The sequence below is a fragment of the Phodopus roborovskii genome, unplaced genomic scaffold (assembly GCF_943737965.1).
Source record: "Phodopus roborovskii unplaced genomic scaffold, PHOROB, whole genome shotgun sequence".
NCBI lineage: Eukaryota > Metazoa > Chordata > Mammalia > Rodentia > Cricetidae > Phodopus > Phodopus roborovskii.
Genome location: NW_026126546.1, coordinates 9,788,328 through 9,892,748, shown reverse-complemented (window position 1 = coordinate 9,892,748; position 104,421 = coordinate 9,788,328). Strand labels below are relative to the sequence as shown.

Below are 104,421 nucleotides of genomic sequence, written 5' to 3'. Positions count from 1 at the left end.
GCGCTGCGTTCCCACGCGTCGGGAAGGGAGGAGCCAGAAGCGCGCAGTCCGGACCCGCGCCACGCCGGCGTGAGCCGGGTGTCCTGGGTGGGTCTTCTTCGTCTAGCGCTCAGCAGGCTGGTCCACACCTGGGGCTTGGACAACAGGAGCCAGTTAGAAGAACACAGCAATGTTCTGTTTGTGTTTACTATTGCAGTGATAAGGGTAAAGCTCTAAGCGCCCACATGTGTCTCCATCCTCCCCCAAAATACTGTCCCCAAAGTTGCTAAGCAGAGGATTAGCCACAAGGGCTGGTATATTAATAAGCAAATTTGTTACAATTACATTTGCTCTTACGTGAAGGAGATTGACGAGTTAAAGTATCTTCCAGTGAATAATTGGAATCTTGACTTAACCTGCACGGGCAGGGAAGAGTTAAGTATCTAGGGGAAATTTAGAGGTCGGCCTCGGGCTCTTAGCCTTTACCCGAGTGCTGAAACTCAAGTTGACACAGGATACAGATACGCTTATAAGTAAATAATCCAAGAATTTCGGCTCTGCAGGTCAGTTGTGAGCCTGGTAAGGAGGAGAATGCTAAGCTGATTTTGCACAGTGGGATTGCCCACAGTTGAGGTTTCTTTAGCGCGGAGGGAGACTTCGTTTTTGTTTTGTTTTGTTTGTTTGTTTTTTGTTTGTTCTTTTTCCTCTAAAAAACAGCGAGGTTGATGCATGCCTATGCATGAAATCTTAGTTTTGCGGAGCTTGGGACCAGGAGTTCAAAGCCAGAGTGGGCAACATGGTATTCGAACATCATTTATTTTACTTGGGAAACTACTTTGCTTTGTTTCTGTGGGCTATGGCAACAAAAGTAACTTTTCCCCTTTGTAATGATTAATAAAATTTTCTCCCAAACTATCTTTTGGGGCAGGATTTCACTATGTAACTCTAGCTGGTCTTCCAAGGGCTGGGATAACAGGTGTGTGCCTCCAGAACTGCAGACAAGAGACAGGAATATTTGCACTTATCCTGAATCTCCACTGCAATATAGGCTGTATATAGTTAGGAATGTATTTATCTTTAGCTTGGTTTGCCAGATGGTAATACAGTAGTAAAGATTAAATTTGGCAGTGATAGGGGGAAATCTTAGATAATCTGCACAAAGATTCTTTGGGGGGAATTTTTTTTTTTTTTTTTTTTTCCTAGATAGGGTTTCTCTTTGTAACAGCCCTGACTCAAGGAACTCTAGACCAGGCTGGCTTCAAATTTAACAAAGATCTGCCTGCCTCTTCAAATGCTGGCATTAAAGGTGCACTGCCACCATGCCCTGCTGGGGTGAAAAATTAATAAAGGTTATACAAAGACACATTTTAGGGAATCAACAGTGGTTGCTTTTCTTTTAATTCTTTTTTACCCTGAGACAGGGTCTATGTAGTCCTGGCTGTCCTGGAACTTGCTCTGTACACCAGGCTGGCCTCGAACTCAAGATATCCCCCTACCTCGACATCCCATATGCTGGTATTAAAGGGAGGCACCACCACTGCCCAGCTGGGATCTAGATTCTTAAAGCTGAAATAGGAGTAATCCTCTTGTTATGGAGTACAGAAGGCACTCACTGCCAGCTGTTGACTTAGAGACCCAGAACTCAGGCATGCTTGGAGGTTTTTGGAATCTTAATCAATGCTAGGAAAATACTCTTAAAACCTGAGCAACATTCCTAGCCCATAAATTATTTTCTCAAAGTTGCCAAGTGTCTCTTAGTGAAATCTAAGTGTATTTTTACCACCCTAAACATCAATCTCAGCTGTTGGAAAGGAATCAAAATTCCTACTTCTCTGTCTTGTAGAAGTAATGAAGGCTAGCCAGGGCTACATAATGAAACTGTCTCAAAAATAAAAGGCAGGGCCTGGAGAAATGGCCCAGTATTTAAGAGCACAGGCTGTTTTTGCTAAGGATCCACAATTGATTCCTAGCACCTAGGGATCATGCATCACTCTATTTGTAACTCCAGTTCCAGGACAGACACCTCCTGGCCTCCGAAGATAGTAGGCATACATGTACCTACAAACCACTAACACACATAAATTTTAGTGAACATAAAAATAAGTAAAAAAAAATACAGGGACTGAGGCTATAGCTCAGTTGTAGGGTACAAACTTAATATGAGCAAAGTCCGCAGTTTGATCCCTAGCAACCACCAAAAAACAAAAAACAAAAAAAAAAGCGACAAAAAGACCCTACCTAAAATGAAAGGATTAAGCCAGTATTTAGCTCCCAACTTTATAAATTGGGTGGGTACCAACAGCTGTTTTGACTCATACAGCATCACCTGATGGTGGCATAAAGGTCAGGAACTAAGCCCCCTTAAAGGATCCTTTATTCACTATTCATGTGTTTGGGAACTGAAGGTGCTGTCAGCTGTGGCTACTGGAACTTTGAAACACACGTGTCCTTTTTGTTTTATTTTAATTATCCTCTTTATTCTTTAAAAGGCTTTTATTTTATGTGTATGTTTGAGTGTGTTTCGTATATGTATGTACATACCCAGAACCCTCAAAGGTTAGAAGGTGACTCATCTGGAACTGGAGTTACAGATGGAAGCAACATGTGGGTGCTAGGAGCTGCACCCCAGTCTTCTGTAAGAACTGCTGAGTAATCTCTCCCACCCCTACATGAACTTTTTATTATGTATGTGCACCACATGTACACCACATGTATGCATCGTGCCCTCAGAGGCCAGAGGAGGGTATCCAATCCCCTGGAACTGGGGTTAAAGTGATTCTGAGCAACCATGTGGATGCTTGGAACTAATTTGGGTCCTCTAGAAGAAGACATTCTTTACTGCTGAGCCATCTCGCCACCTCCCTATACATGGCCTCTCAATATGGCCTGTGCTTCAGATGTCAAGGATAGCTATCTAGATATTTGCAGTGTGGTTTTTGTTTTTTCTTCCATGCTAAGACTTGCAAATGCTAGGAAGGGGCTCTATCAGGAGTTACACGTCAGCTTTGGGTTGCCATTTTTTCTAACCTGGCCTTGAAGGCATTGTTACTTATGCTGTATCCCACGTTCTGTTCCTTATCAAAGGACTTACAAAAACTACCCTATTCAGGAGGACAAGGTGACTTCTTTATATGGGAGAAATGTCAATTTGTGTTAAAAAGTACAAGAGACCATACACGTCAGTGCTTAAGGAATTATTGCTATGGCAGTTGGTGCCTGAATTAATCACCTAAGACCTACTGCCTATCCTAGTTGTTGGTGACTTTTGTTTTTATTTATGATATACAAATATACAGTGTTCTGCTTCCATGCCTGAAGAGGTCAGGAGATGGTTGTGGGCCACCATGTGGCTGCTGGGAATTGAACTCAGGACCTCTGGAAGAATAGCCAATGCTCTTAATCACTGAGCCATCACTCCAACCCTAGGCTTACACTTTACTGTGGCCTTCTCTAATGGATAGTAGAACTGTGGCCTCACCTCTTTTCATTTTTTTCTTTTGGGGGGGGGTGCGGTTAAGACAGGGTTTTACTTTGTATCCCAGGCTGTCTTGGAACTAGCTCTATAGACCAGGCTGGCCTCAAACTCACAAAGATCTGGCTGCTACTGGCTCCCAAGTGCTAGGATTAAAGGAATGTGCCACCACTGCCCACTTCTAGCCTCTCTTAAAGGCTTTGTTTTTGTGAGAAAGAAGACAATTACAATTTAGGGTTACAGGTAAAATTTTACTAAGGAAGGACTCCTGTAAACTTTGACCTCTATGAAAAAGCTAGGCACTTGCCAAGCCTGTTTCATGTTGCTTTTTTTCTTTTTTTTTTTGAGACAGGCTGGCTGTCCTCTCGCAGAGGTTTGCCTGCCTCTGCCTCCCAAGTGCTGGGCGTGTGTCACTACTGCCTGACGGTTTCTTGGTTTTGGAGATAGGGTTTTTTTTTTTTTGTTTGTTTGTTTGTTTTGTTTTTTTATTAAGTAGCCCTGGTTGTCCTAGAACCAGGCTGGCCTTGAACTCACAAAGATCCACCTGTCTCTGCCTCCTGAGTCCTGTGATTAAAGCTGTTCACCCCTAGGCCTAATTACAACTTTGGTTTTATACAAGAAAAATACTTCATGAAGTGATAGACACTAAGAAGGCTGTACTAGTTGTTATTGCTTTATGTGGTGGTTTGAATGAGAATGGTCCATAAAGACTCTTCTGTTGGTAGGACTGGTTGGGAAGGATTAGGAGGTATGGCCTTGGAGGAGGTGTGCCACTGGGTCAGGTCTGAGGTTTCAAAAGACTGGCACCTTCCAGTGTTCCCTCTCTGTCTTCTGCTTGCAGATCAAGATGTGAACTCTGAGCTGCTGTCCCAGTGCCTACCTGCCTGCCACCTTACTCCCCACATGATAGGTTCCTATGCATCTAGCACTGGAAACCCCAAATAAACCCCAAATAAGTTGTCGGCGATGTGGTGGGGGTTTGTTGATGTTTTTGGTTTTGGTTTTTCGAGACAGGATTTCTCCATGTAGCCCTAGCTGTCCTGGAACTTGCTTTGTAGACTAGGCTGGCCTTGAACTCACAGAGCTCCACCTGCCTCTGCCTCCCAAGTACTGGGATTAAAGGCATGCACCACCACCAGCCAGCTGGATGTAGTGTTTTAACCGAGGAATAAGGGGCCCAAGCAACAAAGCTGTTGAGTGAAAGGATCAGGGATTCGAAATAATGACGGTAAAAGCGATAGCTGGAACCAGGCTGTCTTGCATAAGCTGATGATTTATGCCAAGCAAGTTTATTAAGCAGCACTGCATCATATATAGTACTTGTGGGGGTTGGGGAGGAATGAATAGGTCAGCAGAGAGGTAAGCCACACATGTTGGCAAAGAGAACATGGGATACCTCTGACATAACTAAGGACTGATAACCATAGTCCAAGGAGAGTTGAATCCTTAGAAACCACAACCTTGACTCTTTTAAGAGGTGTGACCGGCCTTGCAAGTCTGTTCCCAGACGAGAACACACAACTAAATTTTCTGTATCCTTTCATTAGGACCTCCAAGAGAGTCTTCCATAGGTTGGTCTCCCCACAGTTATCACAGCAATAGAAAAGTAATATACATTGTATCTTCTTCCTGCAAGGATGGATGGTTTTCTGTTCCTCAGTTTGTCAAAGCTGAGGGTGATGAATGCACACAATTTAAGCAAATCTGCTTAAATCCAGAGAGTATGTTTAGGGGCTGGATTACTCAGCACTTGCTGCTCTTGTAGATGACTCAGGTTTGATTCCCAGCACCCACATTGAGCAGCTCATAACCTCCTATAGCTCCAGCTCCAGGGTATCCAATGCCTTGGATTTCCAGGGCACCTGCATTCACACAAAATTTTCCCCTACCAGTCATATTCATGAATATACATAATTGAAAACAGGTATTAAAGACAGGTGTTGCCAGGCGGTGCTGGTGCACACCTTTAATCCTAGCAATCCGGAGGCAGAGGCTGGAAGATGTCTGTGAGTTCAAGGCCAGCCTATTCTAGAGTGAGTTCCAAGACAGGCTCTAAAGCTATACAGAAAAACCCTGTCTTGTAAAATCAAAGTTAAGTAAGTAAATAAAATAACTAATTAATCTAATTTCTTTAGCAATACTTGAAGCTGTAACTTCAGGCGAGTTATCAAAAGATTGGTTTTCTCTAAAATGTAACTTTATTTTGTTGCCTTTTTTTCTTTTTCTAAAAAACATTGTTGTTGGATCCCCTGAAACTGGAGTTAGACAGTTGTAAGCTGCCATGTGGGTGATAGGAACTGAATATAAGTCCTCTGTAAGAATAATTAGTGTCCTTAACCATGGAGCCATCTCTCCAGCCCCTTTGTTGGCTCTTTTGAAACCAGGTCTTGCTTTGTAGCTTTGGGTTGCCTGCAATTCTCTATGTAGACCAGGCTAGCCTGGAACCGATGCTCACCTGCAGCTTCTTCAGTATTGGGATTAAAGGTATTTGCCGCCACACCTAGACTGGCTGTTTTATTTTTGGAACAAGGTCTATCCAAATTTCTGACAGTAGTCTCAAAATTTGTAATTTTTCCTGCCTCAGCTTCCTGAGTAGCTAGGGAGTACAGGCATGCACTAGCAGGCCATATTTGTTTATGTTCCTATTAGCTTTTATTTACGTGTGTGCGTGTGTGTGTGTGTGTGTGTGTGTGTATGGGCATGGTTTATGGCAAGAGGTCAAAGGACTACTTTGGAGAGCGAGTTCTTTCCCTCTGTAGATGTCCTGGGGATTGAGCTAAAGTCCTGTGGCTTAGTGACAGGTGCCTTTACCTGCTGAGCCATCTTGACACTTCAGAAAACTGTATTTAAACACTACTTATTTGCTTGTTATTCATATAGTCTCACTCTAGTCCGGCCTGTAATGGATCTCATTAAATAGGTCTGGTTGTTTTGCCTGCATATAGGTCAAAAGAGAGCACGCCTTTTGTTTATTTATTCAGGTTTTTCGAGACAGGGTATCTCTGTGCTGGAACTCGCTCAGTAGACCAGGCTGGCCTCGAACTCACAGAGATTCTCCCGAATCTGCCTCCCGTGGAATTAAAGATGTGCAGAACCACCGCCGCCCTCTGCCTTTTATAAGCCACCATGTGCGCGCTGGGAATCTGGATGAGCTAAAAGTGCTCTTAACCGTTGAGTCATGTCTCCCGCCCCTTGGTCCTAACCTTCACACATCCACCAAATATTTTTCCTTGTTCTAATATGAAATCCCTTAGTCTTTTTTCAAAGCTATGTCTTTAAAGATGCAGCACTAATTGGCGGATCTGACGCGGAGATTACGACGTGCACCACCATGCGCACGTCAGACACCTGAGGGTCCCACGCCGCGCCGCGCAGGCGTTACTGGAGACTCGTATCCAAAAAGCTCCCACACTTCCGGCCAAAAGAACGCTCGTCAGCAGAGCTCAGAGAGAAGCCAGAGGCTTCTGTTCCCCGGGAGGCAGCGCGCACTAAACACGACAGAGCAGCTTCCGGTGCCGGCCGCGTTGCCATGGAGATGGGGGCGGGGCAGCCGGCGCAGGGCGCGAACCCCGGGCTGCAGGCCTTCGCTGCAAACTCTTCCCGGTGTCCTCTGAGGAGTCGGCTCCGTCAGGTACGAGGCCAGACCTAGCACCCCCAACCTTTGAATGGCCGGCCCTGCTTTAAAGCCGGCAGAGTGCGGGTGCCTAGCAGCTGGGCCCTGTGACGGCCCTTTTTCCTGTAGAAGTGCAGGAGATGCTGCCTACCCACAAGGCTTTGGTCTGTGCGCGGAAATGCAAGCAAAGCGTGCGTGAGGTTGTTCGGAGTGTGTCCTCCGTGTCCCGGCTGCGCTCTCGCTGCGTGTGCATCCTCCTCCCCTGGTGGAGAGCTCTTCAGGATGAGATTCCGCCTGCGCGAAGCTTATTGGCCTGCCTAGATCCAGATTCGATTCAGGGGTGTGCCTGAGTGAGAGGCTCGTTATGTGCACTGATCTCAAGTGGCTAAACGAGAGCTGAACCCACGTTGCATTTGTACCACGGATTACCTTCTGGTGTAGTTCCTGAAGGTGTATAGAGGCTTAAGCGCCACTGGCGCCTGTGCCACCTGTTAGCCCATGGCCTTGAGCATCCACCTGGAAAATGGCAATAAGCACCTGATGAGGTGGCTGTGTTAAAGTGGGTCGTTCATGGAAAGTGCTGGGAGAAAGTATGGAACCTGAGCTATACATGTCATCTTAATTGTAGCCTGTGTGCCCCAGTCACTACACATATGTGGTACACAGACAAAACATACATACACATAAAAAATAATTAAGATACAAATTTAGAATACAGCAGGGTGCTGGTGGTGCCCTCCATTAGTCCCAGCACTCGGGAATCAGGGCAAGTGGATCTCTGTGAATTCGAGACCAGCTTAGTCTACAGAGCAAGTTCCAGGTCAGCCAGAGCTACACACGGGCTACACAGAGAAACCATATCTTGAAGAAAAATATTTGTGAAATTGGCCAAATGGGAAATGGTTAAGAAACCTTGCCCTAGGTCAACTACCAGATTGTGCTCTGACTATAAAGTTTTGCTTTTCTGGACATTTCATATAAATGAAATCATTTAAGTGGGGTATGGTGGAACATGCCTTTAATTGCAGCATTCAGACTGTAAAGGCAGGCAAGTTCTCTGTGGGTTCAAGTGGGCTAAAGGCCAGCCGCCTGCTCTACATAGTGAGTTCCAGGACAGTCAAAGATACATAGAACCCATCTCAACACACACACACACCCCACACACACACAAAATCATATATGTAACTGGCTTATTCTGTATGATTTTTTTTTTTTTTTTAAGATTTATTTACTAGCTGGTTGGTGGTGGTGCATACCTATAGTCCCAGCATTTGGGAAGCAGAGGCAGGTCTCTGTGAATTTGAGGCCAGCCTGGTCAATAGAGCTAGTTCCAGGACAGGCTCCAGAGCAATACAGAGAACAAACAAACAAAAAGATTTACTATGTACACACTATTCTGCCTACATGACAGAAGAGGGCACCGGATCGTGAGCCACCATGTGGTTGCTGGAAATGGAACTCAGGACCTCTGGAAGAACAGCCAGTGTTCTTAACCTCCGAGCCATCTCTAGCCCCCTGTATGTTCTTAAGACTCATCTGTATTTAGTCATAGTAGTATTGCATTTGCTTTTTTTTTTTTTTTTTTAACCTTTTTCTGATATAGGGTCTCACTATGTAGCCCTGGCTGTCCTAGAATCACAAGCTGGTCTTGAATTCAGAGATCTGCCTGCTTCTTCCTCCCAAATGCCACTATTGGGGATGTGTATCACCATGCTTGACCCTGAACATTCTTGTATAAGCTTGTGTATAGACATGGTTTCAGTTTTCTTTGGGGTATGACTAGTAGTGGAATTTCTGAACCAGTTTGTCCTTTATTATCATCTCATGAGGTCAGTCTGCATGTGCAACTGAGAGCCAGTTTTATTATGGACTGTCTTTGTAATTAACATTATGTGTATTTCAACTTAGAAACGAATTCATGTCCTTGTGGAGAATAAACCTATCTCCTAGCCTTTCCAGTACTTTTTAATTTCACCTGTGAGGTTCCACACATCTTCACTTATTTGTTTTGAGACAGGGTCTTGCTACACAGATCATGTTGGCCTCAAACTTGCCGTGATTTGGGGGCTAGGAAGAGGGCCCAGCACTTAAGAACACTTATTTTTCTAGTAGAGGAGTCAGGTTCAGTTCTTAGCACGCACATGGTGGCTCACAACTGCCTGTAACTCCAGTTCCAGGGGATCTGACACTCTCTTCCACTAATATACACAGAATAAATATTTATTTGGATCTTACCATGTGGCACTTGCTCTGTAGACCAGGCTGGTCCTGAACTCACAGAGATCCACCTGCCTCTGCCTCCCGAGTGCTGGGATTAAAGGTGTGTGCCACAACCACCCGTTTTTGTTGTTGTGTTTTGTTCTTGAAGAATAAATAAATCTTAAGAAAAGAGGGCCGGGTGTTGGTGGCACACACCTTTAATTCCAGCACTTGGGAGGCAGAGGCAGGTGGATCTCTGTGAGTTCAGGACCAGCCTGGTCTACAAGAGCAAAGCCTGAAGACTTCCCCCTGTCTCTAGGGTTAGAGGTGTGTGGTACCATGTTCAGTTTTATTCACTGCTGATGAGAATCTAGAGTTCTTTTCATGGAAAAAAAGCACTATAAAAATCATCTCCAGCCCTAAATGTAGATTTGATATCAGTAAAAAATTAACCTGACATGGATAATATCACTTGTTACTTGTTTTCATTATGGCCTTAATTGTGATTATGACTTTATGTTTCTGGAGTATTGTGCGTCACAATCATTCAATGCAAGTCACATTTACCCATTAACTTGGCTCCATTGTGTGTTACTGTCTTACCTCTTTCTTATTGCTTGTATTTGTTTCCTATGGCTTTGTAATCATCTGCCTCTAAGTTGGTAGCTTCAAACAATAACACGCTTATTCCCTCTTAGTTCTGGAGTTCAGAAATATGAAGTTAAAGGTCATCCTCTCTCTGATGGTTTAGGGAAGATATATACCTTTCTCTTAGCTTTTGGAATTGCCAGAAATACTTGGTGTTCCCTAGCCTCTAGGCACAAACAAATTAATAAGTAAATACATTTAATTAAAAAAATTATTCATTTATTATGTATACAGTGTTCTGTCTGCCTGTACCCCTGCAGAAAAGGGCACCACATCTAATTACAAATAGTTGTGAGCCATCATGTGGTTGCTGGGAATTGAACTCAGGACCTCTGGAAGACCAACTAGGGTTCTTAACTACTGAGCCATCTCTCTAGACCCAATAAATGTAATTTTAAAAAATTTTAAAAGATGTTTAAAACTGCATGAAGATTCTTATACTAACATTGACAATTGAAAAATTAATCTGAGGGAAGACTACTCTGCTGCTGATATAATTGTGAAGGAAAATTAAAGACAATGCAACATTGTTGGGGCTGGAAGAATGAGCCTGTTATATCCTGCTTCTTTTTTTTAACTAAAGTATATTATGACCAAGTGTGATGACGCATGCTATTAATCAAGCATTCAGGAGGCAGAAGCAGGCGCATCTGTGTGGGTTTGAGGCCAGCCTGGTCTACATAGCCAGTTCCAGGCCAGTCAGGACTACATAGTGAGACCCTGTTTCAGAAAACAACAGTAAAAACTTTACTGTCAGAAAAGGAATTTGAAAAACATTACACCAAAATTAACCAGCCCCAAAGACAGTACACTTCTAAACATTTAGAGCAGCCATTTGGAAAGAAGCTGTGTCGCTTTTATTATCAAACATATTTATGCACTTAACCACTACCAAAAATGAATTGTAAATACTTGTGGGGGTAGATTTTTGTTTCATTATTGTGTGTATGTGTTTGTCTCTGTGTGTCCTTCTGTGTATTTGTGTGAAGGTTAGAGGACATCTTTCTTTGTTTTCTTTATATTTTCTTTTATATGTGTAGGAGCAGTTTGCCTGTATGTATGTATAACTGTGTATATGTGTGTTTCTGGTGCTCTCTGAAGGCAGAATAGGATATCAAATCCCCTGAAAATGGGAGTTACAAATGATAGCTACCATGTGGGTGGTGGGACCCAAACCCAGGTTCACTGTAAGAATAGCAAGTGTAGGGGACAACTGTCCTTTTTTTTTTTTTTTTTTTTTTTTTTTTTGGCTTTGGAGCCTGTCCTGGAACTAGCTCTTGTAGACCAGGCTGGCCTCAGCCTCAAACTCACAGAGATCCATCTGCCTCTGTCTCCCAAGTGCTGGGATTAAAGGCATGAGACACTACAGTCTGGCTTAGAAGTAACTTTTTTTTTTTTTTTTAAGATTTTATTTATTGCCAGGCATCCATGGTGCATGCCTTCAGTCCTAGCATTTGGGAGGCAGAAGCAGGTAGATCTCTGTGAGTTAAGTCCAGCCTGGTCTACAGAGCTAGTTCCAGGACAGGCTCCAGAGCAATACAGAGAAACCCTGTCTTGGGGGAGGGGAAGATTTTATTTATTTTTTTATGTATGAGTGGTCTATCTGCATGTATACCTTTATGCCAGAAGAAAGCATCAAATCCCACTATAGATGGCTGTGAGCCACCATGTGGTTGCTGAGACTTGAACTCAGAACTTCTGGAAGAGCAGCCAGTGCTCTTAACCACTGAATCATCTCTCCAGCCCCTAGAATTAACTTTTTAATAATACAGATTAGAAAGAATAAGTGTCTTGGCTATATTTATATCAGCTGATATAAGCTAGAGTTATCTGAATGAAGGGAACCTCAGTTGAAAAAAATGCCTCCATAAGATCCATCTATAGCCGGGCGTTGGTGGCACATGCCTTAATTCCAGCACTGGGGAGGCAGAGGCAGGCATAGATCTCTGTGAATTCAAGGCCAGCCTTATCTACAGAGCTAGCTCCAGGACAGGTTCCAAAGCAACACAGAGAAACCCTGTTTCAAAAAACAAAACCAAACAAAAAAATCCATCTATATGGCATTTTCTTTCTTTTTTTTTATTTTTATTTTTATTTTTTTTTTGTATTTTTGAGACAGGGTTTCTCTGTGTAACATGGAACTCTGTAGTCCAGGCTGGCCTCAAACTCACAGAGATCCATCTGCCTCTGCTTCCTGAGTGCTGGGATTAAAGGCATGTGCCACCACTGCCTAGCTATAGGACATTTTCATAACTAGATTCTGGTCAGGGAGGCCTAGCCCATTGTGGGTGATGCCATCCTGTCCTGGTGGTCCTGGGTTCTATAGAAAGCAGACTGAGCAAACAGTTATGAGCATGCCATTAAACAGCACTCCTCCGTGGCCTCCGAATCAGCTCATGTCTCCATGCTCTGTCCTGTTTGAGTTCCTGTCCCGACTTCCTCCAGTGGTGAACTATGGTAAGGAAGTGTAAGCCAAATAAACCCTTTCCTCCCCAACTTGCTGTGGTTATGCTGTTTCATCACAGCGCTAACAATCTTAACCAGGAGAGTAAGAGCCTTTCCATGCTAAGTTAGTATTGAATGAAGAAGCAGAGGGGCAGGGAACTCAGAGCATGAAGGCAGGTATTTAGAAGTGTGACCCCTGGGAGTGTGCAAGCAACTTACTCTCTCCTATCTCTTTCTTGCAGTTATAAGGGGAAGATAAAAGGCTTTGGTTCATCAGTTATCTAGTCACAGAAAAACATATCAACCAGTGGTTGAATTTCCATCAAACAGGTTCAGCAGAGAATGGAGAAGATTCACTCCAGGTATGTGATAGAACAGAGCAAAAATGATAGCTGAAGTTACCGAACCTAGGCACGTGCCACCCACACCTGGCTAAAGTGGAAATGCAATGTTTGGTAAAAGGTATGACATTTTAGCGTGTGGTGGTGGCACACGCCTTTAATCCCAGCCCTCGGGAAAGGAGGCAGAGGCAGGCAGATCTCTGGGTTCAAGCCCAGCCTGGTCTACAGAGTGAGTTTCAGGACAGCCAGGGCTACACATAGAAACCTGTCTAGAAAAGGCAATAAGTAAATAAGTAAAAATATGAGGTTTCATGTTGATATCAGAGTCATGTTATCTGAAAAAAATTTTAATTGCTCTTTTTAAGACTTTGAGCTAGGTGTGGTGGTGTATGCTTGTCATCCCAGCACTTAGGAAGTAGAAGCAGGGGCCTCAGGGGTTCAAGGCCAGTCTGGGCCATAAGAGACCTTGTCTCAAAAAACAACGAAAAGATTTTCTTGTTTAAGTAGCTAAAATTAAAATTTTATTTTCTCTGAGTATTTTACTATGTGTGTGTGTACATGGGTGTGATCATGCTCTTAGTGTTTGCAGAGGTCAGAAGGCATTGGATCCTTTGGAATTAGAGTTATAGGGGTGTGTGAGCCACTGAATGTGGGTGCTGGGACCTGAACTCTGGTCCTCATAATATCAGCAAGCACATTTATTTATCTTTTTGATTTTTTTTTTTTTTTTTAAAGACACAGTGTCTCTGTAGCCCTGGCTGTCCTGGAACTTACCATGTAGACTAGGCTGGCTTTGAACTTAGAGATCTGTCTGCCTCTGTCTACTGAGTGCTGGGATTAAAGGTGTGTGCCACCACCACCACCCTGATAAAATTTATGCTCTGGGTGTTTGTCTGCGTGTTTGTATGTTCATCAGTACATGCCTGGTGCTGTTGGAGGGCAGAAATGTCAGATCGCCTCAAACTAGAGTGAACAGTCAGGTGGGGACCCATGTGGGTGCTGGGACTCTAACCCAGGTCCTCTAGAAGAACAGCAGTGCCCCTCGTCACCCGGCCATTACTCTAGGCTTTTCCTTAAGATAGAACCTGGGACTTTGTGAAGTTCATCTCTAAGCCAAAATCCCAGGCCCTCGATTGTAGTTTGTACTTAGGAATTTGTTTCTAGTTTGTAAATGATTCCCTCTAAAATATAATAAAAACTAATGAAAGAACATGCCAGGCCTAATGACCCTGCCTGTTGCTCTGCAGTCTCCACTGAGTGCTGACCCAGCGGTGCTGGTTGCTGGCATAGTCAGCGTCAGTCTGCATGAGCTTAACAGCAGAGCTTGGTTGAGTGTGAAAATGTATGTATACTGTATGAAGAGACTTTTTCTCTCTCCTTTCCTTTCTGCTCAAATTTAAGGTCTTTTAGGGATGGTGTGGTTAAGAAACCTTGTTCCCCTAAGGCACTGCCTCTCAACAAGTCGTCTGCCCTCTCTGGGGTCCAGAGGGAGTTACCGCGAAGCTCTCCTGCCTCACACAATTGGGCTCGATACCGATTAAGAGAACTGCGCAGCAGGTGAGACGTTTCATTTGTTTTTCTTTCTTGCCCAAATAGAAGGACTAATTCTTATTTTTCCTATGCCAGTTAGTTGGAGAACTCTTCTGAGTGGAATATTCAGAAAAGAAGAATATTTAGGGCCAGGTTTGATGGTGCTTTTCTTTAATGCAAGCACTCAGGAAGCAGAGGCAGATGGATTTCTATGAGTTTGAGAGTGGCCTGGTCTACGTAGAGAGCTCCTGGCCAACCAGACTTTGTCTTTCAAACAAAAGAAGAAGAATATTTAGGAAACTGCAGTTTTCATTTATTTATGGTCTCCAGTTGTAACATACAATTAGGTCAGCCCAGCCCTGAAGGGTGACGTAAGACTAAGTCAGAAGGAAGGTAGGAAGAAGAGGGTTTCAAGCAGAGATTGATAAGAAGAATGAGAGAGTGTGTGTGTGTGTGTGTGTGTGTGTGTGTGGTGTGTGTGGTGTGTGTGTGTGGTGTGTGTGGTGTGTGTGTGTGTGAGGTGTTGTGTGTGTGTGTGTGTGTGGTGTGGGTGGTGTGTGTGTGGTGTATGAGTGTATATGTGAGTGTATATGTGTGTGTGTGTGTGTGTGTGTGTGGTGTGTGTGTGTGTGGTGTGTGTGGTGTGTTGTGTCTGTGTGTGTGTGGTGTGGTGTGTGTCTGTGGTGTGTGTGTGTGGTGTGTGTGTGGTGTGTGTGGTGTGTGTGTGTGGTGTGGTGTGTGTCTGTGTGGTGTGTGTGTGTGTGTGTGTGTGTGTGTGGTGTGTGTGTGTGTGTGTGGTGTGTGAGTGTATATGTGTGTGGTGTGTGAGTGTATATGTGTGTGTGGTGTGTGAGTGTATATATGTGTGTGTGTGGTGTGGTGTGTGTGCGAGTGTATATGTGTGTGTGTATATGTGCACACTCGTGCATGAGCATTTATTCCACACACTGTGCTAGGGGCTGGGACTACAAGGATGGTCCCCGCTTTCAGCTCAGTCACAAGGGACTGTCAGACATCCTGTGAGCTGATGACTGTTACAGTGGCACACCACTGCTCAGGGGTTTCAGGAGAGAGCACTGAGTGCCCCACCCCTCTCTCGGTGTTTGGAAGAGGCCAGGATACATGGATCTTTGCCAGGGATTTTCAACAGGAAGAAAAATGACAAAAGAATGATTCTCAAATCTGATGTCTCCATCTCTTCATTGTCAAAATACTTTGTATTGAAAGGTGTTTCATGCCGTCTTATTTAAAGTGAGTCAGGTATGGTGATACAGGCCTGTGATCCCAGCCAGCCATATGGCAGGATAAATCAAGAAGATGGCAGGTCAAAGCCAGTCTGGACTATAAGTGGCATCTGTCAAAAAACATTATCCTTCTGAGTTTCCTAAAACTGATAAAGGAAAACAGGGCATGTGATCTCTTTGTCCACAGAATAAAAAGAAAACAATTTTATGGGATTAAAAAAAAAAAATGTTTGCCAGGGTTACACACCTTTAGTCCTAGCACTTGAAAGGCAGAGACAGGCAGATCTCTGTGAGTTAAGAGTCCAGCCTGGTCTACAGAGCAAGTTCCAGGACAGGCTCCAAAGCTACACAGAGAAACCCTGTCTCGAAAAACCAAAATAATAATAATAATAATAATGTTTTTATGCTTTCATGTTGAGTTCTGCTGTTGCTGGCTCTAAGCTCCCATAGTTTGGGCACAGAAAAAGTCCTTCAGGTAATCTTGAAACATGTTAAACTATGTAGGACTCAACTTCCTGCAACCTTTGAAATGTACATCCTCTGAGTTTTATTACAGCAATGTCTATCTTTAAAGAAATAATTATAAAATGGCTGGGTTTGCAAGTTAGTGGTAGAGTACCTGCTTAAACTGTGAGAGGCCCTGGGTACCACACGTATACACACACAGACACATACACACACACATCTGGACTGATGGGAGATAACTCCACTGTATAAGTTCCTTATTTATTGACACATGGGTCAAGATTCACGGGACCAGGTTCAGTATAGGTTATTATAATTTTATTCGGGGAGAAATCACTTACACAAGAAACAGATGACCGCTGCAAGTTCCCGCTCCAGGGATCCACACCCTGTTCTCACAGAGGCTGCTCTCTGTGACCCGACCAGAAGCAAGAGAGCACCACCTGTGCCCTGACCCCAGACCTCAAACCACTTTCAGGTCCGCCCACAGTGACCACACCCAGGTGAGGTGAATGTCTCATTATACTTAGTTATACATTTTGTTTACTGGACTTATGAAATAAAAAAATACGACCTTGAGTGGTATGGTTGCACGTGCTTTTAATCCTAGCACTCAGGAGGCAGAGATAGGTGGATTTCTGGGAGTTCTAGGCCAGTCAGCAAAACCCTGAAATAAGAAAGATCATGTTTAACAACAATCTGCTTTATAGTAGTTTTATGTTTTGTTTTGTTTTTCAAGACAGGGTTTCTCTGTGTAGTCCTGGCTGTTCTAGAACTCACTCTGGAAACCAGGCTGGCCTTGAACTCACAGAGATCAGCCTGCCTCTGCCTCCTGAGTGCTGGGATTAAAGGTTTATGCCACCACCTTGTTGATTTTTGTTTTATAAACCTGCTCTCTCCATTTTCTGTTTGATCCAAGATTAGCTGTGACTGTGGTCCCTCCACTTGACACCTTAAAGGTTCCCTCTCCCAGAAAACTCCTGTTATCCAGGTAGAGTTTTCAAATGTATGTATGTATCATTCTCTTCTTTCAGATGTGTGGCCAGAAAGTTCTTGTATTTGTGGATTCGAGTGACATTTGGAAGAGTAACTCCCTCTAGAGCCAGGTATTGTTAGCTCAGAGCACGGAGCTGCTGCTGGGCTCCTTCTGTTTCTGGTATTTATTTTATTTAAAACATTTTCAATTAAAATATAATTCTATCTCTTCTCCCCTTTCGTCATCATCATTGTCATCATAATCTCTCTATATGTTTACGCGCGCGCGAGAGTGCGCGTGTGTATATTTAAGACAGGGTCTCACTTTGTATTTCTAGCTGGCCTAGAGCTCACTAAGTAGACTAGGCTGACAAAATATATCATAATTATGGTTTCTTCTCCCTCTACCCCTCCCAGTTCCTCCCCTCCTGTCTCCCACCTGCATCCATTCTATTTCTGTCTCTCACTAGAACAGGCTTTTTCTTTTCTTTTCTTTTTAATTGGGTTTTTGAGACAGGGTTTCTCTGTGTAGCCAGACTATCCTGGAACTCAGAGATCCACCTCTGCTGGAATTAAATGCATGCACCTCCAAGGTTAACAAACAGGTTTCTAAGGGATTTTATTGTTTTATTATAAAATATAATAAGATAAAAGAAAACAAACACAGCAGACTTGGACAAAACAAACAAACAGAAACAAAAGAGACCAAGAGAAAGCACAAGAAGCAGTAACTTCTTTACTCCCAGCTCTCGGGAAGCAGAGGCAGGAGGCTCTCTCTGAGTTTGAGGCCAGCCAGGGCTGTATGGAGACCCTGTCTCAAAAACAAGACAAAACAAAACAAAACAAAAACTGCTTACTCGAGCTCAGTCTCTGGAGCCTAGACTCCAGCACCTTTCCTTATCCACAGTTAAGAGGGAATAAAAAGTTTCTTATTTAATCTAAAATTTTCAAAAATGCTGAAAGTTGTAATGGTTTTAAAGTTTTATTATTGTGTTTGGTGTGTGGGTGTCAGAGGGCCGCTTTGTGGCATCAGTTTCCTCTACCTTTTCATGGTCCAGAAATCAAGCTCAAGTCCTTGGGCTTCTCCTGCGGCTATGTGGCTTTATCCATTGCTTCCCTCATCCGATGAAGATTTCAGCTTTCCTTTGCTATCCGTAACTGCTGAACTCCTTGGTGTAATTGTGTTGTTCCTAGTGTGTATGTAGCACTGAAGGTGTGGTGTGACAGTCAGTGTGCCGCCGCTTTCTACTTTGGTGTTTGAACTGAGAACGTACGGGCGGTGTGAAGCTGACCTGGCAGAGACATCAGCCCAGCCGCCCCACACCAGCTTTCTGATGTCCTCCCTTCTGCCTAGGTTTTTCCATGAGCAGAGAATACTACGGAAGGTCTTTGGAGAATGGAGGGAAGAATGGTGGGTCTCCCAAAGGGAATGGAAACTCTGCGTTCGAGCTGACTGTCACTACAGGTGTCTCATTACTTTACACTTGTGGAAATAGACTTTACACTGTATCAATTACTCAATGTCTTGTTTGTGTTCCAAAGAAGCAAAGTTTGGATTGCTTTCTAGGTTTTAGAAATCCTTTTGGGAATAAGTAAATCCATACTTATTTGTGTGCACACACACGTGTGCTCCTCTGAGTCAGATAGCCATGTTGGCCATGTGGAAACTTGGAAGGTTTACTCACTTCCATGTATTTCTAAATGTGAGGGTTTTTTGTTTGTTTGTTTGTTTTTTGCTTTTTTTTTTTTTAATAGTTAGTCCTAAACCAGGCAGTTGTGGCACATACTATTAATCCCAGAACCCTGGAGTAGATGCAGGCAGATCTCCGAGTTAGAAGATAGCCTGGTCTACAGAGCTAGGACTAGGACAGCCAAGGCTACACAAAGAAACCCTGTCTTGAAAAACAACAAGAAAAGTAGTCCTAGCATACTGATTATGATCCAGAAAGGAGGAGTCCCACATAGGACATTCAGAAAAGAGCATCTGGGTCAGGTATCTGAGTGGGGGAGCAAGCGGTTTGCTTGTATAATGTCCTGGGTTTCATCCCTGGCACCAAAACACAATTAAAAAACAGAAGAAATATGAAAGAATAATCTTGTAATCATTGCTACTCACGTGGCAAGGAGTAAATAGAGGAAAAAGTTCAAAATTATACCAAATGCCTATTTTTAGGGCAGGTGCTATAACACAGCAGGTAAAGGCACTTGCTGCCACCTGGTAACTGGAGTTGGCTATGCAGAACCCACATAGAGAGAGCCAGCTCCTTCCTGCACAATGTCCGCAGACCTCCACACTCGATGTGAACCACACACCCCTCCACACAATAAATGCAATAGCAAAATCCTTTGTTTGTTTTGCTTTGTTTTGAGATAGAGTCTCAAAACTCACACTCTGGAACACAATGGGGAAGAGAACTAATTGTGCTGTGGAGAGGAGGGACGGTGGCATTTTGTTATTTTCTGTGTATGGGGGCTTTGCCTGCATGTATGTCTATGAACCATGTGCATGAAATGCCTGCAGAAGCCAGAGAGGATGTTGGTCCCTGGGACTGCAGTTACAGGTGGTTGTGAGCTGCCATGTTGGTGCTAGGAACCTAACCCAGGTCCTCTGGAAAAGCAACCAGTGTTCTTAAACACGGAGCCATCTTTCTAGCCCCAACTATTAGATGGTTCTGCTATTAACAGCCTATTAATTCCCATAGGATTTCCCTGTGCTAATCCTAGGTAGCACCCTCATTCCAAACAACCCTAATGTCTGCTGATCAATTCTGTTTCAACTACAGGTTTTCCCCTTCTAGAACGCTCCCAAGTGTAGAAGTGACAGACAGGGTGTGCTGGGTGGAGCTACTTCATTGCCCTACCATAAGCACTGTTTGCATTTTGGCTCCTCAGATACTACTTGTACAACCTGATGTTCCACAACTGGAAGGCCTTTGTGCACCAGCAACAGGAGATGAGGAAGGGGCTCCGCAGAGCTGAGCATCATGGTGAGGAGGAGTTCTGGGAGAGGGAGTCATCTGGTGAGAGAAGGCACACTTGACTTCCTTTCTTGTTCTTGGAGTGTGATCTGCCTCAAAAAAAAAAAAAAAAAAAAAAAAAAAAAAATCTCCTACAAAATAATAATAATAATTTAACTCTACAAATAGTTATCTGGATTATCTATATAAATAGTTCAGCTGTCTCATTTTAGTGTTTGCATTTCTCTAAGATTAATGATGTTGATTATCTTTTCCTGTTGTCACTATTAATGTATATATAGTCCATATGTGCACGCACACACACACATATATATGTATATGTAAATATATATGTGTGTGTGTGTGTGCCTTTGTATTAGTTAGGGTTTGTCTATATTGCTTTGCTTTGGAGCCCATCCTGGAACTCCAGGCTGACCTCGAACTCACAGAGATCCACATGCCTCTCCCTTCCGAGTGCTGGGACTAAAGGCGTGCACCACCAATGCCCAGCTTGAGAATCTCAATCTTAAAAAATAAGGCCAGATGTGATAGTGTGCATCTTTAATTCCAGCACTCGAGACAAGTGAACTGTGAGTTTGAGGTTAGCTGAGTCTACAGAGGACGTTCCAAATCAGGCAGGTAACATAGTGACCTGGTCTCCAAAAACAAAGCAAAAAGTTTTCAGTGGTGGTGTACACGTTTAATCCTATTTCTGGGGAGGCAGGGACAGGCAGAGCTCTGTGAGTTGGATGCCACAGCCTTATCTATAGAGTGAGTTTCAGAATGGTTAGGATTATTTACACAGAGAAACCCTGTCACAAAACAAAACACAAACACCAACACACACACACACACACACAGACACCCAAGGGTGGTGGGAGGGCCCAGGTGCAGCACAGCTGGCAGTGTACCTGCCTGACACACTCAAGTTCTCCTTTAAATGCTTGTAACTGCCACAACCTGTCACCTGTGCAGTCTTGAATCTTTTAATTTGTAACACTACACAGTGTGTCCAGCAGAGGGCGCACGTGGGGGCTTGAGAAGAGCTGTGGGCATTTCCACTAAGTACAAGAAGTCCTTGAGCTGGTATCACAACCTGAAGTAATATAACCCCCTCTACCTTTACTTGTTTTCTTACGTTTGTTTGTTTGTTTGAATATTGGGGCTTCTATATACCCTGGTGCTCGTGAGGTCGGGAGACGGCCTGCAGGAGTCAGCCGTCCTCTTGTGAGTGAGTTCCAGGGGTAAAACTCAGGCCACCTGACCTGGCAGCAAGTACCCTTAGTCACCGAGTCACCTCACTGGCCTCTCTACCAGTCTTTTGTTGTTGTTTATTTGCTTTTTTTTTTTTTTTTTTTTTTTTTTTTTTTTGAGACAGGGTCCTTTTCATTTTTTCTGGTTTTATTTTTAACTATGTTTATGTGTGTATGTCAGTGTATAGGAATACGCAGGTGCCTGCAGAGGCCGGAAGAAAGGCATCAGACCCCCTGCAGTCCATCCTGGAACTGGAATCACAGGGCACTGAGCTGCCTGTTGTGGGTGCTGGGAACTGGACTAGACTCATGAAAGAGCAGGAGATGCTCTTCACTGCTGAGCCATGTCTCCAGCCCAGTTTCTGCCCTTTAAAAAAAGATCTCTCTTTGATGTCTCTAGATACAAAGCGGAAGATGCGCCAAGCCTGGAAGTCCTGGTTGATATACATGGTTGCTCGTAGGACCAAATGTCACATGCAGAACACTGCTCTAGAATTTAGGCGACGGAGTGTCTTATGGTGAGTGTGTGGGGCACCACAGGTCAGTAGCCATGTTTTTATCTCAGCACTGGGATGAGGCTTCAATTCATCTATCTCACCTAGAACACAGTTGACACCTATAAATACCCTGTGGTAACATCCAGCTATAACATTGAGTGTTTATATAACCAGGATTAATTCTAATGACGAACTTACAATGTCCTAAGCCTGTTAACTTTGTGTATAGAATGTTCGGTGGTAGGGATATGAACTGGCTAGTTTTATGTCAGCTTGGCACAAGGTAGAGTTATCTGAAAGGAGGAAACCTCAGTTAGAAAATGCCTCTGTAAGATTGGGCTGCAGGCAGGAACTTAGTGATTGATGTGGACCCAGCCCATGGTGGGCGGTGCCATCCCTGGGCTGGTGGTTCTGGGTTCTATAAAAAAAAGCAGGCTGAGCTGGGCAGTGGTGGCGCACGCCTTTAATCCCAGCACTTGGATGGCAGAGGCAGGCGGATCTCTCTGAGTTTGAGGCCAGCCTGCGCTACAGAACGAGTGCCAGGACAGGCTCCAAAGCTACACAGAGAAACCCTGTCTTGTACCCCCCCCCAAAAAAAAAAAGAAAAGTAGGCTGAGCAAGCCAGTAAGCAGCACTCCTCCATGGCCTCTGCATCAGGTTCCTGCCATGTTTGAGTTTCTGTTCTGACCTCCTTCAAAGATGAACAGTGATATGAAAATATAAGCCAAGTTGCTTGTCATGGCGTTTCATCACAGCAACAGACATCCTAACTAGGACAGGGTGGTACAAGGGAGCCAGCTTAGGATCTGTCACATGGTTGACAAATACTCCTCCACTGAGTCACACCATTTACTTTTTGAGTAGTCTGGCTTTGAAATTCCCCCTGTAGCCCAAGCTGAGCCTTTGACCCTTGTGACTTGGCCAAATAGTTGGGGTTACAGGTCTGTACCACTAGGTGGGGCCGTGTATGTGTTGTAAAGTATAATACTGCTTGGCATGCAATGTATGTACATTAGTGCATACATCATCATGTACTGTAAGGCTTGGGAAAGTCAAAGGACTTGTCTGAATTCTTGTAACTTACCACTGGGAAAAAAGGGCTCAGCCTCTGCTACAGCCACTGCTCTACCCTACGCCTCAGCACTGCACATACGGGACAGTCTGCTTTGGACCCCTCTACATGCGTAACGAAGCTGCTGCACAACTGTGCTTTGCCCCTGGGGTCCTCTGGGTTCTGAATAGCAGTATTGTTAAAGCTCAGGAGAGATGAGCATGGAATACAGCCTGTTAGTGTTACAGCCATACTGATGTGGGTCCAAATCCCTGTCCCAACATGAGTCATTGGGTCATTTCAGCTCTCCATGAAATGGGTTTACCATTAATTATCTTTCTAGGTTGTTACTGGGAATAGATAAAATAATATCTGTGAAGTAGTTAGCAGTTTGCAGTGTCCAGGACATCTGTGGACAGAAAGAACTTTCATTTAGTGTGTGTGTGTGTGTGTGTGTGTGTGTGTGTGTGTGTGTGTGTGTGTATGAGGTATGTGCATAGGGGTGAAAGTATGATTGTACGTGTGTACAAAGCTTGGTTTCTTTCTCAACTTTCTACCTTTTTTGTTGTCGTTTATTTTTATTTTTTCCCCAGATAGGGTTTCTCTGTGTATTCTTGGCTGTCCTGGGACTTGCGTTATAGATCAGGCTGGTCTTGAGTTCAGAGATCTGCCTTCCTCTGCCTCCCAAGTGCTGGGATCATAGACAGTGTCACCACTGCCTTTTTTGTTCTTTTGTTTTTGATAGGGTCTTACTATATAGGCCTGACTAGCCTCAAATTCATAAAAGTCCTCCTGCCTCTGCCTCCCAAGTTCATCACCATGCCAGGCTCTACCTTACTTAAGACAGGATCTCTCAGTGAACCTGGAACTCACCAGTTCAGCTAAGTTGGTTGGCCAACCACTGAGCTTCCAGGGAACCGTCTTGACTCTGTCCCTGTAGCATGGAGAGTACAGATGTTGTCACTGAGCCTGGGTTTTATGTGGTTGCTGGCATCCAAACTCAGGTTCTCAGGATCGTACAGCAAGTGCTTCACCATCAGAGCCATCTCCTTGGCCTTAAGAAATGATTAGGTAGGTAGCCTGACCTGGTGGCGCACACCTTTAATCCCAGCACTCAGGAGGCAGAGGCAGACGGGTCTCTGTGTTTGAGGCAGTCTAGTCTACAGCACGAGTTTCAGGACAGCCAAGACTCCACGGAGAAACTCTGTTCCGAACAAGCTTAAAGGAAGAGGAGGAAGAAGAGAGGAAAGAGACTCTGGCTAAGATGAAGATGTGGCTACAGTAGGAGGGAAGGAAGGAGACACCCTGCAAGATTAGAAACCTGAAAGCCACTTTTTTCCCCTTCAGATTTTCTCATGAAAGCTGAATTTTAAATGTGGATGACTTCTGTGTTTGAAAACTAAATTGTGTAGGCCAGAGCACAGAGCATGTCTGTGTGCTGAAGGGTAGAGAGCTTGCCTGGCATGCCAGTACTGCAAACAAACGAGTGGATGATAATTTATAGTGCTTAAGACTGGATCTGACAGTCTTATGTCCCTTAAACACTTTAAAATCACATTTTATTTAGTATGAGAGAGAGAGGATGCATGTGGAGGCCACAGACAACTTGTGAGAGTGAGTTGTCTCCTTCCACCATGGGGTCCCAGGGATTGAACTCAGGTTGTCAGACTTGGTGGCAAGTACATTACACGCCATGTCTTCAGCCCCTGGACTGCTCTGGGCTTTGTGTTTCCTTGCAGTAGCGGGTCTACAGATGTCAGTTTAGAGATGGCACTGTGAGGGAGAGAGGCCTGGGTTAAAGTTCAGAAGCACAGCGCTAGGTCCTTCCCTTTTATGTCCCCGCTACCCCAGCTGACTCCATCTTTGATTTTCTCTTTCAGTTCCTGGTGGAGCAAGTGGAGGTGGCGACTAGGACAAGCCCATGCGGGCCACGCTCTCCACGCAGCGGCTGTGAAGCATAGGGCCCTGAGCCTCCAGATGCAGGTTTGTCGAGTACATATCCAGGGTTTGGTGCCCTAGAGCTGTGTGGTCAACAGGAGGGCTTTTCACTGCTGCTCCTTGGCGTCTGGGGAGATGGGGTGGGAGAGCAGTGCAGTGGGCCAGGCTGTGGCAGATGGGTGCTGCTGTTAGGAAGATGTGCCTGCTCTCCACAAGCCCTCTGTGCAGAGCCGACTTCACCAACTTGGTTAGAAACTGCTTAAAACATGTTCATATCTCCTCATTATTGTTTTTCTACAGCAAATGAAAAGATAGTACAGGTAGAAACCAACACGACAAAGAAAATCCTTCTGCTTTTATCCTCATAGGGTGTTTGGAATTTTAGATTTTGAATCAGGGTCTCATGTTGTCTAGGTTTGCCATGAACTTGCTATGTAGTGGAGAATGATCTTGATCTTCTAATCCTCTTGCCTCTACCTTCTAATTGCTAGAACCATGATCACTGACTTAAACTCAGCACTCGGTGGGTGACTATATGTCAATAACAAATGGCCTCTGAGGTTACCTGGGCACACTTGGCATACACACACACACACACAGTGGAATCAACTGCCTTGCAAACTGAAAAGATGATTTAATGGTTAGAGCACATACTCTCTTGCAGAGGGCCTGAGTTTGGTTCCCAGAACCCACATTAGGCAACTCATAATTACCTATAACTCCAGCTCCAAGAGATCTGATATCTCCTGGCTCCCTCAGGTATCTGGACTCAGATGCATATACCTGCACACAGACACACACGCATACACATAAATCCCAGCACTGACGCAGAGGCAGATGGCTCTCTGTGAGTTCAAGGCCAGCCTGGTCTGCATAGCAAGTTCTAGGACAGCCAGGGCTACACAGAAAAATCCTATCTTGAAAAAGAAAAACAAAACCAAAAAAAAAAAAAGAAAAGAAAATACCAAGTGAGTTTTTGACAAGAAGGTAGTTGAAGTGTGTGTTCTGTGTGTGTTCATGATTTATTTCATTTTACATGTATAAGGTTTTTTCCTGCATGTATGTATGTATGTGCACCATGTGTGTGCCTCATGTCCATGGAGGGCAGAAGAGGGCACTGAATCACGTGGAACTGGAGTTACAGATGGTTGTGAGCTGCCATGTGGGTCCTGGGAATCAAACCTGAGTCTTCTGAAAGAGCAGGCAGCTCTCGAAGCCACTGAGCCACCTTCCCAGCTGAGATTCTGGTTGTTGTGAAAGTGACAAATAGGATTTCCTCATGGAGAGATTACATATGATTCAGAAAAGGAATTCTGTGGCACCTCGTGGCTTTGGCTGAGCAGCTGCAACAGTGGAGTTGCCCTTTACTGACATGGGACCCCTGAGGGGGAAGCAGCCTGTGGGGAAGGGTTGGGGGAGCTGTGCCCTTCCCCCGGAATGCTGAGCCTGACTTCACTCCGAGTCTCCATAGAGGAGTGCAGATGCTTCTGTAGCATCTGAAATCCTGAGGAAGGTCCAGGCAGGACCCTACCATTGGGAGTCCTTGTAGGATGGAATTTGAAGCTGAGTAACTAGTGAATGGTGACGTGAGTGAGTGGGTTGACAGGAGAGGCTCCATGAAGTCAGCAGCAGGGACAGGGAGGACCTGCAGGGATCCAGCAGAGAAGGTTCTGCCTGCCACGTCAGATGCCATTCTGCCGGGTCAGGCAGGGTGAGGACAGGGTCAGGCAGGGTGAGGACAGACCTGACCTTTGGGCTGAACTACGTGGAAATGGTGATAGACTTGATAAGCAGTTTCCGTGAGCACATGGAAGGCTTTCAAGAAAGCCTGCTAGGGAGAAGTTACAAAACAGCTGTCTGGAGGAGCTCGGGAAGGAACGAGCTAGTGTCAGCTGCGTGGCATAGTGTGCTCAGGGGAGAGCCTTTGCTTTAGGGGTTATGTCTGCAAATACTGAATCACAGAAAAAAAGGTGGGTAACATTCACTTCACAGTGTTTAACCCATTCTTCATTTCCTTTTTTTGGAGGCTCACAGAGATCATCTTGTCTCTGCTTTCCCAGTGCCAGGATTAAAGGCATGCACAAACACCATCCAGCTTGGGGTGGTCCAGCATAGGGTCTCACTGTGTAGCCCTGGCTGCCCTGGAATTCACGACATAGACCAGGCTGGCCTCTAACTCACAGAAATCCACCCAATTCTGCCTCTTGATTGCTGGGATTAAAGGCATGAACCACCATGCCCTGATACTCCTGCCTTCATGTTTTAACAACTGTACAAATACATATGTATTTCTTTTCAAATATTCAGGAAAAGGGAGGAGGGGGCCTGGACCAGAGTTCAATTCCCAGCACCCATATCAGGTGGCTCACAACCATCTGTAACTACAACTCCAGAGGATCCAACTCTCCTGGCTTTCAAATACCTGCACACATATGTACATACCCACACGAGAGACATGCCATTTATATAATTAAAAACAACAAAATTAAAATAACGAAAACCCAGGTTGGTTATTTATTTTTGTTTTTTTGAGACAGGGTTTCTCTGTGTAGCTCTGGCTGACCTGCAACTCGCTCAGTAGACCAGGCTGACCTCGAACTCACAGAGCTCTACCTGCCTCTGCCTCCTGAGTGCTGGGATCAAAGGTGTTTGCCACCAGCGCTACTTTTTACAACTTCTTTTTATTTACTTTTTATTTGTAACCCCCACTCCAAAGTTTATTTTGTTTTAAGCAGGTTCTCGCATAGCCCAGGCTAGGCTCAAACTCACTGTGTGGCTGAGAATGACATTGAATTCCTGACCTGGTCTTTTCAGGTTTGGTCACGATGGCAAGAACAGCTCCTAAATACCCAGCGGGAAAGACGGAAAGTGGCCACTGCTGTGCGACACCATCAGCGCTGGCAGAAGCAGAGGTCTTTGAAGGCGTGGCTTCAGTACCTCCACATCCGCAGGCTGAAGAGGTGGCAGAACGGTGAGTAGGAACCCAAGGCTCCCAGCCCAGCCCTGCCCCGCCCTGCCCCGCCCGGCCTGATCTCTCCCCGCTGTATCATCCTTGGTTCTCATTTATTTCCTTCTGCCTGACATACCCAGCTTCTATTCAAATAGGCTTAACATATTGATTACTTTATTTATATATTTGATTTCAAATGGGAATGGCCACATTGTGATCAGATGTATGATCAGATGTACAGTTTTGTATTGGGCTTGTTTTTATGTTGTATTACATCTTTATCAAGAAGTCTGCTTTTAAAAATTAATTGCATTTTTAGAATGTCTTGCCTTTTTTGTCTTAATACAGTGTTTGTCTTCTTTCTCTCTGTCAACCCTGTGCCAGTCACTTTCCCAGACTTCCTGGGACAGTACAGGAAGAGGTAGGGGAGACCTGGGAGGAGGGGCCTTGTCAGGTAGGGTTGAGACGGTTGCTTCACATGGCGAAGAGGATGAGAAAGGCACCTTTGGGCAGAAGAGCCCCTAGGCCTCTGAGTAGACAACACCCAGAATTACACAGGGGAAGAGCTGCTTCTTCAGAGAAGAGCTCCTGGCACAGCCAGTGATGAGGCCCCCCCCAATAGTCCCCAGTCAGCCCAGAGGCAGCCACACCAACTGTCAGCCCAGCCCTAGTGAACCTGGCTGCTGATATCCACTGAAATGGTGCTGTGTAAACGAAGGTGGAGCTTTGCTTTTGTCCTGACCTCCCAGTTTCAGACAAACACACAGAAACTTACATTAATTACACAATGTGTTGTGCATTGCTCAGGCTTATTACTAACCAGCTCTTACAACTTAAGTTAACCCACTTCTACTAATCTAAATTTTGCCATGTGGCTTTGTGGTTTTACCTGTCCTCTGGAGGCTGGCTCGCCATCTCTCTCCACTCCACCCTTCTCTCTCCCTTTATCTCCACTTGGCTTTCCTACCTGGCTGTATTTGGCCTTGCTGTAAGCAACGCTGGCTTAGAAGTGAGACGTGAGACTGCCAAGTCAAGGCTCCTGTTCTCAGTGTCTCTGGTTGAAGAGCACTTCAGCTAGAGACTAACTTCATAGTTGAGTTCAGGAGTGGGCAGAGGTGAACTTGGAGCAGGCCTGCATTTTCAGGGGTGAGAGACTGAGGTAGAAGAGCTGCCCTGAACAATGATATGACCATGGCTTTTGTATTTGGTTTGGATTTTTGAGACAGGATATTGCTGTGTAGTCCTGGTGGGGTCTCACTGTATAGTCCTCGATGGCCTTGAGCTCACAGAGATTCGTTTGCCTCTGCCTTCTGAGTGTGGGGATTGAAGGTGTTATCCACCATGCCCTAGTGTTGAGGACTAACTAGATCAATCCAAGGCTTTCCCTTCTCTAAAACCAGGACTATGCTTGGCATAAGACATAGTTTATGCCTGACCACAGCTTTTCTCTCTTCACCTGGCCTCCTCCCCTTAGGACCCTGTCACTGAGAACAGCCTGCTGGTCCAGGTCACCCTAGCAGCATGATCGCGATGCCTTTTGTAAGCAAGCTTGTTGAGTTTACACAGGAGCGAATCAAACACTGGACCAGACCCTAGGTTAGGCTCTCAGGCTCTCATCCAAGTGAATCCCACTTACCTCTTAGGCCACCAACATCAGCCTGGCAGAGTTCCCTGTGTCTGTTGGAGCATAGTGGAAAGCAAAGGCTTTTAGACTCATGAGCATGATGAGTTTTATCTCATGCCTCAAGCTGCAGCCTACTTTGGAGGTCTCAGTTCATCAGCTGTTATGCGATGTTTTCCTCTTTGGCTTTTTGCACTCTTTGGGGGGCCCTCTATCCAGCTCCCAAATAAATCACGTGCAGTCTTATTCTTTCTTATAATCACCCAGCCTTAGCTTGGCTTGTTCCTTGCCAGCTTTTCTTAAACTATCCCAACTGTCTTTTGCCTCTGGGCTTTTTCCTTTTCTTTCTTTTTTTTCTTTTCTTTTTTTCCTTTTGGTTTTTCGAGACAGAGTTTCTCTGTATTGCTTTGGAGACTTGGAACTTGCTCTGTAGATCAGACTGGCCTTGAACTCACAGAGATCACCTGCCTCTGTCTCCCGAGTGCTGGGATCAAAGGCATGCGCCACCAATGCCCAGCCTTTTTCCTTTTCTTACTGCTGCATATCTTACTTTCGCTCTTACTCCGTGGCTGGCTGGGTGACTGGCCTCTGAAGTCGTCCTCTCCTTGTTCTCTCTTGCTCCCAGATCTTTTTTTCCTCCTAGCTTTCTCCTCATATTTATCCTTTCTGCCTGCCAGCCCTGCCTGTCCTTGCTCCTGCCTCGCTATTGGCCGTTCAGCTCTTTATTAGACCACCAGGTGTTTTAGACAAGCAAAGAATCACAGCTTCATCGAGTTAAACAAATGCAGCATAAACAAAAGTCACACACCTTAAAATAATATTCTACCACGACTATCAGCTGATTAGTGTTGGAAGTACATGTGCCTGGCAGCTAGGGTCAGCTCAGGAAGTTTTTTGCCACCATGGTCACTGGAGTGGTGTGTCGTGTGCTTGGAGACTGATCCTATCCAGGAAGCCCCCAAGTAGAGGCAAATTTCAAACAGTATCTTTGGAAATGTCCATTATCATTCTTCATATTGGCAGCCCTTGGGGAGAAAATATTTTATTGCATGTTCCTCCTTTATTGGTTGGTTTCTGTTGCTGTGATAAAATTCTGACCAAACCAACTTGGGGGAAAGAAAGTATTTATTTGGCTTATAGTTTACAGTCTATTATTAAGGGAAGTCAAGGCGGGGACCTGGAGGCTGAAACTAAAGCAGAGGCCATGGAGGAGTGTTGCTTTCTGGCTTACCTCCTTCCTGCTGTCTTACTCAGTTACCTTTCTTATAAGGCCTAGGCCCACCTGCTCAGAGATGGCGCTGCTCACAATGGATTGGGCACTCCTATATCAATCAGTTACTAACTAAAACAAAAACAGTAACAACAAAAACCAGTGGCCTCACAGACATTCCACAGTCCAGTTTGATGGAGACAGTCAACTAGTTCCCTCTTCCCAAATGTGTGAAGTTGGCAGGGTTAGCCATAGCACTTCCTAAACCACAGACCATTTTTCTTGGAGAGAGAAGTAATTCTAGAGGTTCAGTAACCTACTAGTGTCTAGACAACTCTTTTGTTTTGTGGTTGAACCAAAGGAGCCTCACATGGTCTGTGCACACACTTTCTCACTGAGCTACATTGTCAACCTAAAACCTTTAATAAGGGCTCTTCCTGGGGAGTGGGGAGTGCGCTCGAATCCCTGCTCCCTGCCAGTAGTAGTGTCCAGCCTTTGTATCCTCTCCCTCCTCACGGGGAACAGTACCTAAGAGTTATTCCTCTATTGCAGAAATGGCTGCACAATTCCACCGTGTCACTGTGCTCCAGATACATTTCTGTGACTGGCAGTGGGCCTGGGAGTGGAGGCAGAGCCTTTCTGCCCACCAGGCCTTGGTGGAGAAGCTGGCCAAGAAGATGGCTCTGAGGAGGGCCTTTGCACACTGGAAGCACTGTATCCTTTGCAGTGGCCTGAACACACACACACACACACACACACACACACACACACACACGCACACGCACACACACACCCAGGATGTCCACACTGTGAGGATCTGCATATCTCAGATGCCCATCCTTACATTTGCCCATTCAAGTCTTGATTCATGTTGCACTCCAGCATAAGTTCTTGTATCTGGTGTCTTGGGTAGGTTTCTGTTGCAGGGATAAACATCATGGCCAACAGCAGCTCGGAGAGGAGAGAGTTTGTTTCACCTGATGGAAGGTGGGGTAGGCCCTCAAGGCAGGCACTGAAGCAGAGGAACGATGCTCAATGGTTTGTTCTCCAAGGCTTCTCAGCTTGCTTCTTAAACAATCCAGGACCATCTGCCTACCGTTCGCACCACTCACAGAGGGCTGGACCCTGGCATGCTTATAGGCCAATCTGATGGAGGCATTTTCTCAGAGTCCCTTTTCCCAAGTGATTCTGGCTGTATCAAACTTAACCATCACACAGGGGGACCAAAGACTCACAGCACTCTTTGTCCAATAGGAAAACAGGTCTTGACAGTACGGTGTGATAGAGCTACTGAAGGCCTGTACCAGAGCCATGCCTGTGTGCCCAGCACTCAGGAACAGTGAGGTAGATCTTAAATGCAAGACCAGCCTGACAACATATCCAGTCCCTATTTCAGACTTTGTTGGTTTTGGTTTTTAAAGTAAAATGTGCCCAGAGGTGGGATCTCACGCCTTTAATCCCAGCACTTTGGAGGTGAAGCAGGTTGATCTCTGTCTGAGTGGAGGCTAGCCTGGTCTACATAGTAAGTTCTAGGACAGCCAGGGCTACACAGAAATCCTGTCTTCAAACAAAATAAAGTAAAAGGTTTCTGGTATTAGGCAAGGAAGAAACACCTGTGCTGATATAAGTCCTAGGTGATGAAAATTCTCCTGGAGAGGCTGAGTATTTACACAGGTTTACTGTTGAGCTGTGACGGTACACACCTTGAATCTCAGCACTTGGGGCAGAGGGAGGCAGACCTCTGAGTTTGAGGCCAACCTGGTCAACATAATGAGTTCCACACTAAGACCCTATCTCAGAAAAAACCAAAACAGGTATGTGGTGAGCGTGGCTCCTGGGAGTGTCAGTGTGGTCTGGGGACCTTCCATAGAGCCCTGTGTGCCACACTCTGGGGTTTGCACCCTGATGGCACCCAAGAGCTTCAGGAGTTTTCATAAGAATCAATGCATTTAAATTTGTGCTTTGAAAAAGATGTTTCTAGGGCCAGTGAACATAGCTTGCTGCTGAATCTCATGATCTGAGTTTGCATCTTGGAACCCTCTTGGTAGAAGAAAGTCCTGCAAGTTTTCCTCTGACCTTCACCGTGGCACATGCATGCACACAAACACAGATGAATGTAATTTGAAATTTTTAAAAGAGCTGGATGGTCCTAGATTAGAAAGACTTGCTCAGAGATGTGGGACCAGCTGTGTGAGGAGGCCTGTGAGGGACGAGTCAGTAATTGGATAGGAGAGAAGCAGGCGGTGAGAGCCGAGCAGATGGGATGTTAGCTGAGTGCATGAGGATTGTGAGATGAGAAAAGATCTGATCTGAAAATAACTGAAGCTCCCAGCTCAGTCATCTGACTGGACCGTGATGCCAAACAATCAAGGTCTGCTTGCTAGGTGATGCCTTCAAATGCTTATGGAACTAGGTGGCAAGTTATCCTAGACTGTGCCTCAAATGGGCATCAAGAGGATAGAGGCCTGACTGGCTGTTTGATAGAGCTCCCCTGTGCCTTCCTGGACCACCAGGAGGAGACAGTGGTGTTTATCAGACTGCCTAGCAGGCCTGTTATGCTTACGGCCATGCCCTGTAGGTGGCTGGCTCACCGGAAGTATACATACTGTGTTGGGCCAGGAGCCGCGTTAGACTGGAGACCTTAACAGAATTCCTGTCAGTCATGCTGCTACAGGCAGAAGAGGCTGCCCAGCACGTGGCAGCAGAAGAACACCACCGGCACTACCTCCTGGTAAGAGTCCCAGGGTCCAGAGCAGCCGTGGAGGCATCCTCTTGGAGCTCCTGCCCCATACCAGCCCCTGAGTGCAGCCAGTTCCGAGTTAGCTGTAGTTTTGAAACTGAGAGTAATAGGTGGAATCAGGGACCTCACAGGGCGTCAGATCCTGGCGTTTTACACTCAGCCTCTTTTGAGTGGCAGAGACCCAATGTGTAAGATGGAAGTCTTGATCCTAAGCCTGAATTGTCCTGTCCTGTGGTTCCTGTCCTGTGGGCTGCCCTTTCTCAGGAGCTGGCCTTCAGAGACCTTAGGAGCCTCAGGTGCTTCACAGGACAGTGTGGAAATCCCTAACCCAGGTCAACCTCTTCACTCTTGGCTTTGTTTATATGTGACAGAGCTGGGAATGTGGGTCCAAGGGTTCTGTCCTAGTGTCTTTCTGTTGCTGTTCTAAAATGTCTCAGGAAAAGCAACTCAGAGATGGAAAGAATTCATTTAAACATGCAGTTGAAGTCACAGTCTGTCAAGGCGGCAGGAGCCTGGGACAGCCTGTGATGTTGTCAGCCTGTGCAGTCCTGGATCCCAGCCAGGAGTGAGGTTAAGTCAGCGAGGCAGTCTAGGCAGCACCAGAGGCCTGATCCCAGATTGTCCTAGATCCTGTCCAGTTGACAATGAGTGCCAACCATCACAGATTCATCTCAGTTTATTCTGGCAAGCCACAGTTATAATTATGCAAATGAACATACACATTAACTCTTAGGTGGTTCCCAAGTCTGGGATTAAAGGCAGGGGTCATCAGGCCCAGCCAATATTCAACCTTTATTTATTTTTAAATTAAACAGTCTTATTTTACATATCAATCCCACTTCCCTCTTCCTCCCATGCTCCCATGCTCCCCACAAACCACCCCGTCCCATCCCCAGTCCACTCCCCAGGGAGGGTGAGGCCTCCCATGAGGGATCATCATATTCTGACACATCATTTGGGGCAGGACCCAGACACAGAAAGACAAACATGGTATGTACTCACTCCTAAGTGGATATTAGACATAGAGCAAAGGACAACCAGCCTGCAGTCCACACCCCAGAGAAGCTGGAGAACAAGGAAGACCCTGGGAGAGACACACATGGTCCTCCAGGAGAAGGGGAAAGGGAGCACAGGGGTGGGGGAGGGCGGGGGGAGCTAGGGGAAGGAGGAGGGGATATTGGGGAGGAGAACGTGAGGGATCTGGAAGATCGAGTGAAGGGAAGAATATTTAACATTTTAAAAATTATTTTTCCTGTGGGTCATGGCAAGTCTGCCTCCTGTTCAGAGGCAAGGGCGTGTTTTTGTGTGTAGCCAGTGTTACTGAGACTAGATAGGTTTAGTTACATTAAGTGCAAGGTAGAGAAACTCCAGGGAAATGAAGGGGCCCTGAAGCACACTGGCTTTTGATACTGCTTTCCTGTCACAGATGCTGATGCTGCTTTATAACCCCCGTGTCATTTCTGTGTGCAGTATTCTTGCTTTAGAGCCTTAAAAGACAATGTGACCCAGGCCCGTCTCTGTCGAGTAAGAAGGAACCTTGCTCACCAGCTGCATGACACCACGGTGAGAATTGCCGTGCCCCCCCCCCCCCCAGGCAGGGCCTTGGTGTGTGGTTAGCTCAGGTGGGCCTCAGACTCACTGTATAGGCTGGGCTGGTCTTGACTTCACAGTCCTCCAGAGTCCTGGTATTGTAGGTGTGCACAATGTGCATGGCACTTCATCTAGATTTTACACTCAAAAACAATAATGCCTATTTTCTTTGTTAATCTGCACCTGCTAATAGATTTGTTTCAACTCTTCATTAGGGCTTCCCACCCACCCCACCCCACCCTAGTCTGCTGGGAAAGTCAGTATTTGACTCTGATGGTAGCAGCCCTTTTCACCCTGACTAGGACACCCTGGGTGATATAAGCTGCTGCGTCCTGTGTGTGTTTTCCAAGGGCAATGGCTCTCCTCATTGGTTCTGTTTCTGAGTATAGGTTTGTTTCCTTTTTATTTCAATGATTAAGCACACAGTAAAACAGTATTAGCTGGGTGGTGGTGGTACACACCATTAGTGCAGAGGGAGAGGCAGGCGAATCTGTGAATTTGAGGCCAGCCTGGTCTACAGAGTGAGTTCCAGAAAAGACAGAGATACACAGAGAAACCCTGTCTCAAAAAACCAAAAAAAAAAAAAAAAAAAAAAAAAAACAAAACAAAAACAAAAACAAAAACAAAAAAACCCCAGAAAGAATTAGTATAATGATCTATATAATGATCTATATACTGGCTGGACTCTTCATTATTATTTGCTTCAAATTTTCCCCCAAATAATTGTAAACACTTACATACTTCAGTATGCATTAACCCCAAACAGTTTTTTACAAACCATAAAAGATCTCTATAATCCCTAGCAAAATTAACAGCAGTGTTCTGCCTCCATCCAGGCCATTTTCAGAATTTTCATAATTGTCCTTCAGAATGTCCTTTCAACTTAGGATTCAGTTAGGGCTCACGTGCTCCTCTCTGTTGTGACTCATTTGTCTGTCTGAAGACAGTCTGTGCGTAGCCCAGAATTGCCTCAGTTTTCCATCTTCCTGTGCCCCCATCCCGGGAACCCACTGCTCTGCCCATGGCCATTATGTCTCCTCAGCGCCTCACCTAGAGCAGCATTCTCTTCGCCTTCGGACTAAGAAGTCTCGATTCTCTGGAGCTCGAGTTTCAGGCTGTGATGAGCCACCGATGTTGGTGCTGGAAACCAAACTGTGGTCTTCTAAAAAAAAAAAAAAATCAAGTCCCCAGTTTTTATATTTTTAATTGTAGCAAAACACACATAAAAGTTGTAGTTTTTCTTAAAGTGTAGATTGGGGGTGGGGGGAGGGCAGGAAGGAGGGAGGGAGGGGCTCGGAAGCTGGCTCTCTGCTTCCACTGAGTGGAACTCGGATGGGTCAGGCTTACATCACAAGTGTCTTTACCCACTTCAGCATCTTGCCCGGCCAAATATTTATTATTTGATAGCAAAGCCAGAGCTTCCCTGACCCTTCTGAAAACAAAACTAAACTCGCATTGTACCCAAGCAACACCATTGTTCTTTCCCTGGTTGGCAGCTACTCTTTCTGTCTCTATCACGAGAATCGTGACTATTTGTCCTTTTGTGACTGGCTTCTTTTCTTCTTTTCTTTAAATTTTGTTTATTTGTTTATTTATTGATTTATTATGTATACGGTGTCCTGCCTGCATGTCAGCAGAGGGCACCAGATCTCTCATTCAAGGTGATTATGAGCTTGGGAATTGAACTCAGGACCTCTGAAAGACCAGTCATGTTCTTAACTGCTGAGCCATCTCTCCAGCCAGACTGGCTTATTTTCATTTAGCACAATGAGTATTTTTTTCTTGACGATGACATTGTCTCTTTGAAGAGGTCAGGCTAGTTGTTTTTATTATGATCTTCCTTTTCAATATATTTGTTCTTTTTTTTTTAATGGTGTTATTAAGACAGGGTTTCTCTGTGTAACAGCCCTGACTGTCCTGGAACTTACGTTGTAGACCAGGCTGGCCTTGGACCCCCAGAGATCTGTCTGCCTCTGCCTCCTGAGTGCTGGGATTAAAGGTGTATACCACCATGCCTGGCTGTCTGCTCCTTTTTTTTATAATTTAATTTTCCTTTACCCTGTGTAGTTCTTATAAACTAGACAGTAGACCCAGAGGCTTAGACATGGAAATTAAACACTTTGACAGCAATTTCCTATGTACCAATATGTAAAATTTCTAAATGACTTTGAAAAATGGTATTGTCTACTGAAGGTGATAGTACGATGCCTATAATTGTACTATTTAGGAGATGGAGGCAAGGGGATCATGGGTTTAAGCCTGGGCTACATAGTGAGATCCTGACTCTAAAACAAACAAACAAATAAACAGAATGGCTTCTGTAGTACCCAGGCTCACTGTTTTCATGTGGCTGCCTGTCTCCTAGAAGAGCCATTTATGCTGGCTCAGAGTCTGGCTCCTTAGGCGCTATTGTGGGCTGCTCCTGAGGCAGAGCTCTGTGGGAATTCACTTATACTAAGAGGCCTCTTCTCATTTCTCACTGTTACACTCTTGCTTTCTTCCTGTCATTGCTCAGCTGCTTCGCAGGTTCTGGAGCCTCTGGCAGTCTCGAGTTGAGCAGAGGGAGGAGAGGGTGCAGCCGCCCTCACTGCATGCAGCCCGGAGCCACTACAGGTAGGAGCTTGATTCAGTCTTGACCTCTCTAGGGACACCTGGTGGTTTGGATGTAGGGTTTTCCAGGGAGACTGCCCTGGCACAAGTGAGTTTTTCAGACTTTGAAAGGCCTTATAGCCAGGTGTGGACTATGCCCTTAATCCTAGTACTCAGGAGGCAGAGGCAAGTGGGTCTCTGTGAGTTCAAGTCCAGCCTGGTCTACATAGCAAGTTCTAGGACAGCCAGGGCTGCACAGTGAGACCTGTGTGTATCTTTGCTTGCAGCTTCTCTTGTCCACATATTATAATCACACTTATCTGACACACCGGGAACAAATCACAGAAAACCAACAAGCAAGCAAGTAAACAGAAAACCATAAGGACCTTATCCTCGTGAAGGCCACACCAGAGAGTAATGGCTCCTGAGTGTGGTTTGCTTTTGGCAGGTCACATGGGAGGTGAGATGATGCAGCTTGCATTAGATCTTGTGCACCGCTGTGTACCTATTTGACCGCTGCCACTGCCTCAGTTCTCCTGCAGGGCCTTTTGGAGCTTGTCCGTTGTGGCTGGTAATGTAGCTCAGTGGCAAAGTGCTTGCTTAGCGTAGGCAAGATGAGATTGAAGCAGGCAGAGGCAGGCAATGAGTTCCAGGACAGCGAGGGTCACACAAAAATGCTGTGTCAAGAAAATTAAAAAAAAAAAAAAAAAAACAAAACAGAATCCTAATATTTGGGGCTGGAGAGATGGCTTAGTTCCACAACAGATGGCTCACAACCATCTGTAACTCCAGTTACAGACCCAGTGCTCCCTATGGGTACCAGACAACAGAGGCGCGCACACATGCATGCAAGCAAGCAAACACTTACACACAAAATTAAAAAGACAAAAAAAAAAAAAAAAAAAAAAAAAGAGCTGACTCAATCAGCGTTATCAAGGTGTGTGATTAGTCTAAATCCTGGCTTACAAGGCCAAGCATGTGATCACATTCAGTGTCACTGCATGACAGCTCTGTGTGCTGAGAGTCCTAGATAAGCAGCCCCAGAGGGCTGTGACTCCAGAAGTTCAGGTTCCCAGGAGGTTTCCTATCCTAAATCCTAGGCACACTGATTGGTAATCTAATTAGGTTCCTGGTGGGTCGCCAGGGGTTGGGGTGTAGCTCAGCAGTAGGCGCTTGCCTAGCACAGGTGAAGCCCTACAAAAAGTCAACCAAAGAGACCCCAGGAAAGTGCTGAAAGTTTAAAGCCAGCCAATGCTCAAGATCAGGAAACAGTGGCTTCCTGTTAGTAAGTTCTTCACTTTCCTCTCTCTGAGGGTGAAGCCAGTAAGCCCCTGGGGTGCCCTGATCCCTCAGGAAGTTACTGTACCCAGGAGCAGCTGCCTTAGAAACAGTAGAGTCATTAACAGCTTGACACCTGACATTGCCAATATACAGTTCTTTGATTTTTTTCGTGCTTTGTTCCAGGATGACAGTCTTACAGAAGTGTGTCAGGGTATGGTTACGATATGTGCACAAGAGAAGACGCCAGCAGGTATGGAGCACATCGAATCTAGTGGGATTCGCTAGCTTTGGGAAGATGCTTGGGAAAGGCTTATGATGCCAGGAAACCTGATTCTGCTTTGGGGGAGAGGTGGTTCCTCTCCAGCCCTCACTGGCATTAGTCTGCACAACTCCCATTCCTTCATTGCTAGAAGACACAGGCGCTGTTGGGAAGGAGCGGCTCTTCTCAGCCTTCTGTCTTCACTCACATCCATGTGTCCCTCACCTCCCTGTGTCATTCCCCAAAGTGCTGGGATTATGGAGCGTGCCACCCTGCCTGGTCCCCACAGAAGAGATGCCTACTGCACACCTTCTTTGCCTTAGGCCTTGTGCCTGTACTAAGGGTACAGCAGACTTTCTGCTCTCTCAGACTTAAGCCAGGGTGGTAGGGGAGTGTGACTTGCAGGTCACTTAAGACAGTTGGGTACAGGTGTCTGGAATGCTAAATGAAATTGTTTTTTTTTTTTTTTAAAGTAATGTGTGTTATGTATGTGACATGTGTGTTGTATGTTATGTGACGTGTGCAGGTGCCCATAAGGCCAGAAGAAGGTGTTGCCCTCTGTCATCCCTGAGTGTTCTGTGTGCTTCTGCCCTTGCTGTACCTAGAGTTCTCTGGAGCTCATGACCCTGTCAGCTCAGGTGTTCCCTTGCCTGTCACTCTTCCTGTGTAGTTAATCAGAGCATTAACATATAATTGTATGCTAACTTCTCTTTCCAGTTAGCCTGTGGCTGCTGCTTCTTTTGTTTGCTGCTGCTGCTGCTGTTGTTTTTTCCAAGACAGGGTTTCTCTGTGTAGCTCTGGCTGTCCTGGAACTCAACTCTGCAGACCAGGCTGGTCTTGGGCTCATAGAGATCCTCCTGCCTCTGCTTCCTGACTGTGGGGTTTAAAGGAGTACACAATCATACCAGGCTAGTCTGTAGCTTCTTAAGGGTATGGCCTGCCTGTAATAATAAATAGAAGACCCAGAGACCAATATTGGAGTTCAAGCTTCAAGCTGAAGATCAGTGAAGCAAAGCAGCCAAGCCAGTAGATCTTGCTTCTACCCATCTGAAATGGCAATCCTGTCTCCAAGAATCCTCAGAGGCAAACGACTCTGAGTTCTTGTCTCCACCTCCCTAGCATTGGGAGTAAAGGTGCTTAATCCCAAGTGCTGAGATCACCTTTATTTGAACTGTTTCTTTTAGGACTAGATCAATTGTGTAGTTATTGTTGCCTTGAACTATCAGAGATCTGTCTGTCTCTTAATCCTGACCCCTGGGATTAAAGATGTATACCATCACTATCTGATCTCTATTGCTTGAGGCTGGCTTTGCTTTCTGAATCCTCAGGTAAGCTTTAATAAATCATAATATCACCACACTTGTCTGTTTTAGCTCAGCACAGTGCTCACCAGTGAGTGCTGATTCATTTGCATGGATGAGCTTCTGGGGGTTATGTGGAAGCGGGGTGCAGTGGTACATACCTGTAATGCCAGCACCCAAGGGGCAGAGGTAGAGGATTGCTGCCAGGTTCAAAGTCACTTTGAATAGTGATGTTCAGACCAACTCAGGCTGCATTGTGAGATGACCCCGGGGAAAAAAAGGAGCCAGGTATGCTGCTTCATACCCACCATTCTACCACTTGGGCAGTACAGACAGAAGGATAAGAAGTTCAATGTCAGGGCTGGAGAGATGGCTCATCGGTTAAGGGCACTGACCACTCTTCCAGAGGACCCAGGTTCAGTTCCCAGCACCCACCTGTTGGCTCACAACTGTAGTGATGTTTGTGATCTAACAAATAAAGCTTGCTTGAAGATCAGATTGCGGAGCTAACCACACTAGTTAGCCACCGGCGTCAGTGGTAGCTCACACCTTTAATCCCAGCATTGGGGAGGCAGAGGCAGAGGTGGCCCCCTTGGACTACACAAGATTGATCCAATCTAAAAGGGAAGTAGCCAGGCGGTGATGGCTCACGCCTTTAATCCCAGCACTAGGGAGGTGGGGACAGGAGTGATGTGGCTGGGAGGAGAGAGGAGGGCAGATGAGACAGGAGCTAATTGCATTCAGTCTAAGGATTTGTAGGGACAGGATCGCCCCTTTGGTCCGAGCATTCAGTAGAAGTAAGTCTCTCTAGTGGGTGTTCCTTTACTTTTCTGATCTTTCAGCATTCACCCTGATATCTGACTCTGGGTTTTTATTATTAAGATCTATTAGAACTTGTGCTATACACAACTGTCTGCAACTCCAGTTCTAGGGGACTTGGCACCCTCACACAGACATACATGCAGGCAAGACACCAGTGCACATAAAATGAAAAATAAGTAGATTTCAAGGTCATCCTCAGATGCATAGCAAGTTCAAGACCAGCCTGAGTTACAGGAGACCCTGTCTCATAAAACAAGTGAGCAACAAAAAACACACAAAAATGTGATTTGAAAAAGAGAGCTTACTTGCCTGTAATTCTGGCACTTCTCTTTCCAGTTGAGGCTGTCTTACACTGTGTCTTGTCTCAAGAAAACAAACCAAAAAGAGAAGAGTTTCCCATAGTGGCCAGAAGACGCAGGTTAAGTCTCTGCTGCTCTAGCTCAGCCTGCTTCTGGAGGGGAATAGGTCAGCGAGCAGCAGGCGCATGCCCTGGCCACTGCTCTGTAAAAGCCTTTGCTGAGAACGACGTTAGGATCACCTGTCATTGCACTATCCCAGGAGCACAGTTCTTCCTCTTTAGGGAAACACAGATTATTCCTTGCGAGGTTCTTCTAAAAAGTAATGTAAGCCAGGCAGTGGGGGGTGGGGGGCGCACACCTTTAACCCCAGCATTTGAGAGGCAGAGGCAGGCGGATCTCTGAGTTGGAGACCAGCCTGGTCTATAGAAGAGTTCTTGGAGAGCCAGGGCTACACAGAGAAACCAAAAAAGGGAAGAAATGAAAGTACTGTGGTCACCAATGGGGCCTCTTGTCCTTTTACGATCCCAGCACTCGAGACTGACGGAGGGTGATTATGAGTTCCAAGCTCGTCTAGCTACATATAGTGAGCCTGCAATACTCAGCAAAACCATGTTTCAAAAAAAAAAAAAAAACAAAAAAACAAAAAAAAAACCAAAAAAACAAAATTAAAACAGGCCTGACATGAGGGCACACACACACCTTTGATCCTAGCACTCAGGAGACAGAGGCAGGAGGATCTCTGTGAGTTTGAGACCAGCCTGGTCTACAGAGTAAGTGCCAGGACAGCCAGGGCTACATAGAGAGTCCCTGTCTGAAAAAAACAAACTATCAAGCAAGCAAAAGTAACATACATAAGGCACTAGACAGATGGTTCGGTGGTTAAGAGCACTGGCTGCTTTTCCAGAAGCTCAGGGTTCAATTCCCAGCACCCACCTGACAGCTCATAACTGCCTGTAATGCTAGTTCCAGGAAATCTGACACCTTCACATAGGCATACATGCAGGCACAACATGAATGCATATGAAATAAAAGTAAATATTTTTTTTAAAAAGTCACATACAGAATGATAAAATACCTATTTGTTGCTGAGTGGGAAGGTAAGTTCATGCGTATTCATTAGACTTGTTTTTTAAGAACATTTTTTACAAATGTTATTTACATGTGTGTGTGTCTGCATGTGTGTGCACATGAGTACAGTGCCTGTAGAGCCAGAAGAGGGCGTTGGATCCTCTGGAACTAGAGTTGTAGACAGTTGCGAGCCATCATTAGGGCCCTGGTGACTGAATCTGGGTCCTCTGCAGGAAGAACACATACTGTTAACCACTGAACCACCCCTCTAGCCCTAGATTCATCCTTTGGAAACATTTTTAGCAGTCCATCGCCTTAACTACGCAGCCACCACGTCCCACATTGGAAACATTTTAAATTATGTCTATGTGCATTTCCACATGTCCACATGTATGTGCTCATGAATGTAGTGTCTGTGTAGGTCAGAAGCAGGTGTGAGATGTCACAGTCCTGGAATTACAGGACCGTGAGCTGCCTGACTTGGGGGCTAGAAACTGAACCTGGGCCCTTAACCTGGGCACTGAACCCAAGTGCTCTTAACTACTGAGCCATTTTCTAGCCCCAGGATTTCTTTCTTTTTCTTTTTTTTTTTTTTTTTTTTTTTTTATTCAATGTGTATAGGTATTTTGTCTGCGTGTTTGTCTGTGTGCCTCATGTGTGCCTAGTACCCACAGAGGCTGGAAAAGGGTATAGGACCTAAAGGGACTAGAGTTACAGATGGCTGTGAACCATCATGTGGGTGTGGAGAATGCTGGGATTAAAGGCATGTGCCACCACGCTGGCTCATGGTACATTTTTCACCTAGGGAATTGGCAAAGATCAAACATAACATTTCCCTTCAGTTCTTACTTGTATGAGAAGCAAATCTTATCTCAACAGAGTGACTCCGAACATGCTTTTGCAAAAGGTAAATCACAAAGGCCATTTGTTATTTTGCTTTAAGTTACTGCAGGCCAGAGCCGATGGTCATTTCCAGCACAGAGCGCTGCCTGCTGCCTTCCATATGTGGTACAGACTCTGGCGATGGCACCATCACAGTCAAGTCCTCCACACAAGAGCAGTGCGTTTTCACAGGTATGCTGTGCATTTGGTTCCCATCTGTCTAGGACACAGCTCTGATCTAACTCTGCAAACTTTAGGATGCCTTGGCTTTGCTTTACTGTTTGCCCAGTAATGAGGGCCTTTTGATCTCACGTCAGGAAAAATCAGCCAGTACTTCCCTGGGGACACTTTTGTCCATCTTTATTGCAAGTGCTTTCCATGAGCACTATCTGAGTTTCCTGTTGTAATGAGACCTTTGGTGAATCCTCACACTGGGCGACTTCCCTAAAACACTGCTCTCCTATCCTATAAGATACAGTCTTTTGAAGTCTTAGAACAGTGGTTGTGACCCATTGGAGGGGTCACACAACCCTTTCACAGGGGGTTGCCCAAGACCATTGGAAAACACAGATATTTACATTACAATTCATAACAGTAGCAAATTATAGTTATGAAGAAGCAGTGAAAGTAACTTTGGTTGGGGGTCACAACATGAGAAACTGTATTAAAGGGTGGCAGCTTTAGGAAGGTTGAGAACCACTGCCTTAGAACCATAGTCATGCATAGAATTAAAAAGGTCAAGGAGCTGAGTGGTATCATTTTAGCTCCCTGGGAGCCAAACTTGCTTAGAGCCATCTCACCAATCAGCCTTCATTAGATTTCTGTTTGTCTTTCATTGTAAATGCTTGACTGTTGCTCAGGTTTTCTCATTTGCATGTGTGTAGGGAGACATTATCAAGGCAAGTGTTTGCTATCTGGCGGCAGAAGATGTACCAGCACCGAGAAAACCACTTGGCTGAGAGAATGGTGTGTGGTTCTCCTTGTGTGGGTTCTTGGGGGGAGGATCCATTTTAAGCACTTGTCCTGGGCCATTCTTCTAGAAGCTGCACAAACTCCAGCACACCCTGCCCGGCTCTTGCCTGGGTTTCCCGAGCCTGGGAGGATCAGGACATTGATGTCAGCTCAGGTCACAGGCAGCCACTGGGGGCATTTCTTTTGCTGGTCACAGAGTCTCCTTTAGTCTCTGATCTGCTCCCCTCCTGGACTGGACTGTTTCCTCCCATCCTGCTTCAGGCTATACTGCAGGCAGAGCAGCAGCTTTTGCGGAGGTCCTGGTTCATGTGGCACCAGCAGGCAGCAGCATGTCACCGAGAACGGGAGCAGCAAACTATGGCCTGTGCCCACCACCACCACAGGCTGCTCAGGAGGGCTTTCTGTGTCTGGAAGGGAAGTGCCCAAGGACTTAGGACAGAGTGAGCAGCTTTCTACTACAGAGCCCCTTACCCCCTCGGGCCAGCTTTGGCAGCAGCTTCAAGTGCCCACCTGTAGTGTTGTGTCAGTCAGCTGGGGCTGGTTGTGGGTCCCAGAAATATACCCTGAAACAGGGACAACATCTTGGGATCCATCATTCACTGTCACGGTGCTGAGAAGCCGCATCCTGCTTCCTGCCTGGGGCCCTTGAGTGGCTGTGGCCAGTGGTGCACAGAGACTAATAAGCCCATTGTCAGGCGGCTGACCACTGGCTAGTGGGCAGGTTGGGCAGTTTTTACCAGACCATGGGGCTACAGTGGGGAGTGCTTGCCGCCCTTTTATCTAATGCAGAGATGTCTGGCCTGGAAGCCATCAGGTTAACCTGCAAAAATTTGAATCTCTGTGCCCTTTCCTGGGAGAGGCCCAGGTCATTAGCTCTTCACTCGCAGAGCTGAGTGGGGAAGAGAATCAGGGCTGCACAGGGGAGTCCTGAGGCCCCTTGTGGTCCAGACCCTGCCGAGCTTTCTCCTGTCTCCCCACAGGAGGATGGGCAGGGCACGGGCTGCACACTTCCACTCAGCACGGCTCCTGCGTGGGGCCTGGAGCATGTGGAGCGAGGTAAGGCTTTGGCATGGGCACGGCCTGAGTTTGGCTTTTGGACGGGTGGGGCTGTTTATCTGCATGACTCAGAGCAGACAGCAGGCTCCTTCAGGGTGCCCTGACCAAAGGCAGCGGCGGTGCTAACTCACTGTTGTGAGGGGCCGGCTCAAGGTTTCTTGTCCTTTATGTGTCAGACTGCTCTTATCTGAACTTCTTGTAAAGACCTTGGTCTGGCCGTTCACAGAAACTCTGCTGAGGTTATAATGTTGAAGCCAAACCCTGTCCAGCATTTCCTGTTGGACCCTTGCTCATTTGACACCCACCAACCCCTAGGCAGTATAAATCTATAGATAAGACTGAGGCTCAAGTAGTGTATTCCACTTATGTGAACTCACAGAATGTAAAATAGAGAGACAAGGAGCCTCCCTCAACCCCCAGCCCTTGGGCCCACAGTACCCACTCTTTCCTGTGCACAGTGCTTGGCCCTGAGGACGGAAGAGCAGCAAAAGCTGGGGCGTGCAGCTCTCCACAGCCAGCACACCCTACTTCACAGGGCTCTGCGGAAGTGGCTGGTAGGAGCCAGCTCACCCTTCCAGGTTCCTTGCTTTGGGGTGGGGAGATTTTTGGAGGTGTTCGTGTTCCCTCCCAAAGTGATCTGGCAAGGCTCAAACAGAGCAGGTACCCCAAAAAGTGCTGCCCGAGGTCCCAGCCTTCCTGGAAAGCTGGTTTCCGCATAGGAGTCCAGGAGCTGGGCCTTGTGGGACATCATAACGGGGGGGGGGCAGGTGCTGGCCTTGGAATGGGGGCCTTTCCCCCCTTTCCACTCTTGGATAGCTCTGGGCATGGCAGCCGCTGTGGTAACTGCACCTCTGAGACTGACTTGTATAGAGGGAGGTGTGGGCCCAAGGGTGGCCTCCAATCCTCTCATCTCCCCAGACTTACCACGACAGGGTGAGGCGTGTGCTACAGGAGGTGGCAGCCAGGGAGAGAGAGCATGACAGGCAGCTGCTGAGGTGAGTGAGTGTCTGAGTGCCTTGAAGTACTCGGGCTGGGAAAGAGACTCCCGAGTCAGGTGTGGGTGGGTTTTCTGCCCGCCTCAGCATGTCCTGATGTCCTGCCATGTCGGTGCAGGGTAACCTTCAAAGGCAGAGGCCCACATGGACCCCGCTTGTCCTGTTCCTCAGAGTGTCTTCCCTCTCTGTTTCACACCTGACGCTTTGTACCTCTTGTGGCGTTCATCCCCACTCCTGTCTGGAGTCTTCAGTCTGTCTGTCTGCGTACCTACCAGCTCCCAGGCAGCCCTTCCAGCTGCCCCTCTCGAGTCCCTGGCATAGAGCAAGGGTACTCAAGGCCCACCTCCACTCCTCACAATCAAGCTCTGAGCGCATTCTTGCTCAGCTGGACACGCTGTTCTGGCTGAGTGTAGCCATGGGCAGTGTGGGCTTTAAACACAGCCACTGTGCCGGAAGTCCCACAGAGTTCCATCCAGTCCCTCAGATAGATAGACACTGGCAAGTAGGCACTAGGGTTCATGTGCCTCTTATCTTGTGAATCACCCAACAGTTGCCATCTGGCTCCAGCTGTGTTCGTGTTATCACGTAAACTCTGGAGGACTCAGTGATGGCCTGGTGTACTGCTGGCCTCCTGGTCCCGCCTAGTACCTGGCACAGAGCGGGCACTCAGCATCTGCTGCTGGGCGTAGACGAGAGCATAAGTCTCAGGGACAGCGAACAGGTGCTCTGAGGCAGAGCCCTTACTCAGGAGTTGGGAGGGGTAAGGTTGATTCACAGACTCCTCCCAGGCCCTTCAAACTGGGGTTATTGATCACGTGGCCCATGTCTTTGCAGGTGGGTGTTACGCCGTTGGAGGGAAAACACCATGGCCTGTTTGGATATGGCCAAGAAAACCTCCCAAGCAAGAGCCCAGTACAACAGGACTCTGTGCTTCAAGGTGAGGTACAGACTGGTCACCAGGAAGCTTAGGATCACATTCCAGCCAGCATGTGGCATTGGCACTTAATAAGGAACTCCCAGAACGGGTAACCTACTTGCACACATGCATGTCTATAGGTATTTCTGTTTGTAGTGAGTTAGGAATCACTAGTCTTTTAAAATGAAAATGGTGTCATATAGAACAAACTAGTTCTTGCCAGAACCAACATTTCCCACACATGTGCAACACTAGGCTTAGATAAAGCCTGGAAGCCACTGAGATTCAGTGTCCTTATTGGGAGAGTGCCAGATCTTACTGGCTTGTAGACTGCAAGAAGTCCTTGGTCGTTCGTAGTTTGAATTGACCCCAGCCACCTCATTTCCTTGGCGGGGGCAGATGTGTGGACATACCGGCAGGTCCCATGCTATGGATGAGCATGGTGTTGGGACATGATACAAAGAATTGGTTGGAACAGAAACAATAGCAGAGGCAGGCCCTGGGTCATGGCTGTTGTAAAGAAAGCAGATTTCTGGGAGCTCTTGAGTGGCATAGGTCTACCTGCTGGTGGCCATGTAGTTCCCAGAGGAGGCATCAGCTGCATTTGGTGAAGGCTGACCTCTTCTCGGAGATGCTCAAGACAGCCTGGGTGGCCCCTGCCTTGGGGAGAAATAACCAGATCTGGTTGGGTTTAGTGCTGCAAAGAGAGAGGCCACTCAGCTGGGAGTGGGCTATCATGACCATGAAGCATGGCACCGTGGCTCATCTGGTTCCCTGACTTCTTTAAATGTGTTTAGTGGAGCTGGGGAGATGGCTCAGTGGTTAAAGTACATGCTGTTCAAGCATGAGGACATGAGTTCAGATCCCAGTTGCCACATAAAAGTTGAGTATGACTGTGTATGTCTGTGGCCCCTGTCCTGGAGTTGGAGTAAAAATAAGAGGGTCCTGAGAACTCATTGTCCAGACAGTCTAGCCAAAACAGGGAGCTCAGCCCCAGAGAACCCTGTCTTAGGGGAATGAGACAGACTGGTGAGGAAGACATTGGATTTGTGGGGCCTCTGTACCCACACACATGTACATATACATACATGCATATAACACCCCTACACACACACACACAGGGTTTTGTGTTTTGTTTTGAGACAGGATCTTACTGTATAGCCCTGGCTGGCCTTGAACTCACTATTGTAGACCATGCTAGCCTCACAGATCCACCTCTCTTTGCTTCGCAAGTGCTGGGGTTAAAGATGTGTGCCAGCACACACTGCCCCACAAAGGGTTTTGTTAGTGGATTTCCTGTGTAAGGAAGTATTAATATAATGCATAACAAATAACAGTAGGATTATAATCTATGTAACTTCACTTGTTGTGGCACAGAACAAAGCTTAACTCCTCCTAATAGGAAAGTCTCAGTGTCAGAGGTGTCAGGCTTCCTGAGGGACTGAAGTTCCAACCCAGGCCTCTGTCGGTGGTTGACTGAGAGCGCTAAATGTTAACTCCTGAGTCTTACCTCACTAGAGACCCCCAAGTGTGTCCTTGATGTCAAAACAAGACATGATAACCTCTTTCTCTGCCTGTCCACAGGTCCTGGTGCAGTGGCGAGAGGTTACTTCAATGCAGATATATTACCGAGAAAAGGAGGCTGCTGCCCTCAGGGAGGCCCGGAAAGCACTGGGCAGGGGTAAGAGGCCTGTGAGAACAATGCCTGCCAGGAAGAGTGTGAATACAGGGCTTCCAAGGGGCCGTGTGCTCCACGGGCTCTGTCTGTGTAGGTGGGTCCCCTGATACTCCCATGATAGGACCCGTTGTTCTCAGGGTTGGAGGCCAGAGGCTCGGGGGAGAACCCTTCCTGGGTTCTTCTAGCTTGTGGCTGTTGCCCTTCTTGGTCCCCCGAGGTGAGATGTATATTATGTGTTATATAAGTGAGCTTTAAGATATTGTCATCCAAGTCATACCTGAGACGCTGAGAACCTGCTACTCATCCTTGAGGCTGGGCCTCACCAGCCAGTCAGCCCAGAGTAGCCGTGTCTTACTGGGGTGGGCCAGGAGACGACAAGTTTGGTTATGCAGCCTACAAGATGGTGTGCCTCAGTAGTCCCTATCTGGTGCTGGGAGCGCAGGAAGTTCCTGGAGAGCTGCTCATCCCTAGTCCACGAAAGCCTGAAAATGCTGGCTTTCCTGTGAGTGAGGGATCAGCAGCTGAAGCATCAACAGGCCATCTCTGAAGGGCTTTCCTTAAACGGGGGCCCAGGAACAAGGGACTTACAAGGCTGAGCACAAAGAACCATCTGTGGGAGGGGTGCAGTACCATCTGTGGTTTGGTGTCTTTTTTTGTTTTGTTTTTAAGGTGGGGTTCTCTGTAGTCCTGGCTGTCTTGGACTACTGTGTAGACTAGGATGGTCTTGAACTCACAGAGACCCATCCACTTGCCTCTGCCTCTGGAGTACTGGGACTAAAGGCATGCACTTATTGTCTTGTCTGATATTAAGACCTCAGGATCTCTGCCATAGGATCTTATGAAGTACAGGCTCATAATCCCAGCACTGGGAAGGCAGGAAGGAGGCATGCTGGGACAAGGAGTTCAAGGCCAGCCTGGACCACAGAGTCAGAACCCTTACTTCCCCCGCCCCTATTTCTTTTTAAGATTATAATTATATAATTTCTCCCTTTCCTCCCTCCAAACTGTTCCTTGCCCTCTTTTCCCATTGTTATCATGTGTGTGTGCATGCACACGCACACAGTAACTATAACCTGCTCAGTCTATATAATGCTACTGTAACTGGTTTTCAGGGCTGACCACTTGGTATTGGATAACCAGTTGGCATGCTCTTCCCTGGGGAAGACTCTCTCCCACTGTGAGTGTTTCTTAGTTTCCTGTAATTCTCTGTAGGGTTGAGGCTCTGTGGACTCCCCCACTCACTTGGGCATGTCCACTGGTATGCTTGCTCAGCTCACGTTTGGGCAATCATGTAGGTAGCTTCTGATATTACTAGGGGACAGTCACACAGCAAACTCTCTGATCATCTGGTTTTTAGAATCTTCCCCCCCTCCTCCAAAATGTTACAAGCTTTAGGTGTGGGAGTGTTTTGTAGATGTAGCAGTTGGGACTGGGCTCCATACTCGGCATTTTGCTTAGTTGCATTTTCTGTAATGGTTTCCATCTCCAACTCAGCAAGAAGTTTCCTTGTTGAGGAGTGAGATTTACCCTTTAAGGCAAAAAAAAAAAAAAAAAAAAAAAAAAAAATTGCAGTCACATCACCTGTCAATGGTCAATGTGACTTCAGAGGGGTTCCTTGTACTTCAGTATGTTTTTTCATCTATAAAATGGGGCAGTAGTACGTTCCTGTGACGTTGCCACTTAGGGTTGGTATAGTTGAAGCTATAGAGATGCGCTTAAAGCTGTATAAAGAGATGGTAAAACGGCTGGTCTCCCGCTCATGACTGCTGCCTTCTGTAACATGAATTAATAAATGACCCAGAGACAGATATTGGGGTTCAGACTTCAAACTGAAGATCAGAAAAGCAAAGCAGTTGGCCACTAGATCTCACCTCTATCTCAGGCTGAATGGGCTGATTCTGTCTCCACAAGCTCACCAAGCCTCAGACTGTAACCTCTTCAAAGCATGGCTGGAGAAATGAATGCCGAAATACTGTTCCTGTCTTTTATACCCCTCTAGTGCTGGGATTAAAGGTGTGGTTCTAATTCTCTCTTGGACTGATTCAATCCTGTGTAGCTCTTAGGTGGCTTTGAACTCAGAGAATCATCTATCTCTTAATCCTGAGTCTAGGATTAAAGGTGTGTACCACCACCTCCTAGCTTCTGGCTGCTAGGATTAAAGGTGTATAGCACCACTGCCTAATCTTCTGTAGCTAGAGGCTGAATCTGCTTCTCTGAATGTTCAGGCAAACTTTAATAAATCATAAATAATATCTCACTACAACCTCTGACGGAATGGAACCAGAAGTACCTGCTGTATCAGGCATTCCCCAGACCCCAGGACAAGGGTACACACAGTGGGCCCAGAGAGTCAGCATGGCCAGAAGATGGTTTTATCAGTGTCCTGGTCATATCTCAGGCTTGCTTGACTTCACTCTCTGAGATTTATTTCCTGCTTCATACGATGAGGCTGCACCCTCTCCAAGCTTGGTCTCCATCCAGCAGAAAGCTCCCTTTTGGAACTGTAGGTCCCCTTCCACATGCCTACCAGGCCTTGGTGTGGCTCTGTGGGGCCTGGCACACCTCAGTGACTGTGCAGATATGCAACTCTGGGGCAGTGCTTGGGGATGCAACAGTAAAAAGTTTTGGTTCCAGTTCCCAGAGCACAAAAATGACCTGACCTGGCCTTACACAGTGACCATGGATCCTGTGGTATTTTTTTTTTTTTAAATCACAGAAAGCTGGGTGTCACTTCACATAAGCTCTCCAGCTCTACAAAGTCACTCAGGAATGAAACCAGTTGTCTGGTTTGCATGTGCTTCAGGTCGTCTCCGTAACTGGTTTCGGCGCTGGCAGCTCTACAGCCAGAGGGAGGCCCAGCAGAGATTCCAGCTGGGACAGGCAGCTCAGCATCACCGCCGGCAGCGGCTGATGGAAGCAATGGCTCGGTGGAAGGCATACCACTTAGGGTGTGTCAGGAAGAAGGTGAGGCAGGTGGTAGCAGCTTTCCAATCTCTGCTTGAGTCAAAGGTACCTCGACCAGGTGCCCGTGTTGTGGGTTGGGGTCTCCAGACAAAATCTTAGGCAGCCAGTATGTGCTGGTGGGATTCTGTGGGAACAAGGCTGCAGGAGCTGTTCTGGGCAATTACTGAAGTTAGGAATGAATGGCCGTCCTCAGAACCAAGTCTGCACCAGGGAAAGGTAGCTTACAAGAGAAATCTGGTTTCCCTGACCCCTGGATTTTCAGGTCTGGGGAAACTATGGAGCCATTCAGACACACTCACCTGTGTAGGAGCCTTTGGCATCTGGAACAGTTCTTGGCAGGAAGATAACCACTTAGGTGTAGCCTCACCACACAGCTGCCCCAGTGACTGAGGCTAGACCAGAGTAACATGTAAGCTGACCCCTTTGTGTTTGCTTTCTCCAGCGTATGCAGAAGCAAAGTGCCCAATTCCTGGCACAGAGACTTGGTCGGACCTGCTTCTGCCAGTGGAGGGAGCAGGTAGAAGGAACCTTCAACCCTTCTTGAATACCTTTCTCCAAGGGCTCCCTCCTTGTGCTCCCCACCCACACACAGTCAGCTTCGTTCACACACCATCCGTGGAAGGCCAGTCAGGTTTCTCTTACAGTGGAATAATACCCCAAAATTAATGTGAAATGAACTTTAAGTATTTGTTGAGGTCTTGATTAAACAAAACAAAACAAACAAACAGCTGGGCAGTGGTGGCGCACGCCTTTAATCCCAGCACTCGGGAAGCAGAGGCAGGTGGATCTCTGTGAGTTTGAGGCCAGCCTGGTCTACAAGAGCTAGTTCCAGGACAACCAGGACAGCACAAAGAAACCCTGTCTCAAAAAACCAAAACCAAACAAAAGAAAAACAGCAAACACAAACCCAGAAGGTCACACACATTCTGCTCAGCAAAACCAAGTTCACAGGCCACTGTAGCCCTGGGCTGTGAGCCCCCCCCCATAGCACTCCTTTGTGAACCCCAATGGCTCCTTTCATTCCCTCCCTTCCTACTGTCATTTTTCAGCCCACAGAGCCTGAACATACTGAATATCTCAAGGTCAAAATGAGGTCAGGGCCTGAACCCTTCCCAGTAGGAGGGCAGATGCTTTAGCTAGAGACTGGCGAGCTGTGCGTGGCCATGGCCACGCTGCCTGTGCATTCCTCTGAATGACCCCATCTTTCTGGTCGACAGCTGGCAGCCAGGAAACAAGAGCAGCAGAGTACAGCCCGGGCCCTGTGGTTCTGGGCCTTCTCACTGCAGGCAAAGGTAAGGGTCCTGCAGCTCCCTGGTTATTCCTGCCTTCAGGAACAGCTCTGTGGGCTGGGTCACGAGAACCCAAATAGAAGCCTAAGCATCATCTCTTGCATCTCTTCTACAAGGTATGGACTGCATGGCTGGGCTTCATATTTGAGAGGAGGAGGAAGAAGGCACGGCTGGAACGAGCCGTGCAAGCCTACCACCAGCAGCTCCTGCAGGAGGGTGCTACACGGCTTCTGCGCTTTGCATCTGGTATGAAGGCCTCCCGACAGCAGCTACAGACCCAGCAGCAGGTCCAGGTAAGTCGCGGCTGGTGGGGAGGAACTGGCAGGGCGAGGCAGGAGCTGACGAGAAGTTGTGTTGCAGGCAGCCCACAGCCTCCACTGTGCAGTCCGCCGCTGTGCAGAGCTCTGGAAAAGGAAGGCACTTGGTCCAGGCAGCTTGTCTCAGCCACCAGCACCCATCGCATTCAGCAGGAGAGTGACGTTTAAGGATTCCATTCTCTCTGGAGTTGCTGCTGAGGCTGGAGATGCCACCCTGGAGACGAAGAAGTTGAGAGCTCCTCCCTCTCAGGGAACCCTGGGTAGCTTGGCAGTAGCTGCTGGGGACCCCTGCCCCCTAGAGCTGTGAGTGGCCTGTGTCGCACTTCTGCCTCTAGCCCTGGAGCAAAAACTGGGAGCATACATGAGGGACAAACAGCCCTGGGAAGGGCAAGATGAGATTGCCAGAGCCTTGTCACATCAGAGCTGCTCAGAGGCCTATCAGGCTGTCCTTCCCAGGGCATTGGGCAGGCAGTGGAATTTCCTAACTTTTGGACTGTTGTCAAAAAAGGCTGTTTGTCCCCCCATGACATCTGCTTCTCCCTGTTTTATGATGCTCAACAGACTGTCAAGCCCTCGTGGCTTGCCTTAGGCCTGCAGTCACTTTTTGTGGGGACCTGCTCTTTCCCCTGCCTCCTTGGATGGCTTCTCAGCCTGTGCTGAGGCAGCTGCCGTGGCCAGAGTAACCAGCAGGGTCTCATAACTCATGGTGTTTGAGCCAGTCCCCATCCCTGCTCCGTCCCCTTCATCCCTAACCTTGGCAGGATCCTGAATGTCTCAGAGGCTGTACCCTTCTGATATGAACCCTCCTGTAAGGGTTACGTCAAGTTATCTAGGCTCAGGCCTACCCCATGTGCATGCTAGCCTTTGGCCAAAGCCTTGCTTTGACTGGCCTCCATCCCCATGCAGAGCTTGTCAGTTCAAGAACAGACTATTTCTCTCCAGCAATGAGGCCCGCTTGTCACGGAAACAGCCACGGCGTCCATCCTTCCTGCTTGAGCGTTTGCAGAGCCAGAGGTCCCCAGGCTGGTGCACCCTCAGGGAGCAGCAGTAAGTTCAGTAGTTGTGAGTCCCCGAAAACTCTATCTGGGTTCTATGTTTTGTTGGACGCGTGGCTCTTTAAGAGAAAGGTTTCATGGTGTAACCTTCCTTCCACTCAGGTTAGAGAATCCTCCAGAAAAGGCTCAAAATATGGCTCTGCCAAGAGGCCTTTCCCTGACGAGGCCTTTCCTTCCTGTGGTCCTGCCAAATGCTCCTGGTTCAAAGCTGCCCCCTTCAGCAAGTGCAGGCCTGGAGCTGTTACCTCCTCCTTCCTTCGTGCCCCACGGGATGGGAGACACTACCAGGGTGAGCCCTCCACTGGACTTATCCCTTGCTCTCCTTTGGAGTTCTTCCTCCAACCCTTGTTACATTTCTTTCTAGAATACCCTGCCCAATCCACAAGCTTGGGTGCCCTGCACACCAGGACTGAAACACAGCAGTGGCCAGTCTGCTAACACCCCAGGTCTTGAGAAATGTCTGGTGGTGGGACAGCCGGAAGAACCCTATGGGCAGACTCCGGGCAGGGCCTATGGTCTTGGGGAACAGGTGAGTGGTGGAAGCTTGAGGGGGAAGAGGAAGAAAGTGAGGGTCTGTTCAGGGCACCACATCTGGCCTGGAGCATGGACTCAGAGCTCCAAGTGGAGGGCAGCCCCCAAGATAATCTAGTGCTCCGATGTGGCGCCTCACTGTGAGGTTGACAGTAGTCTGCTGGGGACAGTGGGACAGGGCTTGCTGTGTAGGTATGGAGAGGGAAGAAAAGGAATCCAGGAACTCTCAGGGAAGAAAGAGGTGGGGCCCAGGGTCTGGTGAGGCAGGCAGTCCCTTTTACATTACCATAGCTGAGAGAGCAGCACTCAGTCTTCAAAGCTGTGAGTGTCTACAGGGCAGGGCAAAGGTGTCACCTAGAAGTACACAAAGGACAGAAGGTCCTGGGCAGAGGTGGCTAGGAGCTGTGAGAGCACAAGGGTTTGGTCCCCAAACAGGTGGCAGTTGGTGCTGACTGGGGAGGAGTGGACACAAAGGAGACAGTTTCTGGTGATGAGTGGCTGTTAACAGAAGTGACACACACCTAATCCCAGCACTCAGGAGGTAGAGGCAGGACACAGAGCTCAAAGTTGGCGCAGGCTACATGGCAAGGCTCTGTCTCAGTAAATAAACAAGCAAAAACTTAAAAAATAGTGGCATGTCCACTCTCGGAAGAAGAGAAGACTTGGGGTGCAGGGCGTTGGGTTGGGAGAACTGCCACACCATGCCCTTCCCCACTGAGGCTGAGCACGGCTTACAGGCTGAGCAGGGCAGGGTGAAAGGCTGGGGAAGGACAGCCTGTTGCTGGGGCAGTACTGAAATACTGAAATAGTGGAGATTGTCTGAGGGACTTCCCAGTGTGTCACCGTCCAAAGCAGGCAGAGCAAGGCTTTGTATGTGCTGGCCAATGGGCAGGGGACAGGCTCGCTCCCCAGGGTCCCTACTAGCTTCGTCTGCTCTTCCTTCATCCACAGGTGTCCGCAAAGCCCACCATCCCTGGACCTCAGCCTCTGGCATGCCCACCCCTACCCAAGGGGCCTAAGCTCCATCTCTTCCTCCCTGGGGATTTCACAAGCACCAGGATTGGGCCTGATTATGGCTCAGAGGGTACAGGTGAGTGGATCAAGGCACCAGACACCCTTCCACCAGAGCCCAACCAGTCCCCCTGGTGGTTCTGAAGGGGATGGCAGGCAAGGTCAGACTTGTCTTCCAGTTGCTGAAGACCACACACAGCTTGAAGCTGAGCTGGAGGGGATCCAGCAGCAGTTACAGCACTACCAGACCACCAAGCAGAACCTTCGGTGAGACCCACCAGCTGCCCTGGGACTGTCCACAAGAATAGCTGTGGCTTGGAAAGGCAGGGGTTCCACCCCCCCCCCCCAGCATGTGCTGGGAGCCCTCTCTCTGTTCTGACTCACTCCCAGGGGGTTGAGGGGGTGGGGGGGTGAATGTCCTGTGGTACCTTTATCCCCTCTAGGAAGGGGCAAGTTGGCCTCACCTAGGTTGGAAGCCCTGCTTTCCATTTGGAGGGAATGTAAAGCCAAGCAAGCCTTGCTTCTGCTGCTGCTGCCTATGCCGTGGCTGTAATACCGACCAGGCATAGGCAGCACAAGCCTGGGTTATCTTTAACTACATCCAGTACTGGGGACTGTTAACACACAGCAGCTTTCAGAGAAATGAGTAGAAAAGTCTGGTCTCCTAGGAAGGGACAGGAAGAGTAGTTTTCACATAGGCCCACCCAAGTTGCTGTTTGCTTGGAAAGACAGAAAAGTATTGCTCTCCTTGGCCATTGCCTGCAACTTGAGACAGCTTGCACACTGTCCACCCCAGCCCTTCAGTATTAGCCAGTGTGCCTCTTCAATTCAGAAAGGGCTTCCTTGAAGCTATGCCAAGAGCCTAGCCTCATAGGCAGCAGGTGTCCATATCCCCAGGTCATGCCAGCGACAAGCCCACAGCCTACGTAGATGGCTGGAGCTAAGCCAGGAGGAGCCCGGGCCCGAGGACTGGGATCTGGAACAGCAGGTGAAGAAAGAACTGGAGGAGGTGAGCCCCGGCTCGGCCCCGGCTCGGCCCCGGCTGTGCTCTGGTCAGCTTGCCTTATCTATCCCTCCTCTTCTCCCAGGTGGAACTACAGATCCAGCAGCTGTCTGAGGAGCTCCAGACCCAGCGACAGCCCGTCGGTACATGCATAGCTCGTGTTCGGGCCCTGAGACAGGCTCTGTGCTAGTGGGCTTGCCGCTGGGGGACAGGTGCTATCCTTCACAAGGCCACAGACACCTCTTCCCAACAACAGAATACAAAGCTACAATGGTATTGTTTTGTTTTATTTCAAAATGTCTTGCAATTAAATGAATTACTGTTCAGAAGTCTCCTACTTTTCATACAAAATACTGTACTACTGATACAGTTGAAATCAAAGTTCAATGATTTCTCCTGCAGGAGAAATCCATGGCTCCCCAAGATCAACATGAAAGCTGGCTGTGTCCCTATTGCGGGGGTCCCTATGGCCTAAAACCTGAACCTCTGCCTCCAAACACAGCCCCCAGACCAATAGCAGCATGTCCCCTACACTTCCTGCAGGGCTGGGCCTTTTACTCTGGACACTACCAGGCAAGTCAGTAATTGGTCAGCCAACTTTGGAAGGTCAGACCTGAGAGCCTACAGAGGTCTCCATCATTAGTCACTGTCCTCAGAAGACACTGGCAGAGTCTAGGTCAACACATTCATCAACAGAAATGATTTTACTTTTCCAGCAAGCGGAGGGGTGAATTGGGAACAGAGAGCAGTTCTGAAGGCCATGTGGCCTGCTCTAAGAGCATGGATTCACTGTCCATGCCAAGGAAGCACCCTGCCCTGTGCACACTGAGTGGAGACAAGAGACGCTAAGGCAGAAAGAACAGAAGGCTGACAAGACCCCGAGACAGCTGGGGAAAGCAGCTAGACGTTCTCACAATTCTCAGCCAGAAGACACAGGGTCAGATCATACCCACCAGGTCCTGGCAGATCCAAAGCCTCTCGCCCCTCAGACAAGCAGGAACAAATCACTCAGGCCCTACCGGGTCAGTGGCACAGTCCCTGTCACCAGGACAGCCTGGGGTGTCTCTGAAGACTCGTGCTCCCGTGTGGAAAGATCCCTCGGCAGCCTCAACCAAGCCGACTAGAGGGAGCCCAGAGCTTCCCCAAAGCGGATCTTCTGCCCCGCCTTAAGCTTGAAGTTGAAGTCTTTAGGGGCCTCAAAGATGAGCACAATAGTGGAGCCCAAGTTGAATTCACCCAGGTGCTCGCCCTTGCGCATGGGGATACCCTCCTTGTTGGCATGTGTTACAAAGCTCAAGTCATTGTAGGAACCTTTGCTGTATCTAGGGTTGTTTGTGTGCAGGTCCTGGGGGCAAGAAGGAAAAGCTTAGTTAGCCTCATTGCCTGTCCTCAACCCCTCCCGGCTCGGAAAAGTAGTAGAGACAGCATCCTAGGGCAAAGCTCTGTTACCAATCAACAGTTCCGATGCTGCTGAGACCTAGATGGGGTGGGTGGGTGTCAGACCTAACCCTGACCAAGCATAAATGGGGCAAGACTAGCAGCAGCAGCAGTCATACACCTAAAAAGGCAGAGTGGGGAGGGAGCCAGGCTCTCCCATCTAAGCCACTTCTACCCTTCTGCCATCCCATCCTTGCCTCTGACATGGCGCCTGGCAGAAACAGCTCATCAGGAGCGAGGCCGGGCTCTTACCTCTGCAGCCATCTCCAGCTCCATGGCAACAGGGAGGGGGGAGGTAAGGGATTGGTCTGGCTGCAGAACAGCTGCTCAGCAGAGCCTGGCCGGAGCTGGAGCACCCCTCCCCACCACAGAATTTATAAGCCCCCCAAAGATCTGGCTGCACAGCACATGTGGACTGGTGGGGTCTGCTCACTCGGTCAAAGTAGATGCGGATAGAGCCCACGTTGGTGGCGCCCACTGCCGTCAACGAAAAGAACCCATGTTTCCAGTCCCCAGTCAGCACCACACGCTCGTTGTGACAAAAGAGCTCTTTGATCCATCGGGCCATGCCAGGGTTCACTGACATCAAGGAACCTATGGAGATAGGAAAACAAGCTACTTCCTGCTCAGAGCCTGGTGTGTTCACACCAGAATGGCCTAGAAGCCAAAGGGACTCATAGGCTAAGTATTGTTCCAAACTCCAAGCAGGAGCCCAGGCACCCTTGCCAATCGCCAGCCGGCCTCAAGTGCTCATCTCCTGGTCTTAACACCAGCCGAGAGCCCAACCCTATCAAGTCCAGAGGCCAAGGGCCTGTAATGCCTCAGAGGCAGCTCTCCCCCAGCTGGGCCTGGGCTACCTGGGAAGTGGCGGCGGCGTGAGACGGTCCAGTCAGCAGGGGAGTGGAAGCAGTGGTAGTCCCCGGGGGCCAGGTAGATGACACAGTGGTAGAGCTCGTTCCCTTCCCGGGTGACCAGCTGGTCCCTGAAGGAGTCACGGGAGGAGGCTGTGGGGTGGGGCAGAAGCAAGGGCTGTCTCTTTGACAAGTTCCAGGTGCCATTCGACCCACAGCAAGCAGTAGGGGCACAGCCTGCATGCAGCCCAGCTGGAGCCTCCAGGGAGAACTGCAGGCTGCACACCAGCCCGGGCCCCCCAAGCCTCCCCAGCCTTTCTGTTCCCTTGGCCCCTTATGCCGTTAGCCTCTGACGTTGACCCCAGCTCCGACCCCAACTATGCAATGACCCACCTGGAGGGAAGGGCAGGTCCTCTGTATAGGTTCGAGGGCCCAGGAATGACTCCAGAGAGTAGGTTACGCCCTTTACCTGCTCCACCTCACAATTCTTCACCTGCCCAAAGGTGAGGATCTTGCCGTCTGATGGGCTGATCTGGAGGGAACAGAGAAGCTTGATACTAAGCAGCATGGGGGGGGGGGGTGGTACCCCCTGAACTCCACCACCTGCCAAGCACCCAAGGAGTCCCAGTCTAGGACATGCTGATACTGGAGACTAAAGGACATGAATGAGGGCGTAGCCAATGGTGGGCTTCTAAGCCTGGCTTCATCATTTCCTAATGAATACAGAGACAAGGACCAGCCAGGCCTTACCACACTATGCAAGCCACAGACAGGCCGTGCCTGAGGCTTCAGCTTGCGCCGGAAGAACTCGCTGAGGTTTCGGTAGTGGTGTAGGTCCTCCACAGCGGCCTCTGTCATGTTTACCCCAAAGGTCCAGATATACAGGCTGTAGACTGGCCTCCGCAGCCAGTAAGGGAGTTCCACCTGGTTCAGGCGACCCCAGGCGCGTGATAGCAAACGCGTTGGCACCGACTTGTACAGGGCCACCTGCAGGCCACACAGTAAAGGAGGCTGAGTTGGTCATAAACCGAGAGCTGTCACACTCCCATAACCCCACATGTGAGAGAGGAGAGACAGAGACCTAGAGAAGCCACCACAAAGGCTCAAGTAAGTGTTCAGGGTTGATTTGTGAGGTGGCTGATTCTCAAAAGGAACCAGACTGCTGTGCTCACCAAATACTGAAAACAAGGGCTGGGTATGCATATAGCCTGGCCTGGGTCACTTTTTGCTATTTCATGCAAAGGTCAAAGACCAACTAGCTGCCTTAGTCCTAGAGGTGGAGACTGGACTACAGCCTTGGTTCTTAACGATGGGAGGTGGGGGACAGAAATGGCCCTGGTACAAGCCTGAAAGACTATCAGGAAGCATGCTACCCTTGCCCTAGCTCACTGCCCATAGTCCATACTACTCAAGAAAGCAGCAGGAGGCTCCCAAGAGCAAGTGGCAGGCCTGTAGTCCAGAGCATCCTCTTCATAGGAAGCAAGGACAATGTTCTGACACCCAGAGCTACCACATCCTTGCCACATCCTCTGAGCAAGCCCATGGACTCTCAAAAAGGCAGGAGACTTCTCTCTGAAAACTTTGTTATCCCTCTAGTGTGGGACTCCAAGATAAAGTACCAGCCCCACTGTGAGGCCAGAGGGCCCTGTAGAACTCTGGGGCTTCTGCTGCCATTGCTGTGTATCTGAACACAGCAGAGCACCGTCTCCTTAAAAGTGAAGTCACTTTACCAACTTTCAACAGTCCTCCCCCATATTAGTGTCTCCTGGCTGGCGCTCAGCCACGTGGACAGAGCAATACCGTTAGTGGCCAAGGATACACTCTAGTGTCTAGTATACTTTCTCGGGCTTTTGTGATGCTTACCTAGACTACCCATGACCAAGGTGAAAGGCATCCTTCTTGGGGCCAGCCTGTCAGGAAGCTAAGCTCAAGAGAGCCCTCTAGGCATATGCTGGCCAGGTTCTGCCTGGGCGGCCACCTGTGCAGTCCTGAGCTCCTCAAGCATGTTTTTGAACTAACAGGTCCAGCCTAGCTGCAGCCTTCCTAAACTGCCCACCGGTGTCCAGACTCTACTCTGTGCTTGCTTCCACCTGTAAGAATGGCATCATCTGTGACTGACAAATGTGTAAGTTCCTTCCAAAACCAGTGTTCCCTATGAGATCAGTGGAGTCGTAGATTGGCACATGGCCACCAACAAACCTTCTCATACCCATCTACCCAAGACTGCAGCCACTGCTGCTACTTGTGAAAGCTTGTTTCTTTGTCTCCCCTGTGCCTCAACTTCAGGCCTGTCTGGGGAGGGCCATGGCCAAGAGGCCTATTCACACTTACCCTGCTCACAGGCCTCCATCCCACCCGGCTGAGGGGCCTGAGGGCACCGAAGGGCAGGAGGTAGTACAGGATGGTCAGGGGCCAGGAGCGCAGTTTCAGAGCAGGTCTGGACATGCAGCTAAGCTGGCCTAGCCTCCGCCGTAGGGCCAGCTGGGGGAAGTACAACCTGCAGGACACATGTTCACACATGGCCTGGGTAAATGCCTAAGTCTGAGAGGAACTGAGGAGCGAGCCCCTCAGCTAGTGCCATCTGTGTCCCCTCCCCTGCTCCCCATTCAAGCCGCCTCTCTAACGGAGCCAGAGAGTTCCAGCACTGCTCTGCAGTACCCGGTTCATTCTAACCAACCCTGGTTCTGAGTCAGCCCGGCCTGCCTGAGCAGGTGACAGCAGGGCAGAGGTAGTTCAGGGCCAACTCCTTGATACTTCTATGGTGGAGCACCCCCCAAGTACAGCAGCAGCCCAGCAAGGCCCTGGGGGCCCACAAGAGGACGGCAAGAGAATGAGCCTTACACCCGCAGCCTCCCACGCTAAGGAGGGTTGGGACCCAAGGATGGTTTTGTCCTCACAGGTGCCAGGAAAACTGAGTCTAACAGAAGCATGGCACAAGACTGAAGTGCCATAAGCCTAGCCAGCTGGGCCACACCACTGTGGCCCCTGGGAAAACCTTCAGATCTTTTGCATCCTCTTCTGTTCTGCTAAATGATAGGACATAGCTGTGGTTCGATCGACCTGTGCCTCTGGGTCAGGCTCTCTAAACCTCATCCAGAGTGAGGACGAGGACCACCACCTATTTCCAAAGCCGCCTCCCTACTCTGCTAGAGCCACACGCGTATGACCCATGGCTTCACCAGTTTTACAAGTTGACTTCATCATCTTCTATATAGCCAGCTTTGTACAGGCACAGGAGTCTTTCCACTGTGACCTTGGCTTCCTGGATGCAACTAAGTTCCCTGTCACATCAGGTCCTAGAAAATACTCCTGAGGCCTCAATGTAGCCATCATGAGACCACACTGCAACCCACTGAGACGGTGTCCCCAGGCATTCAGATTCTTGCTTGAAAAGCCACATTTGATTAAACAAGCCAAGGCTGCTGTTTGTACTTGTGCTTGCTCTCAAGAGAAGCCGAGTCCTCTGTCTCCCAGAAACTGAGCAAACCAAGGAACAAAAGGAGATTTCAGCAGATAATGGGGACGAGTGGCGGGGCTGGCAGTCTGTCAGTGAGGGCCGAGGACGGCTGAGCCTAAGCTCCTGGTGCTAAAACCACAGCACCCCAGCTGCCTTGCGTTTTTTAAAACACAAGGGAAGGTGACAGGGCCCAAGCAAAGACAAATCACTATCCTCCCGAGGGCTGCCCCACCCAAGTCACTGCAGAAGAGACCAATCCTGAAATGCAGGGGGTTGGGGAGGGGTCCCTCTCCCAAGTGTAAGAAGCAGGGGCCTAGGGTGGGAAGACAGGGTCTGGGTGCCCTTGCAAGTGCAGAAGTCCATTCATGTCTTCCCGCACTGGGCCCTCCTCCCAGCCAGCCAGAACCAAAAGTACCTGAACTGGGCTCTCCTACTGGGGGAACTCAGGAGCCCCTCTCCTGGCCCTTCCAGCCAAGGGGGCTCACTCCCAGATCCCCTACTGCCAACTCCACATCAAGGCCACTGGACTTGACCTTTGACCTTCCTGGATTGTGCCTGGCTACAGTAGGGTTCGGTCTCTGCGGGCAGCATCTCACCATTTCGCCGCTGCTTGGAGCTCTGGTCGGTGCGGCTTCTGTGACTGACACATTGTGGGTATCACAGGGAGGGTGCTATGAACATCCACAAGAGTGCGCTCGCTCGCTCGCTCTCGCCTGCTCAATCACTGGCCTTTGTTTTTCTCGTTCCTCCCTTCCCCCTCGCCAGAGGAACTCCAGTGTGGTCACTGCTCCAATCGCTGTTGGCAATGCTGCTAGTCTCTGCTCACTCTTGGTGGCTCACAGGTACTGGTTAGAGGACCACAGCTATTGCAAACAGACAGGTACCAGTCATGCAGCTGCTTGGACCTCCTGTCCAGGTCACCTGCTCAGGCTCTGCTGCCAGGGCAGAAGCCCCTGTCCTGGGTCAGCTCTATCACTCATGTTTAGTCACCTGTCCTGTCCCTGCCAGCTAGCTGTCCAGTGCAGCAGGGCTGCTCCAGCCAGCCCTGGTAGGGAGGTGACCAGACACTGCCACGACTTCTAGGCGCCACCGGGTTCCAAAAGCACAAGGTGGGAATCTGAGCCGGGTGCTCCAGCCTGATGGCCCCTCCCTCGGAGGGCCTGACCCATTTTCCATTCAGGTTACAAAGTAGCATCTGAGGAATGACAGAGGGGACAGCCAGCCAGGACATCCAGGCAAGGCGTCATGCTGTGTATCTGCCCACAGAACATGCTGTGATCCCTCTTGGCCCTGTATAATCCAGGCATCTTCACAAACTGTAATACCTGGGCTATCTCGGAGAAAACCAGCCTGGGGTTGAGAGCAGCCAGCACTGAAGCCCAAATCTTCCTATCCCCTTCCAATCTCCCTTCAAAAAGCACTCTGGCTAGGCCATCCCCTGGCAATCTTCAGGGCCCTCCCCTTGTTCAGAGCCTCGCCACTGTACAGATGACAGGGAGAAGAGAGCAAGCACGCCACAACCGTGGCTATCTCAGCCCAAAGTCCCAGGGAGGGTGAGAGTCCACAGGGGTTAACCGGAAGCCGTACAGTCTCCAGCCTCAATCACATCCTGAGAAGGAAGTCAGGCACCTGTCACGGCTCTCAGATGAAGAAATGCTGGCTGACCTCCAGAGTTACTGCCTGTAGCCTGTGGTGGTGACACACATCTTTAATCCCGGCATTTGGGAGGCAGAGGCAGGTAGATCTCTGAGTTCAAGGCCAGCCTGGTATACAGAGTCAGTTTCAGGACAGACAAAAAAACTACAAAAAGAAATCACATTCAAAAACAAACAAACCAGAGTTAATGCCTGAGACAGAGTCAGGCAAGGATCAGCTAGGCAACACACGGTGACAACTCTAACTACACAAGGATTTGTGTGTGACACAGGTAAGTTCATTTCAGTCAGACAGGTAAAAATTCCAGCCCTGGCACCTGCCTGCAAAAGCCAATGAACCCCGGGTATGCTAGTAGCCTCTAGGACAAGAGACGACAAAGCAGCCAAGGCCTGGGTACATACAGACTTCTCCCTATGACTGAGGAGGTGGAGGACTGGCCTACCCTAGCACACAAACATCCGTAAACTCCTTTCTCAAAAGATGCTGGCACCAGATGAGTACACATGGGCGCCCCCTCCCCGAATCTAAGGGTCAGGGCCAGGCTTCAGGGACACCCATGTTTCTGCTTTAGGCTATATGAGCCTCCTTAACTTTCCATCCATAGTAAGTGTGCTCTGATCATTCATCTATACCGGTACACGCATACAACCTGCCTGGCTGAACAAGCTTCATACTGGCCGGACAAATGGGCTCAGGGGTGACGTGTCATTATGTGAGCTAGTGTCAGGCTCTCAGAGGCTCGTTCCTTGTTTTATAAATTCCAGGCTACGAAACAGGTGCAGAGCTCACACCAGGGTTAATGGGAAAACAAGTATGACCTTGTGGGATTGGGGGACCTAAGGAGCTTAGGTTGCCTGTTAACTTTTCCTTACTGTTCTACCAAGTAGGATGCTATCTATGGCAGCTCTGAACACCTGAGCTTGCAAATTCAGCTCAGCTAAATCATATAGGTTCTCAATTGAGACTCACATAGGCATTTTATTCTTCCATAGCACCATGAAGGGCCAGTCAGGTCTTTCCAGATTGGGGTCCTCGACAAGGTGGGTGGTCTACCAGGACAGGGTAGCCTGGGCTGCTCCTGCCTGCAGTGAGGCAGCTCAAGGGACCAGAGCAAGGAGCTGGCTTCTTGAAGAGGCAGTAAGGCCTCTCCAAGAGACTGAGGCGCACAGCCTGCACTTGCCCACAGTGAGGGGATGATGAGCAGTGTGTCCTTGCCTTTATCCCACTAATCTCTTATCCACTGGACACCTAGGTGTCAACACTTCCTAAAAACATCACACGGGATCTTGTACAGTCCCCAGGGAAGAGAATGAACATAGTTCTTCCCCAAGAAACAGGCTACTGAGTTCTATCTGTCCAGTCAAAAGCAACAAGGACAGAAATAGGCCAAGCCAGTCTACCTTCTCACGGCCAAAGCAGAGTTACTTCAACAGCAAAGCTCCCTTCCCACCTCATAGACCTCCATCTACCACTTGGACCTGAAGCCAGAGAGCTGACCTTCCCTAGCCTCTGAGCACTCAAGGCTTTGGGTGAGTCCAGGGCAAGGAGCCCTGAGGCAGGCAAAAGCTGACACCTCCTGTCCCTCCTGACCAGCCAGACTTCAAAGCTACTACATGCCTGAGGGCCAGTCACCTGCTCCATGAGAACTCAGAGGGATCTATGGTGAGCACTAATCTGATCACTAGCATCCTGAGAGCTGGAACACTGCAGCTCTTCCCTCCCATTTCTTCATCTTCAAACAGGGATGGGAAAGCTCCTCCGCCCACTTCCCTTGAGACTCAGAACAGGGATACATTCAAGGCCAGAATAACTTTATAACCCTCAACTCCTACTTCAACCAGGTGGCTCCCCAGCTCTTACCTCCTCTTCCAGCAAGGGAAACACTATGAGAAGGCAAAAAAGGGGCAGCTGCCTAGTAAGTAGAAAGTTTATGCTGATGCAAGCACAGGAGTTAGCTTTGCAAGGACGTGCCGTTCTAGGGCTCATACCATGTCCCCCTCCATCCGCCACTGAGACGGTGGCAAGGATGCCTGGTTCCCAATGGAATGGGACATTCCAGCTGAAGTCAACACAAATGGGCCAGGCCAGTTAGCAGTTATAGGTGGGTGGGTGGGTGAGTGGCGGGAATATTATAGGGTATATGTGCTTGTGGGGTGGGTGGTACAGGTATGCACTAGGGTTTGTGCACACTTCCTGCTCCTTGGTAGGCTCTGCTTTGGGCAGGAGATGAAAAGCCTGCAGACCCCAACAAGCTCTTCCTGAACAGGAAACCTCCAATGCCCCAGACCGTGCATCCACTGCTCACTTTCTACTCATATCCCCACCTTGGAGGGCTTCGGCCATTTCTTCCCTGAGGCAGGGCCACCTGGCAGGTGTGTCCAGGAAGAAGCTACCTCCTGCTCTACACTTCTAGGCTGAAAGGAGACAGAACTTCAGAAGGAGAGGGCAGGAAAATGGACCCTCCCTGGGCAAAGCCAGCAATTCTTCTGGGAAGTCACTAGGAAGAAGAGGGGACAAAGAAGTGATCAAGTCAATGATGGAGGCGTGGGGTGGGGTAAAGACGCAAAGTCTTCTCTCAGACACTCACTCTATGTGGTACCTGGGCCCCCAGACTGGCAGTAAGCATCAACCAGGCCCTCTGAAGTTGTTAAGTCCTACAGGGATGCCCAGGCCGCTTCGGGCCTCAGGCAGCATACAAGAAGCACACTGGGAGCCCTGGGCTGCCCCCAAAGCCTGCTTGCACTTCCGTACCTCCCAGCAGCTTGCTCACTTCCTGCCCAGCCTTTTGGAGACTAGAGAAGCTACAGGATGTGGAGGAAGTGAGCTCAAGCTGCCCGACTGCCTGGGAGGCAGGAGAGCAAGACAGGCCAAAGAGTCCTCAGTTCCCATCTGTGAAAGTCAGCTAGAAAGAAGCCAGCAGCAAAGCTAGGAGGCACTCCCACCAGGTCCTCCCAGCCTCAGGGACGGGGAGGGAGGGCTCCCTGAAAAGCCTGCCTGAACTCAGCCGCAGGTCCCACTTGTGACTTCTATCTACTCACTCGCGAGGACAGTCCCAATTCAGTGTCTGGGCTCTGGTCTTCAACTCCTTCAGCTTTGGCTAGGTTCTGGAGCCTTGGAGTCTCAGAGCAGGCAGGGCTCTGGTTCCTGCTGAGGGCAGGGGCAGGAGGAGCAACATCAGACGCTGTTAAAGTCACCACACCCTCAGAGTACCAGCCAAGCACATGAAGCCCTGAGGGCCCTTTAAGAGGAGGGGCTACAACCTGAAGAAAAGAGGAAGAGGCCGGCAGGGGCCCTGGCCCCACCCAGTCATAGTCTCTGAGGGCGGATCAAAGATTATGACCCCTCTAGCAACAACTAAAAAGACAGACCGCTTCCTACACTCAACACCCAGTAGAGAAACATGGGCCCAGCGCTCCCCAGAGGACGCCTCCTGGGATTTCAGGGACCCTGAATCCTCAGCCTCTGGCTGGCTTCTGCTCTATGGCCCTCCACCTACCCTGCAAGACAGAGGCCTCACGAAGACGGGCTTCTCCACTGCGCTGCCCACAAAGTCACTTCCTGAATCCCTTTCTAATTCCAGAAGTTCTAAAGATACGGAAATCCTTTCCTCCCACACTGGGTTATAAAGACACAAGGCTACCCTTGCCAACTTCATTTGTACCCACCCTCCCCTACCACCAAGGCCATCAAACCTCTGACAGACAAAGCCCAGACTGGAAGAACAATGTGGATGGATGAACAAGAGTAGCCGTGAACAGGGGCCACTCACCCACAGACGGGAAAGCATACAGTGTTTCCAAGCTGGAGATACCCTCTGGGGTATGTCTGTCTCTCTACCCGCTGAAAGGAAGGTTCCAGACTGCATTCAGTAGACCACCCTATACCTATAGGATGCCAGGCCTGCCCAGCCAGGAAATGGTGGACCTAACATTTTTGAAGGAAAGTGGAAGATTGCAGGAGGATCAACATTCATTCTATCAAATGAGCCTCATTCATGCCTGGAGCCAACTCAGCTGTGGCTGAGTGGCCTTGGACAGCTTAGTCTTTTCATGCTAGGCTACTTTCAGCCCCTTCTGCCACACAGAATTTCACCCCCCAAATAACTATTGTTTGGAACTAGGTGATGCCCCATGACAGGGCTTCTGGAGAGATAAGTGGGTCACAGATGCTGAAGAAGACATTGTTCAGACACAGCCCCACACACCTGTCCTCACCTGGACCACACCTGAGCGAGTGAAAAGCTCAAGGCCAGCCAGCGGGGGGCAAGCACACACCTACATGGCTACCTCTGAGTCGTTCACCATATTCCACACCCTTACCAGCTCACGAGAACGGGAAGGCAGGATGCACACAGGCTGCCTCTATTCACCCGGCCTGCACACCCAGCAGACACTACTAATTAGCTTGTGACCTCACTGAGCTCCGGTGAGACTTCAGACTTCTCAGGGAGGACTGTCTGGAGTCTGGGGGAGTGGCTCAGTTAGTAAAGCACTTTGCAAGCAACAGACCTGAGTTTGATCCTCAAGGGGTTGCATACCACATGTCTTTTCTATGAGGATTTCAAACAGAGTTAACAGATGAATTCCTTTCTGGGGTACCTCACCCCCACCCATCAGCTTAGTTCACTACATAGAAGTCCCTTTGGGCCACTCAATGTCCATTCCCTCTACTCTTCTGGGCTTCTGGCTCAGACTGCCACCTAGTGCTACTGGGAGACTCTGCAGGCTCAAAGACCACTTAGCTGGCAGCAACCACAGGCAAAGGATCTGGAGCCCCTAGAAGCACAGGCTAGATCCCAGCTGGGCAAATTTCATGCATTCCCTGCCTGTACACGGTATAATGCCCCGTGTCAGGGATAAAAGGTAGCTGAGTGGCAGAGACGGCAGGTGGTCACAGTCACCTCTTATTCCCCAGGGGTCCGGAGAAACAGTGAATACAGCTGGTATCTCCAAGTGGCACAAGAAGTCACAGGCAGGTTCATTTTCCATATGAACAGCTAGGAAGCCTGAGACAAGCATGAAGTGCTCTCCACACAAGATTCTACCAGCCCTGCCTAATTCCTCTTTTTCAGTCAAAAATGTTTCTTAGGGGCCTCACCCATCACACAATTCCTCGCTCCTTATATAATTTCTAGAAGGCCCCCCGGGCCCATGCAGAGCACTCACCCATAACTTGAGGGCTCTACACTAACACAGAGATGGCTGAGAGCATGCCAGGCCTCCAAGTCATCATCCACCAGCAAGGAGACTGGCCATGCTTTTCTTTTCAATTTTATTTTATACTATCTCATCCTATTCTATTTCTGTCAAGATAGCTAGGGTCTCACTCACAGCCAGGTTAGCCTGGGATTCACAACACTCCTGCCTCAGCTTCCTGAGATATTAGATTATAGGCTGATCTTGTTTTGTTTTGTGAAACAGGGTTGCTCTGTGTAGCCCTGGCTGTCCTGGAATTCACTCTGTAGACCAGCCTAGCCTCGAACTCAGGAGTCTGCCTGCCTCTGCCTCCTGAGTTCCAGGATTAAAGGGTTGGCTGGCTTTGTTTTGAATTAAATTACATATCTTTAATCTCAGCTTCTCCAAACACTGCCAACTCAATGCCATGGTGGCGTTCTCCCAGTGGTACAGACAGCTGTGCCTAGGCTGAGGGATGTAGGAACAGGAGTAAAACTGGAATATGGAATAGGAGTTGGAGGGCTGGTCACATGGTAGCATAACCTGGACCACCTTGAGGAGTGGCTGCTATCACAGAAGCAGCAAGGCTAGTGCCTGCAGACTCTCTGAAGAGTCCTCCTCCCTCCAGAGCACACAGTTCTCTGAGGACAGAGCTGGCCTCTGCTAGACAGCTCCAGCAGTGGCAGAGAGTGGCTGCAGACATTCACACTGTCACGGCAGACGAGCAGGTCAGCAGGCTTTCGGTAGCCAGGTTCACTATCTGCTCATTTAAACACACACAGCTGCTTCCTCTACCCTTATGATGCACGCCTTGCCTGCCCATAGCTTCATTTAAAAACTGCAGGACGTCAATAGCAGCTCTGCTTCTAATAATGCAGCTACAGAATTTACAACTGAAAAACTGTCTGGGTACGCCCAACGCTGTCCACAGCTGTGTACATGGTGACACGGCTCTGTAAGCTCACTACATAGGGTTCCAGGACAGAGAGACTGTGTCTCAAACAACCCAAGGACTGGCACTTGAGGTTGTCCTCTGATTGCTACACGTCATGTACCTGTCCCTACCCCCAACGATGCACACAAATACACATGCACACATTAAAAACAAATAGGTCAGGTGGTGGAGATGCACGCCTTTAATCCCAGCACTCAGGAGGCAGAGGCAGGTGGATCTCTGAGTTTGAGGCCAGCCTGGCCTACAAAGACCAAGTTCCAGGACAGCCAGGGCTACATAAGAAGACCCTGTCTCAGGAAGAGAAGGGGTGGGGAGGGAGAGACAGTTCACAGGAGGTCCATGTATTATCAAATACATGACAAGCTGAGGCAGGTGGATAATGAATTTGAAGCCAGCCTAGGCTACACAGTGAAACTGTCACCTAAAACTAAAAACAAACCTGTAGCACTTTGAAAGTTTTTCTGTCTACCCTCCTGTGGTGGTTTGAACGAGAATGCCCTTTATAAACATGCGTTGTCCCCAACTGATGGACCGTTTGGAAGAATTAGTAGGTGTGGCTATGCTGGGGGAGGCGTCCAGTGTCATTGTCAATTGTGGTCATCATGTGTCCCCCACCCCACCCCCCGTGAGGATCAGGTATAAAGCTCCAAGCTGCTCCAGAACCATGCCTGTCTGGTTCCTATCTTGAAGATCATGAACTAACCTCTGAGACTGTAAGCAAGTCCCCAGGTAAATGCTTCCTTTTACAAGAGTTGCCTCAGCATGGTGTGTCTTCACAGCAACAGCGAAGGGCTCTTTCTAGCAAGCTCAAGCATGGCAAACTCAGGCCGGAGCATGGCAAACACGGCAGACAGGCTTTGCCTTTCTTTCTCTCTTGCTAAACAGATTATATTTCTAAAGCTAGTCCTCAAGATCCATTCTCTTATTTGGCCACTGACTCATTCCTAAGACTAAACACCAAGGTCCCTGTTATCAAAATCCATTACCTGTCCAATCAGGACTCACCAACTCATCCTACTCACCCTAGCACAGACTTCCCCTTTTTCTCCCTAAAAACCAGCTCCTGCAAAAGACTCCTCATGCCTGCTGTCTGCCTTTGTGGGATTCAGAGGCGGACACCACCTCACATACACTCCTTAGGCAATAAAGTTTTGTACTGAAAATTTGGTGTGTCCTGTACAGACTCAGAGGGACCTCTCCCGACTCCTTAAAATAGCGTAGTCATTAAGACACCTCCCCTCTTTTTTATTTTGTATGAATGCTGTGTTCCAGAAGCCATCCATCTTGATTTAAAAAAAAAAATAAAACAATCAAGTGTGGTGGCACACATTTTTTTTGTTATAATGTTTATTGTTTTTCAAGACAAGGTTTCTCTGTGTAGACCTGTCAATCCTGAAACCAGTTCTGTAGACCAGACTGGCCTTGAATTCATAGAGATCTGCCTGCCTCTGCCTGGGACTAAAGGTGTGCACACTCCCCCTAACACCCCAGTGGCATATTCTTAATCCCAGTACTCAGGAGGCAGAGGCAGGCAGACCTCGAGTTTGAAGCCAGCCTGGTCTACAGAGCAAGTTCCAGGGCAGCCAGGGCTACACAGAGAAATCCTGTCTTGAAAGAAACAAACACTTGACAATTTCTTATAAGGTTAAATATATACTTAGAAAATGACCAAATAACTTATTTTTAAGTGACATAAGGGAAATGGAGCAGCTGGAGTAATGGCTGCAATTCCCAGAACCATGTGGTGACTCACAGCCATCTGTAATTCCCATTCCAGAGGACTTGACGTCCTCTCCTGACTTTCAAGGGACAAGGAACGCATGCAGTGAGCACACACACGCAGACAAACACTCATACACATAAAATAAGTAAGTCTGAAACTGAGTAAAAGTAAGAAATGAAAAGAAATGTACAAGTGTTTATAAATGAGGCACGCACTGGCTGCATTATTTATAAACCTACAAGAAAAGGCTGCAAATAACCCACGGTCCACCAGTAATACTCTGCAGTGCACACCAAAACAACATACACTCCAATTCTGGTTTAACTCTACCATGGTGCAGGAGTTCATGCAGTCAGTACAAGCCATACTTCAAACTTGGTACTGTGATCTTTTCCTGGGCTAATGGCACGCATTACGATAACATCTAGAGTTGCTGTGCAGTGGCATGCAGCTAGCTCACCCAGTCAGCCATGAGAACACCAGGGCAAGCAGCCAATATTCTACAGTGTGATGCTCTGCTGAGCTATGACTTTCAGCAGGCTCCGTATGTGGGTTTTTTTTTTAAACTTAAAATGTTTTTCTTCTATGATAGCTTTATATCAGGAAACAAGTCCATCCTAAGTGAAGGAACATTTACCCTACCAAGCAGGAAAAAGAACATATGTGATGTTAAGACAAATTCTTTCCCTCTCCTGCCCCCTACTCTCCTCTCCCTTTCTCCTCTCTTTCAACCAGTGGTCTATAATTGGAAAACCCAGAACCCTCCCTTCACAGAGAAACCTTAGACTTGTCAGCCTATTGGAAACTGATTTCTTTACCCATCAACCAACCTATGCTAATTGTAATCTATTATAGACTATTATTTTAACCATGTAAAGATGTGTTACATTTGTTTATGCTGCATTTATTTAATTATGTAAAAATGTATTGCATTTGACTCACCTTGCCTGCCTAAGGCATATGATTAGTCTAATTAAAAGCTGAACATCCAATAGCCGGGCAAGAGAAAAGATAGGTGGGGTTTGCGGGGAGAGAGAATAAATGGGAGGGGAAATCTAGGCTCGAGAGAAGAAAGAATGAGAGAAAGAGGAGGAGGAGAGAACAAGGCAGACACCTGAGGCCAGAAGCCAGGCAGATGCCAGCCAGCAGGACATGAGAAGCAGTGGAGATAGATACTCAGAAAGAAAAGCAAAAGCCTCGAGGCAAAAGGTAGACAAAGAGAAACAGATTAAAAGAGCTAACCAGAAATGTGCCTACGCTAAGGGCAAGTATTCAAAACTAATAATAAGTCTCTGTGTCATTATTTGGGAGCTCATCAGTGGCCCAAAAGAAAAAGCCTGGTACAGTAAGCAGCTTCTAGGCACCCATTTCACTGCTGGAAGGAATCAGTCATGACTGAAGCCAAGAAGGGCCACCAAGATGGATGCAGAAAGAGCTGATAGAACATTGTCCTCTCTCCTGTCAGACAAGGATCCCAACACTGACCAAGGCAAGTGGGAACTACACACCAACACCAGGCCCTCCAGACTGAGAGTGGCAGCTAGACAACCAACTCAGTGGCATCGGAGAAATCCAGAATCTCCTGCTGGATTCATGGAACAACTCTGGGAGCCTTACAGAGTTACCCCAGAAACCCAGCAGGCTATTAATATGCCTTTTGTCACACAGTCAACTCTAGAGATCCTCAGAAGTTATAGACATTAGAAGGGTTTGAGGGATTGAAGAGGTCAGTTATGGAAATAGCCCTGAAGACTGTTAACAATAGAGATCCTGATGGAAACCAAGAGTACCCCAGGGGACCAAATCAGCCTCGGGCCAGGTTGGAGAAGGAGCAATGTGTATATTGTAAAGAAAAAAGACACTTGAAGAATGGGTGCCCTCAACACAGGAAAAGGGAGGAAAGACCCTCACTGTGACAAGGTCAGATCGACAGGGCTAGGGCTCCATACCAGTGAGTCCCTAGGAACCCACAGTAACAGGAAAAATAGGGGGTAAGAGTCTCTAGTTCCTAGCAGATATGGGAACCTATTGAGTGTTGACCCAACAACCCAAGTCCCCTCACCAAGAAAAGAACCCCACCTACCCCACTCACCCCCACACTGGGAGGATAAGGAAAGGGAAGCACTGTGAAAATTCAAGAAGTGTTTAATGTCAGCCCCGGTGCCTGGGTAATCTGACATTGCTAAACATCTCCACTTGTTTGTGGATGAATGATACTGGGTGAAAAAGGCATACTGACCCAAACTTCGGTACCCTGGAAAGGGTCCGTGGTCTATCTGTCTAAATCCCTAGAGCCCATGGCAGCAGGATGGCCAATGCCGCCACAACACTATTTTTAAAGGAAGCTGCTAAACTGACCCTGGGGCCAGAGTTAGCTGTTACCATGACCTACTGCACTGAAATGCTTCTTTATGAGCTCTGAGCACTGGATGTTGGAGACATGCCCCACCCATTCATTACCAGGCTCTCCTTTGAGATGCACCAAGGAGCAGAGGCTCACCTCTGCCCAACTCTGAAGAATAGCCGGTCCACAACTGTGCCCAGGTTGTTGGCCACCTGTAATACGGACGATCAGACCTCTGGGATCAGCCCCTTGGGAAGGCATACGCGACCCTCCTCACCTATGGAGGCAGTATGTACAAGATGAGGTCGGGTATGCAGGAGTGGCTGTGGTGACACTCAAAGAGGTGACCTGGGCCTAATGCCTTCCTCAAGGGACAGCCACCCAAAAGGCAGAACTGAAAGCCTTGACTCAGGCACTGAAATGGGGGAGACATCTGTACTCATTATCCCAACAGCCAGTATGTCTTTGCCACTGCCCATGTCCATGGTGCCCTGTACCAGGGGCCTGTTGACTTCCACAGAAAAAAAAAATAAACAAAGAGGAGACCTCTGACTGCTTGTCAGTTAATTGGCTGCCAGAAGAGCTTGCTATTATTCACTGCCCAGAACACCAAAAGGGGGATTCGCCTGAAGTCCAGGGCAACAGGTTTGCTGATGCCACAGCAAAAAGGGCAGCCACGGGTGGGGGCGGGGGACGGGGGACACGGCAAACATTAGGTCTTCCCTCAGTTCTCATCTTCCTGTTTGAGCCAGACCTGCTAGAACATCCTACACACACCAGCAAGGAAGAAAACTGGGCCAGACAGCCAGGGTCCACTAAGACAGAGGACAGGTGGGCTCTTCCAGATGGACACCCCATCCTACCAAAGTCCTGGAGCCATCCCCTCTCACAGATTCATCAGAGCACACACCCAGGATTGTCCACACTAAAAGACACGGGAGGCAGGTACATTCTACACCACTGAGATGAAAGGATAAACAAACTACCTGCTGCTGTGCCATCTGTGTCCAGGCTAAGCAGTTATCCATGGTCAATAACAGGGAAATAATAGGTACTCTTCAAAGAGTTGCCTCCCAGCTGTGTTTAAATTTGGTCTATGTGACCTCTTTGACATCCATACTATATAGGGACTAATCAATTCCCCATTGTAAAATTATGGATATGATTAAAAAAAAATACTCGAAGTAAAACCTCCTTCTGTATATGTGCAGTTGATGGGCCAGCCCACTGCCATCAGCAAAAAGATGATTATCACTGTTCTGACACAAGCTATGAGACTGATTTTTTCCAAGAAGGGCATATTGTTTGTCTTTTCTGAGTGGGAAAGCCCTCCACCAAGATGTACCTACAGGATATGTAGCCCCTCTACTCTTAAGAGTCATGACTGGGAATGGGCAGAGTACACAGTCCCAACTTAAGGGCTGGACCTAGGGCTTCCAGGTTGACATTAAAGGACATCCATACAAATGGGCTGTGGAATTCTCTATATGAATTCCACCTCTATGATGCCACCAACACCAAGTCAGCCTACAAGCTCAGGTAAAAGCTTATGCCAACCAAAGTCTAGGCTGTCTCCCCTCCATGTACTCCCTCCTCAAATCATTCCATCCATGGTAATAAATGAACCCCCCACCTCACCCACGGGGTCTAGAGCAGAAGTTCTCAGTCATCTTAATGCTGGGATGGATCCTTTAACACTGTTCCTCATGTTGTGGTGACTCCCCAGCCATAAAATTATTTTCATTGCTATTTCATAACCACAATTTTGCTACTGTTATGAATCGTAATGTAAGCATCTAAAATGGTCTTAGGCAACCCTTATGAAGAAAGGTTGTTTGACATCCCCAAGGGGGTCATGACCCACATGTTAAGAACCACTGGTCTAAAGTAACAGATTTAGCCGCAGCCCTAATCCAAAGAAGACATAAAATAATTTCATTTTTCCAGGCGGTGATGATACATACCTTTAATAGCAGTACTTAGGAGGCAGATGCAGGCAGATCTTTGAATTTGAGGCCAGCCTGATCTACAGAGTAAGTTCTAAGACAGCTAAGGCTACACAGAGGAATCCTATCCCCAAAAAAACAAATGAACAAAAATAATTTCATCTCCTGATGATATTCCTGAGTTCAAGACCTTAAAATTACTGACTAACTGAATAGTCATACCTTCCCTGGCCCGAAGAATGATTGCTAGCTTTGCTTAGACTCTAGGCCTCCATTTTATGTGGAGATAGAGGTTAATTTCTCTATTACCCCAACTACTACCCCACCAGAAAGTTTGGATTATGACCTGGATGAAACTAAGCTTACCCTAGGACACCTCCAAGGAACAGATACTTGTTTAATCGCTTCGATTTATAATTGCTTATCTTCCCTTTATGGTCAACCCTGCAATACTCACATTACTAAAATATTAGAGTGCAGTTTATGGCTCCTTTAGGGACATGATGGGCCTGTACATTTGGCCTTGCTAGATATATAGCAGGTGGATATCTTGAATTGGGGGGGGGGGTCTGTATATTCTAGTCTATATCCTTCCCCAAGTAGATATGTACACTAGAAAGCAGAGTAGAAGACATTTGCCTGCATATAAAGGACACTCCAACTGTGAGGTCCAGAGCCTTGTTGGAGAAAGAATTGCAGAGATCATAGCCATGGCTGCTTTGGGAACATCAGCTTTAATTATTCAAGATCAGAATTTCAAAACTCTAAGGAGTAGACCAGGACACACAACATCTCAAGATTCCATAGGACAGCTTGAAAAAGAAGTGGATTCCCTAGCAGAAATGGCTTTGTAAAACTGTCCTAGCAGAAATAGCTTTGCAAAACTGCCAAGGACTGAATTTATCATTCCTAATGAAGGAGGGCTTTGTGACGACCTAGGTGAAAATTGCTATTTTTATACCAACTCAGGAGTTATCCAAGAAACACTAAACACGATCCAGAAAAATTTTAAGATGCAAGAGCAAAGTAGAGTTTTGAGGCCTCTAATTGGCACCTGTCCCTTTTCTCTTGGTCCCCATGGCTTACCATCCTTTTAAATACCTTGGATGGACCTACTGCCCCTTGGTACTACAATCAACCCTTACATTTTATTTTATTTTATGTGTATTGATGTTTTGCCAGGGGTGTTGGGTTCCCTGAAGTGGAGTTACAGACAGTTGTGAGCTGCCATGTGGGCTCTGGGAATTGAACCCAGATCTTCTGGAAGAACAGCCAGTGCTCTTAACTGCAGAGTCATCTCTCCAGTCCCAACCCTCAAATTATACATTGGTTGCTAACATACATTAAAAGAAGAATCACCTCTGTTAAAATATTAGCCCTACAGACTCGGTATCAATCTGTCCCCAACAGGGGCCAATGATTCAATTGTTATGATCCAAATCAGTGGGACATGTGATAGCTAAAGAAACACCGTTTTTGAACCACTTTAGTAGCCATTGGCCTCTAACTTAAATTCCTGAAAACTCCTTACCCCCTCCCCAGAATTGTGTAACTGTTGTGAAATAATTAACCTCATAGCCTGGTGTCTGTAAACTCTTATTGCTGTGGGCTGGGGGAGTGAGGCTGTAAATTCTGCACAAGTGGAATGATTGTGGTATTCACCAATTGTGTTCACCTTTCCTGATTTGGCTTTGGAGACTGTGGTCCTACTGTTGCAATACATTTGGCTAATTATAATCTGTATTGAGTCTGTGGTCTTTGCTCGGTGGTCTCAAACTCTGTAACATTAGAAAGAAGCAAAGGCTCTTTCAGGACCACTTAATATTTTGACTTAAGAATCTGTGTTTCTGGTCAGCTGGTTCTGAAGAATCAGCAGTGATTAACAAGAGACCAGCACCACTAAGTATAATCTCCCTTTACAGGGACAATGGATGCAGGTCAGCTGAGGCTGAAGAATCAACTATGATAGATGAGACCAGCACCTGAAATTTTCTGGGAAGTGTTTCCTCAGGATCAGCACACAGAAGTGGCCACAGCTGCACCCTGTGCAAACAGCTGAACTGCCTAGTTTAAGAGTCACCCAAGAGGTACTGGTTTTGAAAGCATGAGGGAGTCATGGAGAACAGTCATGTCTTGGCACTGTGTGGTAGGGCTGGAGTCTGTTGGTGAAAGAGCAGCCCAGTTGCAGTAGAAGACCGCAGCATTGGAGATGTCACTACCAAGGGAGAGCCATTAAGAATAGAGTAGCCACTAGAGATGGTGCTGCACACCTTTGATCCCAGTGCTTAGGAGGCAGAGACAGGCGGATCTCTGTGAGTTTGAGGCCAGCCTGGTCTACAAATTGAGTTTCAGGACAGCTAGGACTGTTACACAGAGAAACTCTATTTTGAAAAACAACAAACAAAAAAACCCAAACAAACAAAAAAGTAGCCATGAGTTTGGGACAGCCTGAGCCTAGAAGACAAACTGTATGTGCACACGGGCTCTCTCTCTCTCTGTCTCTTTGGTTTTTCTAGATAGGGTCTCTCTGTGTAGTTCTGGCTATCCTGGAACTCACTCTGTAGACCAGGCTGGCCTTGAATCACAGAGCTCCACCCGCCTCTGCCTCCTGAGTGCTGGGGTTAAAGGCATGCACTACCACCACCTGGCTAATACATGGTTTCTTAATAAACTTGCTTGACATAATCACAACTTGTGCAAGATCTATCGATCCCAACTTTTCTATTTTCTTGTTTTCATCTCCTGGTCCTCCAACACAGGGAAGTACAGCTTACTACTGGTCCAGATCAGTTCTGGAAATAAGTTCTCTTTGATAAAAATCCATTCGATGTGTTTTTCCAGGGTTTGGCTATGTAGCCCTGACTGGCTTGAAAATAGCCCAGATTAGCCTTGAATCTGCAGCAATCTTCCTGCCTCTGCCTCCTTAGCACTGGAAACACAGCATTACATGTTATCATATTCAGCCTGTGTAATTCTTCATAAAATTGTTAAAGTGCTTGCCCTCCTTGAGTGAGCTGTTATAAAACCTTAACAGAATTACATAAGCTATTGACAGAACCGAAGTTTTTATCTTAGTCAGTCTCTTACTGCTGTGAAGAGACACCAAAATCATGACAACTCTTATAAAGGAAAACATTTAATTGGGCTGGCTTACAGTTTCAGAGACTTAGTCCATTATCACCATGGCAGGGAGCATGGTGGCAAACAGGCAGACATGGTGCTGGAGAAATAGCTAAGGGTTCTACACCCAGATCCACAAGCAGCAGGCAGAGAGAAACACTGGGCCTGGCTTAGGCTTTTGAAACCTCAAAGCCCACCACCAGTGACATATTTTGTCTAACAAGGCCACACCTCCTAATCCTTCTCAAGTAATGCCACTCCCTGATGACCCAGCACTCATACATACGGGGGCCATTCCTATTCATACCACCACAGGTATTATGTACAGCCATAGTCTTCGGACGTCTGACTCAAGAGCCAGGCATAGCTGCTCAGGCCCATAAGCCAGCACTTGAGAGGCTCTAGGTCAGCCTGGGCCACGTAGTGAGACTCTGTCATAAGCAAACATGTCTTACATGAAAGATGAAAAAATTTAGGATTGTAAAAAGAACAAAGCCTGGCTGCTGGCACACTAATAGATATTAGCTAATAGAAATGATTTATGTGCAGGAAGGCTACTTACCACTACCTCATATCCGTCTTCTGGAAATCCAAAAAGTGCTATTTTTGGTAAAACAATATCATCCTACCCCTCAGCTGTGCTGGTGACTTAGGGGCTCAATATAACAACTGCCATCAGCTTTTTATATGGGTGCTAGCAATTTGTACTCAGGTCTTCATCCTTGTATAGTGAACACTATTATTATCTATGGAGCCACCTCCCCAGCTCCCTGAATTCATTATTTTAAAGTTCCACAATAACTAATAGTCACAACTGGGAAAATCTCTTTCATTTGAGATTATAGTTCAGGTAGGGACCAAGGATGGAAAATGCTGCTAATTCAAGTTGCTACTCACCCTCCTGCCACTCATGAATACTCTAGTGTCAACCCAGTGCACACTATTTTCTATGAAATGACTTGCTGGCATCTTACTTGAAAACCTGGGAGTCTGGTAGTCATGTCACTCAAGTAAGGGATGGCTACCTAACTCTCACAGTTTAAACTACAGATGTTTGAGACCCCATGCTGCACAGGTCATTCTATATCAGTGTCTTGTCATTCTAGGCATGGACCCAAGTTACCTGACCCTATGACTCTACAACAACACATAAAAGTCATGGTGCACATTTTAATAGCAGCTTTTATTGTAGGGAATGAGGTAGGAAAATGACAAGTTTGAGGGGAGTCTAAATAACTTAGTAAGACTCTGGCTCAAAGTAAACAAGACTAGACTACAGCTCAGTGGCAAATCACTTGTAGCACCCTTGACACCCTGGGTCCAGTCCTCTGTGCCACAGAGAAATGGAGGGAATGGAAGGAGGAGAGGAAGAAAAGGGAAGAGGAAGGAAGGGACAGAATGAGGGGAGGGACAGAGGCAATCTTTAACACTAAATTTCATTGGAGGAAAATGGCCAATCCCAAACACTCCAGAAACTATCCTAAAAGGAATCTCATCACATACCAATGGCAACAAATATCAGCTATAGAGACTGTTTAGGACATGGAGGAGCATCAATTGTCTTCCCACCCAACTTGCCACTTCACAACTGAAGAAACAGAGGGACCAGAGAGTTAGACAGCTGGTGTGTAGTGACCTGTGACCTGCTATGAGCAAGCTCATGCCACGCCTGTCTTACACTGGACTCATCTGCAATAGACAAACTATATGGAGGGGGTCCTGAGAAAACCCAAACATCACAAAGTCTCAGTCCTTATCTTCTGCCCAGGCTACTGGGACCAATCACTGGTCCTTCGATGAGTCAAGTTTTTATTTTGATAAATTATGGATGAAGAGAAGGCAAAAAATTTTTATTGCTAAGAACCAAACCGGCTGTGACCCCACTCTATTGGAAGAGAAAGGCGCCCACTTACAATTGTGAAGCATTTTTAAAGGGAAAGGGAGGCTTGGAACCACTAGTCTCAGCCTGAAGAGAAGGCAATCTTGTGGGGCTTTTTGTAATTATGTGTGAGTGTAATATATGACATGTATGTGCAGCTACTGGAACAGTGGACTCTGCTCAGAGTGCCTGCTCTACTGCCTTCAATCCTGTTCCCCTGAAGCAATCCTCCTGTGTCTGTCCTTCCCACAGAGGTGACGTTACAAGTCACATGACCACATCAGCTTCATAGTTGCAGGCTGGAGACCTGAACTCAAATCTTTATGCTTGCACATCAGAAGCTCTTACTTGATGAGCCATTTCTCTGACCTTAAAATTACATCTTTACATCATATTTCAATAGTTACACAATGCCTACTGGATATTAAAGAGATCTAATTACAACAGTCTGGTTCCTGGTGAGAATGAATCCATATCACAAAAGCCAACACATCACCCTCCTCTGCCCCAGAAGAAGAGCCAAGATGGCTGGTGGCAATACCAGTGCAAGAAATGATCTCAGCAGCAAGCACTTTCTGGCAGGTGCAGGGCCAGGTCTTTGGACAGAATACAAGCTTGACGGACATCAAAGGAAAACTCCCACAATAGTTAAACATCCACCAGAAACATGAGCCCTAGGACAGTGGGTGCAATTTGTTGAGACAATACATGGGGGCCATTTCGGAAGTGGCAGCTGTGTGCGCTGACAGAGGTCATGCCCACTCGGTCCTACCTCCCAGTGACTAGCGAGTTTGGGCGGAATCTCCAATCCCAGCTTCTCAAGCTTCTGATCCCTGTACTTCTCATACTGCCGGTACCCTGCATACCCACCACCTGTTGCCAACAGGATGGGCACAGGGCGCAGCAGGAACAAGGATCGGACAGGGGCAGTGTGGATTTTTCTGGCACCTGTAACAAAAAAGAGAGATTCTGAGCCTGGGAGACTGAAGTAAAAATGAGTAATGCAATCACAGTGCCACAAAGTAAAGGGGATCCTCAGTGAAAGTGACTGGACTGGGGTGGTGCCGAGGCACGGCTCCGAGTCATGTCACTCAGCTATGGAACCAGTCATGGATGGAAAACAAAGCTGGGCTTCACTATGCAGGCCCATGATCCCAGCTACTCCTGAGGCCAGCTTGATAACTCAGGGAGACCCCATCTCAAAATAAAGTCAAACCAGGCCTAGCTCCATGAAAACTTGCGTAGCACGTACAAAGCCTTGGCACCATTAAAAAAAATAAAGGAACGCTGGGCATGGTAGCTCACATCTTTAAGCTCAGCACTGAGGAGGCAGAGACAGGTAAATCTCTGTGAGTTCAAGGCCAGCTTGGTGTATATAACGCGTTCTAGGCCAGCCAGAGCTACATAGTTAGACCTTAACTTACAAAATCAAGCCAAAAAAACCCCAAAACAACAAAAAACTCCAAAAACCAAACAATCAAACTCATAGATGAATGAAGGCAGGAGGGGCAGAGAGAAGTTCACAACCTTGAAGTGCCTGACAATGCAGTAACAATAAAGACGAACAGCCAGGGATGAACAGCCACTCTCCCTCTCAGAGGCAGAGTGCTTACCTAGCACGTGTGAGGCCCTGGACTCACTTCAGTACCACATACAAAGCACACAGACCAGCAATCCAACTGAAAAACACATTAAAAGGGCTGGAGAGATGGCTCAGTGGTTAAGAGCACTGATTGCTTTTCCAGAGGACCCAGGTTCAATTCCCAGCACCCACATGGCAGCTCATTACTGTCTGCAACTCCAGGTTCAAACACACTCACAGACATACATACAGGCAAAACACCAATAAAATTAAAAAGAGAGCGGGAAGTGCTGGAAAGATGGTTCAGTGATTAAAATAAACCAAAAGCATAAAAGTTTAAACAAAACGGGGATACAGTGGTTCACGCCTTTAATTCCAGCACCCAGGAGGCAGAGGCAGGTGGATCTCTATGAGTTAAGGGCCAGACTGGTCTACAGAGAGAAACCCTTTCTTGACAAACTACAAAAAAAAGAAAAAAAGAAAAGTAAGCTGGTTAGGCATGATGACTGAGTCCAGCACCAGGAAAGGTGAGGCAGGATGGTCTCAGCTACATAGTAAGACCATGTCACAACAAAACTAAAAATATACTTAAAATTCAGTCAGAGAAGACAAGCAAATGGCCAATAAACATGTGTGAAAAGATGTGTGACATTTGTTATGGATTGAATTGAGACTCCCCAAAGTCCTATGCTGAAGTCCTAACCTCAGAACCCACGGGGAGACAGGGATACAGGGGTTATCAAGCGAAAGTGGGTTGTCAGGGTGCTTGGGAATCCAACAAGAAGTCAGCCTGGTCTACATAGTGAGTTCCAGACTAGCAAGGGGTATATCGTGAGAGTCTATCTCAAAACCAAACCAAACCAAACCAAACCAAAAAACCGAAACAAAACAAAAAAAGCCACATTGCTGAAGATACACACTTGAGTCACAGAAGATGAAGAAATAAAGCTAGTATTGACCTGGAAGTTTCATCCCTACTCACTAATTTTTATAGTGTGGGAAGGAGCTATGCATGCTACCAGGGGAGAAAAGTAATTAAGTCTCACCCACCTATGAACTCTACAAACTATAATATAGAATGGCCTGGCAAAACATGCCCACTGAGACAATAGTGGCATGAATGTTAGAGGAGTAACCAACTATTTCCTGGTTGGCTTTAAGGCTACTCTACAAGGAAAAACTGCACCATGAACCTAAGATGGATAGGTCATAGACCCTAGGAGAACATCTACTACTATTATTCTGCCAAATGGACACTGCCCCTTAAATACTTATTTTTATAATCATAGATTATTAGTGCAACTCTCAACCCAAATCAGAGAAGCTACTATTTGCAGTAGATAGCAATTAATACAGAGACCCACAAATGATCAACACGAAGAAAATAGGAGATTATGGATGTCTAAGCCAAATGAGACATCTATATCACACGCCTCCCTTCCAAGGGATTCATTAGGGAAGAGAAGACAAAAAGAAGGTGAGAGCCACAGGAAGTGAATGACTGCAGAAAAACTATATTTCTAGACACAACACGGCTAATGCACACACAAATTCACAATGCATGGGACTGCATGTAAAAAAGCCTGTGTGAGATCAGGCCAATCAAAATCCCAACATGGAGTTCTGTTTCAAGAAGTGACAAGGTAGAGCCAGGCGGTGGTGGCGCAGCCTTTATCCCAGCACTCGGATCTCTGTGAATTCGAGGCCAGCCTAGTCTACACAGGAGTTCCAGGACAGGCTCCAAAGCTACATAGAGAGAGAGCCAAACCAAACCAAACCAAACACAAGAAGGAGGAGGAGAAGGAGAAGTAGTAGGATTGACAATGTCCCATCCCCAAGGAGCTACTGGCGACTGATGGCTACTGGGAGAGGTTGTCCATTTTTGTGTTTAAGTGATGCAGTTCCTGAGAGACTGATTGCTCATGCTCTTGTAAACAGCTCTTCACCCATGTACACACTGGCAGCACAAGTGGTTGTTAAAAATATGAATACATATAGGTGGAAGAAAATAGTGATAGGGGGAATATGGAAGGAATTGCAATGGAGGAAATGTTGGGGTGGGTTTGATAATTTACTTAAAAAATAAAATTAAGGGCTAGAGAGATAGCTCAGAGGTTAAGAACACTGGCTGCTCTTTCAGAGATCCTGAGTTTGATTCCCAGCACCCACATGGTGGTTCACAACAGTCTCCAATGAGATCTGGTGCCCTCTTCTGGCCTGCAGGCATAAATACAGAGTATTCATACATTTGCAAATGAATAAATAAAATTAAGTCATTAAAAATAAATACTACAATATAGAAATCACCACCACCACCAAAAAAGAAAAGAAAATGTGTTCTTTTCATACAGTGAACCATTATTTGTAAAACAAAAGCACAGATTTGACACATGCTAGAGTGTGAACAGGGAAGCATTATGTGAACTAAGCCAGGCACAGAGGCTGCTGGTTATGATGTTATCGTAAGTGTCCAGAATAAGTAAATCTGTAGAGAAATAAAGTATGTCAATGGTTGCCAGGGTAGAGAGACAGGGAAAACAGGTGGGGTGTAAGAGCTTAACGAGCAGCACCAGGCAGGAGGATCAGGAGTTACAGGCAAGTCTCAGCTATATAGTGAGTACAAGGTCAGGCTACTCTGGTCTACATGTGAGCCTATTCTCAAAAAACACTTTAAAAAAAAGTTTTTCTGGGCTTAGTGGTACTTAAGATGCCTTTGATCCCAGCACCTGGGAGGCAGAGGCAGGCAGATCTCTGTAAGTTCAAGGCAAGTCTGATCTACAAAGCAACACAGAGAAACCCTGTCTCAAAAGACAAAACAAAAAAAAAAAAAAAAAAAAAAAAAAAAAAACAAACAAACAAAAAAAAAAAAACCCAAAATAAAATAGCTTAATGTGTGTTTTTGTTAAGGGGAGGGAACAAATGAGGTATATATAAATGTGAAAATACTAAAAACTACTGAAATGGTTAGCAATCAGGGACAGAGGCATGTGAATCTCCGAGTTCAAGGCCAGCTTGGTCTACATGATGAGTTCTAGGTCAGCCAGGGATACAGAATAAGCTCTTGTCCCCAAAACAACAAAGGCTCCACTGAATTATACACTTACAAAGGTCAAGTTTATGGCATGTGAATTAGCTCCATAAATGAATATGTTTAAAATCTTATAAATCTACAATGGCATATCATTTAGTTGTTATTAAAAAAGGGAGGGGATGTAGGGCCTGGAGAGATGACTCAGCAATTAATAGGACCCAAGTTGGTTCTGTTGGGATATTGATGTGCTGCATTTGTTTATGTTGTGAAATACTAGTTTAACTGTGTAAAGATGTGTTGCTGCTTTACCTAAGGCACCTGTTGATCTAATCAAAAGCTGAATAGCCAATAGCAAGGGAGGAGTTATAGGTGAGACTTCCAGGTAGAAAGAATAAGTAGGAGGAATCTAGGCTTGAGAAACAGTAATAGGGAGATGCCAGGCCCCAGACAGACCCACAAACATGGAGGAAGCAGGAAAGCAGGACACAGAGAATGACAGAAAGGTAAAATGCCCCAAGACAATCTGTAGATAAACAGAAACAGGTTAGATTGAGTTATAAGAGGTAGTGGGACAAACATAAACTAAAGGGTGAGCTTCCATAATTACTAAGAAGTCTCTATCTCATTATTTGGGAGCTGGCTGGCAGGACAGAGAAAGAGCTAGGCTACAGTTCCTGGCACCGAGGTTGGGTTACTTACAACCACCTGCTTGCCTCAGGGAGATCCAATACCTTTGGCTTCTATAGGCATCTACACTCACATGCACATACCCACACAGAGAAACACACAATACACATGGCTAAAGATATAAAAACAAGTCAGGCAGTGGTGGTGCATGCCTTTAATCCCATCACTCGGGAGGCAGAGAAAGGTGGATCTCTATAGACCAAGTTCCAGGACAGCCAGGGCTGTTACACAGAGAAACCCTGTTTTAAAACTGTCCCCTCCTCAAAATTAAATTAAATCTGGGGCTAGAGAGATGGCTTAGCAGGTAAGAGCACTGGCTGCTCTTCCAGAGGTCTTGAGTTCAATTCCCAGCAACCACATCATGGCTCACAACCATCTAAATCTGATGCCCTATTCTGGCATAAAGTCAATAGAGAACTCATATACATAAAATAAATAAATAAATATTTAACAGCAACAACAAAATATTAAATCTAAGCCAGCTGTGATGGCACATGCCTTTAATCCCAGTATGGGGATGGCGGCGGCACAGAAGCAGGCAGATCTCTCTCTCTGAATTTTAAGCTAAGTTCATATAGAGTTCCAAGATAGCCAGGGATCCATAGAGAGAGCCTGTCTCAAAAAAACAACAAGAACAAGTTAAATCTGAAGGACATTTTGATAAGCAACACCAGCCAGACACAGAGAAAAGCTCCATGATCTTATTTATCTATGGAATCTAGCAAGGTAACAGGGCTAGAACAGCCCAGTGGTAAAGCATGTGCCTAGATGTATAAGGGTTTAATTTCCAGCATTGCAAAATAACTGTTTTTAAAAGTGGTTAGAGTAAGAGTAAGATGATGAAAGCAAAAGCACACAAAGTTGTAGCTCTGAAGGACAATAATTCAAAGGTTTGGACTGGAGAGATGGCTCAGCGGTTAACAGCACTAGCTGCTCTTCCAGAGGATGCTGGTTCAATTTCCAGCACCAACAAGGCAGCTCCCAACTGTCAGTAACTCCAGTTCCAGGGGATCCAGCATCCTCATACAGACATACATGCAGGAAAAACACCAATGCACATAAAATAAAAACAAATAAATTATTTTTAAAAATAAGTCAGAAGGCCTAATGTATAACATGAAGGTTATTGTTAGCAATATTGTACATTAATAACTTGCCAAAAGAGAGAACATTTTGAGTACTTTTACCAATAACAACAATAATAAAGGAAGTTACCTGAGATGATAATTTCAGTAATTTGCTGGATTATATCACTTTACTGTGTATCTCAAGTGCATCAACATACCACCCTGCTGGACTACCTGGTGGTATACTCTTTAATCCCAGCACCCAGGAGGGTAGAGTGATGGAAGATGTCATTCTGTAAATATGTTTCTCTTACTGGTTAATGAATAAAGCACTGTTGGCCAATAGAAAAGCAAGATAGGCGGAACCAGGAGACAAGGCGAATTCTGGAGGAAGTAGGGAGAGATTCAACATGGAGGACGAAGAGAGCGGAACTCCGGACCCTCTCTCCGGTAAACCAAGACCACATGGAAACTTAGATTAATAGAAATGGGTTAATATTTAAGACAGAGCTAGCTAATAAGAAATGCTAATAACAGGCCAACAGCATTATATATCTAATACTGTGTGTTATTTGGGGCTGGCACAGCTCTGAGACCAAGCAGGAGGGAAAACATGCATATAACAGTAGAGAAAGAGGGATAGTGTTCAAGGCCAGCCTTGACTCCACAGCAAGACTTTATCTCAAAAGACAAACCAAAGCCATCATGCTATATACCTTAAACATATACAGTCAGTGCCATTGACTGGAGGGAGGGGGAGAGAGGAAGACAGGAAGGGAGGAAGGGAGGTGGTCCCACAGTACCTCATTTCAGTGGCTGGTTTTAGTCATTTGGTTTTGTTTGTTTTGAAACAGGGTCTCATGGAGCTGAGCCTAGCCTCAAACTCACTGGCCTGGGATTATGTGTTGTCACCACAACACATAATCTTTTGTTGTTGTTTTTTTCTGTGGTACTTGGGACTGAACCCATGATCTTGTACATGTTTGGCAAGTGCTATACCACTGAGCTACACTCTTGTTTTTTCAGAGACTTAAAGACCCATCCCTTGAGAAGAGACTGTTTTCTGGCTTGCAGAGCATCATCATTTTCCGTGTGTCCTTATCCCCAGTGAACTCCTTTCATCAACTGCTGATCCTGTCTGCAGAGTCTGAGATGCCTCCAATGCTACTGGATACACTAGAGATTTTTCCCACCTTTCTTTTTTAACTGGCAGAAGAAATAAACTTGATCACTTTGGGGGCTTGTCCAGGATTTCTTCTCAGGAACACTGACTCAAAAATAGATATCAGGCTAAACCCAGAAAGAATAAGAGGTGTGTCTGTTAGGCTGCTGCTGGTATCTTCCCCTGTCTTGGAACAGAACTGGTAATTTTATTTTCTTCTCTCTTACAAGGAAGAGAATGTGTTTGGTGACTAGAAAACTGTGAGAAGATACTAAAACTATACTACTAACCTAGGGTCTGGCTCCATAGCAATGGTGCCTTCATCTGGTCATTGATCCTGGTACCTGAAGGAAGGACATTTTTAGGAAAATAGTTACTATGCAGACAGATAAACCTTTGGATTTTTCAAAGCCCCTAAATCTCCTGTCTCTTCTGGGACTGAGACAAGCCAACTACTATTTTGAATTGGATGGTGGTAAAATTCTTCTCTCCCTCTCCCTAGAAAAAAAGAAGCTATCTGAGAGACCCTTAACTGATCAGAGCTACCCCTGTTTCCCCGAGCTTAGACTATGGAATTCCTACCTGTTTCTGTTGCCAGTTGGGACTGATCAGCTAAGGCCATGATACAGCTTCCTCCTATACCGGTTAACTAAAGTGTCGGTTTAAAGAAAAGAGTAAAGGCCCACACTTAATCTGTGAGATGTGTGGATTTCACAGGGACTTGTGCCTGATGGGAACCAGGCTAACCTTGAACAAAAAAACAACCATGTGGCTTGTCACCATCTTGGCTAATGGCCTCATCAAGACAGAAGCAACCATGTGGATGGCTGCCACCTTTGCTAATGTTATAAATAAGACCAACACTATGTGATTTCACTGCCATCTTTGTTAATGTAGCCACAGGGCATAAAGCAAATATGGTAGCAACCAAAAAGTTTCCTTTCCTACTAAGCTCTTTGGCTATTACTGTCTCTCTCTCTTTTTTTTTTTTTTTAATTAGACTTATGAGGAACACCAGGCCTCCAAGATGTTTATTTTTACTGTTTTTTCTTTTTTCTGTTGTTTTTTTTTTTTTTTTTTTTTTTTTTTTTTTTGAGACAGGGTTTCTCTGTGCAACAGCCCTGGCTATCCTGGAATTCATTTTGTCCTGGCTGTCCTCGAACTCACAGAGATCCGCCTGCTGGTATTAAAGGTGTGTACCACCAGGCAGCTGTTTTTTTTTTGGGTATTTTTTGTTTTGTTTTTTTCTTAAATGTTTTGCTTTGTTTTAATATTGAGCCTTACAATTACAATAACAGAAGTTTAAAAAAGAATCTAATATGATCAATTTCTGAGTTCTTTACATTTTTGTGGGGGTTGCAAGCTCTCCACTTCAATCTTCCCTTAGGTGAGGCTTGAAGGGAACCAGTGTCTGTCTCAGAATCAGGCTTTCTTTGAGGTGAAAACTAAGATACAACAACCAATAATGACACTTTGGCTATATATTCAAAGTGGCATGGATGGATGGGACTGCAGGCATGGACAAGTACAACTTGGTCCCGCACTGGGAACCAGTCTTGGGGTGTTTAGCTCCCACCAATCACCCTTCAATTAGCAAGGTATTACCCTCTCTAGATGCTGGTCTGAGAATTGAGAAGGGATAGGTGAACCTCCATCCACCTCTCTCAATCTTGTTTTCACTTTACAGATGAGAACAAAATCCTCCAAGTCCCCCCCCACTTGCCTCCTGGACAACCAGGGCAAGTTAGACCTTCAGGTGCCCGGAAGAAAGCTTTAGTCTTTTTTCTGAACCAATGCATGGTTTAAATATCCTCTAGGAAAAAATGAAAGGTGGCTCCCAAGGGCAACACTTTTTTTGGGGGGAGCATAGTTCGAGACAGGGTTTCTCAGAAGCTTTGGAGCCTGTCCTGGAACTCACTCTGTAAATGAGGCTGGCATGGAACTCACAGAGATTGCCTGTCTCTGCCTCCCAGGTGCTGGGACTAAAGGTGTGTGCCACCACCTCCTGGCACCAAGGGCAACTCTTAATTATAATGTCATCTTTCAGTTAGAGCTATTCCAAAAACAACAGGAAAATTCCCCTAAAATTTTCTATGTCCAAATTTTCTTCTACTTTCAGGACCATCCAGATCTTGCTAGATATTACAAAACAAACTTCTAAGTGTTCAATAACCATATTTGGAAGCATACACTAATGTGGTCAGAGGAACTTGTCCTCCAAGGTCAGCTAACTCCCAGGGAACTGTGGTACATCTCTCCTGTACTATAACTGGGAGAAATCAGTTGTCCTCTTGTTGAGGGAGTAGTGGACACTAACCAGTGCCAAGCCTGCAGAGAGGAGGGTCAACAAAGAGGAGAAATTCCGTCATGCTCCCAAATGAAGCAACAGTTAAGTCAGGCCTTTGCTTTATCCTCATATAGAAGGACTAATTGAAAAAAGAAAGACTAAAGGAGACAAAGGCCCCTCTCTAGCCCAAGTAACCCTTGAGGACAAGATCTACAACTGGACCTGGACAAAAAAAAAAAAAAAATGAAAATAAATAAATTTTAAGAAAAAAATTTAACTTAAAAAAGATTTAAGGAAAGACCACCTACATGGTCTTCAACAGCAGCAGGAAAGTATAGCCAGATTTAAAATGTTTCTTTAACAGCCCTCAGACACTATGCTTTGTGGGGAACCCCAGAGCAAAGTTAGCCTCTTAACAGCCATCTTTCCTACTACTACTCTCTTAGATACTAACATACTGGTAATTTTCCATTCCCCTATGACTGTTCTCTTGTTAAACATATGATGCAGCCTGACCCTGAAAGAGTCCCAGCTGCAGACTTATCTTATAGCAACTTATCTTATAGCAGAACACCTGCATCCTCCTTGGAAGGACATTCTGCCTCCCTCACATCCTCTCTTTGGCCCATTCCCTCATCTCTCCACTACATAAACCCTGTGCTTATGTTCATTAAACAAGACTTGATCAGAATACTGTCCTGTCTCCATCTCTCGTCTCCTCATTCTCCCTCCCTCAGGGTCCCCATGGATCCCACAGGCTGGGGCAATGCTTAACCAGTTATTCGAACATTTATTTCTCATTATCGATAACACTACCTGTTGTTAGAAGAGCACTGCTCACAGCTGTAATATGAGATCCTGTGTCCTAACCAGTCACATTCCCTCTCATTGTAATCTAGATTGGCCTACAAAGCAGCGTGTAGTTATGTGTGGCTGTGAACTCCCGTTCCACCTGCTTCCACCTCCCAAATGCTGAGACCACAGGTGTGTGACCATCATGTTTCCTGCCAGATATGCTGCTGTCAAACTCACAGGTTTGGGGAATTAGTCAAGGTATCAAAACGGCTGCACAGTGGTGGTATACGCTTTTAACCCCAGCACTTGGGAGACAGAGACAAGTAAACCCCTCAGTTCCAGGCCAGCCTGGTCAACAGAGTGAGTTCCAGGACAGCCAGAGCTACACAGAGAAACCCTGTTTCAGAAAACAAACAAACAAACAAAACAAAACAAAAGATACGAAAACCATAAGCCTGGGACACTGCTGGATAATCCTATTTAAAAAAGATATTTCTCTCTTAAAATGTCAATTAGATTTCAACAAGTGTAACCTAGATTTCACTCAGGTTTTACCCCCCATATTGTCCCCTCCATAGGACATTACAGCTGGCACACAGGCAGGTCCTGGTAAAAAGGTTCTGGTGCATAGTCCCCAGCTACACAATTTGCCTCACCTTATTAAACAAAACTTAAGTTAATTATGATGTCATCAACTTTGTCTTTTAATGTGCCCCATGAGGTTATAGTAGAAGAAACTCAATGGTTGACTTCTAAACTTAAATTGGCTGAAAGGCTCCTTGAACTCTTTAATGAGATGAATAGCCTGCTCCACAGTACATCTATGGTAGATGATGGTGGCAGAGAAATCAAGCCTGCTGAGTATTCTTTGGATGGCTTTTTCTAGCCTGTTCTCTATCTAAGAACAAAACTGCCCCAACTATTTTTTTTTTTTTTAAACTATTTATTTAATTATTTTTATCTTTATTTTACGTGCTGTGGCTGCGTGTAAGTCTGTGTGAGGGTGTCAGATCTTGGGAGTTACAGACAGTTGTTAGTTGCCATGTGGTGCTGGGACCTGGGTCCTCTGGAAGAGCCATCAATGCTCTTAACTGCTGAGCCATCTCTCCAGTCCCACCCAGCTATTTTTCTAACTATGCTCCCAGTCGGAATTACAGTATTACCAAAAGTGTCACTTTTCATGTTATAGATGCTACCACACTCATATGACAAGCTTCACAGATATACACTATCACCAAATTGCTGCCTAGTGCTCTTAAGTCTTTGCCTTTGGTATATAATGATCCCTTAGATTAACCCTCCTCTGAGGCACTCTGATTGCTGCTGCTTTATTGTCAACTCTGTTGGCTTGAAGTAGTTAAGAGAGATAAAGGCCGCGCCCTTGAGAAAAGACTGGATGGACTAGGTGGCTTCTCCAGTTGCCCCTCTGCTTTGAGTTTTTTCCTCTGTGTGTCTGCTCCATGCATGCATCTCCTCACCACCAGTGAATCATTTCTTCAATTGCTGTTGGTTCTGTTTGTGGTGCTTGTGAGACTTTTCTGCTGTTACCTATTTTGCTCAAAATTCTTCCTTTTAATTTTTTAACTGGCAGAGAGACTCAATCTGATCGAGACATATAGACTGTAAGCTGCCCAAAAAGTGGGCACTGGGAGCTGAACCCAGGTCCTCTGCAAGAGCAGTACATGCTCTTAAACTTTCACAAAGAAGGCTAGTGAACAGAGATGATCATTTCTCCCTTGGACGGTGGCTCCGTGAGCACAGAGGCTGCTGCTCTGCAGAATAAACTGAAGACTAGAGGTTCCTTGATGAGGCTCCCCCTGCATGTTGCAGCATGCAGTTACTAATTAGTAAGAGCCACAAGTGTCCCCACTAATTACATGTTTGTAGCAAGCTTTCTGTTGTTCCCATCAACCACCTCATCTTACTCCCGGAGCAGTACTGGGCCATTAGAACCAGCATTCAGTATGATAAACAGAAGGGTATATGGGAAATAAAGACAACACAATGGGGAGGGGAGGTGTCACTCCATCGTACTTTCTACTCATGGATCTCAACTGGAACAGACTCTCTGAAGAGCAATTTGGCCTAAATACCAAAGTGCCAAGTACATAAACTTTTTACAGAGTCTCAGTATATAGCTCAAGCTGCTTTCAAACCTATTATCTTCCTGTCTCAACCTACTGAAGGCTGGCATTATGACAGGTATGACCACCATGCCCTGTGACAGAGACCCACTGACCCAGGAGTTCTACCTCCACAAAGTTATCCTGAAAATGACAGAGGGATTACTACAAGACTGTCTGTGGCAGAAAAAGCTAGAAAGAAATATCCAACAATGAATGGCAGTCACACAACAGAGGACCCGATAAGGAAGAGTTGCTGAGGCCCCAGTGATGACTACACACCAGGTGACATCCCTGACAGGAATATTTCGTTCTAACAACCCTGTTTTTCCCAACTTCAGTTAACCTCCAGCTGAGTGAACAGACGGTGAGCCAGCAACACTTTCAATTGCTCCTTACCTGTGTTAAAGGTTTCAAGAGGCAGCTTCTGTAAGGACCCCAGAAAATGGTGCGTGGCAGTATATTCATAGTGGCGGGGGCTACAACCAAGAAAAACCAATCATTAAAAATAAAATTCTCAATTCTATTTAGTAACAGAATTGGCTTACTTGACCTACTTGTTTTTCTTGAAGAAATGTTGACTGTTCTGATATTTGATACTTAGAGTGACTTCACACTGTTCACCTGATGTAGAAATGCATTGTACATGACCCAATACAAAATATGCACAAGCTCATAAATGGAAAGCCTCTAAGACACATTGCAAAAATAAATAAAACGAAATAGTGTGTGTGTGACTATATGAGTATGTGCACATGAGTACAGACACCTGTGGAAGCAGGGGAAGGTGTCAGATCCAACTGGAGATGGGGTTGCAGATGGCTGGGAGTGGCTCAACAGAAATGCTGGGAACTGAACTCTCTAAGAGCAGCGTGTACACACTCTTAACAATGGGCCATCTCTTCCAACCCTACTAATTGGCAACTTATCCTGCAGCCACGGTTTTGGCCTTATGTGGCTCCCTGTGAGTTCAAGGCCATCCTGGGCTACATGAGAGTGAAGCAGTCTAAAAGAGAAACAGAACTCACACCTTTGATCCCAGCACTTGGGATGATGCCTGTAATCCCAGCATTAGAGAGGAATATAAGGCAGGAGCTCAGTGTCTAAGGATTCATGGAGACAGGATCACCCATTTTGGTCTGAGGTACAGGTAATAGCTAGTGGCTGGCTACTTTGCTTCTCTGATCTTCAGTTTTAACCACAATATCTGTCTCTGGGGTTTTATTATTCATACTACTCAAGTTTACCACTTAACTGAGGATAACCTCCTGCATCCATTTCCTGAGTGCTGGAATCACAGGTGTGAGTCTCTAAGCCCTGCATCCATTTCCTGAGTGCTGGAATCACAGGTGTGAGTCTCTAAGCCCAGCTCAGCAACATTAATACAATTTGGAGATCCTACAATATTGTACAATGGGAGCTTCATGGGCACCACAATTAATGAAAGAAACATCCTCATAAGAGAAGCTGAAACAGTTACATTACGGGGTCTGCCAGCCCCTATACAGGAAACGAAGACACTAGGACCAGGAAAACAGAGTACCAACAACACAGAGTTTGCAGTATCTGAGTAAGGGTATCTGGGATTTCTAGTCATTATTTTTTAATAGTTTTTCTAAGTTTGAAACTACCTTTACTCTGACTCATCTAAAACTGAATTTGTTCTAAACAGATTTCCTGACCTAGAGTAGCTTAGCAAGAGTTTTCTACCTGTGTCACAGCAGGCCAGATGTTTACAAATCTGCTTTCCCTTCTAGACACCTGCTAGCCTACATTTCCCAGCCTCCTTTGCAGCAACGTGTGAGGCGTAGCAGGTACAAGTGATCCACCTGCCCCCACCTCTCCACCAGGTTTTCTGAGCATTTGTGTCCCAACAATGAGAAGTACTCAAAGGACTTCACAAGAAAAATCAGAAAATACTCCATCTTTACCCATCACAAATAAAGGGTACTCCTGTTCACCACAAACACTGGACACTGGAGGGCACCTTGCATGTGTGTGCAGAAAAGGAGGATGTTGGTGCCCTGCTCTGTCTGTCACTCCACCTTATTCCTTTGAAGACAGGGTCTCTTACTAAAGCTGAAGTGAGGCAGGCATCCAACAAGCTCCAGTACCCCGTTCTTTGTCCTCTCCTCAGCACTGGGGTTCCAGGCCTGGGCACAGCTATGTCCAACTTTTTCAGTGTTAGGAATCTAAGCCCAGATCCTCATGCCTGAGCAATGTGGTGGTTTCAGTGAGAATGGCCCCCACAAGCTCATGTGTTTGCATACTCAGTCCCCAGTCGGTGGGAACCGTTAGGAAAGAGTAGGAGGTGTGGCCTTGTTGGAGGAAGTGTGTCACTGAGGATGGGTTTTGAGATTTCAAAAGCCCATGACAGTCCAGTGTCTGTCTGTCTGTCTCTTTCTCTCTCTCTACCTGCTGTCTGTGGATTAGTATGTAAGGCTCTCAGCTACTTCTCCAGCACCAGGCCTGTCTGCTTCCGGTCATGATGATAACAGACTAACTGAAACTATAAGTAAGCCCCCAGCCAAATGACTCCTTTAATAAATATTGCATTTGTCATGGCGTCTCTTCACAGCAACAGAACAGTGACTCAGACAAGCAGTAAGCATGTGGCTTGCTGAATCATCACCTCATCCCTCATAATTCCTTTTAAAAAGAAAAAGAGAAAAAACAAACAAACAATCAGGCTTTCTTATGTAGCCCTGGCTGTTCTACAACTCATGTAGATCAGGCTGTCTTCAAATTCACAGAATCTGCCTGCCTGCCTCTGCCTCCCACCTCCGAGTGCTGGGATTAAAGGAGTGAGCCATCAGGCCCAGCTTTTTTTTTTTTTTTTTAATGTTATATGTATGGATATTTTGCCTGCATGTTTGTCTGTGCTTGATACTCTCGGAGCCCAGAAGAGGGTATTAGATTCCCTCGAACTAGTTACAGAGGGTGGGGAGCAGTTGTGTGGGTGCTGGAATTGGAGAGCAGCCAGTGCTCTTCACCAACAAGCCATCACTTCAGCACCGAGGGCAATTTCTTAATTAGTGATTCATGGGGGAGGGCCCACCCTAAGCTGGTGGTCCTGGGTTCTATAAGCAAGCAGACTGTGCAAACCATGAGGAGCAAGCCAGTAAGTAGCCCTCTGCATCAACTCCTGACTCCAGGTTCCTGCCCTGTGTGAGCTCCTACCCTCACCGCTTTTGATAATGAACTGTTAGATGGAAGCATGAGCCAAATGAACCCTTTCCTCCCCAAGATGCTTTGGTCATAGTGTTAAAGACCCTAAGACAAGTTGGTACCCGAATAGTGGGATATTGATGTGACAGACCTGACCATCTTTTGGGGGAGAATACAGAAGGGCTTTGGAACTTTGAGCTTAAAAAAAAAAAAAAAAAAAAAAAAAAGCCACTGAATGTTGGGAGTTCAGTGTCCTGTTCTGTAGGAGCTTGGGAGATAGAATGTTAGGAGTACAAACAGAGGCCTGGCTTATGGGTTTCAGAGGGAAGTTTAAAGACTATCAGGGCCACTTGTTATTTTGAATTAAGATTATGTTACTCAAATAAACTGAGGCTGAAGAGAGCTGCCATCTTAGTCAGCCATGATTAACAAGAGACTGCACCATGAAATGAAACCTTTGCGTTACTGGGCCAGCTGATACTGGTTATCTAGAGCTAAGAAATTAACAGTAGTTCAGAAGAGACCAGCATCATTGAGATGAAGTCTTCTGGAAATGGTTTCCTCCAGATCAGCACACGGAAGCTGTGTTCTGGAAGCAGCTGAGGTTGCCACCTCCTGTGCATGACCGAACTGAGGCTTAGCACTGTGTGTCAGGCCTGGGGTTCCTGAAGAGAGCCCGGGAGAGGTTACTGGTGACACGCCAGTGCCACAGGATGACCATCAAGAACAGCAGCAGCGATGATGTAAAGCCAGCCGGAGACTAAAAGACAAGCTGTGTGTGCTGCAGAGGGCAGAGCTGGAGGAATGGCCCAGCCCCTTGGAGAAACCTAGAATATCGTGAGTGAATCCCAGACACTGGACATTTACACTGTTGGTGTTTGGGCTTGCTTTATTCAGATTGTGACTGTGCCCTAACTCTTCCCTCTTGAAGAAAGTATTTAACTTACTTTTTATTTTATAGGAGTCCATAGTTGAAACTGAACTTTTAGTCAGGTGGTGTGGTGCATAGCTTTAGTCCCAACACTTGGAAGGCAAAGGCAGGCAGATCTCTGTGAGTTTAAGGCCAGCCTGGTCTACAAATTTAGTTCTAGAACAGCCAAAGTTACACAGAATAACCCTCTCTCAAAAAACAAAAACAAAACAAAACAAAAAAGAACAACAAAAAGGATCAGATAACAGATTGTAGCCAAGCTGTAGGGCATTTTCTTAATGAGTGATTAATTGGGGAGTGTCCAGTCCACTGTGGATGGGGCCATCCCTAGGCTGGAAGTCCTGGGTTCTGTAAGAAAGCTGGCTTTGGTGGATGTGTTTCATCACAGCAATAGAAACCCGAACTAAGACAGGTATGATCCACATGGTGGGTAGAACAGACAGCAAATGCCAAAAACAAAGATGGTGCATACAGGGTAGCAAGAAGACTGAGTGAGGAGGAAAAATGAAACAGGCCTGAGATGTGAGCAAGACAGAGGGCAGGTCTTGTTTATGTTTTGAAAAGACCATCGTGTCTGTGACAAACAGGAAATAGAGGAACAAGAGTCAAACTATAAAGATTGGTATTGAAGGCTTTCAGGTTCTAGATGGGGTGGCTTGGATAGTGACAGACAATGAGAAATGGGCATAAAGGAAGTGTTTTGAATGTATAGTTTTTGTGGCTTGCCAAAGGACTGAATATAGATGGTTCCAAAGAAAGGACCTGAGTTTGATTTCCAGTGTCCATGTGGTAGCTCAAAACCACCTGTCTTACTGCAGTGCCAAGGAATTCAATGCTCTCTTCTTGCCTCCATGGGTACCAGGCATGTGGTACACAGACATACACGCAGGAAAAAGAAAAAAAAGGGGGGGTGGTCAAGAAGGCCCAGAGAGAACAACAGATAAACTCAATCAGGTGTCTCTTCTACAGAGAGAATCAAGGGTATGAATCAAGCAGGTTATTAAAGCAAGGTATAGTGAGAAACACACACACATGCACATATATGTTATCCCAGCAATTGGAAGGCTGGGGCTGGAGGAGCAGCTTGGGAAATAGAATGAGATCCTTTCACAAAATCAAAATGAGATTAAGCACTTGCCTTTGGCTCAAATGCTGTGCAATCAAGTCCCTCAACTATAAAATCAGAGCCCAAAGCCCCCCATGTAAAACCCTTAGTCCAGGGCCTGTCACCTACTTACATATAGTTACTAATACAAAAGGTAATGACATTACAAACATCTTTAAGGTTTATTATTTACGTACATGAGTGTTTTGCCTGCATGTATGTGCATGTACCACCTGAATAGCTTAAAAGTGAGCAATGGATTCCCTGGAACTGGAATTACAGATGGTGAGGTGCCCTAATGTGTGTCTGGGAATTGAACCTGGGTCCTCTGCAAGAGCAGCCAGTATCTTTTTGTTTGTTTGTTTGTTTTCAGAGGGCAGGTTTCAAGACTCTGAGTAGCCCAGACCATCCTGGAACTTGCTCTATAGATCAGGCTTGCCTTGAATTCAAAGATCCACTTGCTTCTGCCTCTCGAGGGTTGGGATCAAAGGTATGCACCACCACTGCCTGGCACAGCCAACAGCCAGTGTTCTTAACCAGTGAGGTAACTCTGTAGTCCAAGACATCTTTAAAAAAAAATGCAATTATTACAAATAGTGATATTCAATTATTACCGACTATATCAACTTCCAGTTACCAATGTCCACACTGGCTGGTCTGTTTCCAGTTGTAATTTTTGGGTTTTTTTTTTTGTTTGTTTGTTTGTTTTCCCCCACATGTGTACAATGCTCACAAAGGAGAGAAGGGACCATCAGATCCCTTGGAATTGGAATTAGCACACAGGTGCTGGGAACCCAATCCAGATCCTCTGTGAGAGCAATAAGTGCTCTTAAAGGCTGAGTCATCTCTCCAGCCCCATTAACAACAACAACAACAACAAAACCTTTAAAAAGTTTCTTTCTTGGCCGGGTAGTAATGTCACTTGCCTTTAGTTCCATCATTGGGAGGCAAAGGCAGGTGGATCTCTACGAGTTCAAGGCCAGTCAGGTCTACAGAATGAATTCCAGAACACCCAGGACTATTTTACAAAGAAACCCTGTCTGGAAAAACAAAACAAAAAGGGTTTTCTTTAGTTTTATTTCTGCAAGAGTTCAAAGAGCCCAGGTGAGCAATACACTTTGCTTAGAGACAGGTGTTTGTACATCTTTAATTTTTACAGAAAAGTGCCACGATCCTGTGTGCATGCGTGCATGCATGCACGTGTGTGTGTGTGTGTGTGTGTGTGTTTTGCCTGTGTGCATGTCTGTGCACCATGTATATATGGTGCCCATGGAGGCCAGAAGAGGGTTTCTGATGCCCTGGAATTGGTTGTGAGTCACCATGTATGTGCTATAAATGTAACCCTGGTCCTCTGGAAGAGCAGCAAATGTTCTCAGCCACTGAGCAACCTCTCCAGCCCCATAACATGTGTCTAATATTCCCGCCACGAGTGCTAACATTTTATCTATAGTCCTCACTTCTCCCTCCTACTTTCAAAAGCTAGGAGAGTTCTAAAGCTGAACTGGCAGGTCTCTCAAAAGCTTTAACCCACATTCTACCTGGTATTAAAATGTTCAGTAAAACATTCCCCTTATCCATTAAACTGTCTAGACTTGCCTGAACTTACAACCTGGAATACTTGTAAAAACTACTGCTGTCACAGCCCCAACGGGCAGAAGATTAGTAACTGCTAATCTCTATCTTTACTAAATATTCCAGCCAAGCCAACTTTTTGGCAGATTGGGGTAGTAATGTTTGGGACACATCCTTAAAATACCCAGGCTAGTCCATAACACCTAATGTAGCCAAGGATAGCCTTGAATTTCAGAACCTCCTGCCTCCACTTACAAATATTTGGATTATGAGTGTCAGTCACCAAACCAGCACCAGCCTTATGTTTGTGAGAGACAGAGAGAGAACAAATACACACCACGAACCTATGTGGAACTCAGATGACAGCTTTTGGGAATTGGTTCTTGATTGCACCTTGTTGAGGAAGAGTTTAGTTGCATTAGTCCCTGAGCTCCTAGAGTCCCCTGTCTCCACCTCCCATCTGAATAAATATAGGTGATCTGGAATTACAGACGAGTACTACTTAATTCAGCTTTCTTCTGATGAGTCACCTCCCTACTCACTCATATCAAACACATTTAGAAATACAACCCTAAATTATAACCCAAGATCACACATCACACACTTACTGAAAAACTTTGGGGCTGGAGAGATGGCTCAGTGGTTAGGAGCAGCACTGGCTGCTCTTGCAGATGACCTGGGTTTGATTCCCAGCACCCACATGGTAGCTCACCACCCTGGTAACTGCAGTGGCTTCTATGGCCACCATGTATGCACATGGTACACAGACATACTTGCAGTCAAAATACCTCAACACATAATAAAAATTAATTTTTTTAAAAAAGGAAAACTTCCTCCCAATATGGAGATTTCACCTACTTCTTATAACTAGATAGCACTTTACTTAAAACTTAGAAAAATGTTATCTTTTGTGTATACAGTTTCTATCTTAATATATGACAAATTTGAAACTGTTATTCTTATTGTAGACACATCCTCATCACTTCCCTCTCTTGTGCCACATTTCAGTCTTGGCCTGCTAACACTGGCACTAAAATATGACCTTTTTTTTCCTTTCCATTTTTTAATGGTGAGTGGGGCACATCCTTTTCACCATCGCTTAAAGTTTAGCAAGGGCTACAGAGATGGCTCAGTGATTAACAGCACTAGCTGCCTTACCAGAGGACCTGGGATCAATTCCCAGCATCCAATGACAGCTCACAAAGACCTATAATTACAGTTCCAGTGGATTAAATGTCCTCTTCTGATTAAATGCCTCCATGAGCACCAGGAACACACATGGGTACACAGGCACACATTCTGGTGAACATCCATACACACATTCAAAACAAAACAAACAAACAAAAAAAAAAAAAAAAACTGGGCTCTACAGTTAAAATGAACAGAACGTTCAGCTCCCAGCATCCATGTCAGGTGGCTCACAACCTAAACAGCCATGTAGTTCTAGGACATTCTTGAGCTTGAAGGCCCTGTGGACACCTGCAATCATACCTTTGCAAATCTGAGCTGTCTATAAAGTGAGTGACTCAGCCAAGTAGAGAACTTTCTTTTCTCCTCCCTAGGTTAAGAATTCACTTCCCTCTCCCCGACAAAAAGAATAAACAGCTGGCTCATGCCTATAATCCTGGCACTTGGGAAGCATTTGGGAGGCTGAGAAAGAAGGATTCCTGTGATTTCGAGGCCAGCCTGGGTTGCATAACGAAACTCTGTTTCAAAAAGACAAAAACAAAAACAACAAAACAAAACAAAACAAACAAAACAAAACACACATACACACACACACACACAAAAAAAAAAAACCCAGCAAGTGGCAATTACAAGATTCCCTCGGGTCTCTTCCACCTGTAGCTGCCTAGCATCTTAAGGAACAAAGACGACTGGGGTCAACAGGATAAAGACCACAATTCCACAACAGACTTTTCAGATAACCAAATCTAATCCGTCCGCCTCAAAGCTTTACAAGCCCAAGTGCTGCTCTTTTGGCAGCGCTGAGCTCTTCCAGATCACACCATCCTGCCAGGAACGCAAACACCTGAGAAAGGGCATTCATAAAGCTTTGCTTCCACTCTAGCGACCAGCAGTCAGCACAGCATCAGTTTTGTGCATGTCCACCTAGCTGGAAAGGGCCAGGAAGAGCTTTTAGGCCACATCCGAACTCATTTCACAGTCCACGCGGTGGCTGCAGCGCCAGCTCTCAAGGTAAAGGTGGCTCCGTGTCATTCCTGTCAGAGCTACTCGCGGAGAGCCCGCAAAGATAAATGGCTCCTCCTCTACCCAGAGCCTGGCTTGGTCCGGTTGGCCCCCGCCCCAGCAGCCTCCCGCCAGGCCGTACCTGCTCCGCCAGGGCATAACTCCAGGCAGCGAGCGAACACACGGACGACCCCCGGACGCCGCCATCTCGCCTCCTCCTGGGCGGACACGCCCCCTTCCGCTCTCGGACGCACGCCTACGTCGTCACCGGACCAATCAGGAACGGGAAGGGCTGAGCCCGGAAGTCTGCGTACTGCGCCTGGTGGCCCTTGACGCATGTGTTGGCATGCGCAAGAAGCCTGTGGGTTTGCGGCTCCTGCAGCTAAAAGCCTGAGCCACCCTGTGCTCTGTGTGTGCAGGCCAGCTGTATGCGGGCGCCCGCGGAAGCCAGAAAGGCGTTGAATCCTCTGGAGCCAGGCGTCGTTCCATTCTCTTCTCACTGCTCTGCTTGCTGCCTGGGCTCTAGAGGGCAAAGGGCTTGTCCTAGAAATACAGAAAGCTGTTAAACTAGGATCCTGGTGAAATGGTGCTTGCTCCTGTTTTTTTCAGTTGTGAGGGGGAAACGATTTTTCAGTGGCATCTGACACTTTTCTAAGCGCTTACTTGGAGACCCGCACCCAGCCCTTGGCTATTACTCCCGTTTTAAAAAGGTAGGCAAGATTGAGCAATTGTTAAGGGCGCATTAATAGGCAAAGGGTTCACAAGTTGTATGACAGGAAACCCAGTATTTCTACGTCAATGACGTCGTAAACCATTTTTTTTTTTTTCCTGAACACTTTTTTTTTTTTCCTTTTTAAAGCTGAACTTGGGTGCGAACACTGAAGGAAGGAAGCCCCAATTTTTCTTCTGTTAAGAAGTCTTCTTCACCAGAGGACATAGGACAGGATATGCTAATTAGTGCTTGAGATTATTTCTGTGTAGTCATTTAAATTCAGTTACAGCTAAACCACCCACTAAAAAGAACCTACAAGTCACAGGTTTGGTATCAGAAGAGAGACATCTCCCTTTGTTGTGGTTTTCAAAAGTCTAAAAATGGAAAACCACACAACATACTATTGGTATGGAATTGAGTATTGTAATTCAAACAGATGCGGTAAATTGTTTCAAAATAAC

General features: G+C 46.8%; 2 protein-coding genes across 7 annotated transcripts; one reads left to right on the top strand and one right to left on the bottom strand.

Annotated features, from left to right (window-relative positions):
- Positions 1–6,981: 6,981 nt before the first annotated feature.
- Sfi1 (SFI1 centrin binding protein) lies at positions 6,982–57,335 on the top strand. The gene is made up of 33 exons (XM_051200470.1): positions 6,982–7,082; positions 12,599–12,718; positions 14,099–14,254; positions 16,971–17,042; positions 18,266–18,376; positions 19,804–19,898; positions 21,522–21,639; positions 24,550–24,652; positions 27,422–27,578; positions 30,941–31,102; positions 33,049–33,119; positions 34,599–34,691; positions 37,234–37,331; positions 38,772–38,838; positions 43,281–43,411; positions 44,104–44,185; positions 44,453–44,631; positions 45,172–45,247; positions 45,706–45,801; positions 46,166–46,242; positions 47,077–47,179; positions 48,743–48,839; positions 51,640–51,800; positions 52,243–52,317; positions 53,018–53,092; positions 53,206–53,382; positions 53,450–53,709; positions 54,349–54,453; positions 54,564–54,750; positions 55,944–56,082; positions 56,183–56,270; positions 56,901–57,012; positions 57,092–57,335. The coding sequence occupies exons 2-33, from the start codon at positions 12,699–12,701 to the stop codon at positions 57,194–57,196; spliced, it is 3,648 nt and encodes a 1,215-aa protein (XP_051056427.1). The 5' UTR covers positions 6,982–7,082; positions 12,599–12,698; the 3' UTR covers positions 57,197–57,335.
- Positions 57,286–103,499, bottom strand: Pisd (phosphatidylserine decarboxylase). 6 transcript variants are annotated; one of them, XM_051200463.1, is made up of 9 exons: positions 103,391–103,499; positions 94,682–94,761; positions 82,321–82,496; positions 61,626–61,791; positions 60,045–60,281; positions 59,688–59,826; positions 59,301–59,447; positions 58,877–59,037; positions 57,286–58,351 (listed from the first exon to the last, which is right to left on the bottom strand). In XM_051200463.1, exons 2-9 carry the CDS (start codon positions 94,748–94,750, stop codon positions 58,127–58,129), a joined length of 1,320 nt encoding a protein of 439 aa, XP_051056420.1. In that variant the 5' UTR covers positions 94,751–94,761; positions 103,391–103,499; the 3' UTR covers positions 57,286–58,126. The 6 variants fall into 6 exon arrangements, with proteins under 6 accessions (XP_051056420.1, XP_051056421.1, XP_051056423.1 ...); XM_051200464.1 differs by lacking the exon at positions 61,626–61,791; XM_051200466.1 differs by lacking the exons at positions 94,682–94,761; positions 103,391–103,499 and adding an exon at positions 63,348–63,614 and having other exon boundaries at positions 82,321–82,470.
- Positions 103,500–104,421: the final 922 nt, after the last annotated feature.

Bases quoted from the DNA above. Each gene is read 5' to 3' on its own strand.
- Pisd (XM_051200463.1), bottom strand. From the start codon at position 94,750: ATGAATATACTGCCACGCACCATTTTCTGGGGTCCTTACAGAAGCTGC. The intron at 59,448-59,687 runs GTGGGTCATTGC...CCCACCCCACAG, and splicing joins GGACCTGCCCTTCCCTCCAG to CCTCCTCCCGTGACTCCTTC. The intron at 59,038-59,300 runs GTAGCCCAGGCC...CTATCTCCATAG, and splicing joins ACGCCGCCGCCACTTCCCAG to GTTCCTTGATGTCAGTGAAC.
- Sfi1 (XM_051200470.1), top strand. From the start codon at position 12,699: ATGGAGAAGATTCACTCCAG. The intron at 12,719-14,098 runs GTATGTGATAGA...CTCAAATTTAAG, and splicing joins ATGGAGAAGATTCACTCCAG to GTCTTTTAGGGATGGTGTGG. The intron at 19,899-21,521 runs GTGAGGAGGAGT...TGATGTCTCTAG, and splicing joins CCGCAGAGCTGAGCATCATG to ATACAAAGCGGAAGATGCGC.